The sequence below is a fragment of the Phasianus colchicus genome, chromosome 1, assembly GCF_987193195.1.
Source record: "Phasianus colchicus chromosome 1, bPhaCol1.hap1.1, whole genome shotgun sequence".
Classification (NCBI taxonomy): Eukaryota; Metazoa; Chordata; class Aves; order Galliformes; family Phasianidae; genus Phasianus; species Phasianus colchicus.
In genome coordinates, this window is record NC_143436.1 from 16579444 (window position 1) to 16722707 (window position 143264).

The 143264-nt window shown below is 43.0% G+C and overlaps 2 protein-coding genes and 2 long non-coding RNA genes across 10 annotated transcripts; 2 read left to right on the forward strand and 2 right to left on the reverse strand.

Annotated features, from left to right (window-relative positions):
- Positions 1–833: 833 nt before the first annotated feature.
- Positions 834–18673, reverse strand: LOC116234812 (histone H2B 5-like). 2 transcript variants are annotated; one of them, XM_090136402.1, is made up of 2 exons: positions 18535–18673; positions 834–4978 (listed from the first exon to the last, which is right to left on the reverse strand). In XM_090136402.1, exon 2 carries the CDS (start codon positions 4946–4948, stop codon positions 4568–4570), a length of 381 nt encoding a protein of 126 aa, XP_089992528.1. In that variant the 5' UTR covers positions 4949–4978; positions 18535–18673; the 3' UTR covers positions 834–4567. The 2 variants fall into 2 exon arrangements, with proteins under 2 accessions (XP_089992528.1, XP_089992535.1); XM_090136409.1 differs by lacking the exon at positions 18535–18673 and adding an exon at positions 17897–18030.
- Positions 17953–95960, forward strand: GRAMD4 (GRAM domain containing 4). 5 transcript variants are annotated; one of them, XM_090136392.1, is made up of 20 exons: positions 23763–25665; positions 26345–26521; positions 45164–45374; positions 53592–53712; positions 65751–65871; positions 74031–74092; positions 75147–75279; positions 75747–75772; positions 77734–77825; positions 79241–79332; positions 80333–80381; positions 81248–81319; positions 82899–82942; positions 83046–83155; positions 84242–84396; positions 88086–88233; positions 88676–88769; positions 89623–89707; positions 91379–91447; positions 92179–95960. In XM_090136392.1, exons 3-20 carry the CDS (start codon positions 45213–45215, stop codon positions 92278–92280), a joined length of 1737 nt encoding a protein of 578 aa, XP_089992518.1. In that variant the 5' UTR covers positions 23763–25665; positions 26345–26521; positions 45164–45212; the 3' UTR covers positions 92281–95960. The 5 variants fall into 5 exon arrangements, with proteins under 5 accessions (XP_089992508.1, XP_031458615.2, XP_089992518.1 ...); XM_090136382.1 differs by lacking the exons at positions 23763–25665; positions 26345–26521 and adding an exon at positions 17953–18055; XM_031602755.2 differs by lacking the exons at positions 23763–25665; positions 26345–26521 and adding an exon at positions 18868–18993.
- A 13644-nt stretch (positions 95961–109604) lies between these two features.
- Positions 109605–125900, reverse strand: LOC149919410 (uncharacterized). 2 transcript variants are annotated; one of them, XR_016464543.1, is made up of 4 exons: positions 125813–125900; positions 114495–114656; positions 112507–112605; positions 109605–111702 (listed from the first exon to the last, which is right to left on the reverse strand). It is a non-coding gene; the product is annotated as an uncharacterized LOC149919410 (long non-coding RNA). The 2 variants fall into 2 exon arrangements; XR_016464544.1 differs by lacking the exon at positions 114495–114656.
- Positions 125814–132352, forward strand: LOC116234969 (uncharacterized). Its single transcript, XR_004168254.2, has 3 exons — positions 125814–126370; positions 126818–126932; positions 131764–132352. It is a non-coding gene; the product is annotated as an uncharacterized LOC116234969 (long non-coding RNA).
- Positions 132353–143264: the final 10912 nt, after the last annotated feature.

Here is a 143264-nt window from a genome sequence, read left to right on the forward strand (position 1 = left end):
CTTCCTGAGGCTCAGGTGTCAGTTCTGCTATAAAAATGCACATTGTGAGTGCTGCTCTGCAAAGGGTTACCAGAGAGGAAATGAGCATTAGCAGCAGTATTATTTATTTCTTCAGAGAGAAATACTCCTGGTGCAGATCAGTTAGATAGCTATTTTTTTCTAAATGGTTCTTTTCCTGAATTATGCTGAACTGATGAGTTTTTCTTTAGAGACTCTAAACCTCTTTAGCTCTGATTTCTGTAACATAGCATAGCCGAACTCTTAGTTTGTTTCTCCATCATGTGGCATCTGAGCCTTAGCTTCCTTCTCCATCAGCAAAGCACTCTCATTTCCCAATGCAATGAGTGCAGTACCATGCTGATGCCCATCAGATGAGTGCTTCATTTGAGGGTACTCACTGATCCTTCCTTAAAAGGAAGCTCTCTCTCTTCCTGGGGTTTTCAGATGCTTAATCCTATTCCATGTTGCTGCCTACAAACATCTCATAGTCCAAAGAAAGATGGTTTCAGTGACAGTGATCACTAAGTCGCATAAACAGAAATTCTGAATGTCTGAAATACTTTTTTAGCCCAAGAATCTCAGTGCTTCTGGCTGTGTGAGAGGGAAGCGTTGTCCCTGGGGGCCACATGAGAGCTGTTGGACAGCACGGGCCACAAGCAAGAACCACCTGCAGCTGCATGTACAGGAGCAGGAAGGGGACACAGGTTTGGTGTAACTCACGTCCAGGAGCACCATGACCCCAGGAGTCCTCCCTTCCATGGGACACTGCCCTGTGTTCCCAGCAGAATGAGGAACATAGGGCTTGCTTGGGATTGTGAAAGGGCAGAAGCAAAGGCACCTGAGAGCTGTGTCTCACCTGGCTTCCAACAGGTCTGCATTTACATTTTATTTATATGTTTAACAGAAAACAGGTAATCAGCTGCAATATATCTCATAAAACAACAGTTGTAGAACACAGACCATACATTATGTAACACTTATTGTCAGAAAAACTCTGTGTACACAAGCCCGCAAGATACCATGCATGGATGCAAGCACAAAAGATTGCTCCCCAGGGGCTGATCCCAGGGAACTTCCCAAATCCTAGCAGTGCATGATTTTTATGGTTTATATCTCATTCTTCCTTTCTCTGTAAACAGTTTGCTCTGGATGTGTCAGGAGATGCTGTGGTGGGAGGAGGGCTCTGGGCTGTGCACAAGCCATGCCAAGCTTGGCTGGGTGTGATGGGGACATGGGGGTGCCTCTGTCCTGAGGGTGATCTCAGGTCAGGTCCACACAGGTCTCAGGTCACACACAGTGACCTCCAAGACAGGCCCTCCTCCTCTGTTTGCTGCCACTTGTTTGCCATCCTTGACTGAAGATTCATCTGTCCGGAGTGTAAGGAAACCTCCACACCATGCACGTGGCTGCTCAGTTCTTCTGTAGGTTTAGGTCTTTGTGAAGTGTGGTCTGGAAGCCCCTCTGGGGAAGCAGGGTCCTCCCTAGGACATAGATCCACTACAACTAATTTTATCTCCTAAATTGTATATGAAACCAAGTAACTCAGTGCAGTGACTAACACAGGGTTAACATCAATGTTATGTTACTCTGTGCAGTTTCCTTCTCCAAACTTCAACGCAGTCCCCTTTTTTTTTTCATTTGTTGGCAAAACATGGGAATGTCCCAGAGGTGCTTCTGTTGTTGCAGTAGGAATCAGGTGGGGTCAGCATGACTAGGCATATTATTTTCATTTTCAAATTGTTTTATCAGTTCCAGAGCTGAAAAGACTTTTTAACAAGCACAGACCCACAGGTATGAAGCCCTCTTTTTTGCAGATCACCTCCTTACCAGGGACCTGTACAACACGCCACACAATTGCTGCTTTGATTCTTCCACTTTCAGACCATTTTCTATTGCCCCTAAGGCTCAGTCCAAGCCCATCCCAGCCAAAATAGCTCCCATTGAACCGATGTGATTGTGAGCCTGCACAGATGGCAGAGAAACAGGTTTCATTTTGTCACTTGTGCTTTGACACTACAGCCGTTGACTTCACAACTGCCTTTGAGGCAGTCCCAGCTGATGGCAGCCTTGCCTCTCCCAGCTCAGCCCTCCCTTGGCTGCCACAAGTGTCTGTGTGACAGTGACAAATCAGAACAGCCACCAGAACTGGGTTAAAATGAACCCTGCAAGAGTAAGAAAAAAAATAAAACTTTCATTTTAACCCAGATCAGTTCCTCAACCCTCTCCTTCAGGTTGTCAGGGGCAAACAGAAAATGATATGAAGGAGAGTGAGGAGCAAATTATGTGTGAAATGACAGCCTAAGCTGTAGGTGGATGGAGATGATCAGTCACAGCCACCAGACGTTAAGCAACATAAAAACCCCCGTAAGCCTTCAAGTACTTCTGCAGTCTTAAATTGCCATTTCTCCTCCTTGAAACAGCCTTATTTCCCCTCTGCAACCCCTGCTTTCTGATTTCTGCTGGCAGAGGGGGCAGTGATGGTGGTTCAACAGTGCAGGTACGACAGTGCAGGTACTTTTTCATCTTTGGTATCTGATTTTGACTATTTAATTGGAAAACCAAAGGAAGTGCTAAGCTGTCTCTTCCGAAGTGCCATGAGGAAATGGTTGAGGTTGGTGACAGATTTCTGCTGCCAAATACAGCTGCTGCTGCTGGGAGCTGCTTGCTGTGTGTGCTGGAGTCTAGAGACACAGCTCATGCTTTCTGAAAGATATCGCTAGTGATTCCTGCTGGAATTACTGTATGAAACGTGGCTGAAAACCCTCCAGTGTCCTGCCACTGAGCAAAGCACAGCAGGAGAGCCTATTTTTGGGTGTGAGGTGCTCAAACCCCAAGCTGCAGTAGGCTGCCACCTGTCCTTAGCTCCTGCACAGTGACCATGTGGGAGCTCACGTTACTCTCAGGTTTCGGAGGCGCTCTCAGTGGTATGGCTGCAAACAGTCCCTTCCTCAGGCCAACTGGATTCTGCAACCCTTATAAGCCAGGAAGTAACTGAATCTTCCAGACATGCAGAATTCTGCATCTCCAAAAGCAATACAACAAAGGTCCCCTTCATTCTCAAAGGGCAAAGAAAAAAGATGGAGATAAAAAGTAGTGGAAAATGAGAGATGTACCACAAGACTGTTATTTAGGGGTAGGAATTTGTCCTATTATTAGCAGTGAATTTTGGAGAGCACCTGCATTAGTTCTGGATGCTCTGTCTTTGCTGCTCTTTTTATTTACAGAATAAATTGCAAAAAGCAATTTAGGCATTAATATTTTTGATCTGAAAGTGCTAAAGCCTACCAGAAATTTTGACTTTTTTCAGTGTTGGCTAATTTTGTGTTTTGAGTAGGAAGCTTCAACTTCACACCATTTCTACACATGCTCTTTATCTGTTACCCAGCAGTTCAGGCATGCTAAACTTGTAACTGAGACATTCCTCCACTAATCTCTATGGCTTTATGGGGATTTTATTATTGCTCACCTTACTGTAGATCTTGAGAAGACATGGGGAATATCTGAAGTAGCTTAGAATGATTCAATTTGTGAAATACTAGTGGGATGCAGTGATATTTTAACAGTCCCTACCTATTCACCCAGCCGTGACTTTTTGCTTGCCAGCAAATGAGCGAAGCGGGGAAGGCAGGGGCAAGGTGAGCTGCCCACAGCCCCTTGGACAGCACCACTTGTCCATCCTTACAGTGAACACGGCAGAAGAGAGCACACAGGCAGAAAAAAGTCTCCAAAAAGCAGCAGCATTAGCAATGTCTTGCACACTGAAGTAGGTTTCAGAGTTGGCAAAGCAGCAGCTGGAGGAGGTAATGACTGGGTCCCACCATTGCCCTCATCTGTCCAGATGCTTTGGCACAAGCTGAGAGGCAGCTGGTGGCTCTAGCATCCTGGTGGGTAAGGCCACACATGCCTGTGCCACCAGCCTGCTCGCTTCTCCTCCCTCAGGAGCAGCAAGGAGGGACAACACATGGCATTATCACAGCATCTTTAACAGAGGCTTGCACACCATTGCCAAGCAGGATCTCTGCTGGATCAGTACAGATTTTACTCTATGGACTGTGCCTGGTGGTTGCTGTTGCTGCTGATGTCAGCTTGAGCTGTACGGGTTCACTGTTTTGCTGTACAACAGAATGGATCCTGACTATCATAGAGTGGACACAGTGCAATCTTCTTGGTACCCATCTTGGACGACTGTATGAAAGCAGCCAGGAAGACTTCAGAGGCAATATCTCTGGAGCAGCCAGCCATCATGGCCAGCACCACACATGCATGTTTTTCAAGCACAAAGGAGAATTTGGATATGCTGCAGCCAGTCCCTTCAGATGAGATGTGAAAGCAGAGGCCTCCTCCACCAGCGTCGCCTGATGTGCAGCGCGCGGAACCCGTAGCACATCCTGAACTCATAATGAAAATAAGCCAGCATCCAGTTTGCTGCCTCATCTTCCACCAGTCAGCTCCTAATGCCCATCCCAAGTCTGTCCATTGCCGTGGAGAATAGCCGTGACCTTCATCCAAACCATAGCTGCCTACCTGTGCCTGTGCTCAATGGGCCCACCGGAGAAGAAGCGCTGAGCTACTTGGAGCTGGTGTACTTGGTGACGGCCTTGGTGCCCTCGGAGACGGCGTGCTTGGCCAGCTCTCCGGGCAGCAGCAGGCGCACGGCTGTCTGGATCTCCCGCGAGGTGATGGTGGAGCGCTTGTTGTAGTGCGCCAGGCGCGAGGCCTCACCCGCGATGCGCTCAAAGATGTCGTTGACAAAGGAGTTCATGATGCCCATGGCCTTGGAGGAGATGCCGGTGTCGGGGTGGACCTGTTTTAGCACCTTGTAGACGTAGATGGAGTAGCTCTCTTTTCTGCTCTTGTGTCGCTTCTTATCGCCCTTCTTCTGGGTCTTTGTCACGGCTTTCTTGGAGCCCTTTTTGGGGGCAGAAGTGGACTTTGCTGGCTCTGGCATCCTGAGAGCTCCTTTTTCTGGTTCTTGAAGCTGCTTGGAAAGAACACAAAAAATCACATTCATTTTTATTCTTATATGTATAGTTCTACTGAAAGATGCATCAGTGCCTGTCCAAATCTGAGACAACCACTCCATGACCCCATCCAAGTGTTTTTGAACTGCCACTGAGAACCACACTGGTTTGTGATTATTTTTGTGTTGTTTTCTGCTTAAATCCCCATGATAACTGGCCTTGTCAACACTGCTGAACCTAGGCCCAGCTGGCATCTGCTTAGTAAAGATGGGCTGGGGATGGACATATTTCTGAGAGGAACACCAAAGTTCCAAATAAAACATTAACTGCAGTGTGGATTAAATTAAGTCTTTCTGGAACATGCTGGAGACACTTGGATGATATCACTGCAGCCACCTTTTATGAGGCAGTTTATTTTGTACAGCTACTACAAACTCCAACAGAGCTTTTTGTTTGGCACATGCACAAAAGTTTATTTTGAGAGTGCCCACATTTATGTGGCTATTGTTTTACACCACGTATTATAAAAGAATATAAAAATAACATAATTTTAAGGTAACCAGCTGAAGCACTGAAATCTCTCAGCATGGAATTTAGCAAAAAATATAAAAAATTAGAGAAGCTCAGAGGAGATGTGAGGAATCATGTGACAGAGAAGCAGGAATGCAGATAGGAGGAAACAAAATGCTTTTGGGCTACACGTTGATTGAGACTATCTTCACAAACTGAAATCATTTCCGGCTACGTGGGGCTTTCTGCTTTGTGGGGAGCAGGCCTCTGTTGGCCAGCCTACATCAAAGATGCTGGATTCTCTCTCTGAGTTTTAATTAATTCCGCCACAGCTTGCAGAGCCTTGACCTTTATCTTCCTGTTGTCGTCAAGGAGTGCTGTAACAAAAAGGCAGTATGTAAACAGGTCATAAAAGTGGATGCCTCCTCTACACTACAAATTTACATGTGTTTTATTGTGGGTCAAGGGAATAGCTGTGCTGCAGCCTGGTCTCTTATTACAAAGGGTTTTGTGTTTGAGTGCTCCCTTGGAAGACAAATCTCCTGCAGGCTCTGCTGGAGGATCAGCTTCCAGCATCACTCCAGGGCTTGGGCTTTCATGGCTCTGCAGTCTCCTGCCTCCTGCTGAGGCTGCATCTCCCTCGAAGACGACCTATGAATGCCAGTCAGTTGGCCAGAGAGACAAGAAAAAAAAAAGGAGGATCAGGGCTGATGGCACACGTGGATATCATAGAATGGCTTGGGCTGGAAGCAACCTTAAAGACCATCCATTTCCACTCTGTGGGCGGGGACACCTCCCGCCAGACCAGGTCACTCAAACATGTAGAAGGATGTGGGGTGACCAGGCATGCCCATCCAGAATAACTTCTTACCTTTCTATAAAACCTCCAAAGACAACTGCTCCAAATCTAACTGCTTGATTCTTCTACCCTTCTAAATTCTTTTCCAGTGTTTTTCTCAGTGGAGTGATTTGGATGGGTAAATTCTAGATTGACCCAAAATACAGAATGCACCTCAAAACTCTGACACCTGTTCACTCAGATGCTGTATTTTCCTCCTTTGGTGACACCAACATTTTTCTTCCTTTCTTCCTCTACTTGAGAAGCAACATCAAGAGAAGAAACCCCCTACTGTTCTTGTTTGCAGACTTGAAGATAAGTCTTTTCAAGGGAAAGGCATTTTTCCAAGACAAGAAATAATTGTGCACTTTCTTCATTTTCTCTTGGGCTGATTCCCTAACTGAAAAAACACGGCAACTGAAAAATGCACGTGACTGTTTCCTACGCTTACAGGACAGTTCTAGCTGCTCAACTCACTGAAGCCCTTGGGTAGTGCAGCCAGGATCTCAGTTTTCTCCCATTTATAGCTGTGATGAGGGTTGTAAAGATGCTGAAACTCAGAGATTAGCACAAATGCTTCAGTGTCCTTGCTTTTCCCCACCTATTTCTTTGTAGCATACAGTTTAACAGCTAAATAATACCTTCTTTGGGAACTGGCTGCCTGCCTTCCAGTTTGCTGGGACGGTGCCCAGTACAAAGGGCCTGATTGAGGTTGCTAAGTGCTACATAAATCATGTCAATAATGGCCCACAGTACCACCTAGAATTCTGGTGACACCGCTATTTTTCTGCCGCACAGACAGGTACTGCCTTGGTACAGAGGTGAAATTAGTGGGATTATCCCCAAGGTGTCCATGAGGACAGTCTGCTGAGCAAAAATTACCTACCTTAGGAAGAAAAAAAGCCAATCACATTTCTTTCCTTTCTTAGGAAAAGAAAAAAGAACAAAAAGAAAACCTGAAGAAACCAGCGTTTATTATTTTGCATTTAGAAGCATTGCCACAATGACTAACTTTTTTACATGGAATGTGGCTGACCCCTGGCACAGACTGATCGGAGAGGCTGTGGGGTCTCCACCCTTGGGGACACACGGAACCCAACTGGATCCAGTCCTGGGCAGCCAGCAGAAGCTGGTTTTGGTGGAGCTGCGCTGGACAATCTCCAAAAGTGCCTTCAGCCTCAGCCATTCTGTGGCTGTTGGAGACTGAAGCCGGGTACCTAAAACAGGCTTTAGAAGTTGTGCTCCCCCAGATGGCCATTTCCCATGGGATGCTGCAGCTAACAGCACCCCTACAAGCACTCCTGGTGAGGGGCGATGACACTGGTCTGCAGGCACTCCAGGTCTATGAGAAGCAGGGTATGGCCATGCAAGAAGAGGCACTTGGAGTCATCAAGGTGAGATTTAAAAGGATTCAGGCTTCTAAGGAAAATCTTCTGGAATGTTTTTCCTTTACTTTCTATGTTGTGAGTCAGTCAGTTACCATTGTTCACATTTGTTTCCCTTCCTTAGGAAAACAACAAAACCACTGCAGTATTTCTTCCAGCAGTCCTAAGCTGTAAGCAGCAGCCTGCCCACTGCTAGGGAGCAGAGTGGTAGGAAGTGACAGATACACCTTTGCCTCAACACTCCTTTCCTCAGCATCATTAAAAGGAAAAAGAGCTGAAAACATATTCAAAGATATGAGTCACTGCAGCCTCTCTGATCTGAAGAGTCCTGCTGAGAAATCCCATGTGAAGCCCAATGCTGCCTGCACCTTTCCTATGCCTGATACACTGATAGCCAGACTGGCAGAGAAACTCCCTCAGCATTTCTTTCTTATTTTTGGGGTTGCTGCTGTAAAATCAGCACCAAGTTAGTACCAGTGGTGTGCAGGGATGACAAGGGCTGGACCATTCTTTGGCCTCTCGGACCTCTCCTCATGCAGAGGTGGAAACAGCACTCACATTTTTCCTCCTTTTCTCTCACAGAATCTGTCCTTGCTGAGATGAGCTCTGTGGCATCTGTTGTAAATTCTCATGCCCACCACACTGTTCCCTTGCTGTAATTTACTAACAGCCACAGAGACTACATTTCTATTATGGTGCTTTGTTCTTGGGATGTTCTGATGAAAAGCAAAAATGAATATTTGTAGGAAAAACTGAAGCTCTCATCTTTCTGACATCTGATACTCTTCTGATATTTGGTGATCCTCTGATGATCTATTTTAATCCTTGTCCTAATAATGAGAGCCAAGAGGACCCTGCTCTTTACTCTGCCCCTTGCATACAAAAGTTTTCTTAGTTCTGGTCAATGATTGTCCCTTTTTTAGTTTCTCTTGTAATATAAAATCAAGAAAACTCACCTTTACTCCCGCACATCAAGAAACCTGAAATTTGCTATTGCTGTTGGTTTTACTTTCAAACACAAAGAAGGGCAACAAATTTCAGAATGTTCTGCAGAAAAGGTTCCTTAAATGGCTTCATCTGCTCAGAAATGTTTGTATGAGTGCAGACAGATCTGTTAAATGCAGTTAACAAATTACCAGATGTCATCAAATGACTGTACTGGAGCACATTTCTGCAAAGGGCAGATCCCCTCCCTTTTATAATGGATTGCAATGTACCTCAGAGTTATTAAACGAGAACCCTCTCACCCAGCAGAGGCCGTTAAGAGTGATACCTGAGAAAACAGGCACATAGCTTATGGTTATTTGGTAGCAAGCTTTGCCTATGTAGTAAAACAGACCAGAAGTGTGATGAGTCACGGTGAGATGTCGGTGATGCTTCCTCATGTGTAAAAACTGGTAGTCATGTTTTGGACTGGGAAGAATTTTTCTCCAGCATGTTGTGTGACATGTGATGATGAGGTAACACTTGCTTTCTTCTGAAGTAATGAAGAAAACAGTTTCCTAGAATAAGGTAGACTAATCTGAGCTGATTTTTTTCCAAAGGTGGAGGGCCAAAGAGCTGGTTTCAGGACTCTGGTTAATCCCATATCAGTAACAGTGCCCCATCCCCAATCCCACATGCTCTGCTGTGTTTTATTTGGTTGTTCCTGTAAAGTAATCACTTAAATGGCTTAAATGAATCTAAATTTAGATTCATGGTTACATATCAGCCCATGAAAATCTGTTAAAATTGAAGATACTCCCCTCCTCCATCATATTTAAAGGAATGCTACAGCTCACTCCCACACACAGGTGCACTACGTTCAAAGTGACCACAGCTTTAGAAGAAACACAAGCAGAATAACAAAGATAGACACACTGGAATCCTAACCCTGTGACTGCTCCTTATCATTGCTTGTAGTAACACATTACCTGGGACTTCCGTTGAGGAATCTCCTTACAGTAAACTCTGCTTTGCTTTTCTTTGCAGGCGTTTCCATTTACAATTTTAGAAAACACCAGTAACAGCTGCAATTTCTTGTGCTACCTCTACTGAAGCTGCAGTTACTTCTCAGGACTGTGGAAGCATCAGTCAGAGATGCTTATACACCAAGTATAGAGCAGGACCATAGATCAGAGCAGTCTGCAGGGAACATATACTGAATTTCTAAAGAAAAGAAAATCTTATTCATGAGGCAAGCAGAGCAGCAGAGAGACACAAGATTGCAAGAAGAATGGCTGTCAGGAGGTTAAATATTGCTGTTGTTACTCTGAGAGTGCCTGAAGCCAGTGGGGGTTTAACCTGGGTCTGAAACCACAAGTACAATATTTAGAGATGCTTAGCACCAGCAGACAGCATTGATTTCCACTGGAATTCTGGAAGCTCAGTACTTAGCAAAAATCAGACTCTGTGTTTTATCAGGGTTTTATTGCTGCAAATAAATATGTGGGTACTTAAAAAAGCTATTTAATGTGACTTCTATCTGCTCTTCAGAAGATAGCTACCTGCTTTGGCATCTCTCCATTCTACGCTCTTGAAAATAGGTCCTAACAAATGCAAAAAGGAGAAATTATATTTTTGATAGATCAATACCCTCTAAAAGTTTACAAGAGTATATCTCGTACTGTAATCTGCTACAATTATGCTACAGTCAGCTTTCCCATAAAGAGATATGGTTTAAGAGAAGTGTATACTATCACAACCATCCTCCATATCCTCAGTCCTAGAACTGTCCAGCAGAGGCTACAACCAGGCTCACCTCATCCCATGCTTTTATCAGCAAGTCAAAACATTAACACAACATAAACTTCAGCACAAGCATCCTCTACAAGTTTCACAGCTACTGGGATTTGCTTCTTCTTCCACAAATCCTTTCCATAAGCAACAGCCGCCTGAGTGATTGCAGGAGCTAGGTGAGAACCAATGCAGATGTATGAGAAACCTCTTCCTCCTACATCACCCATTGCCAGCTGTCAGGAGGTTTGTGTGACCTTCTCCATCTCTACAGATAACCCACGTAGCAGAAAGGTACTAGAGCATGGATCATCCTCCAAAATGTTTACGGACTGGGAATAACATGTAAAATCATGCAGAAGATCAGACCAAGTCATGAAAGTTTTAAGAATGGTGGGCACATCAAAACAGAAGTATTGCCATGAGTCTCCTCCAGCACGGACAAAACCTTTTTGTGAACCTTTGTGCCATGTATACAAGTCTATGCTCAACAGAACAGTAAGTATCGCAAACTCTCCTCTATGTGCAGAGATACAGCTGAGCAAGAGTGTGTTTTGCGCAGCTGTAATCAATCATGACCCACATTCCTTCCAAATGAGAGTCTCCAAGTTCAATTATAGTCCTGCAGTTACTGTGTCTGCACCTCCACATTTCAGCATTTCCTGAAAATGATTGAAAAAATAATATTGGAAAGCATGCAATTAATGAAAAAGTCAGGAATATGTGAAAGCTGCTTTATCATCAATGTAAAACACGGGAGCCCAGGAGTGCAATGTGCAAATGCAGACATCGTGCATTGAATCTGTAAACCAACCAGGTACATTTGAAAGTGGTATGGCATGCCACAAGCTACATGTCAGACTTCATTCTTGCAAGGCACTCAAAATACTGCTATGTGTATATTAATAACAAATTGGGCAATTTACAGCAATTTCACTGTAAAAGGAAGATGTGTGACTGTCACTGAAAGGAAGACTAGCATCTTTCCCCACAGCTCCCAGCAGGCAGGAACAGACCAGCAACACAGCCCAAGGCTGCTGACACCTTTCTGCTGCAACCAGCAGATCACATTACCGCAGCCCTGAGTTGTCAAGCATTGGAGGTCACAGCTGCAGGGACAGGGACAGCCTCTCCTAGGGCAGGGGATGAGGAGAACACGGCTTGCACAGTGCAGCAAACAGCACTCAGAGGGAGCTGGCTGCTCTCCAGGAACAGAGCAGGGTGAAAATGAAGGATGAAAGAACTGACCATAAACTGTTTCAAAATGTTCACCAATAGGATCACAAATGCTGGACGTGAGATATAGAAAACTTTACCTGAAAGTGGTGTGAGATGGAGGGAGAAGAGAGGAGAAATTAAGAAGTCTGTATCTTAGAATCATATCATAGAATCATAGAATGGCCTGGGTTGAAAAGGACCACAATGATCATCTGGTTTCAACCCCCCCTGCTATGTGCAGGGTCGCCAACCACCAGACCAGGCTGCCCAGAGCCACATCCAGCCTGGCCTTGAATGCCTCCAGGGATGGGGCATCCACAACCTCCTTGGGCAACCTGTTCCAGTGTGTCACCACCCTCTGTGTGAAAAACTTCCTCCTAATATCTAATCTAAACCTCCCCTGTCTCAGTTTAAAACCATTCCCCCTTGTCCTATCACTGTCAACCCATGTTGATAGTTCAAATCTGATTTCTTTGGAAAGGATCCCTAGGATCTGGCTCTGACAATAGCAAGCAGCTACTCTCCATTAACCAAGCAATTTCCTTCTGCTCCATACTGCTGGGCTACCGAGCTGCCATCAAAAGGCAGAGAAGCCTTTCACCTTGCTTTCTTCTTTCTTTATTATTTTTGTTACTGTCCCTTCCTCCTTTCTTTCCCACCCATTGTAGGGCCCAGAGTTTCTGAGGAAGTCTGCAACCACTTGTTCCCATTCAACACGTGATATGGATACCAGTGCTGACACACTGCTTTGACTGAGCAGCTATGTGGCCGAAGAGCTTGCACCTCCCCAGAAACACTGGAAAATGAGGTCAGGTCAGCTCACACCCAAATTCCACACTGCACAGCCTGCCTGCAAATGGAGTTTTAATCCAGCTCTAACACTGAGACTAGCATCATTGTCAAAGGGAGTACACGTGCTAGCCACTACCAGCTGAAAAAAGCAATCACTCTCCAAAGAAATCAAAGCATAATTAGAGATAAGTCAATATTTACATCAGGCTGGAGCACAAAGAGCTCTCTGCTGCAGACTTGGTGACAACTACTAGACCAGCACTGAAGAGGGCTGGAGGACAAAGTGACAGCCCCAAATGCCAGCGGTCCTTGCTGGTAGGTAGCAATTAGAACGCCTAAAGGTAAGACTTGCTTTTCAAAACACAAAAGGGTTGTCAAGCACAGTCGGTGTAAAATGTCACATTATCTGTACCATACTGTTATTTTTAGCCATCCATGGCTTCATCCTCCTACTCTCATTTTCCTCGAGGCTCCCACACCTTCAGTTTCCTAAGCTGTTTCTCCCCCAGATGAGGTGCTTGCCCCTTGCTCTGCCTCCTCACTGCTGCTGCCCCTCTCAGCACTCACCCCACAGAGCTCTTTGATGACCTAGGTCCAAGAGTCACATGCTTATGGAGTCTGCCCAAACCCTTATCTTGTGTTCTGCCCTTGTATAGCAGGCTGGGCTGAGGACCCACAGGCACAGGGAATAGAACAGAGGAATTAATTCTGGTGTGGGAGAGGACAGGAAGGGTGGGACAGCTGCAGCATTCCTATCTCCAGGACAGAGCTCCTGTATTTACAGTGCATTTAAGACACAGACACATCAAAAACTAAACCTATTTATACTGGGGATGGTCAGATGGTTCACTCCCAAAGGGATGCTCTGGTGTTCCCTATCCCAGGATGCTGACTTCTGCCCTGCAGCATCCCATATGATTCCTGAGCATTTTTCTGGTTCCAGAGAGGACAAGGTACCAACCCTCCCTCTCTGCTGATGTTTTAGCAACATCCTTACCCTTTCTTCAGCTGTGTTTGTCAACTGTTCCCTCTTTTTGGTACCCTGTTTCTCGATTCTGGCTGACCTTGAGACAGAGGAATACAGAGACTCATATGAAATTCTTTTTCAGCCCCATTAGCCAGAAAAATGGATCATCAGATGTTTTTTTTCTTTCTGAGAATCACTGAGATTCTTCTTTAAGCGTTACATTTCAGAGTGGTCTCAACTCATTCCTTCCCTGGCTTCCTGTACTTCATAACAGAAATTTCTTTAGCAGAAATATCATGTTTTCTGCTCAAGCTTGCTCTCACCTTCTACAGCAATTCATATCCTCTATGTAACATGGAGTAACCTTGCTGAAGGTCCATTTTCATTTCCCCCATCCTTTATTTCATTGCCTCCTGCACAGATATTCATTGTATTGCATCTTTGCTTTTTGTTCTTATTCCTATCCATACGCCTTCATTTGTGGAGTATTTTCTGCTTGACAAATACCAGCCTACTACATATAATCTCTTCACCCGCAAGTGAAAGAGCTATGTAGGTTACATAAACAGGCTATAAAGAGTGATTTGAGGTGCCCCAAAGCATGCCCATTTTTCCTAACTTTTGCTTTTGGTCTGATATGAACACTGTCTTTGCTGTCAAAACAAAAAATCCTTTGTCACCATGGCTGCAGCCCCACTGTTTCCTCCTCCTGCAGGGGTTACCGGGGGGAAGAATCTCCACACGCTGACCCACCTTGCCTCTCCAAATGGCACATCTTGTGTTAGAGATGAGTCCTCAGCAAATGGAACCCCTTCCTGGTCCTGAAGTAGACCCAAGTACACTGCCAGCATTTAACAGCAAGCACAGAAAACCTTGGACCACCTGAGTGTCTTTGCTGAATTCAGAAAAAAAACACTTATTCTAAAGAAGTTTTTAGGATGGTCTGAAGGATAAATAATCACCCCTGCCAGATCGCATCTTCAGGAAGGTCGGTGAAATAATATGACAAGAGTGGTGATTAACTCTCGCCACAAAGGGAAATGTTGAGCTGATGTAGGTGGCACACAAAATCCCCCACTCCCTTTATGAGTCAGGTAAGCTGCCAGGAGGCGAAGGTGGGATCCGTGGGATGGAGCTCTGTTTGCCCCAGCCACCCAGCAGTATTCTTTTTGAAACACAAAAAAAGTATGTAGCTAAATTATTAAATCAGATTTTTCAAAATTAAGCTTGATTTAAACAGCAAAATCTAACACTTGCCCTCAATCTCCAACGATGCTGTTTGCAGTGATAGGCAAGGAGAAATATTACTAAACAACTCCACCCCCTGAGGTTAAAATAGCATTTTTGGGTAATGCATCTATTCTTCTGCCTCCCACCCACACCTATGATCCTGCAGTCACATTGCTTCTCTCTCCCTGGCTTCAGAAAAAAAGAGAAGCAAGCAAGCCAGGATCCCAGCCCCACACAGAACTTGGCTCTAAAGAGGAAAAAACATTTCTCTCACAATGGCTGCAGAGCGGTTTAGCAAATGCATAAAAAACAAGGCAACCGGGGGAGGGAAAGGAAAAGCATTTTTTGGTCCTAGATTGGATCAGACCAGGATTCAAAAGATAATTTAAATCATTGAATATCCCGAGTTGGAAGGGACCCATGAGTATAATTGAGTCCAACCCTTGGCTCCACAAAGGACCATCCCCAAAATCAGATCCTATGTCTGAGAATGCTCTCCAAACGCTCCTTGAACTCCAGCAGCTCGGAGCCCACTGGGCAGCCAGTTCCGTGCCCACTGCCCTGTGGTGCAGACCCTGTCCCTCACCCCCAGCTGCCCTCCCCTGACGCAGCTCCATGCCGTTCCCTCGGCCCTGTCGCTGTCACACAGAGCAGAGCTCAGCGCTGCCCTCCGCTCCCTGTGAGGAGCTGCAGCCGCCATCAGGCCTCCCCTCAGCTCCTCTGCTCTGTGCTGAGCAATAGATAGCTGTGTCCCTTATTTAAAATTATGGACTTTTCATTACCAAAATAAAACTTAGAAATATGAAGTAAATAACATTAGTTACTTAGGCTCCTGTTTACAGTGCAGGCTGGACAAGCTACTTTCCCAGTTTCCCTCCTGAATTTAGGAACATTTCCCATATACTTAATTCTTCAGTCTACCTGACAGTGTGTCTCTGAGGAAGGGCACACAGCAGTACACTGCGTGTGCTGGGAAAGAGAGGAAATCGGATCAGACCTTCAGCATGAATTAGTTCTTTGTTTCAGCTGGAGGATGGAAGATCTGGAGTGTACTACACTCCATGGGTGTGTCTGTACACGTGGAAATGTCAGCCAGGAGAAAGGACAGAGTGGGACAATGGGCAGTGTGGGAAAAAAAGTGTTAAGGGGAAGGTTGAGTACAGCCCCTGCAACATCTTTCTCCCTAAATAGGAAAGATACGGATTTGATGATTGGATTCCTCTTCAACGGACTGGTTGTGAGATCGTATCCAGAGAGTGGCGGTCAGTGGCTCAGTGTCCACATAGAGATCGGTGATGAGTGGTACCGCAGGGGTCAGTACTGGGACTGGTGCTCTGCAACATCTTCATCAGTGCCACTGAGTTGAGTACACCCTCAGCAAGTTTGCTGGTGACACCAAGCTGTGGGGTGTGGTCAACATGCCTGAGGAATGTCATTCAGAGAGACCTAGACAGGCTAGAGCAATGGGCCCAAGTGAACCTCATGGGGTTCAACAAAGCCAAGTACGAAGTCTTGCACCTGCTCTGCTCTGTGAGACCTCACCTGCAGTACTGTATCCAGATGTAGAGCCCTCAGTGTGGGAGAGACATGGAACTGCTGGAGCGTGTCCAGAGGAGGGCCACTAAAATGATCCCAGGAATGGAACACCTCTCCTATAAGGACAGGCTGAGAGCTGGGGCTGTTCCGCCTGGAGAAGGCAAGGCTGCGAGGTGACCTGAGAGTGGCCTTTCAGTATCTTAAGAGCAACTAAATGAAGGAAGGGGACAGACTCTTTAGCAGGGTCTGCTATGATAGGATAAGGGGAAATTGTTTCAAACTAAAAGAGAGGAGGTTTATACTGGACATGAGGAAAAGGTTTTTACAATAAAGGTAGTAAAGCACTGGAACATGCTACCCAGAGATGTGGTGAAAGCCCTGTCCCTGGAGACACTCAAGGTCAGGCTGGATGGGGCTTTGAGCACCTGACTGAGCTGTAGGTGTCCCTGTGCATTGCAGGGGGGTTGGACCAGATGACCTTTAAGGGTTCCTTCCAACTCAAATGATTCAGTGATTAAATAGAGATTTCAGAAAAGAGAGAGCAAGACAGGTTATAAAAATCAAGCCAGAAGGAGAAGTAAAAAAGATGGGAGGAAGAGAGAACATATGAGATGGCACAAAAGGGAGAGGAAAAGGCTTGAGAGGAGAAAAGCAGAGAGAAGGGGCAGGCAGGTAAAGTAACCAGCATAATGTCAGGTAAGAGGGACACGGAGGGCTGCAAGAAGAAAGACCTGACACAGCAGAGAGGGAAAATAAGCAACTGTGAGGAACACAGCCCTGGAAGTGAAGGGCTAAAACCAAGCAGAATAATAGGGAAGGCCCTGCTGATGAAAAGTGACACCATCCTGCAAGGCTGCTGATTTCGTCTGAAACAGAAATCAGGGAGGTCACCAAAATTGCTGCTTAGATCTCACATTTGAAACTTTAAGATATGTGTTTCTTTCACCACAACTTATTCTCCTTCCCAGTGCTGATGGCATTAATTACCGTGCCCCCCACTTAACATCTCCATGCCAGGGAACAAACCTCTGAGACCATCACGCCTGCAGTTGACTGCTCCCTTTGCATCTGGAGGCTTCTGCAGAAATATCTCCGTAGACAAATCCAAATTCCTGCGGCTCCCAAATTACCATGAAGGAGCTGAGTATCATTAGCAGGATGAGGGAGGAAATAGGAAGGAAAGAGGGGCGCACGCTCAGGGGAAGGCTCGTTTTGTTTTCATAATTAGCAAATCATACAGTACAGAGGGAAAAATTGCTGCTGGGACCTGAGCTGTCAGTCCTTCACACATCAAATAATAGGAACCAAGAGGAGGGTGTGGGAATTGCATTCAGATTATCACATTCCTCCTGTTATTAGTGTGCGTTCAGTGTAATAAAACCTCATCAGGGAAAGTACACACTGTAACAGAAATCCTATGGAGGTGATAGAGCAAAGCCCCGGGAAGACCAAACAGTGTTCCCAGGCAGCCTGAGACCCAGCGCGGTGCTGGCGGCACCAGGAGCAGCACATGGAGATGAATGAAGCCCTGTTTGTAAATGTGCCATGCGACTGCATGCTCCTGGCTCTCATTTTCTGCGATCTGACTCAGCCTCCGCACAGATCCACTCCCCCAGGTTTTGATTCATAAATCCTTCATCTCAGGGAAAGTTACAAAGACATGACACAAGCAAAGGGCACGCGATGACGTGAAATGGGAGAATGGCAGCGTGGAATGCGCTCCGCTGCGGCCCCGTGCACTGACCTGCTGCCATAAAGACAGCCCCGGGCCATGCCCAGGGCAGGGACCTCGCCGGTACACCACCAGGCCGCACACGGGGCTGCTCCGGAGCTGCACGGTGGCCACTGGGCTACGCGCTCCGCGTCCCCAGGGCCAGAGGATGGGACACGTGCGGGACGGAAAGTAAGAGGCTTTCTCCCTTTAAGCAACGAAAGAGATCGGCGTTAACAGCAGCAGTGCAGATACAACAGATGATGCATGAGCAATGGTGTATGGCGCTCTATGCTTACTAAACAATTAACGAGCACCCACAGCGTCGGTACAGCGATGTACCCACGCAGGACTGACCCTTCCCCGCAGCCTGCTCTGCTGGGTACGAGCTCAGGGCAGCGGGCCCAGCCGCGGGTACCGCGGGGCCGCTGCAGCGGGGCAGGGCTGAGGGCTGAGGGCTGAGTCCCGCACCCGGCGTGTGCGCGGCTGCGGCTCCGCGAGCGGCCCCGGGACAGGGCTGGCAGCGGCGCGGCCCCAGGTGCCGCAGGGCTCCGGGTGCGGCACGGCGCATCTCCGCCAGCGGCCGCCGCTAGCACACGCGTTCCGGCACAGGCTGCATAACAAAGAGCAAACTCAGCCCCGTCCCCGCGGCCCGGCACGGAGGTCCTTGCCTGCTAGGCGTCCGGGCTCCTCCGCGGGCGGGCTCCGGGCGCGCTGCAGCTCCCCGGGGCCGGGTAAGGCCGCCGAGCTCTGCGGGGCTCCGGCTCTGCGGCGCCGCACCGCTGCGGGCCGCCCATAGGCCGGGCTGCGCCCCGCCCGCCCCCGCCTCTGCGGGCTCCCGCCGCCGGGCCGCCGGGGGCGGGGCGCGGCGCGGCCCCGGCGAGCGGCTCGGCGCTGCGGCGGCGGCGGCGGCTGCGCAGGGCGCTCGGCGCGGCCTCGGCACGGCGGCCGGAGGAGGCGGCGGCGGACGGGCACCTGCTGCCGCCCGCGCCCGAAGCCCGCGGCGGGCGGGGGCCGAGCGGGCGCGGCCGCGTCCCGGCGGCGCAGCGGCTCTCGGGGCGGCGCCTGGCTCCGGCGGCCTGGGCACGGCGGGGAGCGTGAATGAGAGTTTGCTCCGATTTCCGAGCCGGGTGAGTGTCCCGCCGGGCGCCTGTTTTAACGTTGAATGCTGCGTATGTTGTTCTCGTCCGAGCCTTCCCGTCCCTCGGACGAGCCGCTTCGCCTCCTCCCCGGGGTACCGCCGGGGCGGCCGCCCCCTCCCCGCGTCCTCCGTCGCCTTTTGTTCGGCGCGCGGGGCCGGGGGACGCGGGGAGGGCGCGGGCCGGGAGCTGCGGCGCTGTCCGGCCCTGGGCGCGGGGGGCGGCCGCGCCGCTGCGTCCACCGCCGGGAGGCAGCGCCCGGTCCGGGCGTGCGGCGCGGGTCGGGAGCGGGCGGCGGCGGCGGAATGGATACAGCGCGGTGCGGGGCTCGTCCGGAGCGGTGGAGGTCACGTCCCCCTGCACGAATACGGCTGGGCCGCCCGGCCTCCGTCGCTGCTGCTGGTTAGGGGCTGTTGGGGCGCGGTGTCTCCCTTGCACGCAGTAGTCTGTTTGGTGGCTTCTGGTTGGGAAATGAAGCCGGCGGTGCTGCTGGTACCAGGCGTCCTGTCTCTCAGTTCTGTACGTTCGGGTGCGCCTGGCTGCCTTGGGGCTGCCCTGTGCCCGCTGCGGGCAGCCGGCCGTGTGTCTGGGAAGCGCGTCGCTTTTCCAGGTGTGCAGATGAGGGCCGTGCGGCTCGGCTGTGGAAAGGGGCTGCTGCCGGGAGTTCCATCGCTGCTCTGAGGGAGCCCTGCTGGACGCTCCGACAGGGGTGTGTGTGTGTTCTGGGCCTCGTGTCTGCTCCGCGGACAGTCCTTAGGTTTCAAGGCAACCGTGGTGCAGGTGGGGGATGTGACAGCTGGCTGTGAGCCCTTCCTGTCGTTACCTCTGTGGCAGAACTTGGGTAGCAGTGATACTGTGATGCTGGTGTGGATGTAGAGTAAGTGTTGGAGGAGTTCTTGGTGTTATATGTGGGTGAAGTTGGGGGTGCTCAATAAGGCATCTGTGTGCCGTGTTACCTGGCCATATCTTTCCTTTTCGTGTGACAAGTGGTTTTGTTCCTCAGAAGTCATCTAGCTATAGGTCCCTGTTCATTGCAGGACTTGCATCTGCACCTTTAAGGGTCCCCTCCAACTCAAACAATCCTGTGATTTTTTTTTTTAATTAGAAGTGGGAGCTCCGTTAAACATTGTTTGTTCCACATCTGGTTACCTGGCCCTTCAGAAATGAAGGCTCACTCAGTCTCAGTCTGCATTCCTTTGAAGCCAGCATTGGATCTTTAACCTGATTCTAAAATGGGTAAAATATGAAGGTGGTTAATCGTATGTTGGTACCAAATGACAGAAGAATCCCTGGCAGCCTGAGCTGGATGTTACAGCTCTCATGCTGGGCTTGTTTCCCCACCATAATGAAGGTGAGGTGGGGCTGACACCGGTAGGAACTGAAGACTTACAGCATTCATTACATGTCCACAGCTCTGTGGGTGTCCTCATGGAGGCACTTCTGGTTGGCAGCAGGTAGGGCTGTCTGAGGGATAGAGTCGGGCTAATGGATTTCTCATTGTAATGGTGGCATCGCTGAGCCGGGTGCTGGGAGGTGCTGCGGTGGTGCCCGCGGCTGTTAGGAGAAGCCACACTGAGCCCATCTCCCTGTCCTTGCCTCCTGCCTGGAGCATCGCTGAGGCCTGTGACGTAAGTGCCTGTGGGGGAGGAGGAATTGAGGGCAGCAGCTGGAAAAGCCTGTCCTCACTCCTCAGGGATCTGCCTGAGGGGAGAGGAAGCCCCGCTGGGGGTGGAAAGCCCTGCTGGAGAAGGAGCAGGGCTGGCCGGGGGTGCTGGTAACAATGTGTGGGCAGCCCCAGGCACTACCCCTGCCCTCCTGCCCTTGTGTAGCGTGAAAACTGATGGGAGTTCTTTGTAGGAGTGCAGTATCAGGTGTCAGGCGTTCCGTGTTGTTTGAGAGTAGGAGGCTTGAGGGGGAAAAAAACCTGTATTTTGTTTTTGTAAGGAACCTTGTGCAGTGTATGAGAAGTGGTTAATTAGTGTCACTGTTAAATTCAGATATACCTCTGCAATATGAAGCCCTGACTGTCCATAATGCTGAATATATTCAGTGTCTTCACCGTAGCTTGGTATTTCAGTGTTCACTCTTCAATACAAAGACTTTACAGCTGCGGAGGAGCATAAACTGTTCAACCTCCAAAGTAACGACCTGTTGGAAAAATGAACCACGACCTCATTTCACATTGTGCTGCTGTGAAAATTCATAGTTTAGTTTTAACTCAGTCACCGCCTCTCTTGTTCTTGGAGACAGGAGACTGCTCTGTGTGTGACATATGGCTCCATTAAAAGTTTTCTGATGATTGTCTTTTTGTTTAAGAAGTCAAAGATCGTGTTTCCTGATGTTTTGTTTCCTAAAGGTCAGGAAAATGAATGCTGTTTAGCAATGCATGAGCACCTCACTGGATTTTCCTGGTTTAAGCTAGGCAGTGGCTGCTCCAGGTCTCTTCCTTCTCAGTCCAGTATTTGTCAGGCTAATTTGTCAGGATTACTCTGAGTTCCCAAATCCCAGGCTGTTAGTAAGGAACTGCAGTTCTATGTGCAGACAGTCTGCTATCCTGAGCTGTGGGCTCTCTTCTCCAGACTGACTGTTTCTAGCCCAAATGGGGTGTACTGTTTTCCAGCTTTATCTTGCAACAATGGTTCTTTTTCTTCTCTACGCTGATTTGTTTTTCTGGGTTAGGTACTGCCTGCACATTGGTGAGCTGATCTGTGGAGCAATCTGTGCACAGAAATACAGCTGTTAAGTGTCATTTTGGGTCAGAACGTTGGACACTGCCAGGATTTATGAGTTTTAGTCTTTAAAGTCTCAGAAAAATGGGAGTTTTTTCCTTTTATCCCATGGTCACTGTCAGTCATGTGGGTGTGGGGGACAAGGCAAAGCGGAGCGTTTTCCTTTTAGGTTGGAATTCATTAATACAATGACAGTTTAGTGGTGAACTGAACTGGAAATAAGTTAGTGCTGCTTTGTGTTATGACACATGCACAGAAAAAGTCATCGTCTTTGAAGCCATTTCTGACTTGTAAATATTAGCAATCTCTGCAGTCTTTGTGGAGAGTAGGCACTAGATTTTTTTTTTCTTCTCCTTAAAGGTACAATTTCTCCTGTATAGTAAATCGCCTTGGCTAAAGGGTGGCATTCAGCTGCAAATTAAAAATACATTATTTCCAGTTAGGAGCTTTCTTGCTCTTTTCCCTCTCCTCCCTTTGACACCCAATTCTTTCTCCTGATGCACTCTCTGGCAGTAATAGATTTAATTCCTGACTTAGGAGACCAGGCCTTCAGAGGTGCGTAAATGACTGAAGATGCAGTTATGTGCTTCTGAGAGTGGCAGAAGGTGAAGGCTTCTGACCTGCTCCTTTGGTTGCATTTGAAAAATTTGAATCTTGGGTCACCATGTGTCTTTAACATTTGCTCATGTTAATGAGGGAAAAAACTACTGGCTTTGATGGATGATGGTTTTTGTAAATGTGCTTAGAGAATACTTAGGGTTGTCTGGTTTGCTTTTAGTTTGAAAGCTGTGTCTGCATCTCAACAGAAACTGGAGTTCAGCTGAGATGAGCTGCTTACAACTCGGAGTTACTGCAGCCATTCTCTGCCAAGCTCTGTTGAGAACATGTCGCCTGTTCTACAGAAATGTGCTATCAAGAGTGCATTGCACTTAGCATAAAGCTTGCCCTATAGGTGTCCTGGGGACAGAAACAAACTGATCTTTATTTCCTAGTATACTTTAAAAATAAGTAAATTTTCTGTGTCTTGCTTTTCCTTCCTGGGATGCAGGTCTTAGAGGTCACTGTAAGTCACTGGTGCTGCAGCTGTTCTGAGTGCTACTGCCCTTCTGCAGGAGCTGATGTTTCTGGTTACAAACCCCAGACACTGCAGCTCTCTCTTCCTGATCTCATCAACGCAGATGTTGACACATCTTTTGACCCGTGATTAAGGGATTTATGACTAGGTTTGTGGGATGCACGTGCCCAGGAAGCATAATCATTAGATGCTGCGTCACATAGATGTGTGTGTTCCTTGGGATGTGTGCGTGCAGACTTTGGTCCCAAACTTACCTCTGTTTTGAACAAGTGCTTGCTGATGTTTGGGTACACTGTTGCTGTATGCTGCCCTGGCTCGGCAGCAGCCACCTCACTCAGGGCTCTTCTGTCTGCTCAGCATATTCATATGTTCTCACGGTTCCTTTGTGATGTGTGTGAACATCTGCCTTAGAAACTAAAGTAAATGAGGTGAAGTTCAGATGTTTCTTATTCTGCCACATCTGTTTTGTGTGCTTATGTGAGGAACTCTGTGGTCCATGTTAAATTTATAAAGGATTTTTATTTTTAGGTCAATGCTCCAGGTGCAGAGTGGAACTGTTAGTGGAATGTTGACAGCCATGTAACACTGCTGTCAGCTGGGAGGGAGGGAGGAGGACAAGAAAACAGATTAAAGTGTGAAACACCACTTTATCCTTGGGATACTCATCAAGCTCTGTGGGAGGGTACAGTTTTGTTCCTTGAGTGTTGAGCGTCTCCTCCTCTATATCTGCATGTAGTCGGCCAAGCTGTGGTGGATTTTTTTTTGTGCAGGAAAAGTAGTCAACAGTTGCTTGTCTTCTCCACGTTGGTAAATGAATTTTAAATTTTCAAAGTACCCCCCTGAAAATAACTGCTTAATGTGAGAGGTCTATACTTATCTTAATTAAAGAGAACAAAACCGCGCGCTTTGTGGTGGCCTGACATATACAATCAGTGCCTGAATTCTATTATTTTCTACCACTATAGCTGCCTTATCAGAGCTCTTGATAGGACTGCCAGTGGCTTTTATTAATAGCCTGCATTACTAATGCTTGGCTTTTTTACCATCTCATAGAAGCCAGTTGTTCCTTCAATATTCATTTCAGGTGCAAAGTTGCTTATATATAGAACACTGGAGATTCACAGGTTTGGAAATGAACCAATTTTGAAAATTAATATCAGAGTTTTGAATGAAGGATCCACAAGTTATCTTTAGATGCTCAAAGCAGGGTTATGAAATATACTTGAAGTTTACCATGAACCTGAATGTTGAAAGTTAGACATGTAACAGAACTTTTAAAATATAGTATGAGCAAGAGTTTCAGCTCTGAAGCTGTCTGCAGAAGTCCTTCAGTCTCCCGTTGCTGATATTACTGACTGAAGTGCCACATTCGGGAAAGGGTTTCTCTATTTACTGTCTCTGGATCTCATTTGTGTCCTTATGCGTGCGCAGTAACTGCATTTCAAAATAACCTGCTGCGCTTTTCAAGGTTAACAGCATTTTGTCATGCCAGGCAAAATGTGGCAGTGCTGCGCGGAGACACGTGGATTTACAACTGTCAGCAGTGTTTAAGCGGTAGCACAGCCGTAGGGATGGGGGAATGTGGAGCCTCTAGAGGAGTTCTTGTAATGTGGTCTGAAGGCCACACATAGTCCATGGTGCTGCTTTATGAGTCTGAAAAAAATCTGTTTTTTCCTTTCTGCTTTTGGTAGAGCCAGCTTGTGGCTGTAGACGTACGGCCGTGGGGTCCCTCTAGTTATTTGAGGACTGATGTGGAAGCTGTAAACCCAGTAATAGATTCCAGACCTTAGTCTTGAGAGCTGTGCAGTCATGGCTTCAGGCACAAGCTGCTTCCCCCAGACAGTGATGCAGGACCTGCTGCAGGTGTGCCAGGACATTGTGCTGCTGCCTGGAGCCTGATGGCTGTGTGCTGTCTGCATTGGCTGCAGAGCCAGGTGGCGTGCCCAGTTTGAGCTCCAGACATCTGAGCAGCAGAGACCATTTGGAAAACCCCCTTGGGGCTGAAGGGACTGGTGGCCTGGGCTCTGAGCATTCTGTAAGACTTGTGACAAGATGTCATGTCACAACAAGGAAAAAATAGCACATTCAACACCCAACGATAAGATGCTGTTTACTCTGTGACGTTCCCTGCACTTATATGGCCCTTGATGAATACACCCTTGGCTGCTTGATTCAAAACCAAGCTGCAAGTCAATATGTAATCCAGGATCCTATCTCTGCAGTATACTCACTCTTGGCTTCAGACTTCCTTCATCTTTATTCTTCCTCACCTTTTTCCTCCTGAGATAAGCAGTAGTTCTTAGAGTGTTGGCTGTGTGTCCCATCCCAAAGCTCCTGGCTGCTTCGGATGCAATAGGAATACACGGAGCCTGCGTTATGGTGTTCTTTATGTAGTCTGTCTTTTCAAAATACTAAACCACTTCCAGGCATTACAGCAGTTTGATTAACTTTGTAACTTTTTGCACTGAAGTGCAGCTGCTTCTGTGTGAAATGCTGTGTGGTGTCAACACAGCAAGAACTGGGAGCGTGCAACGGAGAACGTCCTTCACAATAAGCTATAGAGCACCTAGCTAGATGTGTGGATTCTTTAAGAGCTCTGCCAGCTGCTGCAGGATGCTGTATGTTCAAGTTTCACTTGAGCTGTAAAAGCTTCCTGGAAACTTGCAGTAATTAAAACTAACGTTAAGAGCTTGCAACACACTGCAGAAGTGAGGACTGTGGTCTCCTCCAGATGACGTGGAGCTGGCCCTGTTGTGTTTCAGAGAAACATTCTGAGTATGAAGCTTATAAAAGGATCTGTGCCTGTTCTGTGCATTTTTCACTTTGCCTATCTAGCAGTTACTGATGGGGTTGATGAAGGTATGTACATTCAGCAGCTTACTTTTACTCCCAGTGGTGTGAAATAACCAGCCTAAGTAAGATAGTTCTGATTTCCCCATAAAACTCTCTATTAAGAAATATTTTTATGTTAAATCTGCTTCTTTCCTGTTTCTTCTAGTAGCAGTCTTGCTTCCGTTTTTGGGGGATCTTCTAACAGCGATTTCATTTAATGCTGATCACTAATCCCTCTACAACAATAAGGAAAAAAAATGGGGCACAAACACCAATATTTTGTAGGAATAACATGGAAATTGCATTGTTGAGCAGCTGACTGGTGAAGCTCTGGCACTTGGGAGTCCTCTCATAAAGCAGAGCAAGAGACAGCACATGCTTTTTGAGCGAGAAACTGCCTGGTGTTCTCAGGTAGTTTTTCTAGCAGAGTGCAAGCCTGAATGTACAGTATCTGTTTTGAGTTTCACTTAGATGAGTTAAGTTGGAGAAGATGGAATTCATAGGTAATTCTATATTTTGTACTTTGAAATTGCATAAATACTTTTTTCTTTATAGATAAGCATTAACCTATTATCTGTGACTCATTACTGTGTAGTCTGCTGTTGGTGACCATTTATTGTCTTTGTTAAATCATGGAAAATCCTTCCATGCAGTTTGTATTTCTTTGTGTCTGAAGCAAACCACATTTGTTTATTTTACCCTCTAGGTGGCTTTTGTTCTCAGCTGGCTGGAAGTTCATCATAATATCTGAGCACTACAGCAGACCTCACTCATAGCACAAAGATGTCATGTGTGTACTTAGAGCTGTGGAACAATTGTCTTAGATGGCTTCTGGAAACACTGCACGGACTTAAGCAAAGAAGAATGTCTGTTTGTTCTAAAGGTGGTGATTTGCCTTTCTGCTTTCTTGTTCCTTTTCAAATACTTTAGCTAAACAAAGCATTTGTAGGTACATAGTCTGATATTCCTGTGGGCTTTTTTAATATAAATATCAAAGTTATGATGTTAATACTGCGTTCTCATAAATGTCAGAAGTAGGAAAAGACAGATGTACAGGAAATGCTAAGAAGGGGCTGGACCCCTGACTGGCTGACCACAGCTTGCTTGTTATCTGAAATGAGAGTTGGGGAACTGTGGAGCTGTGTTTAGGCAGCAGACGCGTTGCTTAGTGTTTCTGAACCATGGAGGAAATACCAGATGCCAACACTTCAGGAGATTATCTACTGCTACCATACGTACTTTCTTACTTGCAGGATGATCACTGGTTGAAGTAGCTTCCTTTTTATATGAAGATTTACTAGTAGATTCACTTCATAAAAAATATATATATATATATTTGCCCAATGCAGCTGTAAACAGTAATATGTGTGTTTTTAAGTGGAACAAGGAACAGCAAATCACTCCGCTTATCAGGGTGTAAAGAAGAGCTCATCTCGTAGCCAGTCAGCTAAAGAAAACTCCTGTGTGAAAAAGGATGCAACGCCTTGAGGTTGAGCAGTCCTGTTGTTTCTGTAGGTGCTCCCTTCTACTCTTGTATGCATCCTTGTGTAGGGATGCCACTATGATCTGAGCTCTTCTTGTAGCACGTGCCCAGTCTTTTCTCCAAAGGCTTTTTTTTTTTTTTTTTTTCATATACTTGTGAGCTTTTAGTCAAAGGTCTCTGGGGGGCTGTTGGTAATAAATTGAACCTAGCTTTCATATCTTACTGCTTGCCTTGGTTCCTGGGTACCCAGAAACCTTTTCAATTACTGGCCCTGCAGGCACTTTTCAAGACCAGACAAATGTATGTGTGTCTTCTGGGTGGTGAGGCTGCCTCTTCTGAAGGAGAATTTGCAGGAAGGTGTGGTTTTACTTCTGCTTCTTGCAGCACAGCTTTTGGAGGCCTGACAGCTCTGGTTTGCTGTGTGCCATTGGAGTTGAGTGCAGTAGCCAGAACAGTTCTTGATTAACACTGCTTCTCTTAAGGTTTTGTACTATCCAATAAATTCCAGAGTCAGGCCAGAGAAGAAGGCATCTTTTTTCTTGCAACATGATAAACTCCAGGCACCATACCAGTTTGAAGACTGTGGAGCACATTACCAATCTTCACTGGATTGTCCACACCCACTGTATAGTCTGGATTTGGTGTCTTCTGACTTCATCTGTTTGGACTGATTAAAGATGCACTGTGAGCCACATCTTCCTAGTGATGATGCTGTCATAGCAGCTAGGAAACAGTAGATCACCTCTGCTAGTGCGGATCTTTATGCACATGGCATGCAGGCCCTCGTTCATTGCTGGTGAAAATGCATAGCTAATGGTGGTGACTATTGAAAAAACATTTTGTAGCTGAGAGTTTGCTTGATCAGACATTGCTATTGTGCTCTTGGTATCTGTTGTAGTTTCTGTGGAAATAAGCAGGAAGTGTTTCTTTTGGAATGACCTGCATATAACCATATTGGATCTCTGTGGCGTTCAACTTGTCCTGCAGCCTTCAGCTTGCTTATGTTATTAATGCAAAAAGTCCTGAACTCCAAGTTACTGTGACTTTGGGGCACTGCATCTGTTGCACTGAAACACTTGCGAAGAGTTGAACAGTAGGCTTGCTACCCCTGAATCAGAATTTGAGGTTGAGAGGTAATTCCATTCTTAAGATATTTATGGAAGAATGAAATCCATGGTTTAACTTTTAAAATTCCAAGGTTTAAATATGCAAATGCTCACAAAGTAACTGGGACCTGGATGGAGCTGGAAGAAGTCCTTGCTGGGAGGCTGACAGGTGTCAGCATGGGAGCACCTTTGGGGTCTGTGTGAGGGCAGGGGCTCGGACTGGAGAACGGCCTTTTGGTTTTGCTGTGAAACACTGTTGTCATCCTCTCAGCTTTGTGTTGAAAACCAAACAGTTTCTTAGAAGAAGGCATTCTTAGCAGAACACTGCAACTTGGTGGCTAAGCAAGTTGTTACCTCTATAAAAACTTCTTAAGAAGCTTTGAAATGCTCACAGCTGAAACAATTTTACTGCGGCCTGTGTGTGAAAGGAGTAGCCCTACCTGTTTCCCTGCACCCAGCCATGACTATTCAGAAAGATACAGTGTGTGTATACAGCTTTTATTTTTTTTCTTCGGCAGCTTTGACCTTTGGACCTTTATCGTTACTGACAGAAGCGTCAGAGTGGCATAAATATACCCGTCAGCTCAGACAGTGTAACTCTGGCCCTCATCCCAGTGTTAGAGGCAGACTTATAAATGCCATCCTTTATCTGCCTTTGAAATTGCTTGGTCTGATTGGAATGATGATGGCATTCATCCTTTTCATATTCCTTCCACCTTGGTTTCTCACTTCATTACTAAACTATCCATCCTGCTTTTCTTGTGTTAGTTCCATTTGAATTCTGAAGCCTCAGTGATGTGTGAGATTACTACTTACTGTCCCTGGCTTTGTATTGTTTTAGGAGTCTGACTGCCTTTGTGGTGTGTTTGTGATGCTTTGAGACAAGGAAATACTTTGTTTTGGAACAGAGCATGCAGAAAGTAGCTCAGGGTGCTTGCATAGGCTTGGTTAATAACCTCTCCCAAGAGTCAGTCCTTCTAATTGCTGACAGCATTGGATTCAGGGACTACTTCATGTTTGGGATTAAAAAAACCCAACAGTTTGGCAGAGCTTGTCTGCCTCTTCCTTTTGTCCAGTACATCTCATGTTGAAATGCAGTTGAAATGCTGCTAATATGACTGTGTCAGACGAGGCTTCTCTTGGGAGAAATGCCATTTAGCATAGATTTAACCTTCAGTGATGCTGCCAAGAGTACATTCCCCTCCGTACAGGGTTAGAGCTCAATATGATGTACTCTGGTTTATTTAAAGACTTGCTCCAAGACACCTTGTTCCAGTTGTTTCAAGCATCTTCAAAACTGTAGTTGTCAACTTTGTGCAATTTTTTTTTGCCACTGGAAACATCTGCTGTTATGAGGCAGTAGGATAACAAGTGCCATTAAGATGTTAATTTCCTACCAATGCAACCAAATTAATGAGAACTGGACTAGTTTATGGTAATAGCTTCAGCTGGTTGGCTTTCTTGTTAGGAGAAGGCTTTGTACTTTTCTTACTGATTCATGTAATGCATCATTTCTGTGTTTTGTTGAAATTGTGCAGTTTTTTGCTTTGCTTTCCTCAACTCTGTGCATACTTTAAGGAAGCCTGAAAATTTAAAAGATATCTATTCAGACTTGTATGGTTGCCTGAAGAATAGTTGTCATAAGCTCTTTGAAAGCTGGGGAAAAAGCTGAGGGCTGTTATATTAAACTTTAGAAACTGCTGTGCTTTTAAATTTTTTATCTGGAAGTTGTATATAAAATAACTTGGACTAAAAGTCTGCCTGTAGGACTACTGTACTTGCAAGATTTTGGAGATGTTCTTTGGTGTCTGTTGGAAACTGACCTGGACGTGACTTTGTCATGAGACTGTGGAAAACAATGACTGGTTGCAAAGCACTGCTTTGAGGTGGTTTCAGGATTCTGGCAGTGCTTCAGGCCTGACACTGAAATTTTCTTATTGTCTCAGAGTCTGCAGTGCCTGGAGGGGAATTTGAGTGCCACAGGGTGTGGGGTGTGTGGAGGTGTGGGGTGGCATGGAGGAAAAAAAGCTGAGGAAGGAAGTGGTTTTGTTAGTGAGTATCCCGCTAAGGCTGGTGACCCAGGAGTCCATACATGTTAGTTCTTTTGTTGGCTTGTGATGGCTAATTGCTAGATGTGTCTTATGGCTTGGCACAGCCTCATAGTTGCTTCCTTGTAGAATGTAGTTGTGTATCTTCACCTTTTCCCTCCTCTTTTGCATCAGACATGTATGCAGTCTATATGCCAAGCTGTTGAAGTTGGACAGTTGAACTTCCCTGTGTATCTGGCTGATCATTTCTGTCATTGTTGAGTGTTTCAAGTGATAAAATATATGAATTGCTTGCAAAATGCGAGGTGGATGAAATTGTTTTCGTGAACTAATAAAATTTGAGAGAAAAGACAGGAAAGTGTGGGAAACTTAGGGTGGCTTTTTTCTTCACTCCCCCACCGGTACTTTCTTACAAGTGTCTGACTTGTGTGTTCTGTCATTCTTTCTGAGGTTACTGCACTTCCTAGAATCACAGTATCATTTGAGTTGGACTGCACAAGCCCTTAAAGGTTGTATAGTCCAACTCCCCTTCAAAGCACAGAGATACCTACAGCTAAATCAGAGCGCTCAGAGCCCTGTCCAGCATGACTTCAATGCCTCCAGGGACGAGGCTTCCACCACGTCTGTGGGCAACATGTTTCAGTGCCTCACCACTCATATTGTAATAAACTTTTTCCTTATATCCAATCAAAACCTCCCCTCTTCAATTTTGAAAGCATTTCCCCTTGTCCTGTCACAACAGACCTTCTAAAAAGTCTGTCCCCTTCCTTCTTACAGCCCCCCTTTAGATACTCTCAGATCTCCCCAGAGCCTTCTCTTCTCCACGCTGAACAGCCCCAGCTCTCAGCCTGTCCTTGTAGGAGAGGTGTTCCATCCCTTGGATCATTTTTGTGGCCCTCCTCTGGACGCACTCTAGCAGATCTGTACCTCATTTCCTGGCACTGCCCATGTCCTTCCCTGTCCATAACTGCTGGTGGAACAGGGAACAGCTTCTCTCAGGGCTAATGTTTATACTTATTTGCCCCCTGACTGTTTAACCATTCACAATTGTGCATATGTGTGGATTTCTAGTGCCTGTTCTCTGCTTACAGTAATTAGTGATAAGACCAAAATTGGCTTTTTGTTTCTTAAACATGCAAAGGTTAGTGGGAGAGAAGGTGGAGGAGATGCTGGCAAATCACAGGCTGTCAGTACCCCTTGGCAGAATCAGACTCAATGGCAAAGATCACCGATTTTTGCTGTCCAGAGAATGTTAAAATAAGTACATGAACAGAAAGGTCTGTAGTTACGATGAAATACTCAGGCAATTAACTATCAGAGAGAGTTAATGTACAGGATAATGGGTGATTATGTTCCTAATGGCTCTTTTATTTTCTCATAGGGTTGGATGCTCCACTGCCTGGCATGCCTGTACCAGCTTGTAACAAACTAAACTAAAAGTAGTTCTTATTTGTTAAATTCAGGATCACTAATCTATGTGTGGAGACAAGGATATTTTGTATGCTGAGTGAATGATTCAGTTTGAAATTTGATCAAATAGAAGCTTGCTCCTGTACTAGAGATTAGCTTGAACAGCAGTTTTCCAACCTTATTTCATTGTTTTAAGAGAAGATATTTAAATAATCAAATCATTTAAGCAATTGATTGCAATCCAGAAATCAAAACTCTTTTGGGTACAGTGAATCAGTTCTGTTTATAGCAAATGTGCCAAAAGTGCAAATGTATTTACATAAAGAATTACAGAGAAGAGGTCCATGACACCTAGAGGACAAGTAAAGTGCTTTCCTGTGTATCACAACATTCTCTATTAGTTCCATATGACAGAGTTTGGAAATACTATTTCTCTAATCTCTTCCCAAGCTAAGTGTGTGAGAAGGAAGGAGTGATGAAGTCCTGCCCAAAGGAGCTGCCGTTTCACTTTTTCATCAGTTTGGTGGGAGCTTCATCTTAAATGTTTTACTCTTTGATAAGATTTGAAGAAAGAGTTTACATGGCTCTTGTGAGCTGCTGGGTAGTACAGACTGTGCCAGAAATGAAGTTGTTGGAAGACAGACTTACTGTATGCTACTTGCTTTTTCTCTTAGTTAACTTACTTGGACAAATTCCTCCTACGTGTGTTGTGCAGCATAACATTCTTTAGCAGAGTGCCTTTTTACATATTATCTTTGCAAGTTTTTACACAATACTTAACTGTATCTTCACTTAGAAGTTGACATTATGAGGAATTAGAAAACTACATAGTTTCCTAATCTATGCAGTGATTTATTTTTTCCTGCCTCCTCAATTCTATGTCTGTAGAGTTAACAGGAAGAACATTTTCAGGTTTCTATTGGAGAAAAGAGCAGAATGAAAAGCAGCCCTGCTTCTTGCACAGAAATGTGGGATTTGGAGATTGTATACATTCTTTATGAGCTCAGTGCCAGTAGGAATTAAGCTGAGGATTTTGTATTGTGGTGATGGGTGTAGCTGATGTGCCAGCCATATCACTGTAGTTCATTTTCATGTACTAGAAATGTTGAACTTCTTTATTTATGAGAAGGTGGTGGGTTTTTTGGTGTTTGTTTATTTTCTTGAATGTACAGTGATTGGAGAGCTACTGGTAATAGTTGGTAAAAGACTCAGTTTCTTCCCTTGGCTGTGTCCATCGTTGGTTTCTGTAGTCACTGCATCTCAAATACTTGTTAACTTTTGGTGAGTTTTATTTCATGTCATAGATATTTTAGAGGCTTAGATCTTTCAGATGACAGTAGAATAGCTTAGGTTTGCAGAAGCAAGTTAACACAGTGCTATGCTTAGAATCACCACACCCTCAAAACGTGTCTGTGAAAATTCACATATAGATGGTTTCTTGATAATTTGGTTACTCATAAAACTGTTATCATTACCTTTTGCTGAATTCTCTCTGAATTGAAGAAAGCCTGTAAAATAAAAATAGACCATCTTTCTACACTCTATATTTTTGTCCATAGCCTTGTTTTCAATTAAGTGCCCCTACCTAATAGCTGAATGATCTGGAGGAACCTATGGTTGAATAAAAAGTTAGGGGTCTTCTTTTTTGTCATGGAATATATAGCATAGCAGTTAGGTGTCTGTGATCTTTTGTGTGATAGCTTAGTAACTCCTTTTGAGTGGTCTTGCCTAAGGACATCTGCAATGCATAGGTAACTTTTGATGCACTGCCCAGCGTGAAAGGGGAACAGACGTGGCCCTGCTGTGTTGGTTGGTAAGGCTGGGACAGGCTCTGTTTTGACGGTGAGCTGTGTGATCTTAGCTGTGCTGAGCTGAAGATCGCTCATTAGTCACTTGCAGTGAGCTGTGTCCTGCTTCAAGTGTGTGCCTTTTCACTCTCTTCTATATTTTTAATGAATAGCAAGTTGAAATATTTATGACAAAGTGACTGTGTAGCGATTCGTGCAAACTGTACTTCAGGTTTTACGCTTTTGTTTCTGAAGATTAGTGGGTGAGCTATGAGCTGGAGTAGAAATACTTGCCTGCTGCTGGGAGACCTCTCTGAGAGGCCCCAGACCATCCTGCATAGACCTCAGCAGGCTGTTGCCAAAATGCCTTTCTCTTAGCTTGGAGTACGGTTCACCATTCATGGTGCCTTTTGTCACAGCACTCCTTTAATTTATCTGTATTTATCATTAAAAGATGATGACTGTGCTGTTCAGATTGTTCAGTGCTGACTGCGTATTTCCACAGGTTTAATTGCATTGGTCTCGACAGCTTGCATCTGTTTTTACTTGAAGGAACTAACAGGGCTTTCACTTTATAAACAGCGCAGTGACCGCCTTTCATAATAAATCTAGTACCCTGATTAAGATGTTGTATGCTAGTGTGTGTACTTTCAACTTCAAATGTTTATTTTAAAATAGATTGTATGTAAAAGGCCAACTTTATTCTAAGTGTTATGTCAAGGTAGGCTTTGTATATTTCCAGTAGAAGAGTGGAAAAAGAGATGGATGTAGAGAGCACATAACCTTGCCCCATGTCAGTGGTCCCTTCAGCCTCCATGTTCGTTTGCTTTTTGTGAGCAGAAGTTGCACTGCTTTGCCCCAGCTCTGTGCCTGTTGGAGCTGGGCCAGAGCTGAGCTGCGGGTCTGTGCCGCCCTGCAGGCTGCTGTTCAGCTGGTGCTGCTCTCTTCTCCCCGTCCTCACAGTCAGCACCCCTGGCAAGCCTGCAGAAATCAGTGAGAGAGTGACAAATGCATTTTGTCTGTGTTAATCTGTGACACGTTCGCCATCCGTCCTTTAGAGGAGGGACTGAAGCTCTGTTGTGGGCCTGATTTTTTGGAATATGCCTCAGAGCAGCTTCATAAAGGCTATTTTCAGGGTGAGGTTGCACAGTTGTTGAACCTGATTTGGGTGCGGGTGGCTGCTGTAACAGGATCCATCTCCTCTGCCTGTGACCAGAAGCCTCTTCTGTGAGGGAGGTGTGAGGGCTGCAATAACGTGTGCAACTGTGAGGCTGAATGGATGTCTGCTCCAATTAAACCAACCCTGCTAGAAAGCAAACACAAAAATTAGTTGGATCAGCAGGGAATTGATAAACCGCATTGAGCAGCAAAGTGACAGAAAGGCTCTGGCAGAAGTGAGGAACGCTGCCCTGTGGTGTCAGCTGTGTTGGAGCTGCCTTCAGCCTCGGCCAGGGGTAGGCTCTGAGGGGAGAGCTCTGGTGGGTGCTGGTGGGAGATGCTGGCCAGGATGAAAGTGTTCACCTGAAGGGCAACCAGCTGCTATTTCTATTGCTATGTGCTACACCTCTGACAGATTATTTGCCATGCTCACAGGACTGAGTGCGTGAGCTGGTAAACACAGATGCTGAGAAGCTGCCTGCTGTCCTATGGTTTAAATCTGTGGGCTCTGCCTGTCACTGCAGCTCATCTGTGCAGGCAGAGTGATTTTCTGACAGGGTATTTTTGGTGGTGCTCTTCAGGGGGAAGAGTAAATGTTTCACTTTCTCACATGAGTGCCTCGAGAAAAATGAGCTTTTCCCTAAATCAGGAGTTAAAATTCCCACTTAATCAATTTACAGAGGGATTAATTTAATGTATTTTGCTAATATTGTTTTGTGATGAGAGAGTGGTACAGGTGGAAGTAAGGTGTCAATGTATTTTTAGAAGAGGTGTGTTTTGGGAGATGGACTTTTCCAATTAAGTACAAAGTACACCTCCAATAGCTGCTCTGCTACAATTGTCACTGCTCTTGGTTTCTTCATGCACTGACATGTGAGCTGTGTAGGTATGTGTGTATGGCGGTGGTGGTTTTTTTGGGATGCACAGAGTGGACACAGCATTCTAGTAGTAATCAAGCCAGGCCCCCACGGTTCATCTGGCTGAGGACCGCCCAGGAATCCTGCCTTCCTTGGAGGACCACTGGCAGAACTCTGTCACGGATCCAGAAGCCAGTCCTGCAGCTACACTCTGCTGCCTTTTAGTATGAGGCCGTGTTCTATGGCATCCCTGTCCCTCCTGCCTGCAGCAGCCAAAGAGAATGTTCTGAAGACAAATGGCTTTTATTGTACTACCTTGGTCCATCTCCTAGGCAGCTTCATGTTGGATGCTGAATGACACATGAGACTATTGGAAAAAATAGATTTCAGAGTAATACATATTCATGAAGCTGCACTATGGTTGCTGTGACAACCTCACCTCAGTCAAGATCAGTGTTTTAAACTTCTGTCTCCTGTGTCTGGGTTTCTCCCTTAGAGGATGTTACACATTTTCCACTTTTCTCCCAACCCTCCAACAATTTAAATTATTGGCAATTAATAGCTGCATCTAATAAAGCTTATAACACGTCCAAGTACATCTTCCTGCTTCTTTCCGACTGGTGTTAATCGAGTGTTGTGGGAGTGGGGTGCTTTCTTCTGCAAGATGTCTTTAATGCTGGCAAGAATATTCTGGCTGGATTTTCCTCATTTGTTTTTCTTTAAACTTGAGGGGAAGAAAAAAGGAAACTTGAATTAACAAGCATATTTCTCCACACCTTAGTTAGGTAGCCTAACTGATAACATAATTTCTCCTGCCAAAAAAAGCTGATCCCCATACAAGCGTAGTGTTTTAAGGACTTCTGAAAAGGATTGGGTGCTTTTGACAGGTGTTACTCAGAAAATAGTTTGCTCTGTGTACTGGATGCATCCTGTTATGACTCTGGGGCCACGGTAAGATAATTTGAGGAAGATTATAGCAGGCTGCGACATGAAGGCAGTGACTAATTTCTGGATGAGCTTGTGGTGAGTTGAGCGTGTGGAGAGAGCTTAACTCTGAAGGTCAAGTCCTGCCTGTTGATGTGAGAAATTGAGGGCACTTGTGCAACCTTTGTGACTTTTGGAAGGCGTTTATACGCTGCTCTTGCCTGGTCTGACTGAATGTTTGGCCCAGAGGACTGCAGTTTGTTTCCAGTGAGTATAAAGTGCATGGCCTTTTTCCTAGTTCTAAAGCAGGCAAGGATTATTGCTTTCGGAAACTAGCTGCCCACTTAGAGGGTTTCTTTCCGAGGCTCTTGGTCAGTGTGTGGGTGAGGTGCTGGTAGGAGAGGAACTGTGCTGGCTGGTGGCTGAGTTCTGGGGAAACAATGACATAGTTCTGTACGGAGAATTTAACGTATTGCACAGTCTGAGGTGAGATGCATGTTTCCACAGTGGGATTTAGGACAGGGCTGTGCCATGTTCTCCCTTCCCCACTCTAGTGTCTTCTCAAATTGAGCTTAATGCCAAGTTTTCTTGAAAGATATCGACTTTATCTACACAAAACCATTTCCTGTTGTTCAAGAGAAGAAGCTGGAAATAAAGTTTGGTTTTCTGAACAGATTTGAACTTTCTGGAGAGCAAACTGTGAGAACTGCATGTACAAGGGAAAGAGAACTGAACAGGCAGGGATCATAGAATGGCCTGGGTTGAACAGGGCCACAATGATCATCGAGTTTCAACCCCCCTGCTATCTGCAGGGTTGCCAACCACCAGTCCAGGCTGCCCAGGGATCTCACAGTGCAGTCAGTTGATCTTTCTCTAGTTAAAGTTTTTAAATATTAATAAGTACAAAATGTTCAGACAATGGCTTCAGATGAGATTCTGTCCATTAAAAAGAAAAGCCGGAGGAATGTGTGTAGAAAGTGGGAAGCTTTTGCGCAGAGCTCTGTACGGAGCTGCCCTTTAAATCTGTTGTAGGTGTTCCACTCAGGGTTCCTGTTTTAATTAGACACGTCCAGAAGAAAGCATGCCAGGCCTTGTTTTCAGTGCTCTATCTGGTGACATATATGGACCATCCACATATCTTGCAGTGTCCCTGCTTTCCTGTCAAGAGAATATGCAGGATTGTTTCACTGAAAAAGAAGTGAATACCTAAAGTAAGCCTGATGCTGTCCACTCCCTCCATTTGCATGTCCCTCCCTCATGATAAGGCTGAAATGTCCTGGTGTTGACACTGCCTGTGTTTGTTCACACACACACAGTTGAGCTCTTACCGAATACCAGAACTCCCTGACTTCTGTAAAAAGACATTTTGAGATTAAAAGGAGAATGTGAAGGAAAATGAAATGTGAAGATGAGAAGCAGGGGTATGTTAGATCTATTTTGGCTCTAATGTCTTTAGCTTTCTGAAATATTGCTTTTCTAGCAATAAGAGCACAGGTGCTTTGAGGGCTGTTTCTCTGTGTTGTAGTTTGGTGTGGCCTTTTTGATTTTATATACAGTTCATCTATGATATTGTAGTGTTTTGTGTTCTTTTGTTCTCAGAGTCCCAATGAATGTGTGCCAAGGGGATGCTGTCTGTGTAGTGCCTCTGCATTTCGTTATCAGATGAGGAGATTGCAAGGGTTGTGAAGCAGTCTCCTCTCTGACAAAGTGTACATCAGAACTTAGTTGCAGCATCTCTGCCTGGTCTAGCAGGCCGCGTATTCAGATTCACACTGTTCTGGTGTCAAAGTCTGGATGTGAGAAAAGAAAACCGAAACCCCTAAGCAACTCGTAGGAAGCTGCAGGGGAATGACTTTTCCACATTCAGGCAAGTGCAGATCATGTTTGCTTCTTCCACAGGGCAGCAAGGGCTGCTGGTGTTAGCTTGGGACCTGCCAAAAATCTGACAGTTTGTTGGGGGGGAAAGGGGGGTTGGGGAGCAGTGCTGTGATGAAGTGAGACTCTTTCCATAGTAGCAAGTCATGTAACTGCTGACCCTTGGGCTATGCAGGGCAGGCTGGCTCTGGTTGTTCTCCAGCTGCCTGAGGCTCAGGGATAGCTCACAGCTATCTTCATGCTGAAGCTGCTCTGGAAACACGGGCAGGAAGACTGCTCCAGAACTCTTTGTGATTTTTATGAGAAAGTTTAGGAAAACTTGAATTTTTCTCCTCATCAGAAGTTTGGAATGTGTGCATACATTATCTTGGGAATCGGAGTCTTGATAACTTAAATGAGTCTGATAGTTATTTTGGTGCCAATTGAGGGTTTTAATTCTAGGTCCAAATCAAGTCGTCTCTTCTCTGGCCCTCTGTAAAAGAAATAAAACTTCAGCCACTACGTTTTTGCATTAGCCGAAAGGTATTGATTGCAATGGAAAAAAAAAAAAAATTAAAGGTGGTTTTGCTGTTTTAGCATTTGCTTGTTTTTTAAATGTGACAAGTACAGACCTTTTTCCCTTACCAAGCTCATCAAGTAAGTACATGAGCTGTTGCCTACCTTGTTACTGGATGATTTGGGAGCCAAGATAATTTTAACAGGCTGGTATTTAATTTTGCTGATTTGACCTCTGCCACTGCAACGAGAGAAATGAAAGCTACCTTCTTTAAAAAAAAAACAAAAAAAAACTGGGTGCCTGAATAGCCTTGTTTGTAAGCACATTAATGTAAGATAGCTGCACCGTATTATGACAGAGGGCCTGCTGGTATTACAAGATCTGGCTGCGGTGCCATGATGTTGGACCTCAATCAATCTTGCAGAGTCAGCGTCTGCCGTGCTGCACCCTGTGCTTAGCGTGACAGGGCTGGACGTGGGAAAGATCTCTCATTGCTTGCATTAATACTGCAGTGCTTGTTTCAGAAATAATCTTGCAAGAATTTGCATTTATTTTGCTTGAATTAATGATCTGTGAAGGTGACACCAGTCTTAATTCTTGTATTATTTTTGTAGTATGCTAATGTTTACAGAGAGAGTGGTGAGGTGCTGGAACAGGCTGCCCAGAGAGGTTGTGGATGCCCCATCCCTGGAGATGTTCAAGGCCAGATTGGATGGGGCCCTGGGCAGTCTGGTCTAGCATTAGGTGGGATGGTTGGTGGCCCTGCATGTGGCAGGAGGGTTGGAGATTCATGATCCTTGAGGTCCCTTCCAACCCTGGCAATTCTGTGATTCTGTGATTCTGTAATGTGAGCAACTGCTGCCTTATGTACAGCAGCATTACGTACATTTGCAGGGTGCAAAGTTAAAATAGTTGCATTTCTTTCTGCTGATAGATAGTTTGAGAGAAGGGCCTGCATTCTTGCTTGTAGCTCTGCATGTACAAAGCTGCCTGTCAGGTTTGATACTGCTGCCATGGGATCTCTAGAAACAGCCTGAAACTCAGAGCTGAGCTGGCTGGGGCTGGGACATGGATGGGGAGCTGGAAGAGGGCAAGAGGGTGAATAGCTGTGGTGGTGAAGCAGGTGTTTTGGTATTTGGTTACTGTGTTTTACAAGACCAGATTCTGACCTATAAATAGATTTCTTTTTGTTTTGCAAAAACTTATTTGCTTCCTTATGCTTAGCAAGATTTCATCTGAGTCACTTGGAATCTCTGAGAAGCTTTTCTTCTAGTGAATATGAAGCTATTGAAATGTTGCCATATTTATCGATCTTCGTCTAAAAAAGAAAAAGTTGCTTGTTACAAGAATAGGCTGCTGACATGAAAAGCCTATCTGAGAGCACGTGTTTGGCTTGTGGCCAAAGAATGAGCTTCTACAGGAGCTTCTTGTTGGCAAGCTGAAGTTTTTCTTCTCTAATATAGCTAAGCAATCTGGGAACCTGTTAAAATTGTTCAAATGTTAGACAAGATGGTCATATTGTTTTAAAATTATAATTTAGCAGATATTTCTATATAATAGTTTCTTGTTTAAATACAGAAATGCCTAGGAATCAATTCTTTGCTATTTAATCATTTAATGATAGACTTACTGACTAATGCTTTAAGGAATTAATGCACTGATGAGATCTTGCTAGCCTCTCCATTACAGAATTTAAACATGTTGTTCAGTGGAGTAATCTGTTAGTGTCTTAAACACAGGTCTGCATTTTTAAATAAGATGAAACACTTAATGACAGGTACATCTGTTTCATTAGTAAAAATACAATAAATGTATTCTTGGGCACATCTTTTGGCTTGGTTTTTCCATGAGCAGGGCTGAAACACATGAATAGTCCCTAGAAGAGGGCTGCCATTTTTACTTCTTGTTCCTGAATAGTGTTCCAGTGCAGGCAGATACACTCCTGGGCTTTTTCACTGGCCTTGTGGGTCCTTCATTTTTCATCCTTTGAAAGCAAAGCTAGAAGAAGAGTATCTGAGTTTGCTGTGTCTCAGTATTTTTGTTTCCTCTTGCTGCTTTTGTAAGGCGTGTATGAATCCACTCTAAGATGAAAACTGACGTCAGATCTCAAAATGGCCATTGAAGTGCTGTACGTGCCAGCCTGTTGATGGGAAAGGTCCTGCAGCAGGCCTGGTCTTAGGGAGCAGTGAATGAGCATAACCCCAACAAGGAACTCTGAGGGTTCTAGCTCTGCTGAGGAAAGATGCCCATCTGCAACCTTGAGCCAACTGCTTTGTCTGTAGGAGGTGGATATGGCTTGGAATGCTTGTCTCTTGGTGCCAGGCAGCGTGTGCCATCCTCATTTCTTCTTTATGCAGTGATGGAAAGGGTCATGGCTACAGAAGTCTGGTTGAGAACTGCCTTCTTGTGGGTCTGATCTGCATACTGTGTGACATCAACCGAATGGTGATGGAGATCTTTGAGATGGAGGGAGCATAATGCATTTGTGCCAGTGCTTATCAGGGGTTTAAACTTCCCTGATAGCATTTGTTCTTCAGTTGCTATTAATAGCAGGGCCTAGAGATAGTTCGGGATGTGATAGCTGACAACTTTCTTCATCATATAGTCAATGAATGAGCAGAAGTGTTTCTATTTTAAGCTTAGCTTTGACAAGTAATAGAACTTCAGAGAGAAGCAGTTCGTAGAAAATAACCTTGGGGTGAGCTACCACAAGAGGTTGAAGAGGAAAAATAAACAGAGGGCTGCAACTCTGATAAAGGAAGACATTTCTTTAGCCAGCTGTGCTGTGGGGAATTTGTATTAGTTTCAAATGTGTTTGTTTAAGTTAAGGGTGCTAATAAACTTAGGCAGAGGTGCAAGTTAAGGCAGATTCTGAAGGAATGATCTCGTTTGAACTTGGTGTGAAGAGTTGCTGTGTTGGGGAATCTGTGGAGAAAGAAGGAACGGTTTGCTTGAAAGAGGTTTGTGCTAGGTGAGAATTGCCTCCAGTCTTGTACCCTTGGTCTTGCCAAGGCTCCTCTTTCTTGCTGTTTATATGTCAAAGGTGTTGCCTGTCTATATCTTGCTTGTCTTTTTTATGTTGCATTGGTTCCTGGGATAATGTGATGATGTGCAATGCAGCTAATGTGTTTCTTTTATTGATGAAGAGGGGAATGTTGACCACAGGGAAAAAAGGATAGTAATACAAACAAATGCATCAAAATAGATTTCAACCTTGACAGACGTTCATTTGTGAAAGTCTTAAAGCATCCTCCATATGAAGGCCTCTGAGCTGAGGAAAACAGATTACATGAAGAAAAAAACTGCGGCTATTTCACGATAGACTGCTCATGGAAGCTTTCCGAAGTGGTGTGATCAAGGAACTAACTTTGAAGTTGGAGTTTGTGACCTTTGTTACCCAGTGTGATAAGTTTACAACACTGAATTGGACTGATTCAGGGGGCCCAGTTTAAATCATAGGTGATACAGTGCGGTGTTTTAGAAAGCTACAATTACAATGAATTTACATATTAATTCATCTTTCTTATATTGTCTTCTGAAAAGTAAAATGCTTCTCCTGGTAGGGTCGAGGGATTTAAAGCAGGTATGAAAGAGGAAGAGGTTAAAATGAGGTTCACTAAAGATGAGCCTAGGGGAACAATGTCAAGATTGGAGGTGAGGCAAATTCTCAGCTGAAGTGCATCTACACCAACACATGCAGCATGGACAGCAAAGAGGAGGAGCTGGAAGCTGCTGTGCAGCAGGCAAACTGTAACTTAGTTGCTCTTACTGAAACAGAGGGATCACCTCAGCTGTTGGAGTGCTGTAATGGAAGGCTGTAAGTTCTGAAGGGATAGGCAAGGAAGGAGGAGCTGTGTCATGGCTCTCTATGCTAGAGAGTGTTTTAACGTTGTTAAGCTTGGGAATGCGAATGATGAGGTTGAGTCTCTGTGGGTAAGGATCACGGGGAGGGCCAACAAGGCAGACATGCTGGTGGGGGTCTGTTATAGACTGCCTAACCAAGATGTAGAGATGGATGAGGCATTGTATAAGCAGCTGGCAGACGTTGTTGTGTGATCAGCAGCCCTTGTTCTCATGAGGGATTTTAACTTCCCTGATATATACTGGAAGTACAGTACAGCTCAGAAGAAGCAGTCTAGGTTTCTGGAGTGTATGGAAGATAACTTCTTGACACAGCCAGTAAGAGAGCCTACCAGGGAGGTGCCCTGCTAGACCTGCTGTTCACAAACAGAAAACGCCTAGTGGGGGAGGCAGAGGTTGGGAGCTGTCTTGGACTGAGTGACCACAAAATGGCAGAGTTCTGTATTCAGGATGGAGTCAGGAGGAGGAGTCAGCAAAACTGCTACCTAGGACTTTTGGAGGGTAGACTTTGAACTGTTCAGGACACTGGAAGGGTGGGTCCCTTGGGAGTCAGTCCTTGAAGGGTAAAGAGGTCCAGGAAGGCTGAACGCTCCTCAGGAAGGAATTCAGGAGGAGTACAGGAACAGGATATCCCCCAGTGCCATGAGATGAGCTCAGGGACAAGAACACTGGCATGGGTGAACAGGGAACTTTTTCTAAGTCTCCAAGAGAAAAAGAGACTCTATGTCCTGTGGAGTGCATTGTCAGTAAGCTTAAAGATGACACCAAGCTGGGAGGAAGTGTTGATCTACCTGGGGGTAGGGAGGCCATACAGAGGGATCTGGACAGGCTGGATTTCTGGACTGAGGATAATGGGTTGAAGTTCAGCAAGACCTGGTGTCAGGTCCTGCATTTTGGCCACAACAACCCCAGGCAATGCTACAGGCTTGGGGCAGAATGGCTGAAAAACTGCGTTGAAGAAGTGGACTTGAGTGTATTAGTCGACACTCAGCTGAACATGAGCCACTAGTGTGCTCAGATAGCCAAGATGGCATCCCAGCTTGTATCAGAATTAGTGTTGCCTGCAGGAGCAGGGAATGATCATCCCTCTGTACTCAGCACTGGTGAGGCCGCACCTTGAGTTCTCTGTTCAGTTTTGGGCCCCTCACTACAAGGTAGACATCAAGGCTTTGGAGTATGTCCAGAGAAGGGCATTGGAGGTGTGAGGGGTCTGGAGTGCAGGTCTTATGAAGAGAGGCTGATGGAACTGGGACAGTTCTGTCTGGAGAAGAGGAAGCCCATGGGAGACCTTATCGCTCTCTACAGCTGCCTAAAAGGAGGCTGTGGGAGGTGGGGGTTGGCCTCTGCTCCTGCATAGCTAGTGATGGGGCGAGAGGAAATGGCCTCAAGTTGTGCCAGGGGAGGTTCAGGTTGGATGTTTGGAAAAATTTCTTATGTGAAAGAGTGGTCAGGTGCTGGAGCACGCTGCCCAGGGAGGTGGTGGGATCACCATCCCTGGATGTGTTCGAGACATGGTTTAGTGGGGAAATATTGGTGGTAGGTGAATGGTTGGACTAGATAATCTTAGAAGTCTTTTCCAACTTTGGTGATTCTATGATTCTGTGGTTTCTGAATTATAATTTAAGTCTTAATTTAAGTCTAAATTCAACTACTGCTTGCATGAGGTGTTATTTCCAGGAGTGAGATGTGTGCATCTCCCATCCCTTCAGATGAGATGGTATCTGCACTGTTTGCAAAAGTGCTGGCTGAACTGTTGCGCTCAGAGTAAGCTTCTGCCTGCTCTGCCTTAAAACAATGTGAAAATCACTAATGAAGTGATTCTCCTTTGTCCAAAAGAGAGTTGTAGAAATCTAGCAAAATTGCTTCCAAGATTGTTGATAATAGTAATGTTAAGGATTTTGGCTGTATATTTAAATAAGCGTCAAATTCAATCATCCGTAAATTTTTGATGGGATCTTCTGTGTCGATCTACCTGTCAGCATTCTTCAGTGAATCCCTGTTACCTTCCTTTTTCTTACTCTAAATTAGAAGAGTGTTATGATAGCCTTGCTACTCCTTTTCTTTAGTTTTTCAGATTTAAGGATGGGTTGTGATGCATAATGGATCTTCATGTCTTTGATTAGACACGTCAACAAGCTGAACAATATGAACTTGTCAACTGAACCTTTTTTGTTTAAAGTGACTTGTTGGGAGCTGACTTCTTAACAGTTGTCTTGGGGGTAGGTTGTGAGCTTGTTCCTATTCTGTCTTTAGAAATAGCCATGAGAAAGAGGCTGTAACAGTAGGGGAAGATGTGCAGGAAGATGGTAAGTTATCAACTACTGGAAAACAAACTGTGCATCTGTTACACTGAGGATGGGGAGAAATGCCTCTTAAAAAAAGCTAAACTGTAGAATGTTTTTTCTTCTAGTGACAGGAAGGCTCTTGAAAAGATGGCTGTAAGTAGGTAGTTAACAAAATGTGTGTATTTAGGCTTATTGCAAGCTTTCTAAAGTACTCTTGATGTCTTGCTTCTTGCAGAGACTCCAACCGTCATGTTAAGGTAAAGCAGAAAAGTGCAGTGCTGAACATGCTAAAGAAGTTGGACAAAATAAGGTTCAGAGGTCACAAGAGAGATGAGTTCCTTGATTTAGCAGAGTCTCCAAATGCTTCTGACACTGAATGTGGAGATGAAATCCCAGTGAAAATACCTCGAACATCACCCCGAGACAATGAAGAGCTGAGAGACCCTGTAAGTACTAGGTTTAACTATTGTTATATTATGTTATTGTTGGGTAGAAAGAAAAATAACAAATCAATAATTCCTTTATTAGTTCAAGGTACTTTCTTAATAGTAGTGTTTCCTCTTCCTGTTGCTGTTTTTAGATGTTGTAGGTTGACAAGTCTGTTAACTTTGGACGTGCTTCTGAATACTCTAAAGTTTTATTTGCTTTGTTAAAATACTAGTAAATATAAAGAAGAGACTTCTGGTTGCTTTTCAGCAAGAGAAACTCATAACTGCTCAAATGCCACTGCCCAGAACTGTAGGCATATAATTTCCGATTCCTTCACGAGAGGGTTGTGCTACCTCGTTGTTTACTGGAGTGTTGTATCCAGTGATGCTGCCATGTTTCATGGTTCTCTTAACCCCATGCAAGATTCTTCTGCTACAACTTTTTGTCTTGTAAGCAGAAGCAACTGAATATAATGGCTTTCTAAAAAAAATAGAAATGATTCAGGAATTGTTAAATATTGTTTTTAAAACAATATAAGGAATCCTCCTTTGATCTCTTATATGACTGCAGTCCTTAAGTTTGGACTACCGGGTACAATCTAAATTACAATCTGGCAATTCAGCTGTTGAAGTCAGAACTGGTACCACTCTGGGAACTCACAGCGTGGTTCTTGGACCCAGATACAAACTTTCAGATAACAGCTGGACCACGTTTCAAACACTCACTGCTTAGAGGAATCATCTGAAAGATTTCAATCTGTGTGAGGTTAAGCATTTCCTTTGGGTTTGGCAGCTCGTATCCTGTTCAGTGGCTGTTATTAATGGTGCCTTTTTTTTTTTTTCTTTAAACATATAGTTTCATAAATGGTCTTTGCTTATATGGAGCTCTTTTGCCAGATTTTGTTTCCTACGATAATGAAACAAGTGGTAACAACAGAGCATTTTTGTGTCACAAAAAAAACCTATTGTATTCATATCGTCAAGCTCCTCAGACAAGGAAGGTCTTTTGAATATCTTTCCTTTGCTCTTACTCTCCTAAGGCATCAGTCTTTTGTTACTACATATCTATTGTATGTACTGAGACTACTGTGTTTTTACTCTTCCAACATGGTATTGTCTGAATTTATCTTAGGTAAGTAGTGGCTTATTTTCATCCAGACACCTCAATGTGCAGAGCTGAACAATTTCAGAAACCAATTTGAAGAGAAGCACTTTGCTAGCTGGCTGATTACATGATGTGGAGTGCCCTGATCTAACTCTGTGGGATATAATTGAGCATAGGAAAACAGAGAGAAAGGGAAGAAAAGAAAAGCAGGAATGCTATCAAACTTGTTATGCCCTGCTCATGGTGTTAGTGACTTCCAAAGCCAGTGTGATGCTGGAACCACCAGCTAAGAGCAGCAGCTGTGTTATTGTGTGCCACTGTGATAGTGGCAAAGCAAGCAAACTTGGATAAGGAAGGAGACCTGAACTATAAGGGCTAAGTTTCACATGGAAAGTGTGAGGGATTACCACTTGGCTCTGGAAGGCTTCTGTTCTCCTAAGCACTGCTGCCCACCCATAAAGTGAAGGGAGAAGAAATAATCCCTAGTGCTGCAGAGTTGCCAGGAGTAATCAAAGTAATTCTTCTGTATTTAAGCCAATGTTAAAATAGTGGCTGAGATCGTGTGAACAGAGGGATTCTGAGTTATGTCTGTTTCTTGTTGAGATCAGGTGCTTGAGTTCTGCCCAAACTGTTTGCCATGACTAAAACTCAAATCTTAGACTGCTTATATGGGGTGGTCGCCCTTCACATGCTTTGTAAGCACCGTAGCATTATACTGTGATTATGCTGCCTGGGAGAAGGATCAAGAAAAGGCCAAGTTGTGTTGATTTCTTGCTGATGAATACTTCAGGGAGCTCTTCAAAGCAGACAGAAATCAGTACAAATCTTGTGCATAAATGGAAGTTAGGTCACGTATATTTTCATGTACAGGTGAGCTGGTGCTGTATTTTCACTTCTGTTGCTTCATTGTTTCTCTTGAAATCTGAGTGGGGAACTCCTGAGCTGGAAACAGCATCATTGTTGGCTTAGACCTGAACATAAGCGTGGAAGATTTGAGTCTCAATACCCTTAATTGCATCTTCAGTACATGGATGTCTTTGAGTCTGCTGTTAGCCGTCCCGTTGTTAAAGGTTTCTTCTTTGCCCCTCACTACTTTTCTTTTAACTTTTCAATCTAATGGTGTGCAGAGAAGAGCATTCTTTGTTATCCAGCTTCAGCAAGTTAAGTGAATGTTCAGTCACAAGCCACAAACAGAGCTGTGGGAGTTAGTCATGACTTCTTATTGAAGTAACACATGCAGAATTTACAGCCTAATAAGAGAAAGGATGACCAGGTGAAGGAATCTTGTATGTTCTATCTTAAACTGTAAGCATTACCTATTTAGCTTCGTAATAAACACCTGGACCTGTGTTTGGGTAAAGCAGCTGTTCCATAGGAACAGGTCGGCACTGCTAGGGAAGCCCTGGAGTTGAAGATTTGTTGTTTTTCTTTGAATTCATTTGAATTCAAAGAATCTTCTGTACTGTTCAAAATATTCATTGCTCTTACCTTGAGCTAGTTCAGTCTTGATTTACAGGCTGTCCATTTGCTTGTGTAGTTACTTCATAGAATCATAGAGTCATTTGAGTTGGAAGGGACTCTTAAAGGCCACCTAGTCCAGCTCCCCTGCGATGAACTGGGATGCCTACAGCTAGACTAGGTTGTACTTCTCCCCTCTCTGCCCTTACTACCTGGTACTTCTGGGATAGCAGCTACTTTCTTAAGTGTCTGTGGGTTCCTGGACACTGTGACCACATTGTAGCCCAGACACTGTGTTGGTTAACAAGCTCTTAGTTAAGCGTTTTTCAGTTCTTGAGTGGCTTCCCAGATTACTCCTTCCTCCCCACTTTAGCGTCAGGTTTTTTTTTGATAAATGTGGACATTCAGCTCTATATGCAGCACTGGTATTTCAAGCTTGTTTTGTCAAAACTCCACAATTATTGAATCGACTGTGAGTGACCTGGTCTATTCCATCTTCTTTATAGTGGAAGTATTAGCATTTGTCATTTGTCATATTGTGATGATGAAACTTTACATAATATTTATTAGTTGATTAATTAAAGCCTCTTTCATTCAGTGCTATCACATAGAATAGAATCATAGAAACATAGAATCACAAGGTTGGAAACGACCTGCAAGATCATCTAGTCCAACTGTCCTCCCATCACCACTGCCACCACAAGCACAACCCATATCTTGTAGGTCCTCCATCCAGACACCTCTTGAACACCGCCAGGGACGGCGACTCCACCACCTCCCTGGGCAGCCATTCCAGTGCCTGACCACCCTCTGAGAGAAAAAGTTCTTCCTTATGTCTATTCTAAACCTCCTCTGGTACAACTTGTGGCCATTTCCGCAGGTCTTTTTTGTTCTCTTGGAGAAGAGGCCAAACCCCTCCTCACCACAACCTCCCTTCAGGAAGTTGTGAAGTGCAGTGAGGTCTCCCCTGAGCCTCCTCTTCTCCAAACTAAACAATCCCAGCTCCCTCAGCCGCTCCTCATAAGACTTGTGCTCCAGACCCTCGTCAGTTTTGTTGCCCTTCCCTGGACGCATTCCAGGACCTCAATGTCTTTCTTGTAGTGAGGGGCCCAAAACTGAACACAGTACTCAAGGTGTGGCCTCATCAGTGCTGAGTACAGAGGGAAGACTCAGGCATCATAGTTTCCTATTTTATAGATGCAACATCTGCAGCCTGATTTGCTAAGATGCAAATCTTCAGGGCTGGGACTGCACCCTGGAATTCATGGCCTGTCCTTGTATTTGCCTGCTCTGGCTTGTCTTGCCTTCTTTATAGTGTCTCTTTGTTTTGTGATACAGGTGAATTTATGCACTGTTAATGTTAAGAGTGTTCCATTTTTATAAGAGGGAGAAAATGTTTCCTAGTACACACAGTGAATTCAGCAGAACAGAGAGAGGATCACGTCCCCTTGGGCAGAAGAGAGGAAGAACAAATTTGTGTTTCAGCCCCTGGAGCTTCTGCACTAAACTCAGTGAGAATTTCCAATTGAAGCTCTCTGGTACCTGGCATATTGTACTGAAAGCAGCCTAATCTACTTATGCAAGTTCCCTGCCAGTGCGCTAGGATTAAAACTGAGTTATTATGGTGCAGCAAACATTAATTTAATTGCTGTTCCAGTACAGTTTGGCTTTTCCTGAAACATGTCAATTAAAACGTTAAACATTTGTGTATCTGTTGCCTCATTTACAATGATTTGAAGATATAAAGACTCAGGCAAACATTACAGATAAAATAAGCTGCCCCTAAAATAATAACAAAAAAAAAAATCTTGCAAAATATAGCAGTGCTTTGTGAGCTATCTGTTGTAGGTGTGCTTCCCAGAGATGCTATTGAGGATTAGCAGTTGATGCAGATGCTTTGTTCTTGAGCCGTCTGGCTGGGTGTTTTTCCCTTCCATGGTGAACCCTTGCTTATTTCAAAGAATCTTTGAGCAGTGTCAGTTGAGAACAGCAGGCTAATTCATAGCATGTGGGTATATGAAGGAAGTAATCTGGAGGTTGTGTGCACTCTGGGGAGCCCTAATACATGAGGGTTTTTGTTGGGGAAGGAGGGAGAAGGGAGGGATGTTTATATCTAAGCTGGTGTCCCCAGATATGGCAACCAACAGTGGACAAATTGCAGCAAAAACAGCACTCATCTTTACCAGCATCAGTACTTGTTTCATTTGGGAATTGTTCCTCTCTAACAAGTTAATTACAAACCTGGAAACAAGACCAATGTCTTGTTAGATGTTCCTGGAAAAAAAAAATCTCCATGTGATGTTGTGTGAGTTAATAAAAGGAATTGGACAGTTGCATGTCTGAGATATGCTGCACTGCAGATGGAGATGCATCCGTATCTGCTGAGCAATGGAGTTAGACCTTTGCTGCAGCTGTGCAGTGATGGTGTTCACTGGTTTGGGTGCTCAGCAGATACAAGTTCGTAGAAGCTAAAGAGCTCTCAGGTTGAGAGGTGCTGTTGCTAAAAACCTAACCTGCAGATGGCTATAAAATCACATTTGTGGGCCAGTGAGATTTGCCTTCAGACCTGGAGCTGGATGTTGTGCGGAGCAGGAGCTCAGACAGCAGATTAGAGGTGATCTGTTGTCATCAGCAATGTGCCTGTAACCCCTTTGACTTAAACTCTTCCTGCTCAACTCTGTGGCATTTTGCTGGCTTCCTAGGCACTGTGAACTCATCTTCTCTAAGTAATTGTGATTGCCAACATTTTAAGAGGGTCCCTGTGTCAAACATTGTCAAAGCTGGAGAGGCAGAAGGGTATGGAAAAGCAGAAATCAGTGGAAGCCTTTAAGGCTTTTACTGAGTCATGCAGAAGCAAGAAAGGGCATCTGTACAGTAAAGTTGCGTTAATCCAATCCCGGTCCCTGTGCTGTCCTACAGAAGCTGGAGAAAAATGCTATTACCCACTTAACACAAGAATTACAACAGGAACATTTTTTATTAACCTGTGAGTGGAGTCAATTATGCATTCCTCAGACAGGCAGCTGACCTCCAGTGAATGTAACAGGCTCATTTCTTATCTTTTTAGCCCACTAACACCTCTTGACAGAGCAAGGTGTGTTGGTGTGGAGAAGAATCTTCTGTGACAGAAGTGCCATCTGCTTAAATGTCTCCCATCTCTCTTTCCTGTATGTGCTCACTTTTTTGGCCCTGCTCAGTTGTGTTCAGTAGTACTTCACGATGTCACTAAGTTTGGAATGGGTGCTCTGTTTTTCATCAAATTTGTGTTGCTGTGCATCTCGTCTTACTACTCAGGTTAAGCCATTTCATTATTATACAGTACTTGTATGATGTTGCTCCTGGTGTTCTTAGCAAGCAGCCTTATATTTTAATTTGTCTTTTTCTTTGTTTTCCTCTCTCTGGCTTAGGTCATTTGGTGTTAGTTTAATGGCCCCCCGCAGGGGGGTTGAAACTAGATGATCTTTAAGGTCCTTTTCAATCTATGCCATTCTATGATTCTATGTGTACCTGCTGATTTTTATCCCATTGGATGGAAACTTGAATGTCTCAGACAAATACTAGCCTCTTTCTCCCTCCACTCTTCCCTCACCTGTCTTCTTCTATCCCATCTGCTTTGCATGGGGCTGGGTACTGGGGAGCAGCGTGGCAGGAGCAGTGTGTCTCTAGTAGTGTGGCTGAAGTGTCACAGCACGTGCTATCACATGGCCTGATGTGCAAAGCTTGTGAGCATTCCTGATGAGTATAGCACCTTACTCTCTGGGCTTTATGTTGTGGGGTTTTTTTGTGTTGTTTTCTTTTTTTTAGCAGTGTCTTTAGCCAGTTCCATATCTAATCCTACATGCTGGGGCCAGAAGCTGTCCTCTTGCACAAGACTGTACCTCTGCCAAGCGTGTTTAGCTCCCTCCTATATGAGTCACAATATAAAATCTGTGCTTTCATGACTGGGTAGCAGTCTGCATTTTTATAACGCTTCCTTCTGCCCACCTATAGTGTGTTGCAGGGCGCTGCTGCCTGACTTCCGCCACACCTTCCTCAGTGGGGCTCTGTGTCTGGCAAGCAGTAACACTAAATCCTACAGCACAGAATGCATATGATTCAGGTTTTAAGATAAGAAATCAACACTGAAGTTAATCACTGTCCTGTGCTCATCTGGAAATAAACCGTTGCTCCTCATCAGGCTGGAGCAGTGTCAGGTGGCCTGTAGTGCTGCACCTCACTGGCTGGATGGAAGATGTGGTACCTGGGCAGCAGGATGCTGTGCTGCATCTCCCCATACCAGTATGGCTGTGGGCTCTGTCTGCTGTGCCGTGCTGCTGGGATGCTCATGCTCCAGCTGGGAGCAGCGCAGTGCCGCCAGCTTCTCATTATCAGGGCTGACAGCTTGCAGGTTTGTGGGTGTCACTGTGGCACTTTGGGGACAGGAAATAGCATCCCTGCTTGGCACCATATGAAACAAATCCAGGTGGGGAGCTGGTGCCAGGTAGATGTCCTGCAGCAAATGTCCACTGCTTCTTCATTTGACTTCATCGACAGTTCTGAGGTTTAAACTGTGTTCAACTTGAGCAAGAAAACAGATGTTTAATAGGTATTTCCACACTGCTTTATTTAAAAGAGCAAATCATTCCCACCAATAAAAGTACTTTGCAGCCTGTGATCTTTGTACACCCTTTCCTAAGACATAGAAAATGTATTTTAATTAACTCTCCTGTAAATCAGCTGAGTTGATGTAAGTATGTAATTAAACTGTCGCAGTTAAATGTATGTAGCTGACTTCAGAAAGCAGTAGAGCTCCTGTATGTTTTCAGAGATAAACAGGGGTTGGAGAAGTGTTCATGATAAATCCTTCTTTGTCTGAAGATTATTTTCAGACTGTAGGCTCCTGTAATGCACTTCAGTTTGGGCTCCTGTAAGCCTCATTGGCAGCCTTCTTGTAAGCAGTGGGCACTGCATGCAGGGCCTCACCCTCCATTGCTGAGGAGATGCCCTCACACACACTCCTTTTCCTGCTTTCTGAAAATGCTCATTTCATGAGAAACGGGTAGCATCACCTGCCTTCTGCTGTGTGGGCTCATTTTTTCTCTCTGCTCGCATTGTGGAGGTGGTGGTTGTCACTGCTGTCCTTAACTGATCACACTGCTCTCTAATTCTCATCTCTGGCAGTGTTTCCCGTGCTCGGGGGTGACAGCAATAAATCAGTCAGGACAGTCTCCTGACTCCCCTCACCTGGACTTCCAGGATGCTCTTTTAAAGTAAATATCTAGAATAATATTTCTTCCACTAGCTTTTCAATTTAATCTGTAAAGTATGTCACATTGTTCCTTAACTGGGAATGGGAGGTGCATACTATAACTACACTTTTCAAATCAGCAGAAGAAAAGGTAAATGATGGTACAGCATAGATGCTAAGGGGGCAGAAAAATAAAATTTGTTTTCTGTAACTCCTTGAAGTCTGCATCATTGAGATTCACATGGGAAGGATACCGTGCATTGGATTAGTTTTCACTCACTCATTTTTGGTTATTTAATACAGATTAAGAGACATGCAGAATTGTTGATACTTGTATGTTTCTCCCATGGCTGTCTGTTTACTGTACCAAAAGTAAGTTGATATATTTAAATGACCAAAACCAAATGTGCCTCTGAGCTGTCGGTGTGTTCTGGCTTTCTTACAGGCTGGTCCAGGGACCATCATCATGGCTTCAGGAGTCCAGGATTTTAACAGAACGGAGTCTGACAGACTGAATGAAATCAAAGGTCACCTGGAAATAGCCTTACTGGAAAAACACTTTTTGCGTAAGTAGAACATTACAGAATCACTAAGGTTGGAAAAGACCTATAAGATCATCCAGTCCAACCATCCACCCATCACCAATGGTTCTCGCTAAACCCTCAACACAACATCCAAACGTTCCTTGAACACCTCCAGGGAAGGGGATTCCACCACCTCCCTGGGCAGCCCATTCCAGTGCCTGACCACCCTTTCAGAGAAGTAGTATTTCCTAATCTCCAGCCTGAATCTTCCCTGGCGCAGCTTGAAACCATTCCCTCTAGTCCTATCACTGGTTATACGGGAGAAGAGGCCGACCCCCAGCTCGCTACAACCTCCCTTCAGGTAGTTATAGAGAGCAACAAGGTCTCCCCTGAGCCTCCTCTTCTCCATACTGAACAATCCCAGCTCCCTCAGCCGCTCCTCATAAGGCCTGTGCTCCAGACCCCTCACCAGCTTTGTTGCCCTTCTTTGAACACGCTCCAGGGCCTCAATGTCTTAATACTCTGTGGAAAGGAATGGCTTAGGCCTGCTGGAAAAAGACTTGATGTTGATGTATGTTCTCAAAAACTGCAGGAGGTGGCATCAGAATTTTGAGGTATGCTGATGACTGGATAATGCAGGGGCTGACATTTCTCTGAGAAGAATTTACCTTTCCCAAGATTGCTAGATCATTGAAGTATTTTTTTTAATGGCATTTGTCACAACGTACAATGCTAAGTGACAAACGCTGTTTCTTTGAAGCCTCAATGTTGTAAGGGAATATTGTTGGAAGGTTCAGCCTCTAGTGCAATACCACCAACATCTGCCTCTGACATCGTGAGCCAACATAATAAAACAAGAAATTATTTACAGAGCAGCCCTCGTTTCAACAGATCAGAACAGAAGATAGGCATTCCTTTAACGTGATAGAAGCAGAGATCTCCAACAGAGTTCTCACTCAGCTGCTTTCCCAAATGGTCATTCTAGTGGATAATTTTTGAACTTCAGAATATGAGGATTGTTTTTAGATGCTCAAAGCTTGTCAAATGTTTTCTCAGGATAAAAATAACATGTTTACAGATTCTATTCAATAACTAGTTTAAAATCTTAAAATAATTTAAGACTTGTATTTTACCTTCAGCATGTTCTCAAGGACTTGAAATTAATTTTATGTGACTTGTTTATCTTTTGGCAATATTTCTTTGATGTTTTATTCCCGAGTGCAAGAGGGAGGCGTGATAAAGAAACTGGACAAAAATGTATAGTAAGCTGATATCAACTTCCATTAATAATCTGGAGGAGGTATCATGAGTGATCTATCAAGCAAAAGCTGGTTGTAATTTATTTGAATTCTAACTCATCTGTGCAGTACTGAAGTTACCTCATACTTCTTATATCCCTGGAATTGTATTGCTTAAGTTACTGTTATCAGATTGTTCTTTGAACTTTTGTGATGTTCTAATGTAATCTGGTGTGTAAGAGAAAGTAGGCCTTCCCAGAACTCATTTCTGGCTTGAAGTAGGACATATATCTTGCTATAAAAACATTGTATGGCTGCCAAACACTTCCACTGCTGGTGATCCATTTGCAGCATATAGCGTGGTGGTTACAGGAGCTAAAAAATGTGTAGGGCACACATTTTTACAAATATTTTTTTACTTTCAGGCTTATGCTGTTGTCTGAAAACCTTCTTATCAACCGTTTTAGCACTTATAATTGAATCCTTTCCTTTTGCATATTGATCACAAACCTCAAGGCTGGAGGTCTCAAACGTAATTGTTTGAGAATATGTTTGGAAGTTCAGGCCAACAGGGGTAGTTCTGGTGGATTGGTCAGGCTGACTCCAGCCTTCCTGCTGGGTCAAGACAAATACTGAAGCCTTGGCTTTGCTTTAGCTGCAGTCATTCTTATCCTGATGAGTTTTTTGCAACTCTGTACAGAAAAGCAAAAGAATGATAAACTGGTAAAGGAATAAGCACAGAAAAATCTCATTCCTCACTCCCACTCTTACCCCCTTCAGAATTTTGGTCTGAAATACATAACTGTGTTTGCCAGTTGGAATGAAATAGGAGTTGAATTTTTTGAGTATGGTTCTTGTATTCATTAATTCTGTTTCTTATTTCTTTGAGGTTAACGAGTTGAAGGGTTTTTTTAGTGTTTTTTATTTGGTTCTAGAAATGCTGTATGATATATATATCTTTTTTTCTTCCCAGAAGTGAACTGACGATGAGCAGAAAAACATTCTTGAAATGTGCAGTTTGTTTGCTTTATTTGCCTTTGGAAGAAAGCCTGGTTTTCAGTGTTTTTTGTTGTTGTTTTTTAAGTCTTACTGCTTCAATAGATGATTTTTAAGGCCATTAACTGTATCTGCATGCTGGTTTGGTGTGTTTTTTTTTTTTTTTTAAATTGAGGGTTTCCTTAAGTACTCCTAAAAACTGTTAGGTGTACTCCCCCCTGTACAGTATGTGTATATAAAGCTGCAGGTCACTTTATGGTTGTAAATGTATAGCTCAGTGAATAGCAGACTGCTGCTCTTTCCTGAATTACAGTCACTCATTAGTGGGCATGAGTAAAAAGTGCAGTATGGCTCAGTAATATTTTCAGTAAAACACATCTATGCATGACCATGGCCTCTAAAAGCTGGAAAGGAAATCTAGAGCAAATATTTACCCAACACGCTCACAAAATAATGTAGTTATCTAAAGGGAGAGTATCTTCAACTGTGCTGCCAAATGAATCTCTTCCTTCCTTTCTAAAGAGAGAATCTGAAAATCCAGGGAGGTGAAGATGGAGAGGCATTACTTAGCATGTTCCGTAGCTATAAATGCAAATAAAATGTGACTGGAAATGCGAGGATTTTAAGCTTCAGACTGACAGGAGTCCTGTCACTCACCAGGAAGAAAGGATCTTAGATAATGACATCTTAAGCAAGGGAGGGATCATCTGACTCTTCCAGCCAAAAGGGCTAAAGTTGCTTTTCCTGTCTGTACAGGAATGTTCTTAATCTGCGTAATCTAATGGGTCCTTCTGAACCTCATTATAGGAATGACAACAGGCATTTTGGGTACCAGACTGCAGTATTGGAGTGGATGACTCAGTGATTAGTTCCTGCAGAACAGTGTTTAAATGCCTGCTGAATGAAATGTGCAAAGAGTTTTGTCTGCTGGAAACACCAGACAGAAGTGGATGGAAAAAAAAAAATGTTTTGAAGCTGTTGCTATTTTACATTTGTAAAGGACCATGCATTACTATAACCTTGCTTTTGTGCACTCCAGCACTACACTGGTGCTAGCTGAGGGTTCAGGTTTGGAAGACAGATACTGAACTGGGGTGGCTAGACTATTATATTGTGGTTAGCAGGGTTTTTAAAAACATGGTTCATAGTATTTATTCTTTTAGATCATACTTAGTACAGATGAACAAACTATTGAACCAACCATGCTACAACAGCTTTCAGTGCTTCCATTTCACACTTTCTGTGCCTAAAGGAGAATAAAGCTAACTTGCTGCTTTTGCATTCAGAAGACAAAAGGGTAGGCAATATCTTTCTGGATTTGTACCTCACTGAGAGCTTTTTTTCCCTGTGTTTGTCCCTGATTGTAGAGGGCAGTTCTGCAGCTGATATTAGTTTATGCCAGCACTCTGTGCTACAGGCATGCTTTGTGGGTAGGCACTCATCCTATGGCTCACATGAAGCATTAGCTAATTCTCATTCAGGGATATTGAAGCCTGTTGCAGTGCTAATTTTAGCAACTCAAGGAAGAGGAGATGATGGTGGCAGCAGCTGAGAGTAAACAAACCAGGTGTCTTAGAGAAGAGTCACCTGGTGACAGGAACTGAAGGAACTGAAGGAACTCGGAATGAGACTGAAAGACTTTGGGAGGAAACAGTATCCTTTCCCACAAGGATTTTGCATCCCACTCTGTTCAGCAGGCTGTTGCAGGAGTCCCTTGGTGCTTAAAAAACTACTGTTCTGGGTTATGATGTTTATAACAATATCAAAGAAGTTGAGAGTATGCATCTTTCACATTAAAAGTTCTGCTGAACCCCTCTCTGGTATGCATTTTTAAGCTGTGTGCATGGCTAACTCTGTGGCTTCTTCTGTTTTGTTGCTAACCAACTCAATGATTCTTTGTATGAAGAGCAAATTAACAGAATGTACTTATAAAAGCAGAGCTCCAGATATCTGTGTGGTCTTCAGGCACACCTGGGATGTTAGAAAAGGTGTGATGTTGTGTGGTGCTGGTGGTTGTGACCAGCCAAAATATCCTGTTTGAAGGCATATTCTGTACAGAAACGCTAACAGCTCCTAGCAAAGCCGCAGCAATTGTATGCAACAGAGTGACTGTAAAGCTGAGTCAGAGTCCTATTGTCACAGTACCCTTGGTGTAATTGTTCCTGATATGAAGGTCAAATACCTGCTGAAGCAGCGAAGCTGGAGAACAGCAGAGGAACTGTTTCAGTGCAAGTTTTGCTTTCTTACTGACTCAGCAGCCTATAGTCACCTTTGGTTCAGAAATCTTGAAGTAGAATTAGGAATTGATGCAGCAGCCTGCCTTCTTAAAGTGTGCTGATGCTTTGTACTGCCTCTGCACCTTCACCTCAGCCTTGCTTTTCTCAGCTTAATATCCTGGACTCCCAGATGCTGATGGGTGTTTCTGGGAGATCAGTACATGTCCAGTGCTCTGTCTAGGTGGAGGATGGGTGGAGGATGGGTTCTGCTCTTGCTCTCTCATCTTGGCTCTGAGAGCCCAGGCTTGCCAAGGCCAGAGAAAGAAAGGCTACAATTACAGCTCAGAGCCAGCAGCATGATGTAGTCCTGGGCTGGTCCTGTTCCAGGGCTACCTTGTGCAGCCTGTACTAGATATTTCCCAAAATGTGTTGACAGTGGTTGTGAGAAGGTGCCAGAAGCCTGGGAGGCCCAACCCAGGAGGATCCCATGCTCCTCTGATGCTTTCTGTGGGGCCAGTTAATCTCAGTGCAGCACTGTGCTGACAAAGATAGATTGGTTTTGGTTCTGAAAGTTGCTCCCTCACTGCCTCTGACAGATGCTGCCTACGCATTGTGTTATGTAGATACAGCATGCTCTTCCTCCTGCATTGTTTTTTTTTCTTTGGCTGCCCAGCTTCGTGAATTGTGAGGCTGGAAGTGGCAGAAACCTTGAGCGGGGCAGTGTGGACAGTACTCTGTGCCTGTCCCTGTTGTATAACCAGGCTGGAGATTTTAGGAGCTCTGTGTAGAACTTGCCCTTCCTTTCTCAGTTCAATAACACAGAAGTCTTAGAGAGTCTGCAGCGATTCCCGAGCCAGGCGTTGAAATGTTTATAGCCTGATTCATTTCTTCTGCCAAAAACATGGAGTGAAAACACTTCCTGCACTAACAACAACATTTTTCACAGCTCTCTTCATTTTAGATGGATCTGCAACTCTTCTGGCATTTTTATTCTCTGAAATTTCTGAAAATTCACAAAGCAGTAGTTCTCATGACTTTTAAGCTGACAAAAGTGCATCTAACAATAGAGAACTTCACAGTGGATGTTTTGAGAGTAGGATCTATCTCAGTGAGCTGTTGGTTTTTAAGATAATTGGCATATTTTCAGGAAGCTTTTTAAGTTAGAGCATGTTGCAAAAGTGAAATGCTCCTGTCTTTTCTGTGTCTACTATAATAAAGCTCAATTGAAAAAGCTGTGTGTGAATGTAAGGTAACTAATTAAACATTAGCATAATTATTCTGTTCCAACTGTAGTAATGACATCTCAGTTCTTTCTAACATCACCTGCACCAAGTGGGATGCAGCAGGAGTGGTGAGAGAGGAGACCACACCACTTTGCACAGATCTTGTTGAATAAGATGTGCTTTTTAAATTAGCCTTCCTCGTCATATAAGACGGAAGAACACTTCACACATAACACAAAACTCTGCTACTGAGATGAAGAATACCACACTCCTGAGTAGCAGGATGAAAGTTCAGGCTCAGCCTTTGCTGCTGCTGCTTCTGGATCAGCTCTGCCTTCTATCAGTGCAGAGGAAGTCCATGTTTCTCTTGTAGGCGTATGCTAAGAGATCCAGAAATTGGTTCCCCAAAGCTATGCCTATTGAAGATACTGGAGAAGGAGCTTTGCCTTAAAAAGCAAAACAAAATTAAAAAAAACCACCAAAGAGAACAATAAGTGGAGGTACAACATAATGACAAAGAAAGGAGAAGGGGAAAAAAAAGAGCAAAAGGAGAAAGGGGGATTGTTTAACCGCCAAATTTGAGATAGCCTGGCTTAAAGAGAGCTGGGTTAGCTGTTTCTGAAAGTGACAGGTCACTTCAGTTTGATGTGTGCAGGTAAAATGGACTGAGCTGGAGAAAGATTATGGTGAAAATGTGCATGTGTTTTATTCTTTCTTTTTAAATATTTAACTGTTTCATTTCTCCGCTCTTAACAAAGTGCCCATATAGAATGCAGGAGGAAGAGATGTGTGCTAGATAAACATTGTCCATTTTTAATGTATCCTGTCTGCTTCTCTGGCTTCGTGAGACAGCTGTATTCCCATTAGAAAATCTTTTTCCTCTTCTTTCTGCATGAAAGACTCTTTCAAGCAAACAGGAGGGATGACCACAAAGGAAAACCATTGAATTAACAAAGGCATTTGCAAATGCAATAAAATGAATAGTTCTTCCTTCCATCTTCCATCTTTTTTTCCCCTATCTTATCTCATTAGCATTCAAGTGTTTTACCACTTGCCCTCATGCATAGTCTGGTTGGATTTAAAAAAAAGAAAAGTGTTTTTATCATTATTTTCTTCCACATATTGCAGACAGTGTAGTTTAGCAAAGATCAGCTGAAGATAAAATAGTGCAGAGTAAGTTTTGTAGGACAACGTGAAAACAGGTTTTTGAGGCAAGAGGAATGAGAATTCTTTAAGAGTAGTTAAATATGTGAAGAATGCATTTCGATCCTCGTGTGTCACAGAATCACAGAATGGCCTGGGTTGAAAAGGACCGCAGTGATCATCTATTTTCAACCCCCCTGTGTGCAGGGTCACCAACCACCAGACCAGGCTGCCCAGAGCCACATCCAGCCTGGCCTTGAATGCCTCCAGGGATGGGGCATCCACAGCCTCCTTGGGCAGATCATGAGAGGTCTTGGATTTTTTTGTTTGATTGGTTTTTGAATTTGTTCATTCAAATTCTTTGCTCATCTAGGACTCCTCACCACTGAATGTCTTGTGATTAAAAAAAAAAGCAAACACCGAAAAACAACCCAACATGACAAAAATTTTACTTTTGCTATATCAAATGTTACTGTGGCACTAACTGCTGAATGTTCCATAGGTGAATCTGAGCCCTCAAATGGTTCTTTTTTGTTCTAAAGAGTGTATTCACTGCTACTTTAAACTGTGTTTGTAGAAAGAGAAAACTGTAGTTGCAACATACTGGAAGTATGTATCTTGCTCCAAAAGTAATGCATCCTATTTATTTCCATGAAGATTAAAAAAGCTACAAAGAGCACAATAGCACTATTTGACAAAGCAAATTCTCAGCTACAAAGCACTGTTTTTCAACATTATCACCACCATTAGCTGTGCACTTTGCCCAATACGAACAAGAGCCTGCGTGCCATGCTCATAAATTTCTGTACCAACTTGAAAGCTCATAAATTTAGGAGGTGACTTAAAGAACAAAGGACAGCTAATAAAGTGAAGCTGCTGGAACACTGTCTTAGTCAAGCCCTTTTCTTTCCTGAGCATCTCTCATGCGAAAAATTAGAATGTCTTGCACTGTCTGGTATCAAAAACTAGTACATTATTTGAAGTCTTATGCATAGATGTGTAGTAAGACTTTGGAGTCTCCATGGCTCTCAAGTCATTGGTGAAAAGGACAGAAGCTTTTGGGGAGGGGAGGAAAGGATTCAAAGGAGAACTGGTAAATAATTAGTTCACACTTCAGCTGTATCCTTTTATAGCTGTGGATTGGGAACTTTACGAAATGAAATAAATTACAAAATCACCATAAAAAGTGGGGAAAAAAAAACCAAAAAGGACCAACCAAAACCAACCTAGGCTATTGAGTAGTTATTTCTTGTGGGTCGTTTCTCATCACTACTTTTGCTCAGAGAGCAGGCAGTGTTCTTAGAATGTGGCTTTGCTTTATGACAAATAGTGAAGCATTTCCATGTCTTTCACTATGCTATTTATTGCTGGAGTTCCGGATAAAGAATAAGAGCACTTTAATGTCTATGACAATAAAAACATATGTATTTTCAGATTTTTGACATTTTTGTCTGCTATGTTGTACAGCTGGCTTACCTGGGACACACTTAAAACTCTGGCTGTCTGTAGGAACTGGGAGTCAGGCAAAGGCAGAAGGTGCATGTGTTGGACGTAGCTTCTAGCACTGGTGCTGAGACCCACTTTGGTAGTGTGTTGTTGAGATTTAGCACGTTCATTACCTATTAGACTACGTACTTGAACTCTAGTAATTGTTCAAGGGGTTAAAGGGAGATTTGCCATAATTAACATAGACGTAGAAGAGTTATTTCTGTCCTATTAAGCACTGGTGTTTCCCCATGTAAATATGGCAGGATGCATCCAATACTGTTTGGCACTTCTGCTATTTTAACTTTGTCTGATTTGATTTAACACTGAGCTGACGGTATCCATAAACACCAGTTTACAGTGTTCTCTCAGCTCTGCTCTGGAAGTAATTTTTTCTCTCTTTGTCTCACAGGGAGATTTTGCTGCATACCTGTAGGCCTCCAAAGGAAAGCTATTATGTAAAATAGCTACTGGGAGTCTCCCTAATCCACCTCCAATCCCCTTATTAAAGGAAACATCCGCTTTACTGCACATGCGGTGTTGAATTAGAAAGCCAACTTACTGTGTAATGCCTTCCCAGCCTAACATAGCATCTTCTTTTCCCAAATTTTGTGTAGTTTTCTTTGGTCTCTCTGAACTAGATATCTGAATATTTATGGTGTTTTTAGCAAATCATTTCTTATGATATACTTCTGTATCCTGAGGGGGAAACTGGTTTTTTTCAGTAGCTGTAGGGGCTGATGGCATGGTGGGGAATGATAGCTGCATTGCAATGAAATACTGGCTAGCTTGTCTTTGAGCGATTGGGTGAGAGCAACTAAACTTCTGGAAGTGTTAAATCTTTAAATTTAGATGACTGACTCCTTGCAGACCTCTACAGCTCATTTTTAAAAGCGCAGTGGCATCCAGAAACTTTACTTGGAGAGCCTTTAAAGCGTTTTTGCAGGTCGCACCTTCATGTCCAGTTGAGCCATGCCCTGAATCTCTTGTAATGTCATATACAGCAGGAGACTGGGAGCTGTGACTGATGTGCCTGGGAGGGAAATGGGTTAATCTTGGACCTGAAGCACAGCCTTCTTTGTATGTACCCCTTTGGGCGGTGGGGGGGCAGAGCACTGGACTTTGGCTGTCTGAGGACAAACTCCAAGGAGTGCACTTCTCTCATCATCATGGAGAATACACATTTGTAAAGCTCAATGGGAAGACCTGGTGTTATCTTATGGGCTCTCATCTAGAGTTTGTGGGTTCTGGTCTTTGTGGCCAATTTTGTTGCTTTTCAGGAGGAGCACCTGGGGCTTGAGAATTTCAGTTCGGTTTAGCCAAACTGTAGATTATTTCAGGGCAAAGAGCAAGGAAGAACAGCTTTTTTTTTTTCTTTTTCTTTTTTTTTTTCTTTTCTCTATCCTCTGTGGTTTCTGTTGCTTAGCAAACTTGGAGTATTTAACTCACTAGACATGGAGATTTTACAATGCCAAACCCACACTGCTGCCAAAGTAGCAACAAATGCTGCTTTAAAGAGTGGAACGGGCCAGAGCTGAGGTGGGTTTAAATTGCAAAGTTGCATACTTGAAAGTTAAGGAGTACTATCAGATGCTGTGCTTTTTGCCTTGTTTTATAGGAGTTCTGTCTTGTTCATTGTGCACCCTTTTACTCTGCCTCCTTTGCATAAAATAATTATGTGGCTCTTCTTGTCCTCCTAGTGTTCAAGTTTCTGGGTTTTGTTTTGTTTTTAATAGGATAAGACACAGTACAATCAGAACAACAAGGATTACGAAAGCTGGAAGATCTGTGTAGGCTTTCAAGAGAGCTGAGGTTAATTTATACTACTTGTGGTTTTCTTTTGTACACAGAATGCTTATTCATTTCCTCTTTTTTTCAGTTTTTATTTTTCAAATACCTAACAAAGAATTTTTTTCCCTTTAATGGTCTTGAGAAATTAGTATCCCCTCTGGAACCTCTTGTAATATTGCACAAGCTCCAGTGTATTTGAGTTACAAGAACTGCTTCCGTTCATCTGAGTGCATGCTCTTGTTATACATCGATGCAAGCTCTTGAAAGTGTAGGGAAGGCTAATTGCAAGCACAGTTTTCTTGCTGGAATTAAAATTGCTTGTGGACATGTAATTAGAAACAGCTCTGTGTAAAGATGTGCCCTTATGCCTGTATCTTTCTCTTTATTTACAGGGGAAACAATCTCTGCTGCAACAGCAAGTTTTCCTTCTGTATCATATCATAGCGTACTATAGTCTTGAGAATAAATTTGGAGTTCTTTTGCTAGAGGATAAGTTGACTTCTCTGCTCCATGTCTTCTTTCTGGGGCTGTTAACGAAGCATCAGAGGTGATATGACAGCACACTCCTCTTTGCTGGAATACAACCTGTAGCCTCCTGGTGGAACACATCGCATTGTGCTGTTCTCTCACTTCATATTTTTCTCTCCTAATTCTGTGCTCTAAACCTCTTAGTGTGGCAGGAATATGGAAAATCTACCACCATCTAGCTGGCAGCAGATAAAATGATGGGAGATTCTGCAGGAGCCCATTGTGCAGTGGGGGCAGAGGGTTTATCAGATCTTCTGAATACTTGCAGTGGGACTTCTGACCTCCTCAAGGCACATGCTGATTGAAGTGACAAGGTTCAGATATCAAAACTGTCAGATTGACCACAAATTTACAGGACTATATGAAAAGAAACAGAAGAGGTTGCTGTAGGATAGAACATAATCTGTGACTCGCGTAAAACTGTAAAGCTTGAACCCCTGTGTCTATGGTGATAGCAGAATTAGCAAGTGTTTCTGTTCTGGTTTGCTATAAGCTTGAAATACACCTGCTGTTCTACTTACTGCCAAGACTGAGCTAAAAAACTCAGCAGCCCAGAGAACACAAAATAGAGTAATTTTGTCATTTAAAAAAAGGAAAGAACAAAAGAGATTCCCAGTCTTCTTTTTGTCACGTCTCTTGAGTGCCTGTCTTGGCAAAGCGATTGGTGACAGCAAGTCTGTTGTAGCTCTAGACTAAAATAAGATCATGACAACGATACTGTCAGTGACAAAAAGCAAAGCTAATTAGGCACAAAAAAGTCTTATGCATAGTTGATAGTTCATGAAAGAGAATATGTATATTTGTGTATTTATAGGTGTGTTTATAGGTACATAATTTCTTGGAATTTAGTCAGGCAGACTGTAACCTTGGAAAAAAATAGAAACCTGAACTCAATTCTCGTCCCATAACCTGTTCTCAACAGTGTGATGTACTCAGGTCTGTAATGCATCCACCTGACTTGAATAAAAATATTGGCGTGCCAGTTGTTGACAGAGAATTATATAGCATTGGAGAACTTTATGAGTATGTGTTTGTTTTTTCCTACCCATACACATGGGAGGAAAAGGAGGGACAGATTTTTATTTTATTTTATTTTTTTTTAACATTTTATGAGCAACAAATAGCCTTTCCTGCTGATTATTTCTTTGGGGAATAAAGGATGTGTCAAGCTGTATTTAGCTAAAGGTAGCTTGTACCAAAGAATGTATCTGTAAAGGAGAGCTTTGAAGTCATTTTTCTACTTGCTTTAACAGTTTGAATGGAACGTTTTGTACACGGTATACCTGTACATTTTTTGTGAAGTTATTCCAGATCTCAGTTATTTTTTTTTTATGGTGAACATATTTGCTGTAGCCCAAATGGAAACAACAAGAAAACAACAAAAAAAATCTTATTTGCCATATTTAGGGTTTATTGTTCTTCAGGATAACTAAATCTTTTTCTTCTATCCTACTTAACAGAGGAGGAACTCAGGAAGCTGAGAGAAGAAACGAATGCTGAAACATTAAGGCAAGAACTAGAAAAGGAACGACACAGGAGGCTAGAACTAGAACAAAAAGTCAATGAAGTACTTAAAGCAAGGTAAGAGAAACGTCTTCACTGTATAGCTGAAAGCCACTTGAGGTCTCAGACTCTCTGAATGAGAAGTTTTGGTGAAAACATCAATTACCAGCCTAGACTCACTTAGATGAGTAATTCACAGAGAGAGAAGCTGTGTTTTCCTGTAAAAGTACATCAGGAAGCTGAGAGAAGAAACAAAGACTGAAACATTAAGGGAAGGGCTTTAAAGAGGAATGGCAGGGAAAGTGAAAACTAGAACATAAAGTCAGTGAAGTACTTAAAGAAGGGTAAGAGAAATGTCTTTGCTGTATAGCTGAAAGCCACTTGAGGTCTCAGACTCACTGAATGAAAGTCTGGGTGAAAATATCCATTTTTTCCCATATCCTCTTTTCCAAGAGTTTAGACTCTTAAAATAAATGAGTGGTTCACAGAGAGAGAAGCCGTGCTTTCCTATAAAAGTACATCTTGTACAGAGAAGTACAAGATGTTATTTGACCGTACATACTATCAACAGAGATGTCCTGGCACTTGTTTGGTTGGAATGTTCTTCCTATCACCGTCTCTGGGGTCTGACCTACCTGGAGCTATCAGCATTCACTGTTTGCTGCTGAAAGCCACAGCCATGCTGATGGGTATATGTTGCCTCTTCAAACACTGTCATCTCCTGACTGCCCAGTCAGTGCTACTCCCCTTCTGGTGAGTGCAAGGACATCCCAGTACCACACTGCAGTCCTTAATGTGTGGGAGTGGCTGAAATTTGAGCTTTCCTTGCCACTGCAGTGACGAGTATGTCCCTCCCAATACTCCTAAATTTGTACAGCTTTAAAGACATTTCTCCTGATGCTATTAACCATCACAGTTGATGATATCTCTTCTTAGTCTGCCTGTATGTATGGAGACTTTAGATCTTAGAATTATAGCAGATGCTTGTTGGTCTAACCCGCTTGCCTGCATTATCTTCCTCAGCATGCTGAGGTTACTTGGCTGAGTACTTGGAGCTGTGGTTCACCATCAACTACTGTCATCACTAAATAGTGCAAGCTGAGTTGGTTATTGTGCAGAGTAAATTCTGCCAGCTATTTAGAGGTTACAAGAAAGAACAAACTGGCAAAACTTTTTGCTCTGGGTATGAGATTTCCAATGCTATACAGACTTCACCTGCTTCTTCCTGCTTCTTCCTGCAGTACTTATCCTGAGCATAAAAATGCTTCTATGGTTAGGCCAGCTGCCCTTATACCCGGTATTCTGTTGCAGGGGGATGGGAGATGTTTATGGAGAACGTGAGCTTAGTTGCTTTCAGTGGTCTACCTCCCTCTATACTATCCAGATCCTATTTGCAGGCCTGCTATCGATGAGTTTATTTACTCCCCTCTTTAAAATGCCAGTGCTGTCTACCACTGGAAGCTATGGAAGTAGTTCAGAAGTTAACTACAAAAAAGCAATTGTGGGGGTTTGTTTCTTTAATTTCCTAGTGCCTCTACTTACAGAGTTGATTTATTCACAGAAGTGAATAACTGTTGAGCATTCAGCTTAAGTATTACCTTTGGTCACTTACTCTTCTTTTCTGCAGACTGTAGAGTTCCAGTTTTTCCTGTGTTTCTCCTTCATTGCTTCAGTTACTATTCTTTATTTCTTCAGTCTTAAGATGAAAAGTCTGTGTTCACACTGTAGGTTCACCAGGGCTTTTATATAGCAGGTGAAATAGGCATTCCCTCTTACTCTCAAAACCTAGTACAGCATTAGATTTTTTTATTTTGGCTGATGTTTTGTCAGAATCACTGGTTCCATGCAGGATTGGTCCATGTGCAGTCCTGACCCAAGCTGTATGCTTAGAAGGGGCTCTGTGAGGTCCTTGCAGAAGGGGCTTGTTCCCAAGCCACTCCTGTGGTCATGCACTGGGAATGTGACCTGCATGGTTCTGTTTTGGGGATTTTTTCTGAGATTTTATGGTTGCTCTCAGAGCCGTGAAGTAAGAGACCGTTTTTCACTTCCTATGCTGGTTGCCTTTGCTGCATGAACATGTAACTTCCATTTAGTGTCTAGACTGAAGATGCATTGTTTGAGTGAACTGCTGTGGAAAGTGGAAGAGGGACAAACTTGGACCTGTCCCCATGCTGAAAATATCTGTTTGCTCCATAACAGCATTATAAAGTGTGAATGTTAGTAGGTAAAACTGATGCTTCCAGGCACCTTTTTGTCTGATGTGCTGCCTGCTGTGGTTCAACCAGGCAGCACCAAGTAGTCATTTGCTCACTCCTCTGCTTCCTAGTGGGATGGGGAGAGAATTAAAAAAAAAAATAAATGACCACAAACTAGAACTTGTGGGTTGAGATAAAACTATTTACTGAGATAGAGAAAAGGAAACTAGTTATCACTATGTATATAAAAATGTGTATAGTAAGTGATGCATAAGCAATTGCCTATCATCCCCAACCAGTGCCCTACTAGATCCCCAAGTAGCAGAATAGAGAAAGATGAACTCCAGAACACCACCTCCAGAACTCCTTCCACTCGATGTCATATGGTATGGAATATCCTTTTAACCAGTGTAAGTCAGCTATCCTAATTCTGTTCCCTTCCAGCTCTTTGGGCCCTTTGCTGTAAACAGCCTTGGCCCTGTACAGCACTGCTTAGCAGGCAACTGTAAGCATTGGTGTATTATCAATATTGTTTTTCTTCTAGAACCAAAACATAGCATTATACCAGACACTTTGAAGAAAACAATTCCATCCCAGCTGAAACTAAGCTGAAACTACCTTGAAGTTGTTTGAGATAGCAAATCCCATGTGCTTGTAGCGGAGTACAGTCCGGGTCGTACCATCAACTCTGGCCCTTCGGTTTTCTTCTGAGAGGGGAACACCTGGGTTCATGCCCATCACAGAAGGGGGACAATTATTCCATTCTTACTGAGAGTTCTGAAAAAGGACAAGGACTTCCTCTGTAGGAAGTGCCCACCATCCTGTGTGTGGACTTGCTCTTTACAGGAAGTAATGGGAGTGTCCCAAGGTCTGATATTGGCCAAGTATGGGTCTGGCTGTGACTTGCAAGTATGAGCATTTTACAGAGAAAAGAGTTTGGTCTTTGTTTATCAAAATTTTGGGCTTTCTTTCAGCTGTCTCAGTGTTTTCTCTCCAACTGTCAACATCTGTTGTGTTGGGTTGTGGATAACCATAATCAGAGAAAATCTCTAACAAGTGTGCCACTATTAAACTAATGTGGCATGACCTCTCCACCTCAATGCTGTACTCCCATTTAGATATCTTAAGGATTACACTAGCCCTTTGAACTTGGCTTGCACTTGAGGTTGACATTCAGCCAGTTACCTATTTTATCCAAGTCTTTTTCTGACTCATGTTGATAACATTTCAATCTTTTGGGGACAGACATTTATACAATAGCAAAAAAAAAAAATAAATTGAAACTGCTTTCCAGTTTACACTCAGAAGAAAAATTGTTTTACCTAGGCTTCTTCTGATACCATACTCATTGTGTGAAATTCTTTTCCACTGCTTTTTATCTGTTTGCACTTTACTATAGGCATTTTAAAATACCTCTGTTATCACTACAGGCACAGTGTTGACACAATCAAGCATATAATAGGCTAAATATCTGCCAGCAACTTAATTTTATTAAGTGAATTTGCCTTGGAAAGTCTCTACTTCTACTTACATCCACAAAACCATATTTGCCCAAGTCTCAGTTAAGTTTCCATGTCATCTTCAAGTAGATATGCTTATAAAAATGTATCCTCTTCGCTTATGGAAGTGAACTACTAATGAAAAACAAATCAAGCTGTATTGTAAGGAGAAAGAAATTATTTTAGCTATTCCAGTATTCAGAATTATATGTGAAGCAGATCAATACATGCAGCTGTATAAATACATGCAAAGTGTTCAACAAGGAGAGAACAATGAGCTAATGATGTACTTTTTATGTGTAGAACATGGGCTTATTTCATCAAATTGTTTGTAGGGAGAGTGGAAGAAGGGGATGTTTTGTTGGATTTGTTTGTTGCAGTGTTCATTGTATGTCTGAGCATTCAGAGAGAGGCCCTCAGCTAAAGTTTTCCATAGATGCTTTGAGACAGCCCAGCATTTGGTGCAACAGCTGAAGCCAGTAACGTTTTACTAGTGGAACAATGCATAAATAATCTGGAATAGTCTTGTGTGAGTAATGCTTGTTTAGTGTAAATTGTGGGCTGTTGCTGCCTTGTTTTACAATTTGTTTCCAGCTCTGTCACACAATAAAAAATACGAAGTACTGTAACAACACTTACCAGCAAGCTGTGTCTTATATGAACCTTTTAGTACTAACATCGTGAGCTATTTTTAAGGAGAAAGAATAGACAGTGGTTTGACATAGGCCACTGTTTCTTCTGTACTGTGCATTTTTATTGACTAACTGGCCCCTTGCTGAATGGCATCATCTTCCATGCATGCAGTATTTGGAGCATAGTTGGCTTTGTCCCTTGAGAAGATGCTTTGCATGACAGTGAAGATAGCTGTGAAGGCTGAAGACTTTCTCCACTGGAAAGGTGCCTGTCAGGCTGGGACTCCACACAGGTAGCAAGAAGCTGACACCCGGGTCAGAAGTTTGGCAGTGGTACTGCACTGGGATTGCTAACAAACCCAGCTTGCTGAACTGTCCATCTCATTATTTTTAACTTATCAGCCTGTCACAAAATCTACTTCTGAAGTACCTTCTGAAGTTTGGGGTGTTGGTTTTTTGTTTGTTTTTTGTTTGTTTGTTTTGTTTGTTTGGTTTTGTTTTGTTTTTCTCTGGCCACAGACATTTAGATGAGATCTTGCACAACTTTGAGTTGATAACAGTTCTTCTGAGAGCTTTTATTTTGTTTCTGAAAGTACAAACTATATTAGCCATGTAAAATGTGGGAATATCTGTGTGGGAAGGACAAAGTATTTGGTGTATTTTAATGGGAGGGAAATGGAAAACGTGAAAGTATTTTAACTCAATCATGTAACAGCCCCTCTGGTTGGGATGCCATGTATACCTGACTGATTTGTCTTTAAACTGAGATGTGAAAATACCTCATTTCTGCATAATATTTATGATTGGAAATAATTATTATTGGAAGGTGCTTTCCATGGAAGTGTGTATATATCTGTGTGTTTCTTTGAGATCCAACAAAGACATAACTGGCTTCACAAAAGCTGTCAAAGGAATGATGATGGGTTTGTGAGCTCAGTATTAGAGCTAGTCTGTAGGAAGAGTACTTGGCACATGGCTGCCCTGTAGCTGTTGTAAGGCTGTGTGAAGTAGGTCAGGTCTTCATGTAGTTTTTGGAAAGATTCTTTTGATTCACATTCAGTTCAACTCACAGCTGTAGTCAAGGCTAAAGATGCACAAAACCAAAATATTTAGATATGATAAACGACCAGCAGTTCAGCATCGAGGTTCCCTAAACATTTGGGTCATATGGCTACAAAAATAACAGTTTGGCACCATTCTGTGTGTTTCTGTGGGGCAAAATTGAGTGGAAGCCTCACTGATGTGTGCTTGTCATTTTTGAACATTGCACATGTACTCATCATGAACAGCTCTAACATCCATGCTTCCCTGCCAAGTGTATATAAAAGAAATCCCACACTTGTGCTCATCTTTTCTTAGCTATAGCTTGCTATTTCCTGTTTTAATCAGCCTTTGCTTCTAAGTGGGTTCAATCTGTAGCTGTATAAACATGCCCTTCCCTCAGGAGGACGGCCCGTTAGCCTTACTGACCGCAGCTTTTTTTCTGGGTGGAAAGCATGCTCACAGAGGCATTAATGCAGCTTGTTTTCTTCACTACTGCAGTTAGAAGCCTGCCTCAAAACACAACCTTCTGTGTTGTTTCAGAGACAGTTCATATTTTCCTGCCTTCTAATTGGTCTCTGGCATGAGAAGAGCTTCAGAAACTGTAGGAAAGATGATTCCTGCCCATCAGGGGTCTTGCTGTAGTGAGCTGGGCTTCCCAATGGGTGTACAAGCCTCAAGAATGAATTTTGAGCTTCCTGAACCAAATCTGTCTGAGGTGGCTAATTATAACCTGATTCACAGGTGCAGTAATGAGTTGTCATTAACCTGGTGATTCATAAAGGTCATGTTCTTCATGGGGAAAGAGTGAGAGGCAGATGGCAAGTAAGACAGTGCCAAAAAATGAACAAATGGAAAAACCACCGGGAATGGCCAGAGCCAGACTCTGGTGTGCTACTGAGGAAGGCAGTAAGCCTGGTATTCCAGACTGTTGCTTTGCTGGATGAGATCTTTCTTGATTTTTTTCCAAGTAACATAGAGAGTAATGACGCTGAGCTGCTGCTGAAAATAGATCCCGGCATGTCAAAGGAAGACCCAGCCTGAAGGCTCTGATGGTTGTTGGTGGTGGGATCCCATCTCCATTCTGTCACAGGAGCTGTTGAGGTGTGACATCCCCCCAGGATGCTGCTCAAGCAATGGGAACCTGCCTGTGAATGACTGTGGCCTTCCTACCAAAATGAGTTTTCAGTGAAACGTGGTGGCAGTGACAGATGGTGACTAAAAGTGTCCCACCTGTATGGTGTAACTGTATAACTGTGCCGGGAGAAAGACTGCTATATAATGATCTGTGCAAATTTGATCACATTAATTGCTCGTTGTCTTTAGAGAGACAGAATTGGAAGCATGTGTGGGAAGGAGCAAGGAGAAGGAATGTCTGGGTGGAGAACCTCAGGGTTGTACAGAACTGGGGATAAATTGCAGAGAAACACAAGTGAAAGTTTAGTTAGGGGAAAAAAAACTGCTGGGATTTAGGTGACTTCTGAGAAAATTTGAAGAGTTGCTGCAAATACAGAAGCAGTGTGGAAAAGTCCTGCAGAGGAGTGAAAACAAGTGGTTTTCAAAGATGAAACCACTGAGTTCACCTTGACTGACATCCAGTTACTTTACAAATCAATAAACTATGTCTAAATGTTCCTTTTAGAAATAAACAGGAATGTAGAAAATGCATTATATATGGGGAGTGCTTGTAATTAGTCCTGTCATTTTTCCATCTTAGTGAGTCAGAATGCACAAATTTGCAGAAGCCTTTGCCATGTGCAAACAATGAAGTGAGATCTTTACCTAATGTACTTCTTGGAGGAAAGACAAGATGCCTATAAACCCATCTATATTCTGTTACCTGCCTAGTGCACTGTGATCTCCATTTGCTGACCTGCATCCATCCCACTCGATTCCCTTCCTGAGGAGTGAGAGATGGAGCAAACATTTGAAAGCACCTACCTTGTCTCCTTAAATAAGTGTCAGTGAAAGTACAGAGCTAACATATTATTGTTTTGAGTAATCTTTTTGATTATACAATTCTGTGTCACGAAAAGCTTGCTGCATCTGTTCTGTTGCGAAGCTGCTTCTTCATTAGAGAAATCTTTTGTAGCATGTCTGCATGGATGGCTAAAGACTGACGGACTGATGCTGGAAGTGTTCTCAAGACACTTTAGCAGTTGGAGGCTATGGATATTGCAAATGTAATGTGGAGTCTTATACGTGTGCAGAATGGCCAAATGGTTCTTGTTTTCCAAAATGCTTGGTTTTAATGAATGAGGGCGTTATTCTTGATCTGTCTTGAAAGATGAGACCAGTGATGCCTGATTCTTGTTGTGTAGTTTTGGAACATTATCATCTCTGTTTTTCACACTGGTACTTGAATTTTGCATTTATTTATTTTTAATATAGTTTCATCTTGGCTTGGCATCTCTGCACCGAGAGCTAACAATGTATCATTTGAAATAATTCTTGGTATCTGCTCTTCTCACTGTGAAGATGAGTGGTATTGACTGTACTAACAGCAGCAGAATTCAAAGGTCATGTAATGAACGGTGGTATTGTTTGAGTACTGTGGTTATCAGCTTGCAGTGTGAAATCCCTTTTCATTTATTGCTGTGGGAAGAGTCAGGGCTCTGAAGAGTTTTCTGGCAGCACTGCAATAAATATAAAATGCAAAGATGGAAGTAATACAACCAAATTGATACTAAAATATTTTGTTAAAAGATCAGATTGAATGGCTAAACTACACTTATTCGTTACATAGTGATATTTCCCTGGATCCTCAATGCAGCATACCGTGATAATTTTAATCCTGCAATAGGACACACGTTTGGTTTTCTCTTTAATTAACTTGCAGGATTTTACATTGCTTCTGTTTTTCTTTGTAGAGCTGAAGATGTATCTGCAGCTCAACAACCTGCAAAGCCACAGACACAGGCCAATGGAGCAGGTAATCTTGGTCAGATCTGTTCTAGCAGTTTGATGCAGTTCGTTTTCTTTCCACTCCTTTCTTTTGAAGCTCTTCCAGAAAATAAGATGTTATGGGAAAACTTGCTCAGTCGTGAATCAGACTTTTGAAGAAGCCAAGTAGAAAGAGCGTCTGAGCAGATTCTTATATCTGTATATGATTCTGCTTTTAGTTTTTGTAGATGATTTTATATGCTTGAATAAGGATATATATATATATTTTAATTAGATGACCTTCAGGAATGTAATGAAATCTGTTGTCTGATTTTTTGCATGTCTGGCTGTTCAACCTGGGGAAGAGAAGGCTCCAGGGAGACCTGATAGCAGCCTTTCAATATCTAAAGGGGAGCTGTGACCCATCTCTTTCTTACACTGTTTTATTGACCTTTCTTTCCAAAGAATAGTCTGTTGCTGCTAGAAAGTGATTTTCTGAGGTAGAGACAACACAAAAGATGTGTGTTCTGCTCTCATCTGCCCTGCCTTATCCTGCTTTGTATTTGCACTGAAACCAGCATAAAGAAAGCATACAGTACTTTGTTGCTTTGCTGAAGTTTCCACCTCATTTTCCTGTCAAATTAGCATAGCTGTAAGGTGATCATCCTGTTCTCTGCTCAGGAGTGTTTTGCTTTACACTTCTTTTTCTCTGGATAACCCATCAGCACAATAGGAGCGCTGAGATTTGGGTCAGACTTCTGTTAATAGAAACACAGCAAAAAGTTTGTTAGTGTTTGCTAAAAATTCTCATTTGTTAAGAGTGTAATTTCTGTACTTGTATAGTAAGATGTTCCCATGTGCTGTACTTGCAGCAAAACTTGTGCTGGATGCAGGAATCACCTTTAGTCATCCTTACAAGCATGTTTCTGTGAAATGACAGAACTACATCACATAGTGAATTTCCAGGAGAAATGTTACTGAAGGACAGAAATGCTGTTACAAAGAATACTACCCTACCAAAAACAGTATATGGGAACACAGGAAGTTTTATACAAAGATGTTTTCTAGTAATATCCTGATACAGAGTGCTTCTTTTTTTGTAGATAAACGTAGTCACACAGTATGTTCAAGACTCCAGAAGTGGTTTTGTGACAAATTTGGGGAGTATGTTGAGGACTTCAGATTTCAACCAGAGGAGAACACAGTGGAAACAGAGGAGCCACTTAGTGCTAGAAGGTAAATCTCCAACGTGATTGAAAGAAATTGTTGGTTTTTTTTACAAGATGCTTCTCTTCGAAGACAAAAACCCAGCACCTTTTAGATGATATGAGCAAGTGTTTGTATCAGGAGTAATTAAACTGAAGGCTATCTCAAATGGTTTGTGAGTATCTTGCATGAAACACAAAACTCTGTCTGCCACCTAAGGTAGAAGAATTGTTTACTAGGCTCTGACATGCACTTCTCAAAATGTGGGCAAAGGCTTAGTTAGGCTGCAGAGCTTTTACATTTCAATTTTTGATTCGATGCAAGATAACCTATATTACTAGAAGCACATTTCGTAAGAGGCAAGAATGAAGCTAAATGCACAAACATTTAATTTGTAACTGTGAGCAGTTTTTCAGAGACCAGGGGAGCACGACTGCATTTTAATATAATTCACTTGTTGTCTTTTTAACAAGTTTCTTTTATTGATTTTTTTTCAGATTGACTGAAAATATGAGAAGATTAAGTAAGTATTAAAAGTACTTCAATTTCTGCAAGTAGTTCTTAGTAACTTTATTGAGAGGACTGCAGCATACGATGTATGAAGTTTAGAAATACTTCTGCCAATTTAGAAGCAGGAATGGTTCTGAAGTCCTGCATTAGTGCTTGGAGTGCAAAATAACTTAAATGAACAGTGGTAGGAGCTTGCCTTAAATCTAGAATGGCACAGAGTATCTCAGCGGTAAAAATGTAGTGCTAATGAAAATGTGAAAACACATAACAAGTGGGAACAGGTTATTTCTACAGTGGCAAGATACTTATTCCTGAGATGCCTGCATACTTTTTCCTGAGCTCCTTGTAGTTTGCTTGCTGGGCTTTCAGCTTATGCTTTCAAAGGAGGGTAGGTTAGCTTATGAGTAGGTCTTGTATTTTTTTCTTTTAGTGAGGTAATAATTTATTTTGGAAGGTGAAGGATGGGTGATGGCAGGTTAAACTAAGTAGTTAAACCCTCTAGAAGTTCTGTATAGCCAAGAATTGCTACAGCTTGAAAAAAAAGGCTGTTTTGTGCCCTAAATCTTTATAGTATTGTCAATGGGAGGCACATAAGGGTCTTTAATCTCGGTATAATTGTGATTTTATTATCCATAGAATCAATACCAGTACTTTGGGAGCATACCTGTGATCTGTTCTCTGTAGTGAGCTTTGCCTTTTGAGTAGTTTAAAAAAAAAGAGTACTGAGTTTATGCTTTGAGAGGTTCTCAAACGTGCCTGTTGTTCAGGGGTGCCTGATTGTCACTTGCAGCTCTGAAGGGCCTTTCCATCAGCAGTGTTTTCCAAGTGGTGACCTTCCCTGCAGGTTTGGTGTGGGATGGTGAAACAGCAGATGGGAGGAACTGCTGGAAGCAGTGCTCAAGTCAGTGCCTGGTCTGATGCCTCGAGTCTGCCTTTCCACTTGTTTCATCCGCTGCTTTGTTTATGTCACTGACGCTCAAGGAAATCTGGCTGTTTAATCACTTCCCATAGGGAACGCATCAAGGCTAGCTGAATTTCAAGCCAAACAAACTAGGACAGCAAGTTGCAGGCTCTCTTGAGGGAAGCCTTTCAAAGCTGTGAGTTGTGCTGCAAACAAGGGTGGGTACCTCTGGGCTCCCCTTTGCATCTTATCAGTAGGAGAGGCAAAAGCAGTGTATTTCAATAGAAAAAGCAAAGGTCTTCTTGCAACAGCCCCTTCCTGCTTTGCTGTGTTGCTTAGCTAAGTGGTAAAGAGCATATAGGGATAGAAAGAGTGAAGGACAAGTGTATTTTAGGGAGCTGAAAAAGAACTGCTTTTGCTGCTGCTGCCTGGCTGAGTGTGTCTGCAGATGGGAGCAGTGCCCTTCCATGTATAGATTTGTCACTCAGCAAGAGCAGAGGTCTGCAGAGCTGAGAGACAGGCAGCAAGGTCCTGTGCTGTGCCTTTGAAAGAGTAAGCAGCCAAGTCCTGCTACCAGTTTGCAGCAGAAGTGCAGCCAAGAGATAAGTAGCCTGGTTTGAGGTCAGCTTTTTTGAAGTAACAGTGAATTGCTCCTTGGTGGCTTGGAGTCCAGTCAGGCTAGTTTAGCTTGTTTTACAGAACAGTGGACTGACCTATGTTGAGTTCTTTGGAGCAGTATAAACAGAACTCAGGACACTGCTGTAGGCATCCAAATTACCCTTCTAAAAATAATGCAAATCTTGATTTATTTATTTGATGGGCACTTAAGAGTTTAGATATAACTTTTATCTTGAATAGCAATTCAGTTTTTGAAAATGTATTACTTAACTGATTGTTGTTATGTTGATGGGTCTCTACATTTTAATTGTCCTTAATTTTGATAAGGCTTTTTTATATTTACGTGTCTTGAATGTTCTTATTAACTTTGTGAATTTGTTGTTTGATGTTTACAAGTAACTTAACCCCACTGTCAGCTAATTCTAATAATTGTGTTCTTTCTCTGCTCTGTTTAGAGAGAGGTGCCAAACCCGTTACTAATTTTGTGAAGAACCTTTCTGCCTTATCAGACTGGTATTCTATCTACACTTCTGCTATTGCCTTTATTGTAAGTTATCCTATTCCTCCAGAAGTTGTAAGAACTTATTTTAAAATGTATTATTTATGGAAATTCATTGAAACTGCCATATATTCAGAGGGCTTATGTTGAAGTCAAGTCGAATAGTAAGATTACAGTTAACAAAAGATATGGTGTAGTTGCTATTTAAATTATATTTCAGAGCCATTTCACTTGTACATTCCAAATTCGTTTTGTAATTGTTAAAATAACTTGGAACAATATGGACATTGTTCTCATGTTCTTTGCTTCCCGTCTCCCTGGTCAGTGAATTGATGGTTACTGCAGCCTCTGCAAAATCTCTCTTTTTCTGGAGGTGAAAGGCTGATAGAGGCTATACTTGATAGGAAGATATCTTTCACCATCAGTGCTCTTTTCTATTGATTAGAGTCACACTCAGCGACTTGATTTTAGTTTTATTTAATGTGCCAACATGAGATCTGTGAACTAAATTTAAGTGTTCCCATGAGCTAAATTTAAGTGTTCCCACAGGGCAATGTAAGGAAGTTTGCATGCTGCCGTGACATAACTATTTGGTGGTGTTTTGATTTGTTCTTTTTTCTTTTATGTGTTAATGAAATGATCGAAATTCCTTGAGATGTGCTGTAGACACAATATTTAGAATGTCAGAGGAAATTATTAACAGCAGTTCTAACTGACTTTATCAGAACGAATCTCTTCAGTGAAAATGCTACACACTTTTCCATTAAATGATCCACCTCTGTAAGTTACAGAGCCTTACTGAATGATACTTTGCAGTGCACAGTTGAAAGAATACCGAGGAGGAGACTTTCTCACCTCTGTGAAGTTAGGGGTTTAATTGATCTGAAATAAATGAGTGAGTTGTCCTGATGCCTTGTGAGGGTATAACTGTCCTAACTCCTCCTCTTCTACAGTGTTTCTTTCACTGACCTAGCCTGGTCCAGCTCGTCCCTGAAGATATTCAAGGCCAGGCTGGACAAGGTTCCAGGCAACCTGATCTAGCTGTGGTGTCCCAGTTCAGTGAGGGGAGTTGAACTAAATGACTTCTAAAGGTCCCTTCCAACTCTACAGATTCTATAAGATATTAGACTATATCATGTTTATGTAGTAGATTCAGACATGAAAGTTTATGATTTTTTTTTTCTCCCACATTTTCACATAATTGCAACCTTGGAAATAGTTGATCTTGGGCAGCTGAGAGCTATTTAAGTGTTATCTCTGGAGATTTGGTTCAGTCTTATAGTTTCAGCTTTACATTCATTAATGCATTGCTGCTGTCAATCCTGGAGTGGCTAAAATTCATTAATATTCATGATCTGAGTTGTATTCTTCTGAACCCGACAGTACCGTGGGAAAATGTGGATGACTCACTGTACCTGAGTTTGTAATCCATGTCTTTTTTTCTTTTCCTTCCCAATCTGCAGATTTACATGAATGCTGTATGGCATGGCTGGGCCATTCCTATGTTCTTATTTTTAGCAATTTTGAGGTTATCCCTAAATTACCTCATAGCCAGGTATGTATGTACTTAAATACTAGACTTTGCTTGAATGGGGTTTTTTTGTTCTTGTATTGAGTTGTAAACTGTTGCTTTTTCTAACACTGTGAATTAAGTTAACAGGCTACAATTCAAACTCTAGTATCTTTGATTTCATTGCTTAATTCTATAATCTTTGAATGCACTTAGGAATTATCTTTATTTGCCATGGCTTGGGTCATCATAAATGAGACTGCATGTTCTCAGGCAAACCTCTAATACTTAAAAAATCTAGAATAAAAATACCCTGCAGTATTCAGAGTAGTTGGAGAATATCACCTTACATATTGAAGCCTGCAGCTTCCTAGAGAGAATTTTCACCTAGACCTAAATTGCAATTTATTCTTTTTCTTTGGCTCTTATATCCAGAGTCTTCCATTTGTATACTTGGTCTCTATTAAAAATGAAGGCTTCTTTAAAAATGTTTTTTTCTTCTTTCTGTTCTGAGAAGATCTTTTAAAATGCTATTATAAGCTTATGATGTTTTTCCCCTTAAAATTGAGGTGGGGACCTTTCAGTGTGTGTATTACAAAATCATTTTCTAATTTCTTGCTTAGTACTTGCAATCTGATGCTCCATTCTTTGAAAATTAACAAGACCAAATAGGCTCCTGAATATGTTTATGCAATTCATTCACACACAATAAAATCCTCATTATTCTGTGCATATAATATCCTCATGTTCTGTGCATGCAATTCACTTTTATCATAAAATCCACAAGCAGTGTACCTGATTCTATGCAGTATCTACTTAGCTAATATTGTTAAAAATATATATATATGCATTTAAAGCTGTTTGTGGTTGGCTGCTTCTACTTTTGTCATGTTGTGGGCTCCTTGTTGGTTTTGAATGTTTTTTTTTTTTTTTAAAAGCCATTTTACTTATTGCAGAAAACTGCTTTTCAGCCTCTTAGAACCAATCCATGTTGGTAGATGGAAAAGAAATACTTGCTCTCTTTAACTATTTCCATAACTTCTAGGGGTTGGAGAATACAGTGGAGTATTGTGCCTGAAGTTTCTGAACCTGTGGTAAGTCTTTGATCAGTTTGGTCTATGTGACTATGTTAAAAGCTGCACTTTCACAATCTTTCTATGTGTGTGAGTAGGTGAGACAGGAAAGAAGAATAAGGTGTAAATAAAGATGTAACAACTTCTTTCTCTTGCCACTTAGAAACTAATAGCGCTCTTAGATTTGGGTGCTTCATAAAATGTTCTGAAGTTGATTGAAATTTCTGGAATAAACTTAAATGTAATCACTTGGGCCATGGTAGATCCTGTGGGAACTTAAAAGAAGCCTTGTGTTCTGTTTTGTTTGTAATGAATTATAATTACTACTTATGAACCTACTTTAAGCAGTAAGTTGGACTAGGTGACCTTTTAAGGTCCCTTCTAACCTGAATTGCCATCTAACATTACGTGCTTTTTTTTGTTTGAAGTACTAATGTAAGATGGAGTTCTTTGAATTTCAAAATGTGAACTGAGACTTACCAATACTATTAAAAGATCAATAATCTGGTGAAAAAAAAGTTGTAAAACTTCTAAAAATGACATTTCCATGCTAGACCAGAAACAGATCATTCCAGGTCTGTGGCATAGACTGAAAGCCATTGTAACTGCATTTCTTCAAAGACATATTGTCTTTTGTCTACAGTCTCATATGACTCATATTTGCATATACCATGGAGGAAAAGCATTCATAACTGAAGATAACCATCAGTGAAAAATATATTCAGTAGATCTAAAACAAGGGAGGAGTTTGGTACATTTAAAGATTGTTTAAAGTAAGGCTATTGTTTTCAAGAATGTGGAGGAGTTGCATTGTCGTGAGGAGTTTTGTAAAATGTCACTTTCATCTGAGCCAAAAATTAATTGGTTATCTCTCTTTCTTACTCAAGGAACCTCCAAAAGAGGATCTGACGGTGTCTGAAAAGTTTCAGCTTGTTCTAGATGTGGCTCAGAAGGCGCAGGTACTGTGCTACTCTCACCTCTTTTGCTTCTTCCCTAAAACAAGGAGTTTCGTTCTGAAGTGGTCAGAGCACCTACACAGCGTGTTACAGAGGGTGTGAAAACAAGTGCTTAAACAATACTTTTCTCACATTCTTTACTTACAAGCAAGAGTTATCAGTAAGATGCCTGGAGCTTCTGAAATGGCAAAATGCTTTAGAGAACTTGGAGGTTGGTGTTCTCCAAGTCATGATTCAGAACAAAGTCCAAAGGGGAAGAAAAATTGTTTCTGACTGTTTTTTTCCCTACTGTATGCAGTCAAGTTTCTAAAAATGTAGACAGGCAGTGAATCTTAGAAAAGTACTGGAACATAGGTCCATACCACAAATCTGCTAGTCACAAAATTAGTTTGAGACTTTATCCCTTCAAGTTTTAAGTTGAAGGTTGCTGCTTGTTTAACTCTGTTAGTTAACAGTTTGTACTCTGTCACCAAAACAGTCTGGTTTTTAAACACCACCACCTTAGCTTGAAATCTATTTGTGTGGCAAAAGATGAGGGAAGACTTTCTCTCAGCTAAGTCATTTTGGTTAGCTACACTAGTAGTTCATTGAGTCAACCATATAGTTGTCACAACCAGGCTTTGTGCCCTGTCTAATGATGTGCAGCCACTCAAAGTAGCTTACCTTTCTATTGCCAACTGGGTAGTCCTATACCCTTCTTTCTGCTGCTTGTGGTTCATACCTGACCTCTTGTTCATGGTGTCCGTGTAAATGAATCTGACAAAAAATGAAACCCATTATTCTTCAAGTGGAGGCACATGACTGAGAGCAGGGAAGGAGCTCACTGTGGCAGTGAGCCATTGTTAGCCTTAGGTAGGAGTGTGCCAAGTCATCAGTGTAGTCTTCACTGATTGTCCCATTGGTAGCAGTAGTATCAATTTGTTGGTTCTTTCTTTTTCATGGCAGTAAATAACCACGTTTCTCTTATGTTTATATGAATGCTTCTCAAAGTTTGTTTGGAAGATGAAATTTGCAGGTGTTGTGACAGCAAGGATCAGTTAGAGAAGGTTGCTGAGTAACACTGCTAATTCAGAGAAGTGGTCTATTTGTATCGGTAAGAATTATATGGAATCTTCAGGGGCATATCATAAAAATCGCATAAAAAAAAGCGAGTAGCCCAACATTTGACAATCTCAGTAACCACTTCCTAAAATTTCAGTTCTCAAATGATTCAACCAACTTTCCATTTTGTTACCAATTGACAGAAGCTCTTAGCTTTCAAATTCTGGCAATTTAAATTTTTTGCAGTGATATAAACGCTTTCCAGTCATAACAGTGAGTTTGAAAAATTTCTTTCCTTCACTTCTAATAACTAACTTTGAATTGCAGAACAAGGTGTTAAATTAGAAGTCATTGAATGTTGCTGTTCAGTGCTGTATTTATTCAGTTGTGAAGTCTGTAAATGGCTAAAAAATGATTTTTTAAAAAATCATTTTCAGGGATTGCTTATTCTGTAAGATAACTTTGTTGGTTTCTAATACGTGGACAAAAACCCACCAAAATAACACAAGAATTGGATTTAATTCTCTTGCTTCTTATGCAGAATCTTTTTGGGAAGATGGCAGACATACTGGAAAAAATTAAAAAGTAAGTTATATAAGTTTATCTTCTTTTTTTTTCCCCCTTTTAAATAAAGACAACATCTGGAAAGCTTGGTAATACAATTTTGATTTTATTTGTTTGTTTTCAGCTTGTTCATGTGGGTCCAACCAGAAATAACACAGAAGCTCTACATCGTTCTATGGGCAGCTTTTATTGCATCCTGCTTTTTGCCCTACAGGATTATTGGACTTGCAATGGGTAAACACATTAAATAATTGACCTATTAAAGTCTAGACTTAATGCTTTAAAATTTAGCATGATCTTCAGAAAGGGAATTTTGGAGTGTAAGAAAGAAAACTCTACATTAATAAATAATGCAGTATTTTAAAGTGTCTTCATTGAGCTTGGCATTGTTTGTTGCATGCATTTCTGAAAGCCATATCTGAATACATAATATAATAGACAAAGACTGGAGAATGCATTTAGCAGAGATCTTCAGACTGTCAGCTCCAAGGCTTACAAGAAATCCTGTATTTTGGGTTTTTTGTTCATACTTCCTTGTACATGAAACATACACAGAAAGCTTGAGGATGGTAGGGTTGGGAAAACAGGTACGAATAGAAAATGAAAAGATATGAGTGTGAACCAAGATTTTTGGTTTTATGGTCTTTTTCTTGAGGTAATGAGATGATCAAATGAGTATTAGCTTCAGTGGAACTGAACTTCAAACCTTTAAACCCTGTTAACCTAAACATATATATGGATTTGCTTGATGCAGCTAGTGAATTATAAGTGTGAGGTATTATTTTATTACTCTGACTCTTCAGAGATCTGAATTTCATTCACTGAAGTCTTAAGAGTATTTCAAGCCCTTTTTAATCTGTCAGAATGCAGGAGAGTACCTTCTGTGAGATAAGACATGCTGTACTGGAAGATAGAGTTTAATGCAGTACATGAGAGCCCTCTGTTGCCGTATAAATTCTTGCAAGGAACTGTAGAGCTTAGTGCTCTGACATGTTTTCTATTCTGGAAGTATATTATGTTTTCAAGATGTTTTTGGTAATAAACTTTGGATGTTTGAATTATTTCAATACTCTTCTACATAGTAAGAAACTTTGTGTTTGTAAGAACCTGGAAAAGGGAGAGATCTGTGGGTGAGGAAGGGGAAAAAGGTTTTCCTGCCTTTGTAAAAAGACTCCAAGTAGAACCAAGGACGGGTTTAGCACTGTGAATGAAGATACTTAAATAATTTGGTTTCCTTCATGAACTTGTTAAAACATGGTCAAAACTGTGATATTCTCAGTGCCTTTACAAATGCACACTGAAATGATTTATTTTTTTCAGGACTCTATGCTGGAATCAAGTTTTTCCTTATTGATTTCATCTTCAAACGATGCCCCAGACTAAGAGCTAAGTATGATACTCCTTATATCATCTGGACAAGTCTCCCAACAGATCCTCAACTCAAAGAAAGATCTAATGCTACAGTGTCGAGACGAGTAAGGATAATAAATCATTTTGTCCCTCTGTCCCCAACATCTTAAAATCAGATACCTTTCTCCCTTCCACTTTCACCGGTGGCTAGAGCACAATTAAAAGGAAGATTAATTTAAACTTAACAATCATTATTAGCTCAATTTTTATAATTATGTTGAAGATTCATAATGTTTTCATATTGACTTTGTTTCTTGTCAGAAATTAATTCAGTATCAAACTGTGTGTGTATGTATAAGCCCACAAAAATAATGGCAATCACATGAAGCTAAATACACAAAAATAATGCCATCCATATTCATTTCTATTACTATTTCTGTAACATACATTCTGTGTTTTTTTTTTTTTATAGTCAAAATTCAGTCTTGTATTGCCTTTCTCTGTTCTCAGATATTTTTTAGTGGAGATTCGGCTGCTTGCATGAAGAACAGGAAGAAAAGAGTAAATACATAGCTTGCTAATGGGATAAATATTAACAAAATTAGTAGTTTACAGACATAGATATTATGTCTAAAAGTTATTTGTATTAGACAATCTTTTAGCATAGTGATGACAAATGATTTTTCACCATGTTGGTACTCTTTGCAGTAAATTTTTCTTTGGTTAAAGTCTCATAGACGTTAGTCTAATCCCATTTTAGTGTTGGCTTAATGCCTCTTACTATGGAAACTGCATCATGGGGTTTCTGAATACTCTCCTAAACTCCCTGGCTAAAATGTGTAACACGTAGCCATAACTCAGCCTGGGCATGCAACTGGGGAGCAAAAAGGGTACACTTGAAGCTGTGGTTAACCTGTCAGGAAGAAGAAGTCTGGGGCCTGGGGGAAGTTGAATAGATGGTGGCAAAATGATAAGTGCAACATAAGTTGAGTTTTTCAGAAGAAAGTAGAAGAGAGAGAAAATCTGACTGAAATTGAATCTTCTGTTTGTATCTTCTGTCGGCTGAGAGAAATGAACAAGAAGTTAGACAGGGCTGTAGATTCTGTCATCTGTAGCTGCTGTTTCTGTTCCTTGCAAAAGACCGACTTAAAACTTCTTGTATCCCTAGAGCTTACAGGTTATCATTCACTTGTTCTGAAGATAGTGTAATCTACCTTAGGGATAGAAAGGCTCTAAGCTGCTGAGTCTGAATCTATAAACTTAAAGAATAACTTTCCTTTCTGCTTCTCCTTTATGGCTTAAGTGTTGACAAGTTGACCAGGGTTTTGAGACTGACTTCATAAAGTTGGTTTTTCATCTTGGAGATTAATTGTAGGACTGCTTTATTTTCCTCAAAATGTCTTCAAAAGCATTAACTTGATCTCAGTAATTTCATTAATTTTAGACAAACTTTCTCACCCCTTGTGAGATTTCTGGGAAAACTGTAGAATAAAAAGAGTTGTGGTTCTTCTTTTCTTTTTTTTTTTCAAACAAAAGAAAAAGCACAAAAGCACGTATTACAGTATATGTGCATTTGACTTGGCTTTTTATCCTTAAATGGTGTACAAGACATGGTAAACTTAGACAACATGCAGTATTCATTAACTGTACCACCCTGACCCCGTGTCCTCAGAGAATAGTCTTGATAACAGTGTCTGATGTTTTAACATACAGGTTGTATGTTAAAAGCTGATGACAGATCAAGTGGAACCAACAAGGAATACTGTTTGCCTGCTTCCAGATTGTTGATGACAATTCTAGCCAGGCAGGATTCCACCAGCATTACAAATCTAACACCTTCCAGTTATATTTAAGCTTATCAAAATTGGGTGTGATGTTCTTCTTTTAGTAAAGGATCCTTCGTTGTCTCATTGCCTCATAGCCTGAGAGGTTATACTTAAATGAGCTGCTTGCTTTAAGGGTAGTGGATACGTGCCTTTTTTTAGGGAGGATGCAAGGAAAGGGCAGAACTTCTCACATCTCCAGCCTCAGAGTGGAATATGGCATTGAAGCTTGGCCGCCTTTTTTTTTGTCCGTATAATGGTTAGGTAGGAAGCTGTGCAGCACAGAGCAGGGATAATCTTTATTTCAGAGCAAAAATCATTAGGTCTCTTTTCCTGACCTTTTGTATGTCTCGGTCCATGGAGCTTCACCTGGTTACGCAGGTATAGAGCCAAATAACTTGTCAAAGAGTGCCTTCCAGAATTTCATCTGGTCTTTACTCACAAACAAAGAATTGGAGAAGCTATTATTTCCCTTGGTTGCAGGGGCTTTATCATTGCTAAGGGCACAGCAGAAAGGCAGTAACTGAAGCAATAGCACAATTATTGTCAACCATTTGCTTTCAATCTCAACTTTCTTTATTCTTTTCCCCTGAGGCATCGTTGTATTACGGTTACCCTAAAAGCTGGATGGTAAATACCCTCTGTTGTGCATAACTGTTTTGTCAAGTCTGATTTTATAGTCGGTGATTGCAGTGCACACTTTTCATTTGCTTTTGTTAAGCTAAATCCTGTGAAGTGTTGAGTGCTGCCAACTGAAACTCAGAAAGCAGCTGAGGCTAGTCAGCTTCCCATGGCATTGGGCTGCTACAGGAGAAGGGCTTAGTCCCAGGCTTGCACGCTGTCACTTTGCCAGTTGTTTAACTGCATGTCTACAGTAGGACTAAGAATGGAGCTGTTACTGCTTTTGTGACAAAAGCCAGCCTTTAGAATTGTGTGGTACGCTAGCAAGATGAACAAAGCAAACAGAGGCAAGCTTTTGGAAAGTAGCTGCCTGCTGTCCTTCCAGAAGCAAGGCTGTTTTATTAGGGCTACAGTGGTTCAGGAGCCCTGCTGAAAAGAAGATTTTACTGAAGTAATTCAACTTTAAGAACGCTGTGCTACTTCCCACCCACCCCACCCCCTTCCCAAGAATACTGACTACCATTCTAGTTTTATTTCACATGTCAACGCTCAAAATTCAGTGCAACTTCAAAGGAAAGCAAAGATCAATGACTCTAACACAACCTGAATAAATTGAACTGGTGTGCTCTAACCACTGCTAACTCTCATTTTTAATTGCATTCATCGTGTGTAGTCTTTTGGTATGTGAGCAAGATCTTGCAGCTTCACTCAGTTCATGTTTTATTCTATCTATTATGCTGTTATATAGACTTCACTTTTTTCTTTTGTCACTGTCACATTTGTGTTGTTTGTTTCTTTTCCTGCTAGCTGTCAGGGCATGAAAAGGTATGGATCGTAGCGTGGAAAACTCCCCTTCAATTTCAGCATTTGTATTCCTAATGAGCTTTTGCAGTTTTGTGTGACTTTTTCTATGTTTGCTTTTTTTTTTCTTTATAATCTTAGTTTGTGCAAAAGTACCTTGGCCTGTCTCTTGAAGACAAACTAAATAGTGATATTATGTTAACTTATTATTAGTCCCAGTAGTGCAGTTAATTTGGAGTTGTGTGCAGTGGCCTAGCTATATCTAATCAGATATACCCTTTTGCTGTAAAGAAATGATATTTTAAGACAGAAATATCTAGCACCATGTACTTTCACTTCTGTAGAGGCTGTCCTTCAAAGTGTAGAACTTTGCAAGGCTGTCTTCAGGTAGAACCTCGCAGCCTACTGATATAGAAGTAGTACAGTGCAGCAGCAACAACATCATTGAAGTAGTTAATGAAAATTGTTGCCCTACCTTTCCTTAAGGAAGAATAGCTAGCCAGGCTTTTGAGATCACAGTTCTAAAATGTTGCTGTTCGGATTTTGGAATATGTTTCTTTCTTTTTCAGCTTCAAACAGCAGCGTCCAGAAGTTACGTGGGCTCAAATGCCCCAACTGGAATAAACAAAGATGAAGACACGAGTCGCTTCCATACCACCAAGAGGGGGAATTTCCATGAAGTTTTTAACCTGTCAGAAAATGAGCGTCCTTTGGCAGGTATTGCAACATTAGTAGAATACATTCTGAAAAGCCAAAGATAGCTTGAAGCTGAATTCTCCCTCTGTGTAATGTACAAATAGAAGTTTTTGATTTAAAATACCTGCTTTAAATTAGAATGAATTTCTAAACTCTTTCATTCTGTGTCTTTACAATTGTTTGCAAGAATCAACAGCACGTCATGTCTTTTGTTGTAGTGCAAATGTTAAAGTAAATAATTGTGATTGTGGGTTGGTCCTTTGTTCTTAACTTAAAAAAAAAAACAAAACAACTGTGTTAAAACAGTTGTTATGATGCCAAGAACCACCTTCTCTAGGTTTTGCTATGCAAGTGCTTTTTGTTTTCGGTATCTAAAGGTGAATTTTCTGTTCTGCCTTTTATAAGGGAATTGCTGTTTCTCTCTTTCCTAAAGTAACGTTTCTTCCTGTGATTTTTTGTTTAGTGTGTGAAAATGGCTGGCGTTGTTGCTTGATCAATAGAGATAGGAAGATGCCTACAGACTACATCAGAAATGGAATTCTTTACGTCACAGAAAAGTGAGTCATTAAAATGGACACGTTTCTTAGGAGGAAAATGCAGCAGACATTAAAAAAAAGAGTTTGACAATATTTTGAAACAACACTCTTCTTGTAAGTGGATATAAAGTGCCTTTTCATGGTGCTTTAAAACCTCAAAGCATGATAGGAGAGTGAGATCAAAGTCTGGGGTGTAGTAAAGCTTAACAAGCATGGTTTTGTCTTGGGAAGGCTTGCATGGGAATGGAGAACAGCTCTATAGCCAGTTGTTAGTAGCTGCAATCTGTGATAAGGATAACATACACTCTTTATGTGTGTATGTTAAAAAAAAAAAAAAGAAACCTAAAAGCTAGTTGTATTTTGGGAGCTGTGATTAATAGTTTTGTGACAATTATTCTTAAGTTTCATTTTTAAAGAATGTATAGCTTCCTTGAAGCAATGTGCAACAAAACCAACAAACCAAAGAAATTCAAGCATTGGTTTCAAAACTAGTAATTGATTTTTTTTGTTGCTGGTTTTTTGTTCTTGTTTTTAGTCCTTGCTTCCTTTTTATTTCTCCCCTGTGCTGAAATGAGTATCACTACCATTTGCCTCTTGCACTGAAATTCCTTTGGAGTGTAATGAATGGAAATAAAGTTAATCCGTATGCAGTGTCACCCAGTGATGGAGAGTGTTTGGAATCTGTAGCATTTAAAAATCTGAGCTTTTGTCTGCATCACAATAACATGAAATTAACACAGTAATTTTCCATTAATCCTATTTTAGAGGAGGGTAGACGACTTACAAGCTTTTTGAGATACAATATTTCAACTGTTTAAGCTTTACTTGTTTAGAATACTGTATCAAAATGAGCATTTTCTTTTTTTATCTTCAGTTACTTGTGCTTTGAAAGCTCCAAATCAGGCTCATCTAAAAGAAATAAAGTTATAAAGCTAACGGATATAACAGATATTCAGAAGGTATGTCTTTTTTGTGTTGCACATAGAGAAAAAAAAGTTCATTTTCTGTTCTGTTAGTTATGTCTTGATTTTCTGCTTACGGTGATTTGGGATTTTAGGGGAGTAGGGGAAGCATGACACTGATCGTTTATATAACTGAGACAGTTCTTTGATCAAGAATATTTGTTCAGTCACTTAGAGTAACCACACGCAAACTCACTGGGAGCATAAATGTTTACTAAACTCTTACATTCCTGAATTGTTTTTGAATTAAAATTGTGTTGTTTCTAAACTGCTATTTTGACTGGATCTGCTTAGGCTTTAAGAAGATTTTTTGTTAGCAAGAATTGTGTAACCTTAACTTAAATTTGAGTGTTGATATCAGAAGATATATCATCTTAAATGTAGATGCCTTGGAGGGAAGAGGGATTACTGACAGTGAAGAAGGATAAAGCGTTAGAGTAGCATTACTGAATCAGACTGGAATTTTGTCTAGATGGAATCCATCACTAAGAAAGTGAAAAGTGAATGGTTAGAAGCCTGGCAAGTACAGTGTAATCTTCTGGTTGAGCCTGCTGTCACCAGTGGCTGCATTCTGTGCCTAGCATCATGCTGAATGATGTTTAGTATCACTTCTTGTTACCTCCTTTAAATTGTCTTACTCTTAAGTACAAGCACCCCTACTTTTTGCTATATCCTGTGGCAATGAGAGCCACAGATTATAACCCACAAAGAAAGAAGTCAGTCTGGTGTCTATTGTTTCAGTACCTCTAGATTTGCAAATGAATTTTTTCCATTTACATCACATGTCTATAAAGGAAATGACTTGAGCTCAGCTTGAACGTTTTCATTGAAATTAATAATTCATACTGATGTATTTTAAACACCATACTTGAAGCAGCACTGACTTGTTTAGTTAGTCTTTACTGCCATGAAAGTCCTTTTGTATCAATATAGCTTCTTCATGAAGATGAGACAGAGATTGTGCAGCCAAGCAGAAAAGCACAGTGGGCCTTGTTTTATTTGTGGGTGGGTGAAAACAGGACAGGCTCAGGCTCCTTCTATATTTAGGATATTCTCTAGCTCAGCCAGCAGTATTTCTGCATAGCCTTGCAGATTTTCTTTAAAAAGCCCAACTATACATATTCTGTTGATCTACATAATTTTGAAAATCAGTTTTTTTTGTCTATTTCCTGCTCCTTTAAACTATCAATGAATATTATTAGTTCTAGGGAAACCTTTAAACTCTATGCACTTGCACACCTCTCCTGCCTGCTTAAATTTATGCACGTATATATGTATGTAAACAGTATATATGAGCACACATGCACACTGATGTACTGCAGAAGAGCAGGGTGCATGACTGGTCAGTGACCACTGATGTCCCTTAGTGTGGAGCTGCTGACTGGACCCTGGCAGGGGAAGCTGAGGCAGCTGCCAGTAGCAGTGCTGGGCTGGGGACCATTGGGGCAGGCAGGTAACACAACATGGGGCAGCTGCTTGCTGTGTGAGCAGTGCTGTGCTGATTTATTTCAGGGTCAGCAAGAAATGCCTGGCCTGTGCTGATTTTAACACAGGCCTATTAGTTGTGGCTGAAAGGATCTACCTCTGACGAATTGCATAACCTCCTCAGCACTTCTTACAATTGTTCAGTACATATAAGATACCTTAGGTCTGTGCTTGCTCTTTCAGTATAAAGTGCTCTCTGTTCTCCCGGGATCAGGGATGGGTATTGCCGTATCAACACCATCTACACAAAAAGTAAGTAGCTGGCTCTATCTGTATTATCTGTTTGACTTCATGCCCTTTTGACATCTTTCTCTGGCAAGCGGCAGCAAAAAGGGGTTGTTTTTTTTTTCTTTTTCCTCTTGCTCGTGTTTTGCTTCTTTCTCTAATTCACTTGTACATAATTCAGCATGTTTCTCTCAGAATTTTAATGAATTAAACATTCAGCCTGTTTTACTGCATCTGACTACTTTACTGTAACACTTCAGACAGATTTGCTTCATCCTTTCTTTCATTACCTCAATTGACTGTTCTCTCAGCATCCTTTGAGAGCATAGGGGTGATAGGCAGTGCAACAGTGAGAGAATGAAAGTTGATGGCTTGACGGTATCTTTGGGTGAGGAATGGCCTGTTGTATGGCACATTTTGGGGTGGAAGGACCTGACCCTCAGATTCAGTTTTCCTGTTCAAACCTTGTTGTACTAAACAGTTAAGTATCATCAGGAAAACTTCATGAGTGAGTTAAAATGCCCTCGGTTGCCTGTTCTCTTTGCAGATGTGCTTTATGCTGTGGTTGTTTTATAAAATCAAGATGGAGATGGAAACATGAGAAACTTGGGCACATATCCAAGGATTTAGTAAAAAAAAGGATTCTTACGCTTACTTTGAGTACAGTCCTGCTCCTAATGATATGGCCAGAACCGTTCCTAAAGGAAGACTTTTCTTCCAGACTAACATGATCTTTTCTTTCTTTTCCTGTCATTTAGCCTTTGGTGTTTGGTGCTATGGTACACAGAGATGAAGCTTTTGAGACGATTTTCAACCAGTATGTGAAAATAACCTCTGCATCGTCGAACAGTGAGAGCTAGTATCTTATCTTAGAAAACCTAAAGGAAACTTTCTTATTTTACAATTTGGTAGTGAAAAAAAATAATGAACATCCTCATCTATTTTGCAATAATTTTTCTTGTCTGGTGGTTTATATTCTATCTGTTACATAAATCAAGTGTATTTTATATATGCCTTCATGTTTGTTTTTAAGGTTTTTGTAAAAAAAAAAAAAATTGTAAAAAACCCACAAAAAAAAAAAATAACAAAATGAAGCAAAACAGTGGAAGTGCTATCATCACTATTAGCCTTGTACATTAAGCACTTTTAATGTTTATTTACTGACATGAGTAGCTCAAAAGACACTAGAAAAAGTGACTGAGTAATGGACTGAAACAGACTGATCCCTTTTAACTGCACTTATATCACTGGGGATATGTTGGACCCATTATCTCAGTTATTTTTTCCCCAAGATGTGAGAATAGCAACTGCAATATCCTGAAGTCTGTTTCTTCAGCTTTAAGTTTTTAATTGGGTTCTGTGTTAAAACTGGTGGCCAACACCAAGGAAGTATTATCATCTTAGTATTTCCATATTTGTAACTGCACTTAAAATAACTCCTCCTTGCTAAATCTTACATCGAAGAAGGTTGTTTACCAGTTGGCTTAGGATCAGTTTTTTTCTGCTTACAGAGATTTAAATTGTTTGTACAGTGAATTGGAGGAAAACATTTCTAGCTATATCTTCCTTTCCTGATTAACCAAAGCAAGAGGAAGGGAGGCAGGCAGATACTTTTTATAAAAGAGGGCATCAAAACGTTGTTCCTAAAATGTTAGGCTTCGTATATTTGTATTTCTGTAGATAGTTGTCATAGAAGGGCTCAGCTGTTGTACATGTTGTATGTACAAGGTGTTTGTATGTTATTGCATAAAAGACTTGTGAGCTTTTTGTGTTGGGGAGCTGGGAGTAGTTAAACTAAACTGGCTGTTTTTTAATTTGGCTTTTCTCTAGAGTTACCTTATAATAACACTATGAGACAACAACTGAAAGCACTATTTCCTTCTCAAAACGTCATTTGAGGGGCATTGCAATGTCACTGTGTTTCCACTTGTAAAATTAAATTTTAGTAACGGTTAAACCCAATTGCCAGGTAAAACAGGAAGGCTGTGCTCCTTCTCTAAACTCTCTCAGGCCTTTCTGGCAGCAAAGCACATATTGATCTTCAACTTTAATACAGAATACTTTTATATTCTATACAATAGCACCCATCTGAGAGGTTTAGAATTCTATTTGCATTTTTCTTGAAGCACAGTAGGAGTTACACTAAGCCTTCCAGTTTGTCTGTTCTTCTCTGTTTCTTTTGAGTTGAGTAGTGCGATGTCTCCAGGTGTTATATGGAGAACCCCAAAAAACGAATGGAAATGCAAATTCTTATATAAAAAATAGGACTTAGTTTCACAGGCTTTTTTTTAACAGGGATTTTTCTCTCTTTGGGGAAAAAGATAGAATGAAGGAGTGGCAGAGCCAAACACCAAAGGATCTTTAACACTTAGCACAGTTTTTACTTAAAGTAACTAAATGCAGCAGTACTGAAGGAGGCAGTTAAACTGTACAGAACTATTTCAGTCTGGCTGTGAAGAGGTATGATGCAAAGAACTTAAAGTGCACCTGATATGAAGAAATACTGTCGAATACTGTGATTTGGTTGGGTGTTGTGAAGTAAAACACTGACTGTGGTAAAGTGCCATGCCCTGGATGGAACTGTGAACAGGAGCAGGAGAGAATCCATAAGGGCTGGGATGTCATTTTGGAGATCTCTTGAACTTTGCAACCAGGAAAAGGGGTGCATTTCTAATGCTGCCCATGTGTGTACATCAGGACCTGAAAACTTGTAAGTGAGGTTGGGTGGGCATTCTATTGTGCCACCATCTAACATGGATGTAGCTTGGCAGTTCATGCTTTCTTCGCTTGACATACTCAGGTTTTATGTTTAAATTCCTTGAACTTAATTTTCTTCTTCAGACCTGCTTCAAAATCAATTAATCTTTTTGTGATTGTTTTGTATTATTATCTGACTTTCCTTCCTAGAAGCTTCCCTGAATAGGCATTAAAATCGCTTAATGTTATGTAAATCTTAACCAGATTCATTCATTTTGTCTTAAGGAAGAAATCCCTTGGGTATGTTTAAAGCTATTGTTTGGTTTTTTTTTTTTTTTTTTTTTGAAGAAACAGAAAACTATATTTTTTACAGAGAGCATGCTCTTTTTCTTATTTTTGTATCATTTTTTCAAGTGTAATTTATACCTTCACTCTGATCATAACAGCAGTTTCAGTAGGAAATCAGTTGACTGGCACTTGTTACTTCCCCTACACCCCCATCACTGGTTGACCCTGGTTTATGGGGTTGTCCTGGATTCTGGTTCCTGAAGGAGCTGTAGGTCCTGTGCTTGTGGTGCTAGGGTGGTTCACCGTACCTAGGCTTCAGAGCAGGAGAAAAGAGGTCACAATCCTTTCTCCCAGTCTGAAATGCCTCGTGTACAATATGCTCTTAATTTTATTTTCTTTCTGGACAAAGAAATTAAAAACTTTTTACAAAGTCTAATGTGTTGGCATTCAAAATCAATGCACACTTTAACAGTGTGAATTTGAAAATGAGCAATTCCTTAAGCAGTAAACCTAGGGCAAACTGCAATGCAACACCATTTCATTCTAATGTGTAGAAAACAGACTGGATTTTTTTTTTTAGGAGCTGTAATATAACGGACAGACGTCTATGTACATATTTTGCAAAGTTCACTTTACATTAAGTTGTCCAGGTTCCTGCTGTGCAACTGCTTTGTGCATTACAGAACATCACTGCTGCTCCAAGGTACCCTCAGTGTGTTTACTTATGAATACTCCTGTGCTCGTTCCTCTGCTGCATCCTCGTGTGCTTGGAGGGCAGCAGGGGCAGGACAGTGAGTAAGTCTATACTTGATCTGTACAATTACACTCAAGTTAACTTTAAATTCCAATTGACCTACACAAATTTGCAGTGTAACCTGCTTTGCTTCATTAGCAGGCTGGGTAGTACCACTTAATGTAAGGTGTTACTTTCCAATAGCAGAAAGTGATGTTCTTGTCATTCTGTTTGCTGTTTATATTTGCAGTTCTGTTGATGTATGCGGTTCACTGCTGTTGGATTTAACTTCTTTTAGTAGAAGTGCATTGGTTAGTTTGAGTCCCTTTTAAAGGAAGAAAAAAAGGGAGATGAAAACTGACTACTTCAGTTACTTGTTGGTGACCATTTAAATTCAGAAGGAAAAAAAAGCTGAAATATGAAATCATGCCTTTCCATACACTGTAGATTTTGTGAGGCAAGATTGAATGAAACAAGCTATTTCTAAGTAGCAGCATCACACGGGAAGCCAGCAGCAAAACCCCACTGTTGTTCCTGCAGACAAAGAAGAGCAAGATTTCACCCAATCTTGAAGAGATGACAGGATGTACTTTTTTTTGGCTACTTAAACTTGTATGAAGAACACTGGTAGTTTTTATTGAATTCTGTACATTTTGGCAGATGTTTAATTTCTACTACTAATCATTGAAATATAAATGGATGTTAAAATTTTTATGTCTGAAGTTTGAGTCTATATTTTGAAGTTGTAAATAACTCATTATCAGTGTAACTTTTGTTTGACAAAAGACTTATACTGTATGAAAAATTGAGATAATGATTTGCCCTGTACATTTTTTAAGAAAATGTTGTTTGTTTAAAAAGTCTTGTATAAATTATAATTTTTATTTAAATAAACATATAAATGCTTTGTGCTAACCCTTTTTACAAACTCCAGTAGTTGGTACAGCGAATTCGACAGCAGATTTCTTGCAGCAAAGCAAAATACTGCCTTTTGGCATTTTCACAGCAGACTTGAGCCCTTTGCTGGGGGAGTGTGTGGTTTCTGGTGCTCATTGCTTTTGAAGCTCAAGAACTGTGCTTTTATCTGAAGTGATCCTGCATTGGAGAGCACGTCTGTGGTTTTGGCTCCTGTGCTGTTTAGCACCTGTCACTTTGTAATCATGTAGTTAACTCAAGGGATGGAAAAGCAACTGGTGAATTTAAGGTGCTCCCACTGAAGGAGAGCATGGGTAAAACAAGACTCAGGAAAAGCTCTTAGACAAAGTAATAGCTGCAGACTGTGCTACAGGTAGGCAGGGAGGTAAGGTTGGTGCCTTTCTGCCTCAGAGGTATGTGGGAGGTGTGCTTAGAAAGCTTGTGCAGCTGATGAGGGCTGTTCTTTGTCTTTCAGTGCCTGTGGTCGCTTCAGGTCTTCTGTCCCACAGGCATAGATGTAGTCTGTCACTGTGCCTTAGGCCAAGCTTCTGTGAAATCTGTAACCCCGCTGGGGATTAATGGTGGGGCTTCTTTGTCCATGGTGTCTGTCACAGAAGCTGGCTGCACAGCACTGGCTTTCACTGCATACTCAGGGCTTTGTCTCTGGTTAGGAACATGATACCAAGAGTAAGCTTCCTGGTCATCTAATCTGAGTGTATTTGTTTGTCCCTACAATACTCCTTTTTATGTTTTGCTCCGTTGAAATAGATCTGTCCACAGCAGACCCTGCAGTCATGAATGCATGCTGTTTCACTTACTTCTATATTTAGTTTTCTCACGATGACAGCTATGCGTCTGGTGATAAAGTGGTGCTTTTAAGCTTCTATTTTAAATACTTGTGTGTTCAAACCATACTTAACTTCCCTCTCGTTCTTCCGTTAATGCCTTTTTCATTAAATACTTTTGTACAAGATCAGGTGCATCTGCAGCAGTGCTTACACAGGTTGGATTCAGTCCTGGCTGCCTGCAGCCTGGTGGAAGGAGTGTGTGGAGCCTTCATGTCTGGTTTTGGCTGTAGGCTGCGTGGGACCTGGGGAGGGGAGGGACGTTGTTCCTGAAAACAGCTCTTGTTTTCTCAGCCTCACTTTAGCAGGCCATGGAAATAATAGGATTTACTGAATGAGCTGCATACCTGCTCTCTGTGCAGCGCTAACTCCATTGTGCAGAACAAGTATTAATGAGTTTGTAAAGGACAGGTACTGCATTCAGACCAGAGATACGGGTGTGGTTTGTTCTTTTTTCCCTATTTTAAGTAATTTTTTTTTTTTTAGATCTAAGTTCCTCTACAGAGTCCCTGGATTCAGTACATTCCTCTTTTTAGTCAGTGTCAGAGTAAGCTAAATGTTCTGTCTACAAATTATTGATTCATCTCAGCTTCAAATATTTCCCTACATCATGAGTTCAGAGTTCTAAAAGATGTATTTGATGTGTTAGAGAAGCTGAGGCATTTTTAAGGGAACTCTCTCTTGCAGCAGCTCCTCACTGAGCTGTTGACATGGGAAGTTAAGTGGGCTTAATGCAGTGCCTCGAGGATGTAGTTGTGAATATGCCTGGTACTATATTTAACCTGAACTGATTTATTTGGCCAGTTTAGCTTTGGTTGGGAAGCAGAGGGGGAAGATGATGGGAAGATAGAGACCCGTTTCCACATTTAGACACCTGGCTCTTCTTTGTACATTGTGAGCTTCACACCTTTTTGAGATTTGAACTGGGTATAATCTGTTTTTGCATCCTATACCGAAGCTCTGTTTTTACCGCTTCAAATGGAAGGTGGCTATATGTGGAGAAGGATTTCCTTCAGCCTTCCTTTTTCATTATGTTTTTCTTTTGGTTAACTATCAACTTTGCCTATTCTTTAGCTGCTCCCTGTGTTTCACCTTCCCCTAATTCCGTGTGGATGTTTTCCTTTATGCACCTATCTTCCTCCTTCTCATGATGGTACACAAACCTTTATCCAAAACCATTTGATCCATTTGCCATCTGCTCTGTTTCATCTCTGAATGATCTCACATGGCTGGGTAAGATCCTGTGGACCAGAAATTAATCTTCATGCCTGCTTCACATGGTAATTAGTAGCAATGAATGGCTGGCTTTTACCCTGCAGTCTAGCTGAGACTGAAGGTGAATTATGTCTGAGGGTTCTGAGTAATTCAGGTTTACTTTGACCAAAAGGTGTGTCTGTAAAAAAATGAATGTAAAAGTAGCTGCATAACAGAGAGGTGTTTGGGAAAGATTGTTCAATCTAAGCTGATATTTGCTCAGTCATCTCCATGCTGCTCTACTGAGCACAGGGCATCAGGTTTTGATCTCTCTCAGCTAAGTCAGTAAGAGCTTCTGTAAATGCTCTCCTTGCTTTTCCTAAGTCAGGGAAATATTTAAGAGGAACTGCTGTTAGTATGAAGTCTGTAAACCAAACAGGTACATTAAGTGTTATTTATGCATTTTGAAAAGTCGTCTCTGATCAGAAATGTCTTTAGCCACTGACAAATGCTATCTTGTCACATGAGTAAGGAATGAGTTGTATGGGCTGTTTCTAAAGCCAGCCATCCCTAAAAATATCATCTAAGTCTATAAATTTGCAGAAATGACATAAGTCTGAGAAGCACTTTGGTGTTTGGGAAAAATGATCGCATCTTTCAGATCCTCTTTGGGAAAAGTTGGGGGATGGGATCCTGTGTAAACTAACAGCGACATACACTGAACATTTCTTTATGGGAAATCTGTGTTATGACTTAGTATTTACTCATGTTGCTGTCTTCATATGAGGGCTGAGAGCTCCTGTCTCCTGCCACCTACCTAATGCTGGCACTGGGACTCATCAGACCTTTCTAAAAAGGCAGGAGCCCAGCAGAGCACCTTGGAGTGCTCTGCACATCTCCCTTCCCAGCACAATGAGCCATCATGGGTTGGCACAGCTGCCCTGGCAACTGCAGCCTCAGGTAAGTTTTGGGGGAATTTGACAGACCTGGTATATAAAATTGCCTCAATGTTCCCCTGGCCTACAACATTTGGGAACATTCTGCAGTGTCCATCAGATTTCAGAGGTAACCTTTTCATACAGATTGGATAAACATCACAGCATCAGCACTGACTTTATAGTGTTAAAGAGTAATGAAAGGAACTGTGAGCTAAAGCTATCTTCTGTGTGCACAACTTGGTGTGAATCCCATTTGTGCAAATATTTGCAGATCAGCGTGTTGCTGTTAGCTCTTTTATCTGGAGCCTTCAAGCAGCAGCTTTTCCCCTGCTCCTGCTCTCAGAACTTCAGAGCTGGGAAAAAGAAGGCAAAGAGGGAGGTTTCACCTAGGGGTGTTTGGGCATTGTGTTCCGAGCAGGGAAAGTTGTAGGGCATCCACAAAGCACAGGCTGGAGAAGACTGGAGTTCTGTTGTACGTGTGGTCCTTTATATGCTCTTCATGTTACTCAACAGTTGGTAGAGCTGCATTATAATCCACTTTTTGCCAAAGAATATCAAAATATAAGCACCCAGTTTCAGCAATTTGTTCTTTTTAGGATGTATATATATATATATATATATATATATATTGTATATATATATATATATTTTTTTCCCCCACTGATACCAAAAAAGCCCTAATGAGAGATGCTTCTCTCCCAGCTTTCAGCATTTCAGCAGCCTCATTAGGTTGCTCATCACCAGATTGGTTGATGAAAGAAGAGCCAGGCACCTGGCCTGACTGAGGGCACGTCACGAGCTGTGCAGATGGGTGATGACAGGGGAGATGTGGTGGTGGGACAGTTGATAGGACTGCAGGGCTTGGTCTCTGGTTGGCTGTGCCTGCACCACGTGGAGAGCAGCTCATGGTCCCCTGGCACTGAAGGTTGCCAGAGCCAGGTGCTGCTCCCCTCTGGCTTGGTGAAACTGGGCCAGCTCCAGGTCAAGGCTCATCACAGGCAGCAGAAGCACCGAGGCTTGGCACCTTGTGTGCCTCTGGACAGTGGATGCAGAGGTCCATTCCAGCCTCAGCCCCTCTGTAATTCTGTGATCATGCTGTGTTGGGTCAATCAGGACTCAGGGAACTCTTCCTGTCTGCACTTTCTTTTGCTATCAGTGCAGCTGAGGAGCTGAAACTCCTATCCCTCTGCTAGATCATTGTTGAAATATAGCTAATGGATGAGATATGTAACCAACTTAAATTGGAGTTTTTGCAGGGAATGAAGTTCAGTGTGTTTCCCAGATGTTGGGTTTGATGCTCTCACTAGGAAGAACTATGCTGCCTTCATTCTCTCTCATTTAGTATGTTTTTAATGAGCAGCAGGCATCTTTCTCAGCTGCACTTGCCTGGTAGTTGATGCAGATTGTCTGTAACTGACTGGAGCCTGTTTAGCTGCAAGGGTGATGTGTCAGCTCCTGTGCAAGGGATGAAGAAGAGCTGTTCCATGTGTTGTGCTGTTGTAGAAGTCTTCAGCCACAAACAGAGCTCAGGTGGGTACCTAGGAAGACTTTACTAGAGGTTTTTACCCAATGTGCTTTCCTGTGAGCTCTCCTGATGCATTCAGCTCACTAATACATCTTGCTCACGTTCTCCCTGAACCTTGAGCACAGCCCGGTAAAAAAACACCAAGTCTGCCTGCTGGTGTGTTCAATAATGAAGGAAAGAAGCTTGGAGAGTGCATGCTGCTTCAGATCTGCTCCTCAGCAGTCTGCACGTGTCTGTGGGCTGTGAGGTGGGAGCAGCAGCTGGCTGCAGAGCGGCAGGCAGGCCTGGGGGAGGCCTCTGTGCCGTGTGTTTTCCATATGCACCCAGGCCAGTTAAAAGCATGGCTGCACCATCCAAGCAAAGCAGCCGTGGCAGTTCATCCAAGGGCACCGTGGTGCTGAAATGCTTTTGTGCTGATTTGAGGCTGAAGCCATGCCTGATTTCCAGCCCCTCCCAGTGCAGAGGCCTGCAGGCAGGATGGGCGCTGTGTGGCCCGGGGAGCAGCTCAGCTGTTCTGAGGAGACGTGGCTGCCCCACCACCAGAGTGCTCAAGGCTGGGTGGGATGATGGTTTGAGTGGGAGATGTCCCTGCTATGGCTGGACCTAAATGATCCATAAGGGTCCCTTCCAACTTTTGCATGGGTCTAAATGCCATCCTCTCTAAGACTTCTGCCTTCTTGTAGGGTTGGAAGGGCTGTTCCACAGAACTCCGGCATGGCTACTAAGCTATGTGTGCTCACAGGCAAGCATTCCTCTTCTACTTGCCCTCTGTTCTAATTAAGTGCCTGAATAGAACAGCTGCTTTCAGACACTAAGGGGACAAAAAGCCATACTTTGGGAAGCCTCTAAACCTGTGCTGTGCAACGGGGATGGACTCGTGGCAGAGGAACTTCCCAATGTCAGGCACAACTTGTGCCTTTTTCACAGGAGTTTTTATGCAGACAGTTTGTGGGGCATATGAACAGATGGGATTCATTATTTTAAAGTTTTCTTTGTTTTTAATGGTTTTATTATTTGTCTTTGAATCAACTTGCTTCTTCTTGTAACTTATGAAGTCTTCCAGAAATGGTGAAGGACAGGAGAGAGACTACAGAAGGCAATGATGGTTATTTCAGTGTTTCAGTCATTGTAAGAGTACAGAATTTTTACAAGTCAGGCAGCAGCAAGGGCTTTTTTTTTTTCTTTTTTAATAATATATCATTTCTAATAGAATTACCTTTAGCTTGCTGGTGTCTAAAGAACAACTAAAATAATGGTGTTAGACTGTGGGATATAGCATGGCAGATCATTTTAAGGGTCTGTCAGTATGGAACAACTGAAGGAGAAAGCAGAACAAGGAAGAGGATCTTTAAAGCAAAGCCAAACAAACCAGCTGAAATCTGAGGTACAGTGAGACTGCTGTCTTCTTCTGCACCACAGTTATGTGCTCTTCCAGTGTAGCATTGCCTTTTTGCTACCTGAATGTGTTATTTACCTCAATGTATTCTTCAGATCCTTCGTGACATACTAATTTTTTTCTATTTATGCCTCTTAAACTTTTCTTCAATAAATAAGAAGTGTATGCTTAGGGATATTTGGTGCTTTCATAAGAATGTTTGTATTTTCTTCTTGTTTCTTTCTGGTCTGCTGTCACATTCAAAATCAGAAGAAACTCAGCTTCCATTAGGAAGATATTTGGAAAAGAAAATAAAAAAATCACATTTCCTTTTGAGATGCCAAATTCTCTTGATAGTAGTCCTGACTGCTGCTTTGTTGCTATGGTGATTACTAGTCCATTTAAGCAGCTTTAAAATGGTAATGATGAGTAGGAAAAAGGGATTCATAACAACATCATTAGCATAGCTATTTCTGTGTGTTTCATGAGATTAGGAAATGGTCAAAGTCCAGTGAATAATAGGATGATTTATTTTCCATTTTTGTGGGTGGGTAATGCATTAATGGAAAACAGATTTGAGGCATGCTGCTATCACATGCATCAGTTTGGAGCTTTGTGATGATAAAGCTACCGGACTTCTGTGATGTCCTGTGACAGCATAAACCACCTTGAACTAATTAAAATACCATCCTTCATCAGTGGTGTGATGTCAGCCATGCTCTGTGAGAAAGCTGGCCCCACTGCTGCACTATCAGGGAAGGGGAATCTCTGAAGAAGTTGTATTGGTTCCCAAAGATTTTGGGGTCGGTCAACTTCTGAGCAGGCATGGAGATGACTGCAGGCCTCGCTGTAGGACAACTCCCTGCCTGGTGTACATCTTTTAAGTTGCTCCAGAGGAGGCTCAGATTGGGTATTAAGAGCAATTTCTTCTCAGCAGGAGTGGTGAGGCAGTGGCACAGGCTGCCCAGGGAGGTGGTGCAGTCACTGTCCATGGAGGAGTTCATGAAACATGGAGATGTGGCACTGAGGGATGTGGTTAGTGGGCGTGGTGGAGATGAGTTAATGGTTGAACTAAATGATCTTTTCAATGTCTCTTTGAATCTTTTCTTAGTGGGCTTTTCAAACCATAATGATTCTGTGATCTTTGCTAGGGAACTTTAAATGAGTGAAAGGTGTGAATAATGCTGGTGTGAGAAGTGCCTGGTAGGGTTCTTGGGACTGATTCCTCTGCAGGATGGCGTGGGGAAGGGCTGCCCTGGCTGGGACAGAAGCAGGGGATGTACTTTCAGGCAGCGTCAATGGGAGAAGCTGGATCTGTCCATACAAACCTGCATTTTTTTTAGTCTTTTGGTGACCACTTCAGAACACAGTAATTCCTTTACCCATTCATTTAGATACCCATTTACATTTAGAGGATAGAGCAAATGTATTTCTTACTGACAAGAATCAATTCACAGGGCAGTTCTGGTTGATGCCAGCAGGAGCTGTGATGCTCTCCAGCTTTTTGAAGGACACTTCCACTCTGCTGACAGGACAGAGGATGGGGGATGCTGTGCTGGCAAGGAGTGACTGATGTGGGTAGATGGCTGCCAGTTGTCCCATCAGCAAGCAGGACACAACAACAGCCTGACTCCAGGGATGAGAGCACTCTGCAGCTCCATTTCCTTACGGAATGCATCCTCTGCGAATTCATCCTTACGCAGCTCATGTACCAGGGAATGAGCTCCAAAATCTCTCACTTTATGGAACGTGTGTTACATAAAAGAGTTTTTTCAGTGACTAAAAACCTTAATAATGTTCTCCGGTGGCTGGGAGGGAGGGAGAATGGGAAGAATTAAGCAAAATAAGAGAAAAAATATGAAGTGCCAGACTGCTTTACTGGTGTCACTGATACTGCTTTGGCTTAAGACTGTGAGATGAGAGAAACTGAAGTCTCAGACAGCATTCTGTCACTGTTCCTTACTTTATCTCATAATAGCAATGTAGCTGTATATTAAATGATAGGATCTTGTCACAAAATCACAGAATTGCAGAAGTCGGAAGGGATCTCAGGAGATCATCATCAAGTCCAACCCCCTGCTAAAGCACGTTCCCTACAATAGGTGTTCAGAACAGCTTTTATGAATTTCAGGTTCTCTTTCCACAACCCTCAGAGCATCGCTCTCCTCCTTCCACCTCAGTGCTGCAGAAGAGTTAATGTCATTCAAAAACAGGAAGCCAAGATACACTAGAATTGCTGGACCTAAGAAGTCCATGTAGGTTAATGGCAGCCTCTGCCCACCCCTGCTGCCACCAACAGGCTGATGTGCTGCCCTCTGTGCTGCCTGTGGGTCTTGGGTGATCCCTGTGATTCCACCTCGAACAGCAGAGGGAATGGAGGATCCCCCATGTGTTTTCCTACATCCTGAAGAAGGAGGTGAGAACATCATTTTAATTTGAAGGCTGTACACTGTGATGTTTTTTAATCTCTACCATGTATATATAGCTTTTATGTGAATAGCAAAGCAAGAAAAACAGTATCAAAATTAAAAATACAGCAGTAGTATTTTTGTCCAGCTGAAACTTCATCATACATCTCATCATATAAGTGATGGTGTGGGGATAGACTCAGCTTGTCACTTCAGAGGCGGGCAAAGGGAAAGGTAAATTCAAAGACTGAGAAGGAAGGTGTTGGGTCACTATCTGTAATAACACATCTACTTCTGTCATTATTCCATCTCCAGGCTGACCGGTGGAATTTGTTGAACTGTGAATTTCTGTACACGTATAAAGTTCACGCTTCAGAGCACAGCACTGATTGCTCATCACAGGCCTGTGAACGAAGGCAGCTCCTGCAGAATTCAGTTCCTCTCTAATGAGCACGGCTTCACCAGAGGAAGGTCATGCTTGACCAATCTGGTGGCCTTTTATGATGGAGTGACGGCATCGGTGGACAAGGGAAAGGCGACCGATGTCATTTACCTGGACTTGAGCAAGGCCTTTGACATGGTCCCCCACCACATCCTTATCTCCAAACTGGAGGGATGTGGATTTGATGGGTGGACCACTCGATGGATAAGAAACTGGTTGAAAGGCCGCAGACAGAGGGTGATCATCAATGGCTCTATGTCCAGGTGGAGGCTGGTAACGAGCGGCGTCCCCCAGGGGTCTGTCTTGGGACCGGTGCTCTTTAACATCTTTATCAATGACATTGATGACGGAATTGAGTGCACCCTCAGCAAGTTTGCTGACGACACCAAGCTGAGTGGTGTGGTTGACACAGTTGAAGGACGGGATGCCATTCAGAGGGACCTCGAGAGGCTGGAAAGGTGGGCCCGGGTGAACCTGATGAGGTTCAACACTGCAAAGTGCAGAGTTTTGCACTTGGGCCGGAGGAATCCCAGGCATCCCTACAGACTGGAAGGAGAGGTCCTTGAGAGCAGCCCTGTGGAGAAGGACCTGGGGGTCTTGGTAGACGAAAAACTTAACATGAGCCAGCAGTGTGCCCTTGCGGCTCGGAAGGCAAATGGGATCCTGGGCTCCATCAGAAGAGGGGTGGCCAGCAGGGACAGAGAGGTGATTGTTCCCCTCTACTCTGCTCTTGTGAGGCCCCATCTGGAATACTGCGTCCAGGTCTGGAGCCCCCAGTACAAGAAAGACAGGGAGCTGTTGGAGAGGGTCCAGAGGAGGGCCACAAAGATGATCAGGGGACTGGAGCACCTCCCCTATGAGGACAGGCTGAGGGAGCTGGGCTTGTTCAGCCTGGAGAAAAGAAGGCTGCGGGGTGACCTCATTGCAGCCTTTCAGTACATAAAGGGAGCCTACAAAGAGGAGGGGAATCAACTCTTTGAAAGGGTGAGTGACAGCAGGACAAGGGGAAATGGTTTTAAGCTGAGGGAAGGGAGATTTAGGTTGGATGTCAGGGGGAAATTCTTTACGGAGAGAGTGGTGAGGTACTGGAACAGGCTGCCCAGGGAGGTTGTGGATGCCCCGTCCCTGGAGGTGTTCAAAGCCAGATTGGATGGGGCCCTGGGCAGTCTGGTCTAGCATTAGGTGGAATGGTGGTGGCCCTGCATGTGGCAGGGGGGTTGGAGATTCATGATCCTTGAGGTCCCTTCCAACCCTGGCAATTCTGTGATTCTGTGATTCTGTGATTCTGAGCTTGTCTAGAAGTAAGAAGAAAAAGAATTAAAGTCAGTAATAAATCACATATGTTTTATTTTTCCACTGTAATTTGTCTTTGCAAACATCTTAGGTTTCTCTCTCAAGAGTTTAACACACGACTGTATATTTTTCCCACTTGAAACATAGCACCAGAAGAATTCTCTTTTTGACAGACAGAATAATCAACAAACCTAAGCCCCAGAATGCTCATTTGTTGCCTGTGGTGTTTCAGTGAAGAACGTCTCCTTGTTACCAAATTAAGCAGCTTCCTCCTCTCTTTGACTAACAGATGAACATATCTGAAAGAATTTGCTATTGCATCTCCTCCATAGTAAATAATCAGGGTAGAGAAAACTTACTGCAAGGCAGTGAGGCAGCGGTGGGCAGCACTGTGCTTGCAGGGGAGCCACCAGCACAGCACCACTATTAGTGTGAAACGGGGCTCTTCTCTAGGGCTCTTCTCTAGTAGGGGAATTCAGTGCAGCAGAAAGGGACTTTCACATGGATGGCCCATGCAGGAACTGTGCACACATGGAATGGATCAGGAAGCATGCTGTACGGTAGGGGCAAGGATGAGAGGACAACGGGAGCTGTTTTCTGTTCAAGTGTATCAGAACTCTGTTATTCTTTCTTCTTCTATTGCAGTGTGCATTGAGGATGGCTGGATCCTCAATGGAGGATTCAGCTCTGCAACCGACAGCTGTCTCTTTGCTTGTGAGCAAGCGATGGTCTTTCTTAGGAGGCTCACAGCAAATAATCCTTTCAAATGGAATTAAACTCTACAGGTTTTAGTGTCGCTTCTTTGAAATCCGTTCTGGGGAATCTCTGGTGAGCATTTCCTTCCTCCCACAGAGCGGGTGCTGAGGGACTGGCTTAGGACCCTCTTCCCTTCAGTTGGTGCTGGGCATAAATGTTGTTTCCACCATCGCTAAAGTACTCCTATTTCTGTTTTTCATTATGTCTTCATTGTATCCTGGTGGTAAAATCAAGCAGCTCTATAAAACACATCTTGTTAAAGTAATATTCTCCATCCCGTGGGTCACTCAGTGCTTAGATTAGTCATGTTTATCTCCAAGGGTGCCATCAGCGAAGGTCGCAGTCCCCACGCTGGCTGCTCTTCAGAACTGCTTTTCTCATTACACTGCAGACTCAAACAGCCTTTTCTTTTTTTTCTTTTCCCTTTGATTGCTCACACAAGCCATTAAAAAGTTGATGTTTGCCAGTTCTTACCACAGGTATAGTCTGCTTTTAATTAAGCCTCCAAGCTACTGCAGATTGTTTATTTTCTACAGCCAAGCAGAAATTAGGTATTTCATCTCAGGGGAAAAATGGGTTCTTCAACATTTGTTGTTTTGTCCTAATGCAAGCTGAGCACAAACATCAGTACAAAATATCCCAAAATGCTGTCTAGTTTGGAAGCACTGAGGTGTTTGTGCTATAAGCTGTGATCTACAGCTTGCATATGCCTTGAAGTTGCAGCCCATGAGGGCACGTGGCTGTCCCATCCGCTCCCAGTGTCCCCATGGCATCAGCCTTCAGCTTTGCTACATCACAGCCAACAGCCCTCAGGAGGCACTGCCCATTAGGCAGCAGCCTGCTTTGTTTTCTCTCATTTGCTTCTGTGGGACCTCGTCAGCCCCCTGAGCACACATTCAGCATGTGAAAGGCTGAGGCCAGCAATTCCCAATTTTAAAAAGGAGGCTCGTGGAAGCCACAGCATTCCTATTTGATGGATTGACCTGTCATGTGTTCCTCCAGCTGCCTTCAGAATCTGTGCTGACTTTCAGTTTGCTCTCATGTGAGATAGGACCCAATTAATATTCTTGCATTTTGCAGGATTTCTTCTGAATCTGCTGCTATGAAATTCTTACAGAAAAAAGCTCAGAGAGAGAGATTAACCTGATGCAGAGTTTATAAAAGTACAGACCAAAAAGAATTCAAAATCTGGCTAAGATTAGGAGGAGCTCCTGCAGAAACTCAATATTATGCATTGCAAGAAGGATAATGCCACAGCCTGCAAATACTCTCAAGTCAGCAGAAATATAAAAGAAGTCTTCAGAGACTGAGGAGAAGAAGCTAAGCATGAGAACAGGCAGGTCAGATCCTTAACAAGTTGAACAACTTGAATAACAGACTTAAGTCATGGTGAAATACTAAGCTGGGGCACCAACAGCTCAGGCATCCAAGAACAGGTGAATGAAACTTTGGAAAAAACATTGCAATGAACAGTTTTGTAAAGATATCAGTGATCAGAAAAGGCTTGGATGTTCTCTTTGCCCACTTTTTACAGATATTTGTTAAAAAACCAAACCAAAACAAATGCATTCTTCTCCTGCCATTTAAAAGTAAACACACGTTCTGTGCTTCAACTGTGATTTCAGCATTTCATAGAATCATAGAATCAGCAAGGTTGGAAAAGACCTCCAAGGTCTTCTAGTCCAACCATCCACCTACCAGCAATACCCCCCCACTGAACTGCATTCCTCAGTGCCACATCTCCACTCTTTCTTTTCCTGAATCCACCTCCTCCCTGGGCAGCCCATTCCAGCACCTGGCTACTCCTGAGAAGAAATGTTCCTAATATCCACCCCGCGCATCCCCTGGCACAACTTGAGGCCATTACCTATCATCCTACTGAAGAGGCTGATCCCCACCTCACCGCAACCCCCTTCAGGCAGTTGTAGAGAGCGATAAGGTCTCCCCTGAGCCTCCTCTTCTTCAGACCAAACAATTCCAGCCGATCCTCGTAAGACTTGTGCTCCAGCCATGTGCTACATTTTTATTTTAATCTTTTTAATTATGCTTAAATTATGTTTTTCATTTAGAGCTGAGGGCAGAGCAATATTAAAGCTCATTGAGATCTTGCAGCTTCCAGTCAGGACAATCTGGGGCCAGACTCAGACCTGGCTGTTGGGCATTAAACATGCGTGGGTCCAGGTTGGAAGTGCTCTTCGTGAACCAAGCACTGGACATAAGTCTACATTTCATTTAAGAAAAGGAAGACAAAGAGCCTGTTTCCTTCCCCCAGCAATCCCTACATCAAGCCATTTCTTTTATGAATCTGTGATATTTATTTTACATATGGAGAGGTAATTAAAAATATCCATTGATAAGTGATTTTTTTTTTTTTAATGTTCAGAACTGGAAGATTACAGAGGATGGCTAGAGCAGATTAGGACGTTATTGATACAAAATGACTTTTGCCCCAAATCTTCCTTGTTTTCTCCCACAGGAGACTTAAATGTCTTCTGAAGGCTTTTTACTCCATGGGAAGTCAAATGGATAGCTCTTCACTTCCTAGCCTTCGTGATAAAGGCAAAATAAATGAGTGGGATGAAAGCCTTGGAAGAGAGCATCCAAAACACAGCCCCTTCTTCCCCAAGTTCAGGTCTCCTTTACAGATTCTCAAATCTTTTCTGTGCTTCTGGTGATTTGTTTTAGATAAGTATGGAAGTACTCAGGACAATTTTTTTTTAAAATTATTCTTGTGAAAATGGATCTGCATTTCCCTACCATCACCATTTAAGCCATTTGAAAGGTGTAAAAACGATCTGGAATTGGAATCAATTAAAAAAAAAAAACAAACCACAAATTGAATCAGATTAATTTCTCTTTGATTCACCACTCTGAAAGAAGCACAAAATTAGAAAAAATGATAAAGGAGGAAGAGTACTTTTTAAAGGGTTCAGTTGAAACCTTGTAAAACACAGAGATTAACTGAGGCAAAGATTTTTAATTAACATGGTTCTAAAAGGAAGTAAAACACAATAAAACATTGTAGCACAAAACATAGTACTGGATTATGGTATTCAACTGTTCCTCAGCCTCCTGCTTACGTGAGACAACGACTAAGCAAAGAGCACCCCTCTGCTTGGATGCATACTGTGATGTGGGCAGTCGTGTTACAGAAGTGGGAGCTATAGAAGCCCTTTTCCTCCTCAAGGAGAAAAGACAGAAGGAAAAGGAAAGATGTCTGCACGTGGTGGATTTGTGGTACAGGGAGACAAAGGCTTTGGTGCTGATGGGATGCATGCTTCTGGGGATGGGGTGACTTGTGGGGTGCCACGCCAGACAGAATCAGATGACCAGGGCAACTGAGTCAAGATAGCTGAGATGCTTTCCTGTGCCAGCCTTCCTGGTTCAATACTGCTGTGGAAAGGCAAATCCCATATATTTGTAATCTGGGCCAAACTCACCTGAGATTCGTAGAGCATCTGAACGAGGTGTGCTTGATGTTTTATGTGAGGAATTCATGGCTGTATCAAGTGTTTTCTGGGCCAGGTTTTCCCTCCTTTGAGCTGCCTCACAGTTTGCACAGTCTCATAAAATCTTTCTTGGTTCTTTATTAACTAGCTCATTGGTCTGGAGTATTGACACTGCAGCAGTGTATGTGTTAAAAGGTAGGGGTTTTCTGTTCATCTAACCATCTGCTTGGCATTAATACGTGTACAGGGTTATCCTGATACCTGCACACATGCATCAACATTTTAGTACATTAGAAGTTAAATTATGTTATATTTATGAATGTTATTATGAGTTACTGGGTCGTTAGAGGTTCATTATCTTAATAGAACTTGAAAAGTGGTTAACTCATGAATGTAATTAAACTGTTTGGCTATAATTTTGACTAGAATTGCTGCACGATATTTTCCTGCTGCTATACAGTGTTTTATTTCAGGACAAATCCATACATTTTACCACACAATCACAGGATGGCCAAGGCTGGATGTGCCTCTGGAGACCATCTGCTCCAACTCTTGCTTAGAGCCGGATCAGCTACAGCAGCTTGCTCAAGACCACATCCAGCTGGGGTTGAGTATCTCTGAGGCTGGAGATCCCATAACCTCTCAGAGCAATGAGGTCCAGCATTTGACCTTCCTCACAATAATAATAAAAAAAAAAGCGTTCAAGTGCTGTATCCTGCAAGCTCAGGCTTCCTTAAATCAGCACTTGATGGCAAAACAGACTTCAGTTTAGATATACTAATATATATTTTTTTCCTCAGTAATTTCTTGCTAAATGTACTATTCATTGCAATAGGGAAAGTACCACTAGATGGCATAGGTAAACTCTGAGAACACAAAAATGTCTGATACATACAGCTCTTCAGGCATCTCACACATTCCCAAATCAAGGAGTGCTTGCAGAACTTCTAAAATGGGGTCTGAGTGCCTTGGCGAGGACCGGAATCAGCCTGGCTTCCCAGCTCACAGCCCCGAGCTCCTCGTTTGCTCTGGTTCACTCTCTTCCAAGCTCCTCAGGAGATCTGCAGTAACATTTTCTGGCCTTCCTGAAGCCCCAGTTTATCCCTTGCAGCATTAAGCCACGAGTGCTTGGTCATAGAAGCAGAACATATGATTACCTTTCCTCCCTCCCCCCAACATGGACGGCTCATTACGATCACCCCTCTACACTTCCTGAAAACAGGAAAAATACATATTCTTTAAGATTTAAATCTCTGTTGCTTCACCAATCTTAGATGTCGTACAGATGCGTGCAGATCTTATGAAGTGTGCGATCCAGGTAAGATGGATGCTTCTCAAGTGCTGAGCTTTCACTTCTAGCCAAGCAGAAGTAGTTCATTCTGTGAGAGCTGTGTGAATATTTGCAGGCTGTGCTAAAGCAAATCCTGGGTAGGATATAAAGAGGAAAAAAAGAGAAAAGATTAACATCCTAAAGCCAATGCAAACAATAATTTAAGGTGCTCATCTTGAAATGCTTTCCCTTCGACACCTGCAAACAGCAGCTCCGTCAGCCCGCTCCTATGCTGGGCACGCTGAGCCCTACGGACTGCTTTGGGCCACTTAAGTCCTATCATTATGAAGTGTCAGCACAGTGAGACACTGCAGCATCACCAAACACTGCCAGCGGCAGAGCCGTGCACAGCTTATTGCTGTAAAACACCTGTGGCACTGCTCCTGCTAATGAGGCCGGCAAATTCACGAGGAGTCTAACAGCCATGCTGTGGGTTAGCTCTGAGTGTGAGAGCAATCTCTCACAGAAGCACTGGATGGCAGTAAATGCACAACAAAACTTCCTCAGACAAAGGCAATTAAAAATAGCACGGCAAAGAGAAGCTGAAAACTTCAACTGCTTCAATGATCAGTTCTTTACAAATGGCTATTATGTAATATAATAAGTAACTGTAGTTTTACTTATTCATTAGAGAGTTTTGTGCATGACTACAATCCATCTGCTTTAAATGGCTTGAGACTGAAATTAGCTGTCTCAGATGTGATGGGAGTTGCTGCATATCAGTAAGGAGGAGAAACCTTTCTGTTTGCAGGAATATTGCAAAGCGGATGAACTAAAGATTTTTCTTTGAAAATTTAAATAACTGAATGTATTTTCTTATTTGCCAAGGTTTTGCAGATTGATTGCTTTTTTTTTGTATGCATAGGCAAATGAGCGCAGAGCAGTATTTCTGTCAAACCTGATATTGCTTTTTCTTTGAGATTCGGCTGGGCTGATAGAAGAAATGTATTGCCAGACGCTGCACTGTCAGGCATCTTGTTGGATAGCATCTGACGTTCTGTTAAGAAAACCAACAGCATTTCTGTACACAAACCCCTATCAAAAGGCTTCAGAAATCTGCTAATGGATGGAGCCCGGAAAACAACTGTTTAGGAGCCAGCATCCCAGAGGAGCGTGTTTGCTGGGATTTACCTGCTCGTGGTCCACATCAGCTGGGGGTGCAGCAGTGCCCCTAGGGCTGCCGATGGCACAGTGCAAGATGCTGAAGGGCAGCTCTTCAAGGCTATCAGATTGCCCAGCAGTCTGGCCCCACTTGAATAATGAGCCATTTAATGCTGTGCTGAACTGCTGGAGATAGAAATGCGTCTGCTGGAACAAAAACGCAGGTGCCAGGGGTAGGACTTGGGACTGTATTTCAGCAAGCAATGGCCAAGAAATGGTTTCACAGTGGATAGCTGACTGCTAATGGCTCCCGTCTAACCAAGTGGCTAAAGTGCTGCAGCAATCCTGGGCTGTGAAGGAGGAAAGTGCTCATGAGAGGCGGGAGGAGAAATTATCACTCCGTGAGGCATTAGCAAGAGCATTACTGGAACAAACTGACCACTTCTTGGATCCCCAGTTTAAAGAGCATGCTGATAAATTGGAAAGGATTCAGAGAAGTGCTGCAAGAATGATTTGGAGTCTGGAAAAGCTTAGAGGGTGCCAAGTATTCAATATAATTTATCCAGAAGAAGCTTAAGAGCCTTCATCATGGCCTGTAAGTCCCTACCCAGGGAAAAGGCTTCTGAAGTCTCTGATTCACTTTAATGCTGCAGAGACAGGGGCAGGAGAAGACTGAAGATCCAGGCTGCGGGACAAGGACTTCTTCAAAGCGTTTGTGCATTATCTATGAGGAGCCCAGGCTCAGCCCTACAGGCACGATCATCATCCAAAAAACGAGCATCCTGTGGCTGTTTCTCCCCTGTTACACCAGTGGGTATCTAGATGAGCAACTGAAGTCAACAGTTGTTTTAGATTTATTCAAGTATAAACACGAGCAGATTTTTGTCTGCCCTTCACCAAACTGCAATGTTCCTAATTTTTCACAGCAACATTAAAACAGAGAGAACTCTGTTGCCATAAAATAAATTGCGTAGTGCTCAGAAGCAATGTAATGTAGACAACGAGGTCCTTAGGATAAACAGACATTTCTGTTGCAAATGCAACGGAGTCCTTTTTATACAAAGAAAATCAGAGATACGTCAGATAAAAAGCTCAGTACATAGCTAGATAACAGACCATATTCAGTAAGTTTTCTAAACATCTTGTTCTGTCTGTCAGATCTAATGATGGCTGGTGACTAGACACCTCGACAAAATGCTGCTTTGCTATTTATTTCTCATTCACTCTCCTGAGAAATCTCAAAACATTTCCAATTTGATTTAAGGAAGTTTCCCGAAGTCAATTGTGCACGCTACAGAAAAACAGTTCACTTACATGGTCAATATGAAGTCTGTAAAGAACAATAAGAAGAAAGTAATTTCATTTTGATGATGCTAACCCTGTCTATTTATGCTCTACTTGGATTTTAATCCCCTTGTCACTTTCTCTGAAATTTGTTTTATCTTGAATCTTTCTGTCACATTTGAATCTTCACTGAGACAGGATACAAGGCTGTATCTGAACTCTGCTCCCACCAAGGCCCTTGTGGGCAGCAGCCCAGGAGGCACACAAGGGAGAACCCTTAGGGGATGGTGGCAGAAGGCTGTGTGATGGGGCTTCTGCTTTCACAGCTTGCCTAAGCATTCCCTGGGCTGTTTTCGAAATTGTCTCTGGGGAATTTAACTATTTTTGCCAAAGAAAAGGTGACAGTGAATTGCTTTTACTTCAGGTATCAGAGTCCCTCAAGCAAAGTTACTTTTATACTGAGAGCAGTGATGTTCTGACCAGCTTCAAATCCATACTCACCTTCTGCATCTGCATCTTCTGCATCTGCTCTCTAGTATCCAGAAGAGAATCCAGGTTGTTATTTCAGCTGTGGGTTTGGATCCCCCTGCTGCCAGAGGATCTTTTCAGCTTGGAGAAGGCTTCAGGTAAACCTTGTTGAGGACTTCTGGTATTTGAAGGGAGCTTACAAGCAAGATGGAGACCAATTTGTACACAGTTGGGTAGTGATAGGACAAGGGGAATGGTTGCAAACTATAAGAGAGATTTAGGTTAGATGTTAGGAGGAAACTCTTTACTCAGAGGGTGGTGAAGCCCTGGCACAGTTGCCCACAGAGCTGTGGGTGCCCCATCCCTGGAGGCACTCAGGGCTGGGTTGGATGGGGCCCTGGGCAGCCTGAGCTGGTGGGTTGGAACTAGATGGCCTTTATGGTCCCTTACAATTCCAGCCATTCTGTGATTCTGTGAACATCCAGGTAAAATACAGACTGAGAGGGGATCTGGTCACTGCAAAAACACATTCTTGGAGCAGAGGCTGACCTCTACTTCACCACAACCTCCTTTCAGGCAGTTGCAGAGAGTGATACGGCTCTCCTCTGAGCCTCCTCTTCTCCAGACTGAACCATCTCAGTTCCCTCAGCTGCTCCCCATCAGACCTGTGCTACAAGCCCCTCACCAGCTTCACTGCCCTTCTCTGGACAAGTTCCTGGGCCTCAATGTCTTTCTTGTGAGGGACCTACAACTGAGCAAGGTACTTGAGGTGCAGTCCTTGTGGGTCCCTTCCAACCTGGGGTATTCCATGGTTCTGTGGTCTGTGGAATCTGCTGCCACCTGAGCTTTTGCAAAGGCTGATAGATCTTAGAGAGGACCAGAGGATGCGGAGCCACAAATACCTGTAGTTATGGTTTCTTTGAGTGCAACCAACAATCTGGGGTGTGTTGTTAATGCCCTCCTTCTGCTACAGTCCTAAATAAAACAAATTTAAATCGTGGAGGTCCTCAGCTTTTTGCTAAGACCAAAGGCTCTGAGGCCTTTCCTCGTGCTGAAGGTGGCTCAGAGCAGTGCTGATGCCTTGGGCAGAGGAGCAGCCCTGGGCTGAGGAGCCCTATCCTGGCTCTAAACTCAGCACTGTGTGTCCCTGTGCCATGCTCTTCTGTAACCTGCATGTTTTAACACTCCTCAGGCCTTGATTTTTGTTGGAGAAGACCAACTTGTCTGCCTCCAAGCCTCCTTCCCAAGCTGCATGCCTATGCCTCTTCCAGGCTAACACTCCCTGCACATCTATGTGAGAGCTGTGCAAAGGCTGCCTACACCTCTGCATTGCCATGCTGTTTATTTTCCTCTAATACACAATGCACATTGTTGTTAATATATATGAGGCTTCTCAGTCCTGAGAGAGCTTTACAGACATTCATCTGAGAGACCTGTGTCAGCCAGAAGCAGATGAAGCCACCTCCGGGGTCACCTGCCCACATTCCCTGCACTCCCTCCTGGTTCCCAGTTCTGTTTAAGTGCTGAGTGGCAGGCGGGGGATGTGGGAGGAGAAAATCTTGGCACCAGATACTTATTATTGGGCTTGAATAATATGTTTTCCTCGTGTTTTCTGGCAATTAGCAGAGCACTGATATATCAAAAATATACATACATTAACTCTTCCTGCTAAGTTCTTCCGCGAATCCAAAATCTCATGTCATTATCCTACAGAATGCTCAGCCCCCACTCTCCCCCAAGGGTTCCCAGCTTTCTGCAGGGTGAGCAGTGCCACAGTGGTACAGCCATGCTAATGCTGCAGGGAAGCTGGGGCTTCCAAGCAGGCAGACAAGCAGCTGTGCTGCCTGTGCATCGCTCCTACATTACCGCAGACTGCTCTTGGGTGCATGGGGTTCGGTGCTGCAGGAGTTAACAGCCGCCCTGCTGCTGGTGGCAGAGGACTGCAAAGCACGCTTTTTAGCATAACAGTGCCTTGCCCCCTGAGAAGCACTGCAAGATCAATCATATTTCTATTTTAAATTCACATCCTTACCTCGACAATATGCAATGCCTCCATCTCCATGGAAATCCTGGTGTTGTACAGGGTTTGCAGCACACAAGCAAGAAGCACAGAAGACACATTTTGCCCATGTAAAGGGCAGGCCCAAATTCTCCAGCAGCTGTGAAGGGTTCCCTGCTGCCATTTACCCATTCAGTACAGCTGCTCTGATTAAAATGCTTTTAAACATCAGAAAGTGCTGGGCTTTCAGCCCTTTTCTGTCTCAAATCATGAGGACCTTGCAGCAGATTCCTGGTTGATATAAAATACCTGCAGAGAATTGCAAAACTCACTGCAGTGAGTATTGCAGTTCTCATGAGTGTATGTTAGAGGCTTATTAATGAAGGAGGGTTCTGGTTTGTATGGGACCATCCTGTCTTAAGGTAGAACCAAGCAAGCAAGCTACTCCTTTTCCCCTATGTATCGGTCTTTTTTTGTTGTGTACCTCATATTAATAAGAAAAGCAAACACACCTGGAGGTCTGCTTTATTAGCACAGCACTAATTCACTGTTTCCTTTTCACCAGTGGCAGGGCGATGTACAGCTCTTCAGGCTGTGCTCCAGTGAGCTGTTGCTGCCTTGGGATGATGCTGTGCAGCACCAGGCTCCTGGCCCCATTCCACCCAGTGCTCTGATGCTTCTCCCACCAACAGGGCTGGTCCCTGTCCCAGGAAATGGTGTAGGTACCAGGGATGGGCAGTGGAGAGAAGCAGCCCTGTGTGTTTCGGAGAGCTCAAGAGTGAGTGGAGGGGAAGGAAGCGCAGGACTGGGGGCTGCTGCCTGCCCTGGTGGGATACGTCACTGAGCTTGGCTCTCTCTCTTCTGGGGGAGAGAATGTGGAGAGTGACTGTGATGTCCTTTTGTGGAAGTGCTTTAAAATCTACAGATAAAAAGCTGCTACATAAAGGCAAAGTACTATTATTTCTACTTCTATTCACACAGTATAGGCTTGAAGCACTCCTGCTTCTGCTCTCGTTTTTAACACAAATCGGAAGAAAATAATAGATCTAAGGGGATGGCCAACCTGGAGTGAGCTGTCTTACTTGAGATTAAAGTTGTCTGAGTGAGGTGATGGTTTCCAGGGGCTGCTAAAGGTCTCGCTGCCACCAGCCATGGTTTTGCTCCCATCCCTCACACTCAGCTGACAGCTCCTCACAATCTTTGTGCATTTGTTCCATGGGATGGAGACATCAAACAGGCAAGAAATTCTGGTTGCTGGGGTTTGTTGCAATGGTTGTCCCTGGCCATATCAACAGAGCTTTATGTTTTGCTATAAATTCATATATCTCCTAATAAATAGCATGGGCTGCCTATTTATGGCCAACCCAGGGCTGCTGTTTCTGGAGTAGCACTGTGTGCCACATGCTTGCATTTCATTTCCCCGTCTACCCAGCAGATGCTGCAGAGGAAGAGGCTTTAAAGGCTTCTCGATGAGGAGAAGAAAGAACAGACCTTTTAAAATTGATAGGCAAATACAAGCTAATGCTTAGCAAGAAAAGCTGATTATATGAGGATGAATATGGTATCAAGTATAACAAGGAATTATTGGGTTTATTTTAAGCTGATTTATTTTAAAGTAATTTCTGAGCTCCTGAGGAACTGCATAAACATTTCTCATAGTATTTTACAGCAATAGCAAGAAATTTGGGGCTTTTAGTAAAGCTTAAAAGTTGTCTCCAGACCCCACTGACTTTGTATATGCGCTGGGCAGCTTACAAACCTTGACTTTTTGACAAGCTTAGCTCAGAGGAGGATTTAGAGAGGTGGGGGTTGGCCTCTTTTCCCAGGTAGCAATAGGACAAGAGATAATGGCTTTAAGTTTTGCCCAGGGAGGTTCAGCTTGGACATTTGGAACAATTTCTTCTCAGCAGGAGTGGTGAGGCACTGGCACAGGCTGCTCAGGGAGGTGGTGGAGTCACTGCCCCTGGAGGTGCTCAAGGAACATGGAGATGTGGCACTGAGGGACGTGGTCTGGAGCAGACAGATGCATGTGTTGAAGGATGATCTTACTGGGCTTTCCAACCTTAATGAATGACTGTGGAATGGTTTATTGTTTTCAGCTGTACTCAATTTGTAATTCTGACTGAGTTAATTCTCTTCGACTTGAGAAAGAAAGGAAGAGGCTGACATGACCTCTGGATGTCTGTGTCTGAGGTAGCCCCAGTGATTCCCTTTGTTCACCAGAGGGAGGCAGACTTGCCCTAGTCACAAAAGCTATCAGGGTGCTTGAGATATCCTGAAACATCACTCTGAAGGTGACACTGCCACAGTCAGGGGTGCAGGGAGACTGTCCCTGATGCCCTGCAAGCAGCAGCTCTAGGCAACAGGGAACATGACTCATTGAAACAGCCTGACTTATTAGGAAGGACAATCCCACTGGGAGTTTTGGGTTCTGTGGTTAAGCAACCCATCAGAAAAGGACCTGAGCTTCATAAGAGAGGTAGCGAGCTCCAGAGAGCCTCCCTGAGTTGACTGAGGTTGTGTCTCTGCCTTCTGAGTGATTCCCCTGGTTGTGAAGTATAAAATGTCACAACTGTGAAGCCAAAAATGCCAGTGAAGCAAGCAGGCTAGTTTCAGATTTGTAAAGTTTGGGATTCCCAAAGAGAGGCTGCCCCTGTGACTTCTACTACTGGAAGTCCCAAGTTTATTACCAATGCAGAAATTAACATCCTTGTCTTTACAGCCTGTGAAAAACCTGATGGAGTTATTTTTATAAATGAGTTGCATATTTTTATGGGCTTAACCTTTTATCCTGAAACTTCTCATAACTCTTTTATTAATGCTCAAGAGATCCGAAGTACAGATTGCTCAGCTTAACTAGTGGAGGAAATTTAAATTATAGTTAAGACTTGGCAGGAAAATTAACCTGAGCCACAGCTGCAGCTTGGAATGAGTAGCTGGTGGGTTAGGTCATCTGCCACTGACCATCTGCTTGGAAAATGTAGGCTTTGTGCACTGATACGTATTTGGTATTTCACAGGGCGACGGAGATTTTGTAGCTAGATGGTAACCCTTGACATGAAAATTCATTGAGAAGTAGTGTTTTTTTTTTATTCCCTTTAAATGCTTTCTCTCGTTTTGAAACTCTACTTCACTTGAGTAGAAAAATGGAATCCATCTGAAATGATGCTGCCACGTCCCTGTGCCCTCAGCAAGGGCACCATGAAGCTGTTGTTCCCCCAGAGCTGAGCAGGGCACAATTTCCAGCTCTGTGCCAGGATGCACTTTGGCACAGCTGGAAGCTGCCATCATCCTGGAGGGGAAACTCTTCCTCCATTGCAAACCAAGCAAGCAAGTTATATCAGAGACATCCCACTCTGACTTAATTATTAAATTAGAGGTGACCTCTAACTTCCAAGCTTTTTGCTTGGTTTTTCACATGCTGTGTTAAGGTAATATTTACAATTGTCTTTAGAAACCCATGAAAATTTATCTCACCATCATTCTCAAGAAAAGAAAATGAAGAGTCTGAGGGACAGGAAATCACTTCACTTGGGATGAGTAGAGGAGAGCAGTCAGTGCCTCTGTAAACAAGGGAAAAGTGCATTGGGCACGGACTGATCCCAGAAGGAAAGACTGAACTGAAATAGCCAAAGAACTGCTAGGAAGCCAGAAGCATACAGGTGAGACTTTCAAATAACTCTAAAAACTGTGAATGAGAGGGGTGTGATGTGAAAGCAAAAGATGGCTTCTCTTTCCTTCCTTGGGTTGATGTAGAATTTTACTGAGTGTATTTCGAACCCCACATTTGTACGTCAGCATTGGCAAATAGCATGAGTTAATTCTACTGCAGATCCAGACAGGATGGTTCTCAATAAGGCTGTCATTGGCATTGTGTTTAGGTAAAGAAAGGAATGCATAAATGGGTTTCTTGGTTGATATTACAAAGCTCAGGTGAGAGGCTGGTGTCAGCTGAGTTCGCACGCAGGCTCTCAGTTAAGGTTGGTAAGGTCATGTGAGGACCTCTAGCTTAACCCTGCAATCAAAGCAGGGCCAACTTTGAAGTTATCTTCAACTTCAAAGCTAGATCATGTTGCTGAAGGTCATATCCTGCACTGCACAGCATACAGCAAAGCTACGTGACTCAGTGAGGCATGCAAACCAGGTGTTGAAAAATTAGGGATTCTTTCTGCTCTCAGAGTCTCTGAGGAGGGCCAGTGCCAACAAACAGAGTGACTTACAGTTCACTGAAGCAGAGATGCCATCACCTGGTACATAGTGAGGTTGGCATTGAGGTCTACGAAATCCAGGGCTGGAAACTTAGTATGGTACAAAGTCTCACAAAATAGCAGCCTTTTGTTACATTTGGTGCCATTGGCATCATGCACATTATAGTTCCACATATCACAAATGTGGGATTTCTGTGACAGAACCGCTTGTGCCACTGCTGTGTCCTGCAAGGCTTGTTTGCTGAGAAGAGGAGCAGTGTTCACTGAGATGACTGATTTGCCTTAGGCTTGGTTGCATTTCTTCATTTGTTAGGGAATGAAATGGATAGTTATGAGGTAGGATTTAGAAATAGGAGCTGAAAAATAATTTTTTTTTTATGATCGCTGCATATCATGCTGTGCTACTACAGTGCTCAGAAATTGCTCTGATCTATTGGCCTCATTTCATAGCAGCCTACATTGCTGCCTGCAGTCAGCACAGGCTACAGCAACCACTTCTTCCTTATCCTGAAACAGTGGCCATCTGTACCACCACTGTAATCCTCCACATTGGTCTGGCGCGTTTACTTGTCTCCTTCTGTCTGCAGAGAAGACTTTTCCCTCTGACAAAAAATCACAAAAAGTAACCATTTAATTTAGTTAAACTCAAGGCTGTGAGGAAATAAAACACTGAGCCTAACTCAGCCCAAGGAATGGAGTGTTCATAGGGATGACAAATCCAAACTCTTCTCAGAGATGCAGAATGAAAGGGTGAGAAGCCACAGTCACAGGCTGCAACAACAGAAATACCAAACTTGACAGAAGAACAACGTTTTTCAAGGGGAGTAGTTATGAACTGGAAGGGGATGGCCAAACTTGTAATGGAGCATTGTCTTGGGCAAAGACCTGCTCTGCTTTGAGCAGAAGCTAGGGCCAGAGATCTCTGCAGGGATGTCCTTTCTCATCTGAACTGCTCTGCAATTATCTGGTTCTACTTTTTTACTCCTAGGACTTAATACCCAGCAATAACCTGTACAACAGAGACCTGCCAGGCCTGGAAAATTAATCATTTATTGTTTATCTGCATTGTATTCTGCCAAATCTCCCATGCTAGAATTGAGACAGGTGCCTGCAGGGTAGAATTACTTCTATTTTATCTAGCAAAGTTATTGTTTATGGCATTATAGCTAAGACAGAGATGGAGTGGGATAAAGAACATGCCTTCTGATCTCGGGGCCTCCAGGGCTGTATTTATTACTGCATTTGTGGCTATATCTATAGCAGTAAATTAAACAGAGCCAGGATATGCAATTGACTGTATTGTTTGGTTATTAACACAGTCCCCTGTGGGGCATTGGCCTGATCTGGCTGTACACAGTTTGGGACATACCTTAGAGCATAGCACAGGCTGGAGGAAAGAGCCAAAGCTTCTTCAAGAGGTATGATTTATTCTGGTCTGGGATAGGTGACTGTGCTGTGATCTACACAAGGCTTGGGTTTGAGGTATTTTTTTGGGAAACCATATGTCAAAGAGCTGGCACACTTCTTGAACTCCTGAAGAGGAGTGAAGTCTGGTTCCCCTGGAACACAGCTTCTCACAGGCTGTGTGTCTGACTTAAGCTAAGGTCTGCTTAAAGAACAGGAATTAAGAACCTGAAGAGGGAGGGTTATGCATTGGCAGCCCTGTGCCTCCTATGGGGTGGTAAAGGCCACTATGTAGTTCTGGTGCATATTGCTGAAATCCCCACTGTGGGTACAGAGCTTCACCCCAGCCTTTGAAGGCCTGAGACATAAATCTAGCTCTTTAGTCCATCCCTCATATTGACATATTAATGCTGATAGATCCCAAAACATCAAGGTATAAATACATGGTTTGGCTTAGGGTCATGGTTCCAGGTTACAAAAGGGGAAACATGAAATATTAAAATGAGAGATGAAAGCAAGATGAATGTGTTCTGGTTAATGATAAGCTAAATTTATTTCTGGAATCATCCATGTTAAATTTTGAGGACACAGAGGTATTGCTGGGCTGGATTCAAAGCTAGAATTAGGGCTGAGGGTTAGAGGTAGAGATGTGCAGTCTTAGAAAAACAGAATCATTAAGATTGAAAAAGAACTTTAAGATCATCTAGTCCAGCCATTCAACTACGACCAATAATGCCCGTTAACCATGCCCCCAAGTACCACATCTCCACGTTTCTTAAACTCCTCCAGGGATGGTGACTCCACCACCTCCCTGAGCAGCCTATTCCAATGCATCACTGTTCTTTCTGAGAATTTTTTTTTCCTAATATCCAACCTGAACCTCTCCTGGCACAACTTAAAGCTATTTCCTCTTGTTCTGTTACTGTTACCTGGGAGAAGATATTGATCCCCACCTCGTCACTACCTCCTTTCAGGCAGTTGTAGAGAGCAATGATGTCTCCCCTGAGCCTCCTCCAGACTAAACAATTCCAGTTCCCTCAGCCACCCCCCATCAGACCTGTGCTCCAGACCCTTTGCAGATTTGCTGCCATTTTCTAGACATATTACAGGCAATTGAGTCTTTCTTGTAGTGAGGGGCCCAAAACTGTACATAGCGCTCAAGCTGCAGCCTCACCAATGTTGAGCACAGAGGGATGATCACCTCTCATGTTAATGTTTACAAAATCTTGGCAGATCAATGCGGTTAGAATGAAGCCTGATTCTCACAAGAATAACTGAATTATAGTTTAGTAACAATTAATTATTGTTAAGCCTACAGTTACTGCTAAGCTTGAAGATTATGAGGGCAAATAATTTTTTACTAGCTGTTGGATGCTGTAAAATCCCAAGGAAGGATAAGGTGGGTGTGAGTGAAGGAATGGTGGTACCTCTCCCTGGACTGGGTGAAGATTTGGGTACAGCAGACTAGAGAAGTTAAAACACTAATGGATTTGCCAAGATCTGCCACTGTAGGATAATTGTACATAAAAGCAAAAATAAAAAAAAATAAGCAAAGTGGAGAGTTGGCAGGCAGGCCTCAGAATAAAAGCATCCAGGAGAGCATGGCAGGGGCTACAAAGCACAGATCAGTCCAGCTGCTCACTGTGTCCAGTGCTGGCTTCTTGCTTAGCTCTGTCTGCTGCCAGAATGTAAAATCCAACCAACGTCCTTTCCTAGCTGAAATTTCCAGTTCGAAAAGAACTGGTAAGCTTTTGAAAAGGGGCCAGGTTTGAAGGGACTGACCTTTTTACTCTAAGTATTGGGCAGTATATTCACGTTTCATGGAAGTGTCCATATACTACCTTGATTAAAGGATGAAATGGAAGTCTTCATACGGTACCCACTATAATTTTCCTGACCACAGAGGGCAATGTTTAATATTCGTGCTTTGGATGTATTAAAAGATAAAATATAAATCAAATAGCGTGACTAGAAGCTGGTTTCTTTCAGAAGAAAGTAAAAGTTAAAACTTTTATGCATCTGCACATCAAAGTGTTATTACTAGCTAAGGTTTCTTTTTATAATTTAAGCCCATATCTGAATTGAATTTCAATGGGATGGTTGTGCAGTGTATTCCAATCTCCATATCAGTCAAATTTGATGAACACCCCAAAGCTTAGTGGCTAAGAAAGAGAGAAGAAAAAGGCTGCCTAGGAACATCAAATGGGAGTGCAGGCCTGATATCTTTTGTCAGTAGAAAGATTGTTTTAATACCCTGTCGGTCACAGTAATAACCTTAAACAAATAGATCACTTGTATTTACTTTGTAATATCAATGCTTTTACAAGATTGACTACCTAGTGGGATTGTCTGTACAAATTTCACAGTTGTCCCCAGGCAGCTCTGTGAAGAGGACACTTTAACTCCATATGCCACAGAAAGATGCCTTCAGTGATGCTCTATGAATTAATCATATCCCCAGGGGCTGTGGGAGGATAATCGGAGAAAAACCCTGCTGGAATAGCTGGGAGAGCTCCAACGAGCTGTCTCAGCACCTGGCCACTCTGCAGTGGGAGCAGTCGTGTTGCATGGGCTGTTCCAAGCAACTGGCCCTCACTGAGCTGCTGGGCCAGGAGATGGCTGTGAGCTGAGACCAAGTGGTTCACATTTCACATCTGTGTGGGCTCCCTGCCTCCTGCGTCCATAGGGGTTAGAAGAGAGAGGAGGCAGCACACAGTTATCTAGCAGATTACTCTTCTCATCATAGCACTTGTGTTACAGAGGTACTCTAAGGACAAGCTGTTCATGCTCTTCTTCACTGTTAAAATTGCTAAGTAGTAAGCTGAAAGTTTTGATGAGCAAATGATGTTTGTCTTTCTTGGTCATCCATTGCTGCTTCTCAACCTCTAGGATCATACCCTCCAGCCCAGGGCCCAGCCATTCCCAGAAAACACAGTGCTTGTCCAGGCTGTGCATCCCAGGTTAACTGCTTGCAACAAAAAGGAAAAATGATTGCTGAGAGCACCTCCGTTTTCTATTCTTGCTATTTACAGCAGGCTGTGTTAGATCTGGTTCAATATTCTTTCATCTTTTCTGGGCAACAGAAATTTTCTTTTCAGATGAAAATAAATAAAAGCCTTTCAGAGTAAAGATGTTTGCATGGGGGGTGTGCTAGCCTACAGGAGTGTGAAGTAGGTTTACATTCAGAGAACAATATATACAGCAGGATTATTTACCATCCCTCCATCCATGTGAAACCTTTCCCTTTTAGTTTCTATTTGTGTGAGGTACCAGTTCATTACTCTCAGACACTTAAAGTGCATCTAGTATAAGTAATACATCAGCTATTTTTCTAAATGTTTTTTCATTTGGTTCGTTTCTACTGCATTTTAAGCCGGTTTTTCCCTGTCAGGACAGATCTTGCCTGGGTATGATTGCAGCTCTGGTTTTGTATTTCTTGCACCTTGTTCTGAGTTGGCAAGATCTGATTCACCTCTCCTACCCTGCCCAGGAGACTGTTGGAGGAACACCTGATTTACAGCTACAGAGCAGGTAGGAAATCAGACCACCAGTTAAAGCTTTAGATATGTCAGGCATGAATCGTCTGACCATGCAGACACATGAATGCCTAGAAATGTAAAGCAGATGTGCACCCTAAGCACTCCTCCTCCTCCGAGATGGCATACGTAAATGAAGTCTTGGTGTTACTAGCTTGGACAGCACCCACTGCTCTGGGTTGATGAATGTGTTTCCCATCTTACCTTTCTTACTCTTGCTGTTCATCAAAATACAGGGTGCTGTTGCCTTTTAAAGACCTCAAAGCTGAGGTCAACACATCCAGGATGTGCCACTGTCACCTCAGAGAGAAGTTCACCAGATGCTGCTGGCCGCCCATTCAGCCGGTAGCTCCAGCCAACACATCCTGGAAGGCATCCTTTCATCTCCACATCAGGACAACGCAGATAAGAAGGAGCTAGACCCAGAGGAATGAGCTGCATGTCACACTTCATTTCACACAGTCCCCAAGCAGGCAGCCCACCTCCTGGCACAGCTGGAGACAGGGCTGGATCGACACAGGCCTCAGGTCCTGTCAGGTGCTGAGGGAATCCATACTGGAGGCGTTCTGCACTGCAGGATTCCATCCTCTGTGTGACCACACAGGAGGTCGTGGGCCTTGCTGGGTCTGACCTTGTACCCTCACGGCTTCTATGGCATCTCTGCCTCCTTTCCTTGTGGCACAGCACAATGCTTTTGTATTTCTGCGGAACACGAGTGGGCTTTGGACTGGGCAGGTACACACAATCAATTTTACTTCTACTGTGAGTAAAAACCTCAAGCTGTTTAGTCAACACATCTCCTCCAGAGAAATTTCTCATTGCCTGGCTGTTCTGTTTTGAGGCCTTGTAGCCATGAAATCTGCTGGGAGAACACAGACAGCCGTGATTACCTGACAGCTCCAGGAAATGGCACACAGACAGTGTTTGTCTTGGAGATAAAAGTGCTGATTGCAGGTGGAAGCTGCGGGCGGATTTTTGGAGCGGCTGCCAGGCCTCTGGGCTCCCGGAGCACCAAAGGCAGCACGCCCTGCCTGCCCGCCTCCCCCAGCTGGGGCAGCGTGCGGCTGCTCTTCCCCACAACTCCCAGAATAACTGGTCGTGTTAAGCTAAGCAGGGCTGTGGGTGTCTGCAAGCCTGATACCGTTGCTTTTGTCTGATGTAAGTGTGAATGCCATTATTTCTGTGTAATGTAACTGTTCTGTTACACAGATCCTCTTAGTAACACTGAGAGCCCTTGGTACTGCATGCACTGTGCACGCCCTTGTGAGCAGCGGGTCCTGAGCCAGAGACTTGGTCTGAATCATCTGCGGGGAGTCACTGAGAGGTGTGCTTGGGAATCTCTTTTTGGGGATACCAAACAGTTTGCACCACACTGAGAAGAATATCTGTCATACAAAGAGTCAGATTTCCAAGAGCTAAGCCACAGATTCCCCACAAATGTAGCCAGAGCATGCTGCATTTGTATTTGGCTTCCAGCAGAGCTCACAGGGACAGCAGTGGGCACTGTTAGGTGCCACTTTCCTTAGGGAAGGTTTGGAACACAGCTGATTCTTCTTTCTTCCTCACTCCTACCTATCTTCTGCCCATGAATGCTTTACCCTGTCTTAAAGGGCTTCTCAAGTACCAAACCAGGACAGGATGTCAAGTCAGGGTTTCTCAGCTGTAGACCACAAATCTTCACTTCTGTTCACTCTCCTTTGCAAAAGGGAGGCCCTGTAGTTTCTTACATGTTAGTCCTCCCCTTCTGATTCTTTTTTTCTGCCACAGCCTTTTACCCATTATAGGCCTTGAACCATTTGCTATGGGAGTACAAAGTGCCCTATGCACTTTTCTTTCTCTCTCCTCTTTCTTTTCTTCTTCTTTTCTCCTCTAAAAATCTTTCAGTGTTAGAGATCATCAGATCCTGCCAATGCATCTTTCTTCCTGTGACTGTACCCCAGCGCTATCTGTGCTGCAGTGAAAGAGAGGATGCAGACGTGCAGGATATAAGCTAATAAGATCTCACTTCTGTGATGTAAAGTGGAATAGCTGTAAATATCTGGTGGTTATACTTTTGTTGGTTTTCCTTTTACAAAATGCCTCATTTGAACTGCAGTGTGACCCAGACAGAAAGCCAAGGGCAGAAGCATGTGTCCATCATGCAGAGCCTGGTCAAGGTTAAGGCATTCCTGGCTCACAGGTTCTCCTTGCACTTTTGTCTACTGCAGATCAGTGCTGGGCCAGCATCTTGCTTTTCTACCAATTGCACAATCACATAGTGGCTGTAGAGATGTAAAAATAAGGGCAGCACAAAGCAAGCCACCTGGACTACCCATGGTCAACTGTACGCCACTAGGGAGCAACCCTCTGTTGTGCTTATTCTGTGGCCAATTCGTTCCATTTGTGCCTAAATTTCCTGATAGCAGAGCACCAACTACTGAGGTTGGACCATTAAGTAGCCCAAAGTATTATTGTAAATGATCAAAGAAAAATAAAAAGTTATCTGGACTCATTTGGATTTGAGACCTTGTCTGGGTAGCACTTTGCTTTAGACTCAGCTGTCCTGGAAAATTTCCTTGCAAGATTTTGAACAGGAAAGTCAGAGATATTACAAAACGGATTGCATGCTTGATATTTCTACTACTCCTGGGCAAAAATCCCGGGAGAATTGTTATTCTTGTGAGTTTTCATCTGCATCAGAACAAGAAAGAAATACGTTCTTGAAGCTTTAAATCTCTCAGTCAGATTCACAACAGAGTGGTACATCTGGAAATTCAATTCTGACACTTCCTGAAGACTGAAGAATGAAGTGGGCTGAACTGTGTATTTTTCTGCCCCTTGCCACATCCACAAAATCACCCACTGACGCCCACTGTGAAGGCAGCGCTCAGCTCTGTGGGTGGCATGTGGGGGTGGCTCAGCTTGGGGGCAGTGAGAAGAGCATGACTGTATGTCCTGAATGGTCTCTAGTGGTGCCATGTGAGATGACTGGTCCTTTGCAGCCCCATCCCACATCCAGTACAGCTCTTTGTGGATGGATATCACTTCTGTATATGCTGCAGCCTCCCATCAAAGACTGAGCTTAGATGGCCAAGGCAGTCACAGGCTGAAATTTTGGGATCAAAATCAACAGGAGGATCTGCATAACCTCCATCACGACAACAGCCAGAAATGAAGTACGCACCTCTAAGAGCCACAGGGGTAGGGATTTAGACATGGCCCCAGTCCCAAGCCCCAGGCTAGGAGATGCTCTCCTCTCTCTTTCTGCCAAGATGAATGGACCATGGTTGAAAGGGTTTTTTGCAACCAGACTAGATAACAGGAATTTCAGACTACTGAAACGTTAAGAAAACAGGCAGAGTTTGCATTTGGTTTTCATAAGGAAGTCGGCTATGACCTGATGTATGCAAATGTCTTCTGATGCAGAGAAAAAGATTTCAGGACTGCGGAGGTGTAAGAGTTGGCAAATTGCATAGCATTATGGAATAATACTCCATTTTAGTGCAAATTAGGAACCACAGCTGTTACAGCATGTCAGCATTTGGGGAGGTTAATTCTCAGAGCAGAGGAATAGAAAGCATCACTGTCACGTACTCAGAACAGAAAGGAAGAGAACACAGCAATAAACAGGTGGAAAAGCCTCACATTGTTATCCATAGAAGGATAAAACCACTAACTCCTTATTTAATCTTTGTTGAGTTATTTAAAATATTAAAAATAGTGGATCTCATAGGGGATTTAGAATAGTTATAGAGAGCGAGTTAAATTATGAAGTGAGCATGTGAGGTCTGGGACATACTTGCAGGAATAAGGCAATTATTTCTTTTTTACAATTCTTTTTTATTTTTTCTTTCAAAATACACACAGCAGTGTTTGTGCTCTTAAAATCCAGAGGGTTACTCCAGCCTCACCCCTGTACTCCACCAGACACTTACTGACCCCTGCCACCTCCTGCAGAGGACTTGGGCATCTCACAGGTTCTCCCTCAGCCTTAATCTCCTTTCCTCCCAAGGTGTAAGCAATGATCTGATTTTCTGTCCTCCTAAAGCTGACACTTGTCTCCCCAGCTTCTTGATCTTACTTTCTCATTTTCTGTTCTCTGCATTCAGTGAAGAAGTTTTGTCTTCCCTGTATGCACTCTTTGTCCCTCTATTTCTTCCTCTGCCTTCTCTGTCTGCTCTTCTGGAATTGGGAAGAGTGTTTGTCTGGTTCTATTTCAGCATGTTCATACTGACAAATTGCAGGTTTGTCATAGAATCACAGAATGGTTTGGGTGGGAAGAGACCCTAAAGCCCACCCATTCCCACCCCTGCCGTGGGCTGGCTGCCCCCCACCAGCTCAGGCTGCCCAGGGCACCATCCAACCCGGCCCTGAGCGCCTGCAGGGATGGGGCACCCACAGCTCTATGGGCAGCTGTGCCAGGGCCTCACTGCTCTCTGAGAAAAGAGTTTCATTCTAACATCTAACCTAAATCTCTCATCTTTTAACTTATAGCCACTACCCCTTGTCCTATTGCTACACTCCTGGATAGAGTCTCTCCCCAGCTTTCCTATAGTCTCATTTTAAGCACTGGGAGGCCATAATGAGGTCTCTCAGGAGTCTCCTCCAAGCTGAATAAGCCCAGCTCCCTCAGCCTTTCTTTGTATGAGGGGTGCTCCAGCCCCCCAGTAATATTTGTGGCCTTTCTCTGCGCCCACTTCAACAGCTCAGCATCTTGTGCTGGGTGCGCAGGCCTGGAAGCAGTACTGCAGGTGGGGGCCTCACAAGGGCAGAGCAGAGGGGCAAAATCACCTCCCTCTCCCTGCTAGCCACCCCTCTTTTGATGCAGCCCAGGGTATAGTTGGCCTTCTGGGCTGCAAGCGCACACTGCTGGCTCGTGTTCAGGTTTTCATCCACTGTGTCTCAGTAGCAGTCATATTAAAGTGGAGCGTGGGCAACCAGCTCTAGGTGGCCATGCTCAGGCAGGGATGCTGGACATCAAGGCACCTTAACAAAACATGATTGTAACTGAAACAATTGTCTTGGGCACCAAGGTGGAGTCAGGTTTCCTGCATAAACATCTAGCACCATGAGAGGTGCTTGGTGCGTCTGCTAGTCCAGGAGCATGGGGCCTTCCACTGGCCCTGGACCATCTGACTCCAAGTGCACTTTGCTTAGGGAATTCTCTTATATATATATCCACAGCTGGGAATTAGTGAGACCAACACCCAGGACAGGCAATGGATGGCGGGATATAGATGCCCATGTTAAGAAAAGACAATTTGAGATACTCTATGTCTAACTGAGATGACTTCACCAGGCAAGAACACAAAACAGGGTGAAGATGACCTTCTGGTACTGCCTTTGAAGCACTTTCAAGCATCACAAACATCATTAGGTGCCTATTTCAGTTTAGGCAACTGGATACAGTACACTGAGCCCTTGTCCTCCCAGCTATTGAGGGTATCTAAACATAGATGTCTGCATCGATCTGGATGTCCCAGGACACTTGAAACAGCTGCAAGGGCTGGTGGATGTGGTAGCAAATCAGTAAGCTCACTGCTGCTATGCCAGCAAGGTTCCTATAATATCTGAAATGGTACTTGATGTCTGTGTTTGTGCAGCTGAATCACTCTGGATGTGACCTTGTTAGTGAACTGAATCACTCTCTATGCTCTGCTGACTCTATTGACTGGGCCCCCCTGGACTGTAATACAAACTTATACATGCAGCATAAGAGGTGGCACCTTGATTTAGCCTGGAGCTGAATCCTGTCCTTAGAGTTGACGGTCTGAATGTAGCCCTGTGGTTTTCTGCAGAGCATTTGGCACACTTCAGAAGTTTAAAATCTTAACAATAATGGCAGAATAATATTGCAAGTGTAATAATGTCATTATTTTTATTCTAATTTGCTAATAATGAAGTCGTATTGTTTAAACTATTTCTATGCCCCTGTAGTAAACACAAGATGAGGTTAATTTGCTCTCCAGAGCTTATCTGTAATTACATTATATTTATTTAAATAGCAGTTACATTCTATATGTATATAAAAATGACATATTGCCCCCACTAAGAAATAAAAACTATCCACCAGTAGAGGTACAAACTAGAAGACATAGGCTGCAACCCCTCTGGAACAGTGAAGGCTCAGAGTCTCATTTGGAACAAAACCAATTTATTTTCTCTCTTTTTTATAGTGCCTTCAGCTGTGCAGAGGAATAAGCCACGCTACCGAGCCTGGCTGTCTCAGCCTCCATGATCTCAGCCGCCCAGCGCTTTGCTGGCTTTGCCTGTGCTAAGAGTTGGCCAACAGCACACCTTGGCTGGGATTTCCAGGCAGAGCCGCCTCTGAAAGCGGAGCAGGGTGGAGAGCCTGGCTCCATCCATCCTTGCCATCAGTCCAACAAGAGTCGCTCCTGTGGCAGAACAAACAGAAATATTGTTTCTCCAATTTAGGCTATGCCAGCTCTTATTTTTCATGTTCTATCTGTGCTATAACTTAGTTGATGCAGCAGGTGCTTTTTAAACAAAGGGAGATATATTGCTTTCCTGTTTATTTCGTGTTTGATAACTTCTAGGTTGATACATTCTTCCTATGCCATCCTTAATAGAAACAGGATTCAAGAGGGCTGTTGTAATATCATAGGAGCCAGTGTTAAAGAAGGGCTGGTACTTTGGGAAGCCTTAACCCTCTGCTCACCAGGCAAGGCTGATTCTTACATATGTGGTCACTCAAGAGTTCCCAGTTCCCACTTTAAACCAAAGCAAACGGCAGGAAATTAAGATCTTCCTTCAAAATCTGAGGGGGAGGGGTGGTAATTTATTTGTTTTTAAGTAGCCCTTTAAAAAGGTGAATAATTTGCATCTGGTTGAATTACAGCCAGAGCAATTACTGATTTTGTTACTTGTAGTTTTATTCGTGGTTATGGACTGAGTTACTTTCATGCAGCTACAGAATGACAGGGTTTATTGCTATACAGGAAACCATTTTGACCTGCAACATGAGAGCAGGAGGAGGACAAAGTCACATTTACCTGTTTCAAAGAACAAAACTTAGCAAAAGTAAAGGGCAGCCTCAGGCAGTGGCTGGCAGTTCACAAGTGTATGTCCCCAAGTAGCTCTGAGTCTGCTAGCTCAGCTCAGCTGGAAAGCTCAAGCAACCCATATTCCTCATGGCTGGCCAAGCCAGTGTTTGAGCTTCCTGGCAAACTTTGATTGTTAGTGAGAATTTCAGGGTCTTGTTGCAGCACAGCTCTGTTTGCAGAGCTGATGGGGGTGGTGTTCAAGGTAGGAGGGAGCAGAGAATCGTTAACTGGTTGCAGAAAGAGTGCTTGCATTGGCAGAAAGATCAGATGCGGAAGAGCTCATATTGAGAGGTACTGAATATGAGCAGCAGTAGGAATTTCTTCTGGCTGGACTCAGATTTCTGCCAGTGGAGAGGATGAGACAAAAGTGGAGGGGGCTGAAGTGCCATGTGTGAAGCAAAGAATGATTTGGACATGAGAATTACAAAGCAAGAAAAAAATTGATGGGTAAAAATGGAAAGCAGAAAGGTAAAATTGTAGCTACAATTCCAAATGTTTCTCTCCATTTCTCAGTGGCCACAGGAGAATCCTGGTGCATCTCGCCCCAGTCAGCACCAAAGCATGCTTCGTCATACTTCTGAGTCTTTGTGTAGTGCCAGTAGTTCCATCCCCACCAACACCTGCAATGCATCTCACTCGTCCTTCTGCCAGGTCTGTGTTTGTGCAGTGTGCAACAACCTCCAGAACATCAGGGTCTCCATTTCAGGCTCCAGCTGAAAGAAGAGTGCAGTGCTTGCCAGAAGGCCTGGCAACACTCTGTTTCAGAGACAGGCAGTGCAGAGTTGGCTGGCTGCTTTATTTTATTGCACCTGCTACCTTTCTCCAACTCTGATATGCTGCAAATTGTTTTCCAGCTCTCCCTCAGACTGGGGAGCAAGAAGGTGTTGTTTCCCTTCCCTCAAAACCACATTTTCATACTGAGTTTCAAGGGCTTTATTTTAAACTAAAGAGGAGCACCAGTACGGTTTTCATTAATAAAATATCACTGTGCATGGTATATAGCTTGCTACTGGCAAGGAGAAAAATGACTAAGCAGGAGCAATGCTTTTATTTATTGTAAGCTTATTCTAAAATTGACCTGGCAGTTCCCAGGGTTTCAGACTGTTCAAACAGATAATTTTCAGTTCTTGCATTTCACTTTGGAACTTCATGCACAGACTCTTCCACAATGTTTAGCATGTCAAAGGCTGTCTGACAGCTCAGGGACCTGCTTGTAAAACATGTGCACGTCGCAATATAACAAGATTCTGTTTCAGCAACAAGCTTAAATCTCACAGAAAAGTTCCACTACCCTAATTAATTAAAGACAACCCATGTGTTACCTCCAGCCTGCACTGGTGCATCATTAAGCAGCCTAATTAATACCAGGACATATTGAAACAAGAGAGGTATGTTGGATTTTCAGTTACTAAGGGAAACCTAAATGCTGTTAAATGCTCTGGCCTCCTTTTCTTGTAGAAAATGCGCTTTGTAACTTCTCCATATGCTCCTCCTGTTCTCTTCCTGATGGATGTTGCTATGGAAGCAAACGGGGAAAAACGGAACAGCTAATAATGTTTCTGCAAATGATTGCACAGGTGGAGCTGAGAAGTATAGATGACACAAGTTAGTTAGGCAGTGGATGGGAGATGCAGCAACTGTTTGAGGCCAGGCATCAAACCACTCACATTTCCCTTTTCTTCACCTTTATATTTATTTATTGAAACCCAGATCTCTGCAGGCTGCTGAGGTTTGGTTTGTCTTTTATTGAGTCAAATAATTTGAAAAGTTTCAGAGATGCCCTAAACCACTGAATAAAAAAGAAGTTTAGGTTGTGAAGGAGAGCAAGGCTGGCTGCTCTGCCCACGTGGGCAGGACAGTTTGGAGAACAGGGGTGCCTCGAGGCTTCGGAATAACAAACTTCTGTATCTCACTCAAGTTAGAAGAATGGTTCTGTGTGGGAACGATAGAAACAGGGGAGGGTGCATATACTGGGCACTGGAGAGAAAGCATGCATGCAATTAAATTTTCTTCTTCACAGAGCACTGGTTTTGGTGCGAACACACCCTACAAGTGTACGTGGGTGAGGAGGTACACCACTTTGTCAATATAATGCATTGACCTAAGTACTGCAAGTGGAGACACAAAGAACCAAGGAGTGATGCAGCCTGTGGCAGGCAGCGTGGCTGGCAGCTTGTTTGCAGGGCACAGAACTGGAGCTATAAGCTATTGCTTGCTTGCTTGCTTTTCAATCCTGTTGGCTGCTCGCTTTCCCTGACTCCGTGACTCTGAACTTCTTGCTGGCTTTTCTGAGTCTTAGGTAAACTCATACATATGGATCTGCTTCAGGCTGGTTCCTGCTGCTTAACCCTGTGACCAGGCATCCATTCCTCTCTGCTGACAGCTTACAGCCTGGGGCTTCTTCCTCAGAAACCAGTTACAAAGCGCAGCCAAATGGTCCATGGTGGTCAGATGGCTGCAGACCTCTTCATCCAGCACAAGATATGACCCAGGTCCCAAAAGGACAACTGAGCCCACCCAGCAACATGAGAGAGGGCAGAAGGTTCACAAAACCACATTTTTAAAGTTTTCCAGTTGCTTTGCTGAAGTCCTCCCTCCAAGCAGAGGTCTTTGCCGAGTGCCCTCACTGTGTGTAGCTATGCACTTCAGTTATGGCCAGGCAGGGGCTTGAGCCTAGGGATCTCAAACATTAAATCAGAAACCCACACCTGCATGATTTTAAGAAATTACCTCTTCCTACCAAATCCCTTTGTAAAACTTTTAAGGAAAATAATATATCCTACCAAAACTTTATGATGTTAACATTTTAACCAGTTGTAATCAGGATGACATCAGGAGGTGAGAGAATCACCTCATATACTCAGTCCCTAAGTAGGCAGGGGAAAAGTGCCTGAATATCTACTTCACGCTCCAAATGTTAACATATGCCCAGGGATGAAGCCCTAGTGAGGCTGTACCTCAAGTACTGCATTCAGTTTTTGAGCTCCTCACAACAAGAAAGTCACGGAGGCCCTGGAGTGTATCCAGAGAAGGGCAATGAAGCTGTGAAGGGTCTGGAGCACAGGTCTGATGGGGAGTGGCTGAGAGAACTGGGGTGGGTCAGTCTGGAGAAGAGGAGGCCCAGTGGAGATCATACTGCTCTCTACAGCAGCCTGAAAGGAGGTTTGGTAAGGTAGGGGCTGGCCTATTCTCTGATGTAACTGGAGATAGAATGAGAGGGAATATCTTGAAGTTGCACCAGGGGAGGTTCAGGTTGAATATTAGCAACAATTTCTTCTCAGAAAAAGTGGTGAGGCACTGGCACAGGCTGCCCAGGGAGGTGGTGGAGTCACTGCTCCTGGAGGTGTCCAAGAAACGTGTGAATGTTGCAGAGGGTTGTGGTTAGTGGGCAGTGTTGGTGGTAGATTGATGAATGGACTAGATGACCTTAAAGATCTTTTCCAACTTTAATGATCCTATGATGCTATAAGAAGAGGTATTAAAACTACCTGTACATATTAAGCACTACAACATAAGCACAGATGAAGATGCAAATGTGTGGTCTGTGACTCCAGTCACATATGTGTAGGCACAAAATATGGGCAGCCATTTGGGGAGTGGGGCATGAATCACCAGAGTCAGGCAATACTACTTGTGTTAATTGTCAGACAAGAGACAAAACTTTAGGAAGAGCCCAGAAGCTGAGAAGCTCATGAAGTTGGTCTCCCATCACCATGCTCTTGCTATGTGAAGGAGCATGCCCAGAGCCATGTGTGAGCTTTTCTGTTGGTGTGTCTCTGTTTGTGTACACTGTATGTGTACACAGACATAAAGACACAGCTGCCTACTTCTGATGTTTCATTAAATACAAGCTTCCTGGTTCCTGGGGGCAACAGACCAGGCTGTCCTAGTTCTTGGCATGTTGGCAGCCCTGACCTCACTGCCGAAGAGACCTGCTCTGGGCTACTCCATCCTCTCGCTCTGTTCTCTGGGAGAAGAACTGCTTGCCCCTGTTTTCTCTCCCAAAGGAAAGGCTTTCCAACTGCTTCTGTTGATTATTTTATCTTTTTTTCAGCCTTGAGAAGAGGGACAGCACACTGTGCGTAGCCACAGTCACTTGGTATTCAGGGGAGGTTCAGAGTTAGTGAGGCGCCTCTAGAGCAGCTGCAAAGGGCCTAATATAAATATGAAGAGCTGCCGAGATCCATGATTGCACCTGGCTGTCCTGCTGCTTTACAGCCAGTGCAAATTAATTCTTTCTGCATGCGAGTGACTAAGTCAAATCACTTAAACCAGTGGCCTCTTGCTGTCCTCTTAGGAAAATAAATGGATGATCCGTGCTGCAGGGACCTAATCCTGCGCCAGGGGAGTCACAGCTACTCTGCTGTTACCTTTAATGGGAGTTGGAGTGAGCCAGGGAAGGAATTTCAGTTGAAAATTCAGCTCCTGTATAACCCTTGATAAGGTCCAGTTACTGTCCTCTGGACCTGCATTCCTGATAGAGCTCCAGACCCAGGAGAGCAGAAAAACCAACTCCATATTTTTCTGTTGAGTTCATTGACTGCAGCTGGGATGGCAAGGGACAAAAAAGGACACCACCTCTTTGGGGAGGGACATCATTCAAAATGGGAAAAGCTACTTGAGAATCTGTCTGGTTTAGCAGAACTCTGCAGATTGCACCACAGTCAGGGAGACAGGACTGCTAACACCCTGGAAGGTTTCATTTCAGTAGGGGCTGTATCCTCTCCCATGAGGACCAATGTCCACAGAGCCCCATTGCCATCACACAATGAAAAGTGCATGCCATGCTGTGTGGTTTTTATGCAGAGATCACCCTCTTGCTTTCTGGAAGATCTGATTTATAGATGCATATATCCAAAGCACTGCGGAGGGCTCACGCAGCATGACAGTGTTTGTGGCATAGTATATCTAATTCTTGTAATATATGCAAAGCCCTCAAAATGCTAACTTTTTATTTCACTCTGAGAAAGAAATATATTCTCTCTGGACTAGAGACATCATTACCAGAGCTAATACTGTCAGAGAGAGAGATGTCCCAGGTGTGTTTCTGTCTGGTGATATGTTCTTGGGTAGAATGTTTCCTGAGCCTTTCTGAGATGCTGTGTGAGCACCACTGATAAATCAGCGTATCTGCAAAGCATGCCAAGTGTCTTCTAGGTCAGTGTGCATACTTTGCCGCTCCTTCAGATGCATCTTTAGAGAAGATCAGTGGCAGATACCAAAGCAGAATTTTATGAAAGTAAAACCTGTTAGACTGCTCCACTGAGGTCCAAGGTTCTATGAGCCAGGACTCTGTTACCTGGTACAATTCATGGACCTCACATGAAATCTGCAGCAAGTGGTATATGACTCTTCCTACATGACCTGGGAGAACTCACCAGCCTGCGGAGGAGCATGCCAATCTGAGCATCACTTCTCCAGAACTCTCTGTGTCCTCTCTGACCAGGATTTAGTTCACAGCTAAAGATGTGCAGATTTAGGAGGTGATTTAGCAGCTAAATTTGTGTATAGAAGTGAGCTGAGCTGGTTCCTGAGCTCTGTCTCTCCTTACCCTTAGAATCTTTTCTTGATATCTAAAATGTCTTTTTGCTTCACATTGAACCTATTAATTCTTCCCAGACTTGACAACCCTGAATCCTCCTTTACTGTAGCTTTTCTCGTACTGCAAATCCATCAGCTCTCTTTCTGGACCATCAACATTGACAGTTCTTTATGGAATTTGTCTTCAGAAGAAGAAAAGAGTGTTTATCTTCAGTACGTATAGTCAGGATTTGCTCTTCAGGACTTACTGCTGGGGTGTGCCTCGATCCTGCATATAGAGCTAAGAAGCCAGAACTTCCCACTTTCCAGAGAACGAAGATAACGCACCAGCTACAACCACCACCTGCTCTTTGTGTCTTGCCCAGAAGAAGACTGGGATGCTGGGTGGGGATCCCTCAATCTCACATTTGTTCTATACATCCTCCATAGTAGGGATAGCTTTAAGTGACCTACAGCTCCCTCTGAAGTGCCTTTGGTCCATACAGAAGCCAAGGAGAGACAGAGAAGTGTCTCTTCAATAACTTGGCATCTTAATTGACCTTAAATGGCCTTAAACAGCCTGCACCCTTCCCTGTCTATAGGCAGGGTCTACCTGCTCAAGGTGTCAATGCCTATGCTGGCTTCTGGGATCCAGCAGAAAGGATCTTGGGGAAAGAAATGAGAAAGATATTAAATATTAGCAGAAAAATTGATGATCTGTTTATCTAAGTGTTATGAACCTGGTCCAGCACACAGTGCTATCTACATATCCGCGCTTGTTTCTTTTTAATGCCTTGGCAATCATCTTTCTGCTTGACACAAGATTCTCTTATTTGCAAAAATAAAAATGCTATTATTACTGACCATAAAATTACTCATCCCTTTTAATGCATAGATATAGTAGTTGAAGTGCTACACTGATTTTCAAGGATGTTCTTTTGTTGCTCAGATGTAGTTTGTCTGTTAAATCTATGGCCACGACAAATTTGATGTCCTTGCACATGTGGCCTCAGCAAAAGCTTTATAAGAGTCATTGTCAGTAGCCAATTACTTATGAATGAGTGATTTCTTCATCATCTCTTCATTTCTTTGAGTGGAACTGTATAAAAAACAGGCACTCGTGGATTTTACTGCAGTATAAAGAAATCTCAAAATCTTTAAAGAAGACCCCTATAATTTTCAAAGAGGAGCCGTGCTTGATTTTCAGCTCCTTCATCAAGCTAAGATCAAACTGCCATCTGCTTAGCAAGAGTTTTCATGTGTTGATTTAATAATCATATTACAGTACTGCACTAAAGAGAGTTAGGATAAATAGTAGGATATGTATCAATGCATCAAAAGAGCACCTCAGCTCCACACATTTACAGCCTTCTTTGATCTTTCAGGTACCAGTTTAGCTGTGGGAAAAAATCAAACTGGGTCTCATTTTCCTGGCAAGGATTGTGTCTTGTATATACTACTGTACAAAGAATCACAGAATCACCAAGGTTGGAAAAGGCCTCTAAGATCATCTAGTCCAACCGTCCACCTATCACCAGTATAGCCCATTAAACCACGTTCCTAAGTACCACAGCCATGTCCTCAAATACCACAGCCATGTCCTTAAGTACCACAGATGTCATAGCATAAAAATGTGTTCTGTTAGGGGTCTACACTTGTATTCCCACTTGCATTAGTGGAATCATGATAATAACGGGCTGAGGAACTGGAGCTTGATGGAATTTTTCTGATAAGGCACTTCATTCAGGACACTTTTTTCTCTCCTGTATTATTAACAGAGAAGTTCCTATTATTAACAACACATTCATTTGCAGCTATTTCTATGTCATGGAGATAAGCAGTTGAAGGTTTTTTCCTGACTTCTGGCTGGGAGGACAATGCTCCTGCTCCACTTAAATGGGGTGTTCATTCTGTATGACTGTAGAGGGATAAAAATGTCCCCTGTTAAGGAATGATAAATGGTCATGTCACTGGAATGAAATACAAACTCCTAGAGGTAATTAATCCATTAGCTTATCCTAACTCCCCAAATGACTGTATTAATTGCAGCCTAATTTCTACTGATTGGGACAAAGAGGTGAGATGCGCTCTTGGAAGAAAGGAATGACAAAACTTTTTGTGTTTGAGTGGCTGTCCCTGAATATTCTTGCTCAGAGACAGTGCTCAGCAGTAAAAAAAAAAAAAGAAACAACAGCAACCAATAACCAAAGAAGGAAACAGAAAAAAAAAAAAAAATCCAAACAAAAAAAAAGTAAAGAACTTTCAAGCTGTAGAAATTTTTTCTTGAGTTAGCTTATGACCTGACCTGCTAGCTCCAGCTCCTCTCACTGTTCACGGGACTGGAAGGAGTTCAACATACATGGCACTTGTATGATTTTTCCCTGCAATGTCAAGCATGCTGTTGAAGTTGCCGCATCTCTTTACTAAGCCATTCTCTGCCTGTAAAAAGCAGGATGTGTTCGCCCAAGCCGTGCCTTTCAGACTTCATTTCTTTCTGCCAGGACTACTTGCTAGACGCTGGGATCTCCAGTGTGCCAAGGAGTGGCAGCTTGCTGGATGACCTCCAGCACTAGAGCTTTGTGCTTCTCCTCCCTGCTCCAGCGAGGCATGATTCGGGCCTTGAGCTTGTTTGCTGCATTTGAAGAGCAAGGAAGAAAAGCTTGACATCTTGCTGGAAGAAACCCAGAGTGGAAAAAGTTCAATCACAGTAACTACAATTTGCAGTTCAGCGGCCAGAAGTAGGTCAGGCTTTGTGCTATTTGCAGACTGCTCTTGCAGGAAGGAGGTGAAGGCTAATCAGCCCCAAGGTTAAGGTTAACGTAGATGGCTACGGTAGGTGCCAGCTCACCCGTTCCCAAGTGGAGGTTTGTGGCTGACCTGTCGCGCCATGCCTGACAGCTCTCAGAGCCTATTTTATCAGGAAGCACAACAAAGCCCTTCTCTCCATGCAAAATCCCCACACACAGATATTGCAAAGCCTCACTCCTTGCTTTACTGCTTTCTTCTCTTGTATGGGAAGTCCCGTGCAGTCTGAAACTCTCTTTTAGGAAATGGAAGTTATGCTTTATATTTTACATGTGAGAATCTTTGGCAGCCATGCAACAGTCACATTTGGGCCCAAATTTAACTTGGCTTAAGACTCAATTCGTCTTCATAAAGGAAAGTTTATGGTTGTGTTTTTCGGTTTGGCATCTAATCACAAGAGAGGCATTTAAATCTCTCAGGAATAGCCATGTCCAAAGACACGAATTTCAGGAAATGAAAACCCTTAAAACACAATGTGGGTATTTACCCCCAGCAAGGTTAAGTAGCCAGCCTCAGCACTGAAGCTCATCTGGGTAAGTTTATACATATCATAGAAGCGAATGATGTACGCATTACCAGAGAACCGTATTTCAACTGCCATCCAGCAGTGCTCAGGGTGAGGACTCTGGTGCATTTTAATCCATGAGTGCAGTGAGTGATTAGGACCACTGCCCTGCTGTGGTTCCCTACTTATGCAGTGATGCTGTTGGTATCTAAAGGCATTTCTGCATTTCTGGCTGAATGTATTCAGAATGGGTGAAGTGCAGGTACATGACTGCTGGTTTAGGTGTTACAAGGAGTTGGGGCTTTGCACAGCAGTAGAAAAAAAAAAGCCAGAAAGCTGTAACTCCCAGGCTCAATTGGCAGATGGGCAGTTTTTCCTCACAAATGCCTGCTGTTCTAGTGCTGAAACTAACTTTGTGCTTGGCTTTAATTTGTTATTTCTTTCTCAGACGTCACTACTGTGTGTGCTTAAACAAGATCTCAGTTCCAGAAAGTTCATTTATATGGTATTTATATGGCAAAGAAATCTTTCTCTTTCTTTTGTGAGCCTGTGTTCTGGTTTTGATTTAGTATATCAGGTCCCTTTAGTGCCAAGAAAACACTCTGCTTCTCTCTGGCTGATAAATTTTGATGATTGCTCTCGTTCTGTTTTCTTATGTGAGGAGACATTTTAATATTGCCTTCTCATCCATCAGACCTCTTCGCCATCTCACAGACACAGGCAACTATCTGTTTGGGCAGTGATTTCTTGTAAGCGTCATTTCTAAAGGTGAAGTCCTCCTGACCAGTGCTTTTAATCATATTTAATGGCAACGCGCTTGCAGAGACATTGTGAAATCAGAAAGATGGCTTTGCACACCCTTCTGAGTTCTTTGCCATCGCTGGATTCAGCCTGCTTCCCCCCTCCCTTGTTGAGCAATCACAGCAAGGCAGGACTTGGTGCCCTTCACTTCAAGCTGCAGGTTTGCAATGCTTGGAGTTGGCTCCTCACACAAAATGTCGAGTGGGAAACAGTTTCTGGAATCTGTGTGACGAGATGTGTATTTACATCCGTAACCACCAAAGGAATTTAATTCCTTATGAGTCCGTGGTTCACAGTAAATAGCTATTTGTCCTCCTGTCCTGGGAACTGTGAGATTGCAATTGCTTTCTGCTGGCAAGAATCAAAGATCCTGCTTTGTTGGCGGGGCTTTGCTATACAGCATTGTGTAGGGCCACCTCGTTATGTGAGTACAAGCAGGCTCTGCTTCCACAGCCTCCGGAGACAGTGCACAGAATACTGCTGTCCTTAGTATGCAGGTGAAGAATAACGAGGCTAGAGACAACCAGAAATGTGCCTCAGTGTGGTTTGTTTCTGGGAACCACCTATTCTTTTGTTTGTTTGTTTCAGTCTTCATTTTCAGCATGCTGAGCAAAGCATCTCTTTTGGGTGTTTTGATTATTTTCAAGCAGTACGTTTGGTCCAGCAGCCAGAGCTGGCGCAGGTTATTGGCCAGGGATCAAAGAGCATCCATGTGGTGAATAATCAGCCTTAAACAGCACTGAGGAAAGGTACCTGGAAACAGTTCCCCCTTGATGTGCTTTCATGGAAGCCAGTGCTGGAAAACGGACACAGGGCACTCCCCAGGCTTTCTGTGGCATCACTGGGAGCACAGTTGAGCAGCATGCTCCTCCTTCCTTGCCATCTCTAGAGTTGTTGTTGAGGGTTAATGTGACAGATGCTCTTGAAAAATTTTGCTACTGAATTCTTTTTACAGCTCTTTTCCAGCCCCCCCCTTCTAATG

Excerpts from the sequence above, each read along its gene's own strand:
- LOC116234812 (XM_090136402.1), bottom strand. The coding sequence starts at position 4,948 with ATGCCAGAGCCAGCAAAGTCCACTTCTGCCCCCAAAAAGGGCTCCAAG.
- GRAMD4 (XM_031602755.2), top strand. The coding sequence starts at position 18,965 with ATGAGAGTTTGCTCCGATTTCCGAGCCGG. Across the intron at positions 80,382-81,247 it reads CTGAAGTTTCTGAACCTGTG|GAACCTCCAAAAGAGGATCT; the intron begins GTAAGTCTTTGA and ends TTCTTACTCAAG. Across the intron at positions 88,770-89,622 it reads ATTCTTTACGTCACAGAAAA|TTACTTGTGCTTTGAAAGCT; the intron begins GTGAGTCATTAA and ends TTTTATCTTCAG.